Below are 144179 nucleotides of genomic sequence, written 5' to 3' on the forward strand. Positions count from 1 at the left end.
ATTAGTACAATTAAGGCAAAAACTTATCATTGAGCATCATAGGACCAAAATCATCCATGGAGCTAGCAATTATTCTCTAAAATAAGAATTTATTTATTTATTTATTTATTTATTTTTAAACCCTGTGAGTAGTACCCGCGGGTACTATGTGAATAGTACTCACAAAATATATATATATATATATTTTTAAAACCTTATGAATAGTACCCACGGGTACTATTCGTGTGACATGTGAATAGTACTCACAATATATATATATATATATATATATATATATATATATATATATATATTTTAAAACCCTGTGAACAGTACCCGCGGGTACTATTCATGTGAACAATACTCACAATTTTATTTTATTTTATTTTTTTCCCTGGGAACAGTACCCGTAAAGCGTAGTATTTTATCGAAGGGTCCCCTGGTGAACTACATCATTATGTAGGTGAACAATATTTTGCAGACAATTGGAAACACATAAAAAAATTGTTTCTCTTTAAATCATGTGCGGAAGTGTAGACATATATTTTGATATACGCGTAATGCATGAAACTTACCCGGTTAACAGCGATGATGAAGCGGTCGGGTGGGGCTTTCCAGCAATTTTACCGGATTGAGCAACTTTACCTTTGCTTTTGGCTACGCAATCCATGAACTGTTCTCTTTCTTTTAGAGAAAGCCAGATTGTAAAGGGACTGAATTACTTTTAAGTTTTGTCGTAAATTTCCCTTATACGAACCATGATTTGTTGGGACTAATATACGTTCCCACAGATGGCGCCAACTGTTGATGCCAAAAATCTACACGCTCCGAAGTTGGTGGCGATTCCTGTAAAACAAGAGAAGTGATGACCGGCGTGGTGCCGGCCGGGTGCACTCCAACGGTCAAGTTAGTACTTGACGATCTAATATCCGATAAGGATTATATATAAAATTTATGGCATACTTTTTTAGGTTGCCTCATCATCTCTTTTATAGAAGCATTAATGGTAATAGTAGTTGAAACGAGATTCTCCCTGATCCAAGATGATATCGTTTCCTTCTTACAGGAATGGTAACTCTGGTTACATATGGTAACTAGATATTTTTTATGATTCTATAAAAATTTTGAGTAAGATAAATCCCTTACCCTTATCTTATTTCTCTTTTGACTTTGAGTTGCTTATTATTTTTATCCTTATCACACACACACACACACACACACACACACACACACACACACATATATATATGTTTTACAAAAATATGATATTTTTCTGTACAACCAAACATGGGAATGAGAATAGTCATTCCATTCCCATTCCATTCTTTGACTCATTCCATTCCCACTTTATTTCATTCAACCACACCAAACTAGTCTTAAAGTGTAATTACATAGAAGTGCCTTAGGAGAAGGAAGTAATTATATGGAGTTTTGGAGTTAAGTGACATAAATAGATGAAAGTTACCTGATGGACTATAAATAGTAGGGGATGGAAGAAAGTTTTTGGGCCACACATTCATTTCTTCTCACCATTTTCTTTCTTTATCCATATATGTACATACTCCAATGGAAGAAAAGTGAAGATTGAAGCATTTTGGATTTTTGGGTAGGCATGGGCTTGGACTTGGAGAAAGCCACAAGAGAGTTTTCATTCTCCTCTCCGTACTCTACAAAACCACATTCGAAGTATTTCATTGGACAATTGCAAGTTTTGAAACTTCTTTCATTTGATGATATGTGGTCAATGATTATGGATTCCTTCCATTTTTGGAAAGATAATAAAATTAACACATCATGTCTAATTTGTATTCTATAAAATCTATTTGTTCTCCGCCGAGGTTTGGGTTTATTAATCTTAGATTAAACCTGAGCAAAAATTACTTTTACACCTTCTTAAGGTTTGATTTAATTTATCCTGACACCCCTTATAAAATAAAATACCTAAATTACCCTCCATCCCTACTTTTTATCTACCCATCTGGGCCATCTCTATCCTTCCATGGCTATCCTGCGCCACCTGAACCTCCGCCACCGCCACCGCCACCTCGCCTCCATCACCGGGGTTGGTCTCCATAAAAGTTGGCCCTTCTTGGATTCTTTCCACTAATAATATATAATGGAACAACTTTCCTGTTACTCTATAATATAACTCCCCGATAAGATCAGTGTTTCTTTGTCTTCCGACCACACATTGGAAAAAGGCATAGTCATCCACATTTCATGTATATAATGATTTCAAGTAATGAATATTGTTTGCCGCCTGGTTTAAAAAAATTCAAATATGATGGTTGTCAAAGCCACACACACACACACACACACACACACACGATGGCTGTCAAAGGCTCTGTAAAACAAATACCATGACAAGAGGACAAATACTTTGATCACTATAAAGACTTCATTTGTTTGGACGTAAAATATTTTTTAAAAAATATTTTTTTTTTTTTGGTATTTGATCGTCGTAAAATATTTATAAAGAAAAAAATATTAAATTTAACAAAAATAACTTATTCATCAATTTTCGGCAAGTTATTTTGCATGCCTCGCTTGATGGACTCAACCTTAACCTCGACGTAGACCTTTGCCAAAAATCGACAAGATAAAAAATAAAAAAATATTTTACCTAGAAAAGAAAAATATTTTCTAAAAAAAATATTTTACATTAAAACAAACAGATGAATCGGCTTGATGGAGGATGGCTAGCTTAGTATATATAGATTACAAAGAAGCAAATTGTTTACTAGATTATGATATCTTGCAAAGAGAGTAAAATCAAAGGAGTTTTACGACTTATAGGCAACAGCAACAACAAGAAGAATACAAACCAACTTCCCATACTGATCATTTCAACCAATGGTTGAATCTGACGAATCCCATGTTGAGAGGATCTGTAAGCAATTAAAAGCAATTTTATTGAAGAAGCCTTGCACAATTAGAAGTTTTGGCCGCCTGGAAAGGAGAAGGTTTTGTGCTGTGCCTGTCAGCCATGGATGGAATGATGCATAATGCAACGGCGGTGGTTCAGGATGGCCATGGGAGGATGGAAGTGGGTAGAGAGAGAAAGTGGGTATGGAGGGTAATTTAGGTATTTTATTTTATAAGAGGATGTAAAGGAAAATTAAACTAAACTTGAAGGGGGTGTTAGAGCAATTTTTGCTCAGGTTTAATCTGAATAAATCCAAACCTCGGGGGGTGACCATTTAACCCTTTTCTTTAGTAATCTTGTACCAAACATAATATTTCATTTCCCTTCATTGCCTTTCTTTTCTTTTCCTTCCATTACCCTCCAGCCAAACTGGGCCTTAATGATAACTGAAAGGAAAATGTTATATACACCACCACCAGTTTGAACATGGCTTTTTTACTCTCAGGCGGGTAAGAGCCACATCTATTTGCTCATTGTAAACCAACACCAAATCATGTTCGTAGGTAAGAAAATGCAGTGAGCATAACCCTTCTCAAGAATGGTCAATCTAGGCTAGCTTTGGAACTTGCATTGATAAAAGCTTCTATTAAGATCAATTATCATAAGTAGAAAACAATTTTGTATAATGTCATGCTGTCCTCCATCAATGACCACTCAGCATGACCATGAGTGAGCTAGTGAACAATGGGCCTTTTTTAAAAATCAAGATCACTATTATATACATCAATTGCCTACAGGGACATATTATCATCCCTATTAATCTGATGATCCGAAAACAAAAAAACACAAAAAAAACAAAAAACAAAAAACAAAAAACAAAAAAGGTGTAATAGGAACTAGAAAGTTTTTTGTTGGGCTCAGAATTTTAAGAGTTACTCTAGGTAAAAGTGCAGCAGAGACGAGAATATTTTAATCTGATGAAAGAATTTCAGTTAAGTTGACCAAATCATTGGTTCTTCCTCTGATAGAGTGAATAACCAACAAGGGCAGACATCAGAAATGTCCATAGTACCTGCAAAGAAACCGTCACAAGATGGATTACTTTATTAAGATGACATTTAGAAAAATAATGTAATGGTCCCAAAGATAAGTAAGCAATCAAAGCAAAACAATATAATTGAAATGAGTGTGGTAAGTACTGTATTAATTGTATGCCACCGCTCGAGCCTCTTGATTCTTGACTGCATGTCTTCAATTATGCCATCTAATGGAGAAACTTCCCTACTTGGTGAGGACTCTGAAGATGAACTGCTGCCCTGTTTGTTCACCACGGTATTGCACTGGGACATCAGAACAAGTAAATGATGATCACATAAAACTCATGCTTAAATTTCTGTGGTCCCAAGCATGCAAATATTAAAATTCTGTTGTCTTGTTTTTTAAAATTTCTTTCTTCTTTTGAGGATGGATGTCTTAATACATTGGGACGATGCAAACCCAGGATCAAGTACTTAAATAGTTTAAGTTGCCTTTATTTTGGGTGCGTGTTAGTGTACACACACACATAGACTAGCTTTCCTACAGCAAACAGGCAAAACTTGCTCATTGACTTGACTTGATCATCCTACACAAAACACTCGAGTGCATCTGCCTATCAGTGGCATTATCATTGAAGTTTTTGAAGACTGCATTACCTTTTCTTCAGTTTGTGTCTAGTTTAAAATGTAAGGCTCGTCAATTAGGCAAGCATAATAGAGATGCCTTTCCTCCTAGAGTTAATAATCGGCAGTCTTCTCCTTTTGAGTTAGTGCATATCGACATTTGGGGCCCTGCCCATCATAAAAGTGTACTAGGTTTTTATATTTTGTTACTTTTGTTGATGACTATTTCCAGTCATTTGTCTGTGCTTTGTCTTCAATTTCAAATCCTCAATCCTATCTTCAGCAATAGCATTGTCCTCTTCTGGTTGGAAACATGCAACGGTTGAGGAAATGACAGCTCTTTAGCAAAATGATACGTGAGACTTAACTCCTTTTCCTCCCGGAAAGCAAGCAATTAGTTGTTGCAAGCAATTAGTTGTCGCTGGGTGTATGCCATCAAATATTATCTAATTGAAAGGTTAAAGGCTCGCTTGGTACCTAAAGATATACTCATACATTTGGGGTAGATTATTTTGAAACTTTTTCTCCCGTAGCTCGCCCTACTTCAATTCAGGTTCTTTTATTAGTTGCAAATATTCACAATTGGCCTCTCTACCAGCAAGATATTAAAAATGCCTTCCTACATGGAGCAACCACCTGGTTTGTTGCTCAAGGAGAGTCACATTGTGTCGGTTAAGGAGAGCTATATATGGGTTAGAACAGTCTTTAAGGGCATGGTTTGACAAATTTAGTGCTGCAGTAAGTAAATATGGATTAAAAAAAAACATCAGATGACTCTGTTTTTGTGAGACATTGTGAAAGTGGTACCATCATCCTAGCAGTTTATATAGACAATATTGTAGTGACAGGGAATGATAAAAATGGTATTGATGACCTAAACCAATTTTTGAGCAACCATTTTCATATGAAAGACTTGGGCCGGTTGGGACACTTTTTTGGAATAGAGTTAGCAACATCTCATAAAGGAAATTGTATATCTCAAATGATGTATGTGATTTATTAAGTGAGATGGGAATGTTAGGAGCAAAACTGAATGATACTCCCATGGATTCAAGGATAAAGTATAGTCCAGATTTAGCGAAAACTTCTTGATGATCCAGTAAGATATCAAAGACTTGTCGGAAAATTAATATACTTGACTATGACGAGAGGAGACATAACCTTTGCTCTAGGGTGGTAAGTCAATTTATGCAACAACCCAGGCAACCTCATTTGGATGTAGTATATCGTATTTTAAGATATTTGAAAGGAACTCCTAGTAAAGGGCTTGTCATCAAGTCTTCAAAAAAACATGGATATTGTTGGGTTCATAGATGTTGATTGGAAAGGAAGCCAAAATAGTTGTTAAAAGGCTCAAGGCACACTAAGGCGCCAAAAGTCTTATGGAGCCTAAGTGCATGGCGCAAAAAAAAGCGCGATCCTGATTGAAGTATGGCACTTGTGTAATAATAATGCATATTAATTATAAGTATGCAACAAAAACTTGACAGTTTTAAAATAAGGATTTTTTTCAGCATATAAATATATCTTTTCTATATATATATATATATCTTTTCTATTTGCATATGATCTCAATACATGTACAATTGGACGACATAAAATTCTCTAACAATTGTATTTTTAATATTTGCTCAAATATCCTTTCATATGCATATGCCTTAACAAAATTAAATGTGATTTCAAAATCTGAAACAATAAAACTATAATCATGCAAATTTTAAACATATATTACTATATATATTCAGAATCAAGCTATGATATTAGACATTTTAATTTAGTAGTCATTAAATAAAAAAGAAAATGATATGAATAAATGAATAAAAAGGGAAAGGCGCGCCTTTTTTTCGAGCCTGGAGCCAACTAAAAAGTGCGAGCCTAAAAGCTTTATGTGAGCCTGGTATTACAAGGGGAGACTTGTCCCACACAAATCCGGATGGGAAGTGAAATGGGTATATATGGTTGGGTGTTAGCCCCACCTAATAACTTAAGTTTTTGGATCGGATCGCGAGGCACCCAACTCGTTAGAGTTGGTATCAGAGAACTTAATCCTTGATCCGATGCTATGCCACGTGCCCGGTCTAGAAGCGTCTAGGTGGCCACCCCGGGTAGGCAGGGTGGCCCGATGTCAGTGAGGGCATTGCGAGTTAAGGTCGGGGAGACTGTTATAAAGGAAGACTTATCCTACATCGGATCTGGATGGGTAGTGAAATGAGTATATATGGGTTTGGTGTTAACCCCACCTAATAGCTTAAGTTTTGGGCTCAGATCATGAAGCACCTGGCCCATTACACTGCCCAGTACTAGGTTAAGGCGCTCTAGCTGAGCCTCAACGAGCCTAGGGCTTTTTTGGAGCCTAAGCGCGCCTTTAACAACTATGCCAAATGGATAGGAGGTCTACATCTGGATATTGCACATTTGTGGGTGGTAATTTGGTATTATGGAAAAGTAAGTAGCAAAATATCGTGGCCAGATCAAGTGCAGAGGCAGAGTATAGAGCAACGGCTCATACAACTGCAAATGATGTGGGTAAAATCTCTTTTAAAAGAGATGGGCTTTTCCAGTGACAAGTCTTAGAGAATGATTTGTGATAATCAGGTTGTTATGTGCATAGCTAGTAAGCCGGTGTTTCATGAAAGCACTTTGTGAGAGACTTGGTGATGAAGAAAAAGATGGTTAATAATCAGGTTCTTATGTGCATTGCTAGTAAGCCGGTGTTTCACGAAAGCACTTTGTGAGAGACTTGGGGATGAAGAAAACGATGGTTACAACTTATGTGACATCTAAAGATCAATTTAGAGATGTATTTACCAAAGCATTGGGAAAGTCTCAATTTTCGGAATTATGCAACAATCTGGGAATGATAGATATCTATGCTCCAGTTTGAGGGGAGTGTTGGGTATTAATGTAATTAGTAGTAGAGTTGTGGCCTTATTGTAAATAAGCAATACTTGTAATTATATATGCACACATAACTGTTGGGGTTCTCTATAATTGAGAGAAAACACCAAAAAGTATTTCTTCCTCTCTCTCTCTATATAATATATATCTTTCAACAAATAATTTTGCATTTACCAGATAAGCAATACTTGTAATTATAGTTCTGAAGTTAACAGAGAATTTTGCAACAAATAATTTTGTAAATAAACAATACTTGTAATTATATATAGGGTAAAGTGCAAGAAACCCCCTTCAACTATTAGCCAAGTGCAATTACCCCACGGTCGGAACTACAAATAACCCCCTTCAACTATGAATTTTGTTCAATTTAAGGACAGAGAAGGTTTTTCCAGTCCACTCAAAATTGGACACCTCAGCAACCTCATCACACACACATATATACTTCTCCCCAATGTCCACCATGGACAGCCCCAACCCCACCGTCCCGCTTTCTGCTACACAGACTCCACCGCCATCTAAGCCTTTATCACAACCATCTGATGGGCCACCACCTCAAAAATTTCTTCGTCTCTCTCCAATCTAGTGACAGATTCTAATAGTGGCAGTAAAAATCAGTCCGGTGGCGAAACGGTGAAAGGCTCAACCAACGACGATGAAGAAATTGGTGATGGTGATCAGAATGCTGTGATGGTGTTTTGACAACGCAACCCACGGCAATGGTGGCAGAAAATTCTAGGACACTTTCTCTTATCTCTTCAATCTTGATTTTGTCTCCCAGTTTCTTGCTTGGGGCAACCCGTAAACCCAACTACAGACGTGGTTGTTGTCGTGGCAGTGGTTTCAATTGAAGTTTTGTAATATTGGTTTGGGCATGGGTGGAGAATTTTGTGATGTTTGCTTGGTGATCGGTGACAATATATTCAAGGGGTTTTGCGATTAGGTTTGCTTGCGATTGGATTTTGCAAATCAATTCTTGTGATACGGTTTGCCAAGGGGTTGAGAATGTTGCGATTTGGTTTGCTTGTAATTGGGGTTGGGAATTTTGCAATTGGATTTGCTTGTGGTTGGGGTTGAGAATCGGTTCCGTTAATGTCAGTATGGAATCAAATTTCTCTTCTTCCAGTTACCATGAATATGGACAATGTGGAAATGCATGTGGACACGAGCTATATATACACACACACACAGAGGGAGGGAGAGGGGTTCAACTAACAACGCTTGATGAAGACGATGAACATGGAGGGGTTTAGTCCTAACAGGAAGTTAACAATGATTGACGAAGAAGATGAACATGGATATATATATATATATATATATATATATATATATATATATACTGTATACATATAGACATAAGGGTATTTGTCATTTAATAGAAGGGCATTATGGTCTTTTATCTTTCATAAGGGTTGTATGGTCATTTAATTAAATTTGGGTTGTCAATCCATCAGCTGATCACCGGATTGGGCAAATTGCAACCAAAGTGCTAAGTTCATGGGGGTTTTCTGCCACTTTAGGAGTCCAAGGGGTTGTTTTTTGCTAAAAGGGACATAGTTGAAGGGGGTTTCTTGCACTTTACCCTTATACATACATACATAATTGTTCGGGTTCTCTGTAATTGAGAGAACACACCAAAACGTATTTCTTATTTCTCTCTCTCTCTCTCTCTCTCTCTCTCTCTATATATATATATATATATATATATATATATATTAAATTTCAACAAATAATTTTGCATTTACCAAGTCACCAATTTTCATAGAACAAATGTAGGATAACCAATTTACACAATAAAAAGTACCTGAGATTGTATAAATTCCACAAGTTCCTGCAACCTTGCTGCTTGCTGAGTGTTAATACCACTGGAACTCCTTTCCAGTGCGGGTAATCTCTCCAGAACTATTTGAAGGTAACTCTAAGGACAACAGTGAATTCTCACGAGTTGTAAACAATTTAAGCACACAACAAGTGAAATATACATAAGTTAAGAGGATAAACCTTCGTTGTATATGAACCATCCAAATTAAGAGCTGAACCAGCAGCTGCCACGGCTTCCTTATCGATCCCTTTGATTTGTATGTAAGGACTTGGAGCATCTTGTAGATTATCAACCTCAATAAGGATCTGAAAAGGATAACAATCGTCCAATTTAAAAGCCATTTTGTGTCAAAAAATTGAGGCGTGGCTATTTTAGAACCGTAGTTGCTTACAAGGAAAACTAAATAACCAGATATAAATTCATGTAAGATATAGATCACTAACCAAAATGGAATGGATATAATCAAGCATCAATATCATTTACCAATTTCAGAAACTTCGGATAAGATCTAAACTTAGTTATACCACACAACTATACAACATAAAAAACGAAATAAAAAATCTAAAGTAAGCATTTATTGTAGAAATTAATAATCACTACGAAATTAAATTTTAAGTTAGAAAACTATATGGAACAGCTTCAGCTTCCAGCATAGCATAATCTATGGGAGACATATTTTTGTGTTGAAGAAAATAATAGAACCTCCATGGCCAAAAGCATCTAAACTGAAATTTCAACAAGTGAAGAAAGCATTACCAGAAGCCTCTGTTTATGGTCTAAAGTTTCCCAACTGATAAGCTTAATGGACAAAATGCTGGCAATTATTGGACGGAACTTTCATGACATGGATTTGAATTTTCGCCTATTATTTCTAACAATTTGTTTCATATGTAATAATTTATTGCAACTCCATAGTAAGAAAACACGAGGTCCACATGCATAATTGCATATTAAGTGGAACAGAATCAGCCTAGTGATTTACAAAGGAGCAAACACCAAGGTTCAAATCCAATCACCTATGAAAAAAGTTACACAAACACATAGAGAAAGGAAAAAGATATGACACCAAGGACTATCTAAACAAGAACTAAATCAATAACATAGATACAACAAATTATTACCCAATTTTTTTTCACAATGTTGCAAATGCTATAGGAAATTATAGACAGTCTGAGATGTACTAAAATATTGTTCTCTTTAGGACAATTCGTGTCTCTCACAGTATTTGAGTAATGAAGCAACAAAAGGCATGCCATTTGCTGGATATGAAAGCGCAGCTAATAGCTACAACTATCTATTTAATCAGCAGAATTAAAGAAAGCAGAAGCGCAACTCTAACACCTTCTTGCCATTAAATCAATATACATTAAAATAATATAGTAAAAAGTATAGAAAATGAGTTAGTTGAAGAGGGTAGGAGGAAGGAAAAAGATATACATATGGTTTTCAGTGACTTAGGAAAAGCATATGATCAGTTTGAAAGAGAAATAATTTGGTGTCTTTTACAAAGAAAACAAATTCCTCTAAAAATGATACAGATCCTTCAGGATATGTATATGAACACAGAAACTAGAGTTTGCTCTATATGTGGTGAGACAAGTGAGTTCTCTATAAACATAGGATGCTACCAAGGATCAATACTAAACCCATCTCTATTTACAATAATTTTAGATAAAATAACAAAAGACTTCTAAGGAGACATGCCATGGTGCATGTTCATTTGCCGATGACATAGTGCTATCGAATACCTCTAACGAAAACTTAATAGTAAAATTAGAAATGTGGAGAATGCAGTAGAATCAAAAGATTGAAAATTAGTATGACTAAAACAGAATATATGGAATGTAATTTTGATAGAGTCGGTACTGATAAAATAATAATCACGCTTCAAAACCAAAGAATTATCAAAATAATCAATTTTGATATTTAGGATCAATAATACAGAAGAATGGAGAGATAGATAGTGATATAACTAGTAGAATTGGATAAACTTGGACAAAATGGAAGACAGACAAGTGGCATTTTATATGATAAAAGAATAACGAGTAAATTAAAAGGAGAATTCTATAAAACAACTATTAGGCCACCAATTTTATATGAAATAGAATGATGGTCTTTAAAAAAGAAACAAGAACAATGCATTCATATGGCAAAAATGAGGATATTTAGATAGATGGTTGGAGAGACTAGAAGAGATTAGGTTACTAATGAAAGTGTGAGGAAAAATTAAGTGTGGCACCCAATAGTGATAAAATAAGAAAAATTAGACTTAGGTGGCATGGACATATTCAAATAAGACCTATAGATGCATCGATAAGAAGAATAGTTTGCATAAAAGGTAAGAAACAGATAGGACAACCAAAATTAACATGGGATGAATATAAAATGATAGATGATGTGTAATAGAAAAGAAAGGGGGAAAAAAAGAGAGAAAAGAATTCATGTGGCCAATGCAATTCAAATGGGATTGAGGCAAGGATGATGAAGATATAAAAGCTGAGCATCACGAAAGTAAGAATGTTGAGATGGATATGTAGCAAAACAAGGGATGAAATTCGAAAGACACTTGTGAGGTGGTTGAAATAGCACCTGTTGAAGATAAACCAAGATAATCGATCAACTTGGTTTAGGCATGTGCAAATAAAACCACTAAGTGCACCAGGAAGAGTGTGACATGGTCTTAGAGGAAGTTGGAAGATGAAAACTAACATGTATAGAGTTAGTAAGGAATGACATGATAACATGTAGTTTGACCGAGACTATAGCCTTAAAAAGAGCAAAATAGAAAAACATTATTAAAAAATCGACCCCAAGTAGTTGGAAAAAGGCTTTGTTGAGTTGAGTAACAAAATCCTTGAAAGGCTTGAGATTACCGCTATTATAGATTAAAAGAAAATTACTACAAGTTGGTAACAAGACATGTGTTGGAGAATATCATAGGGGTGATTTTAGCCTATGATAGAATATTGATTGGAGTGATTTATAGTATTGATTTTAGCTCCATCAATGTATTTTATATATTTATCACTTGTATTCTTTCACCTATAAATAGAGGTGCTGATAGCAAACAATATTAAGAGAGAATATAAAAAAAATGATGTAGCCCCTTTGGGCTTTGTGTGGTGTGTTCTTCATGTTTAATTTCTCTCTTCAACTTTTATATCTTTCAACAACATGCATGAATAAAGTTTTGTAAAGACAGTCAAAAAGTTTACAATGCATTAATATGCATTATTTGAACGTACATTATAAAAATGGTTGTAAGAAAGTCGGCCATGTTGAAGGCTAACTAGGACATACGTAATAGAACAATATACATACTGCGTAGGTATTGTCCAACAACTATATCTCAATCACTAATCAAAAAAATTGATAACAAAAACATAATAAAACTAATAAAATAGGACCAGACTTTGAAACACAACTTATGCGAAAGTGTATTTTGTAGAATGGACTAAAGCTATACTACATGGAAGCTGGTATGCACAGATGGATTTATCTAGTTTCCAGTAGGCGCAGTCCTCCCACTCAGCAATAAATGAAGATCAGAAACTATACTAATTGGCATCCACTTTGTCATTGGCCTATACTAATGGGAAGATCAGAAACCATTCTAGTTAGTTAGCAGTCATTGCTGACACTGAAAATGCTGTGTCTAATGATCCAAGCATTATATTGTCTTTAATCTCACGAATTGAAGTTATGATAACATCAAATTGCAAACAGAACATCATCTGAGAAAGTTTGTAGGAACTTGTGAGCATGCATAAGAGGGAAGCACCCACGCAAGCTCATGAATTTTTTTTTAAGAACTTTCACACATAAAAATAATGATACATATATGCTATCCAAATGGCTTATACAGATCACCATATCAAAATTTATAGTTATCCAGAAAATTCAATGTGTCAAAAGATGCTTCAGAATTAAAGGAATTTATTAGGGCGACTATTTATAACATTTAGGAAAATTTAAGAAAAAAAAAAAAGGAATTGTGAATGCCATCTCATCCAGAACTGAGTTTGCTTGGAAAAAGTATACTTTCTCCAACTAGAAGATATGCCTTGTCAACGTAAATACTAAATATTACCTTTCCGTCTTGGTAAATGTATGCAGATGCTTCAATGTAAGCTACAGCGTGATACCTGACATGACAAAAGAATCAAAGGGAACATTTCAACTGGAAAGAATACCACATTATCAGGTTATCAGCATAGAAAATAAATAAGTGAATGAAGATCCATCATCCATGACCGCATTTAAATCAAATAATTATGGAGCCAAAAACCAACAGTAATGGGTTATTGCAATTTGAGGTTCAATGGGAAGAAATAAGAGAAATATAGAGAAGAGGAGGAAAATCCACTTTTGAACTTAATTGATTTATATAAAACACACTTGCCAACCAAAGAGAACTTGAATGACATATCCCTCAATGAAAATAATACATATTGCCACAAACACAGTTAATCCACAAATGCAAACTTGCCTGTGCATCACTGGGAGCATATTCATCTACAAGTTAAAAGAAGTTTACAAGCTGGTTTCCAGTCTTAAAAAAAATGGAATGCACAATTGTCTTGCAAGAAGATTTTCCAAACAAAATGCCAACTTATCACATACACTTCGATTCATGAAAGCTATACTTTTCCTTCCTAATTATTAACAAAAAACCTAAACTATTTGATAGAAATAAGTTATAGCTTGTGTAAGTTCATACTTCATGTTTGATAGCTTGAATTTATCTTCATCTAGCACCTCACCTCTTGCCATGTCACGTTGCTAGATTTATTTTTAAGGAACAACATTCAGATGCAGAGTAAAGTTGGGTTCAAATTGAAGCTTGTGTTTTCAGTTTGATAATTTACATGCAATAGCTTGAATACAGCTTCATCTTACCTCTTGCTCTCCCACGTTATCAGAAACAGTCAGATGCAACAATCTTGTTTATTAAGAGTAATTTACACTTTTATCCCACACAAGTAATAGTCGGGTTTGAATTGAGCTCCCACGGTTTCAGTTGCTCACTCATTAACTGATCGTCATAAGGAATTATTTCATTGACGGAATGGATGGAAACATTAACAGAAATAATAAAAGTAATAATGAAAGTGTGAGGGGAACACTAGGTATAGCACTATTAAATGATAAAATTAGAGAAAGTAGACTTAGGTGGAATGACCATACCAACATAGACCCAATGATGCACCCGTTAGAAGAGGAAGAATTGTTTGCATAGAAGGTAAGCAACAAAGAGGCTGACCGAAACTTACATGGGATGAAGCAATAAAGAACAATTTTTTTTTTTTTTGATAAGTAAGAATTTATTAAAAGCGCTCAAAAGGGAAGCGAAGCCCAAAGAAAACAAAAAGGGCCAAAAGGCGCCTTAGACCTTCAGAGAGGCCAAGAAAACACCAATTTAACCATATTTCCAAATATTATTCCACCTTCACCAAGCATCATTAATGTTGCTTCCACCTTCACTCTCTATAAAAATTCCCACCATATCTCCAATAATCGAGCCCATTACCACTGCTACTTCATCCATTTCCTCTATGCAACCAACACACCACCACCACCACCACCACCTCCATCAACCAAGCCCATCACTGCCACCACTTCCACCAACTCTCTATACAGAACACCATTACCCAGTGTCGGATTTGCCATATGATGCAGGAAAATTAAAGCAGCCTAGCTAAGCCAAGCAGATCCACAAGGTAAATAGATCACATCTGCAAGTAATTTTATGATCGGCACGCTATTACCAGTGTCATTAGGTTTTTTATTTAAAGTCCCGTGTCAGTCATTTTAGTGGCTCAAGTGGTGTTATCCATCTTTTCATTATTAAAGCAACAATAGTTGCTAATCTCACTATAAAAACAACTTAAATAGATTGTGACCAAGCTAGGCAACCTATTTTTTGAAAATCAGTAAATAAAACCTTCCTTCAATCTTAGGAACCCTAGAAATTATATTTTTCAGTACCCCTTGAACTATGACATTCTCCATTATCTGTTAGTTTTCATTATTCTCTTCACTAAATCAGGTATGAAAGCCTGGCAACAATAGTTGCTAATCTCACTATAAATACAACTTAAATAGAATTTGAGCAAGCTTGGCATCCTATTTTTCGAAAATCAGTAAATAAAAGCTTCCTTCATTCTTAGGAACCCTAGAAATTATATTTTTCAATACCCCTTGAACTATGACATTCTCCATTATCTGTTAGTTTTCGTTATTCTCTTCACCAAATCAGTTATGAAAGCAAATTTCGATTGATTAAGAGGTCTACCCATGAGAAAGGATGTGGAGGCAGAGTACAGCAAGCCAAGCCACTGGGCTGTGGAGTTAAGATGCATGGTTGAGGATTTGTGTTGGACTAGTCAAGCTGTCCAGCAATGGACACATAAGACGACTAAATGAAGGTATCAGAGGCAATCACCACCTCTTGGGTATACCAGAAGATTTAAGAATGAAGAACAAATCAATGTTGAGAAAGACTTCAACTCCATCCAACGACAAGCACCGAGAGAGGAACCTGACCTGGTAGATTGGAGGACATATTGGCACAAACACTCAATTTAATTGGTGAACAAATAAACATCAAAGTTGATTTCTCCGGAAAAATGGATGCCGAAAACTATAAAGATAAAAATCAAATTTAGAGAATAATTCAGAGTGGAAACAATGGCTCAATGGAGGAAAGTGTAACTTGAAAACCCTAAGTTAAAAATCACTGCATTTAAACAATGACTGAGAGTTGAAGAGGTGTGTATTGGATATGACAAGCAAAAACTTACCATGTAAGAGCCGCATGAAAGCAAAGCTATGCAACCAATTTTAACAACTCATTATGTAATGAAAATATATGAAATTCAATTCATTGAAGCAAAGTAACATTTTGGTCAAAGAATACACATCAATTTTTATTATTTTTTACCGAGAGTACCAATAAATGGAATCTCATCATCTCCCAGGATTGAATCATAGCTAGTCAATAGGACTTATGTTGGCATATTTCGTTGAACAAAACTAGAGTATGTACTTTTGTTTTTATTTCTAGATTGGTTAGGAAATTTAAAAGTTAGTGTCATGGTAGTTATCTCTTGCACGTGGACAAATATGGAATTTAAGCTACATTCAAGGGTAAAAGTGTAATCTTCTACACCAAGGGTATAAAGGTAATTGACACTCCAAGGCACTCACCAAAAATTAAGGTCATGCATTCGTACATTAGGGTTTTCTAAGATTTCATGTTTTGATTTGGAAAATCCTACTAAAAAATGCATGTGAAGTGGTGCCGCTCATGGGATTAGTGAGGTGGACGATGCTCTCCAAAGTCTTTGGTTGCGACACCATCTGATGCATCCAACTCTTTGCCTATTGCCCTTTGTAAAGGTACTCGGTCCTTTGTCACTAACCATCCATTATAAATCTTTATCACCATCTTTCTCATGTTTCTCCTCCAAGTTGTTAACCACTCTTGTTCCTAAGCACATGCAGGATGCCCTCTCTGATCCGGGCTGGAGGAAAGCAATGGAAGATAAAATGGGTGTTTTACATCATAATGGAACATGGGATCTTGTTCCACTGCCTCCTGGTACCAAACCTATTGGTTATAAGTGGCTATATACAGTGAAATACCTCCCTGATGCTTCCATCGAGCATTTAAAAGCACACCTTGTTGCTAAAGGTCAGACACAGACATATCAAACATGATGTTGATTATTATGAGACCTTCTCTCATGTTGCCCAATGCCAAGATCTTTTCTGTTCATGTTTTAATTTCAATTGCTGCTAATCTTAATTGGCTTTTATTCCAGTTAAATGTTAAAAATGCCTTCTTACATGGTTACTTTGCAAAGTTTATATGGAGAAACCACCCTGGGTTTGTTCAGGGATAGTGTAAACACACTCTCTGTCGTATAAAGAAAGCCCCGTATTCCAAGAGCCTGGTTTGAAAATATTTCTGAGGCAGCATTAGAATTTTGTATTCACAGAAGCCAAACAGATCATTCAGTATTTCATCAACATACTAAAACAGGTTAAAATTTTCTTGTAATATATGTAGATGACATCATTATCACCAGTGATGACTTTGTAGACATTACTAAGTTGAAATTGTTTCTGCAACAATGATTTTAGTCTAAAGACTTGGGTAAACTCAAATAGTTTTTAGGTATTAAAGTTGCTCGATTTAAGCAAAGGTATAAGTTGTTATGACAAATGTACCGAACCCAAGAACAAATCAAGAAACACGATAGAAAAGAAATCACATCACACACAAATAACACAAAGATTTACCGTGGTTCAGCAAAGCCTACATCCAAAGTGGAGATCCGGCGAAAGTTTTCACTATGCGAAAAATAGGAGATTACACGTTTCAGCCCCACTTTCTCTGCGATTTTCAGTGTCTCTATATCTCCCACTCCAAACCTTAAATGCCCTTATATATCGGGCTACAAGAGAGGCCCACACAAAGCTCACTCAACGGGTCGCAACGCAACCCGACACCAAATTCGGGCCACAACATCACAGTTGTCTTAGAGGAAGTATGTGTTGGACTTGCTAGAGGAAACACGTCTGTTAACTGGTCGTCCAGTTGCAATTTCTATGGATCCAAACACTAAACTCTTGATTGTTGATAGATTTATTTGACGATCCTGGCAGATGCCGTCAACTAATTGGGAAACTAGTTTATCTCACAACTACTCATCATGATAACTCATAAGCAATTAGTATAGCGAGTCAGTTCATGGGAACTCTTAAGGTGCCACATTGGAATGTTGTTCTTCAGATTATTCGATTTCTCAAGCAAGCTCCGAGCCTCAGGTCGGGTTTTTGTATAGACCTATTGGGCACCTTGAGACGGAAGGTTTTACAGATGTTGATTGGGCTGGTTCTCCCTCAGATAAAAGATCCACTACATGATACAGTACCTTCTTAGGTGGTAATCTGGTAACACGAAGGAGTAAGCAACAAATAGTGGTAGCTCAATCCAGTGTTGAAGCTAAGTACACGATGATGGCATACACCTCTAGTGAGTTAATATGGCTACAACGTTTCCTTAAGAAACTTGGTTTGACAGTCAAAAACCCTATTCAATTGTTTTGTGATAACCAAGCCGCTCTCCGCACTGCCTCTTTCATGAGAGGATCAAACATATTGAAGTTAACTGTCACTTTATTCGAGATAAGATATTGAGTGGAAACATCTTTACACCGTTTGTGAAATCTGAAGATCAACTTGCTAATATGTTTACCAAGGCTCTGAGTCATAATCACTTGATGAATATGTGCTCCAAGCTGGGATTATAGGATATATATTCTCCCACTTGAAGGAGAGTATTAGAATCTATATATGTAATTTGTATTTCTTCCAAGGGCATATTAGTCTTTCCAATGTAACTCCATTATATATATATATATATTCAAGTGAGAGAAGAAAAGATAAAAACTCTCACAAAAATTGCCAAATATCATTCTTCTTCTTATGAAACCCTAATTTGAACATTATGAAACACAGTTTATGAAGAGAACTTAGATACATGATTCCGAAAGAAAAACTAATTAACATCAGGCTTTAGAGTTCAAATATGTGGCCTACCCAAGGTTAAGAAGGCCAGCAACTGTACTGATGCTGATATCAAAATCCACTTTTGGTTGTATGATAAAATTCCCCTCTCTTATAGGCTAACAAAAGAAATTGCAAGGCAATAAGGATCAACATTCACTTTGATTTAAAGGTGGAAAAGAAGGGCACTAAAAAGATGAGAAAGAAACCAGTTTCTAATCAAATTAAATTACAAACCTCCCTGATCAGCAATGCAAATCTTCCCTCACATATTCTGACACGTATGCAATCACTCTCTGCTAAGTGGCCATTAGCAGGAATTCCAGGAAGCCTAAAATATATATCAATGAAATTCTGAACAGAACTGCAGATCTTTGTAGGGTCAAGGATTTTCAGAATATCTTGATATGCCACCTGATATTGATAAAAACATATATAATGATGTCAAATTAAAAGACCCTTAAGTAATTTTGGACAGAAGCATTACAAAAAGGACTTACTTGCTTGTTGCTTTTCAACACAAACAAAGAACTTTCGGGGGATAGCACAGGATCAAAATCATTTCGAATTTTGAGCTGGAATAAAGTTCAAAAGCAACACAACATCAAAATTACCTCATAGACACCACAATCAATACTCATGTATGAAAGTTGTCATTTATCCCGTATGAATGGTCGACTACATAGATTCACTTTTTTTCACTCTTATCTATTCATACACCATTTCGTTTATTAGGTTTCACTTTTTCAGAACATTTCTTATTACTTCATTCCATGTTAGTTTTGGTTGACATCTTTATCTGACCTTCTATATAAACCAACATTCCTTTTCTCAGAGTCGGACCTAATGGTTGCTAAGTCTAATTTATCCATCTTTATCCTAATGTCTCTTACACTTTGATTATCTCTTCTAGTCACTCCTAAAATCCATCTTATCATTCACATTTCTGCCACATGAATGTGCTATCATTATTTCTTCTCTTTTTTCTTTTTTTACCAGACTCATGTATGAAAGTGATAGGGCAAAAGTGTCATTCTGAAGAATGATTCTAAAAACTAACTAAAAGAACAGTATGTTATATCCAAGATATTATGCACCAGATCTGTAGTAATAAGTAATTCTCAATTTTTTATATTGTGCTCATGACCAATTTTATCCTGGTCAAATTCAAATATATATATATATATATATATATATATATATATATATTATCAACGTCATAGCAAAATCTTGGAAGTATTGTATCATTTATCAAATTGTTTAAATTGATATAGATTTAAATTGAATTCTAAAATTCTACAAAATAGTCATCCCCTGGCTATTATCAGAATAACTTGTATGCCTCAAACATGAAACAAATATAGAAATTCTCAAATGGTTCTGAATCTACTAACATGTGCATGAACAAGATGTGGTTCAATGTGCTGCTGGAACATTGGAAAAACTGTCATCATAATTTCATTTTGGGACATAAAGCACCCAACTCTGCTTTTGTCCCTTTGAACTCGAGAAATCAGATGTGAATGAACACCTCCAACCTGTTTCCAAACAAGCAGTTAGTTCTTACCTAGTATAAATCCTCATCAACTGATACCTACCTAACAAATAAAGTTAATCAGCAAAAATGGAATATAAAGCCTCAGCAATTGAATGGGAAAAGTCATCCTTACAACTGCAATCCACAAATCAAGTGATTTTCTGATATCAGGATGCAAAGCATAAACCCCTTCGAAAATGACCTAGACAGATTAAACAGTAATATTTTCAGGTATGAAATATTGAGGAGTCAAACAGGTAAAGCATGACTAGTTCATAAAAAACTCTACGGTGACATAGTTTGACATAACCAGATATTATAGAATCTATTGATCATAAAATTATATAATTTAAAAAAAACAAAAAAAGAAAAAAAATCTTCTAGCTCCACTGCTTCATCAAGCTAATTTCCTTTCAAGATCACAAAGCAATAGACTGAACTTCGTTCTAAATATAGTGATTTTAATTATGAGATCCATTAGAAAGAAAATCAATATCAGAAGAAGATGCTTCAAGTGACTTCAAGCTTAAGTAATTAATTGCCTCCAGGGCACCACCAGTAAGCTCTCTGCTATTTTTTCACACTATTTTTAGTACTTTACATTTACAATGAGCAGTAAGGACTAAGGAGCAAGCTATTGAAGTTGTCATAATGTACCACTCCACAATCTTCAGAAACTTCAAGATTTTTTAAGCCACTCCGAGCTCCAGTCTCCAGATCAAATATAGGAACTTCTGTTCTTCGACAATTCCTTATGTCATCAATATTCTGCAAACAGACCACAGAAATTAGATTTCCAATATGATAAAAGGTGCGGGATAATAACAACAATAACAAGAAACAAAGCCTTTTTCTCCATTTACTTTGGGTCAGCCACATGAATGGTAGGAAGAGATGTGGAGTTATAATACTCTCTCAATTCATACACAATACAATGGTGGAGGCTCCTTTATATAGGAGAAGAAATTATGAGAATGAAAAGAATTAGAAAATAGGAAACAAGGAGGATTTTTCTCCACTGATTCCTCTAGTAACACCAAATCTTCAATAATAGGAAACAACATCAATTACTGAAAGATTTTCCTCCATAGATTCCTCCATTAAATCTTCAATACTTCCCCTCAAGTTGGAGCATGAATGCCCAACTTGCCATTGAGATGACGAGTAACAAGTGTGAATGATAAAGAGAGAAGAGAGAAGACGAAGAACAATGCTACCGAATGCACCGGCAACCCAAACAAGTCGATAAAAACCGTTGGAGACATGGCAAAGACAAAAGCAATGATACCGAACACACCGGGAGCCCAGACAAGTCAATAAAAACTGTCGGAGACACGGCAAAGGCGAAGAATATTACTGCCGAACAAACCGGTAGCCCAAACAAGTCACAAATAGCACCGAGAAACCCTTAGCAACATTTGAGATGACGAGTAACAAGTGTGAATGATGAAGAGAGAAGAGAGAAGACGAAGAACAATGCTACCGAACACACCAGCAACCCAAACAAGTCGATAAAAACTGCCGGAGACACGGCCAAAACAAAAGCAATGCTACCGAACACACCGAGAGCCCAAACAAGTCAATAAAAACTGTCGGAGACACGGCATAGGCAAAGAACATTATTACCAAACAAACCGGTAGCCCAAACAAGTCACAAATAGCACCGAGAAACCCTTAGCAACATTTCAGATGCTAAGGGAATACCCCAAAATAGGGGTCTGAACCTATGATAAGAAAGAAATTAGACTCTGATACTATGTTGTAAAGCATAAAACAGAAGTGAAGAGATAAATAAAACAAGTAGTATGCACAGATATTACGTGGTTCAACCACTAGCGCCTACATCCACGGCACAAAGAGTCCAAAGGACTACATCACTTTTATAATACTCTCTCAATTCATACACAATACAATGGTGGAGGCTCCTTTATTTAGGAGAATAAATTATGAGAATGAAAACAAATAGAAAATAGGAAACAAGGAGGATTTTTCTCCACTGATTCCTCTAATAACACCAAATCTTCAATTATAGGAAACAACACCAATTACTGAAAGATTTTTCTCCACTGATTCCTCCATTAAATCTTCAATAACTCATATAATATTGGGGCTTATGTGTAATTTCTAAAACTTTATTAGTATAAATAGAATGTGATGGAAGGATGAAAGTATCCCTTCATTCTTTCTCTCTTTCCCCATCTCTCTCTCTTTTTCTCTCATCCTCTTTCTTCTCTTTTTCTTCTTCTTCTTATACTTTACTCTTGATTTGATTATATCTTAAAGTCAACAATCAGTTCCATATTCATGACTCTATTTGGGATGGATTCTTGCTGCGACATACAACTAAGAGTTGTTCCAATTCAAAAATCAAATTAATTCAAGTTTTGTTTCGTGATATTTGTTCAAGCAAACTTTGGAAATAATCTGAATTTAAAGGAAGTGCTCAGAGAGTTCATGAAAAGATGCTCTTTGCTGGAGAAAGAAGAATATTGTGCTTTGTTCAAGTAAGGAAAAGAAGAAAGAAAGGATGGAAGGCTTTACTTGGGTTCCTATTTGATCGTGGAAAATTGCATCAAACTCGAGGGTGAGTTTTCTTCAAGGGGGAGGGACTGATGCAAATCAGTAAGGGTACTTTAGTTAGGATTATGGCAGTCAATGGTGCCTTGGAAAGTATCTAGTCAAAGTCTATTTAGTAACTAATTATGATATGGAAATCTGAAATTGTTATGGGAATAGTAGAAGTCATTATTAATGCTTTGTGGGTAGCTTGAAAGTCAGTCTAGGAAAAGTAAGTGTCGTTAATTCTTGTCTTATAAAAGGGATAACCCTCTTATCAGTTGTAATCAAGTCTTTATCAATATAATTGAGTTATTATCAGAGTTTATACTTCTCTAAGGCTTTCCCCCAGATTTCCCTATAAAAATCTAGGCTCCGACGGTGATTGGAGTATTTCTGATCTTTCTTACTGTTGTAAGAAGATGTGTTTCTTTTTCTGTTTGCTTCAGGAAGTGAGCTGTGGGACCAGAGGGATGGGTCTCTTGACTTAATGGTTTGGGAGGGAGCGGGTTGGGTGCGATTGATCCCCTGGCTGTGGTGCGCCCAGAAGGGATGGGGACGAGTACTATGGGGCAGGGAATTGTTGATTTAGGTAAGCGGTGGGTGAAGGAGAATATCGGTGAGAGAGAATTGTTGGGTGTCTCTTTTGAGGGAAACAGAGAGCAGGCTTTACTGATTCTCCTTGAACGGCAGAGGGGAGAGATGGGGAGTTGAGGGGGTAAGAGGAAGAAGAATCCCTCCTTGTGGAGAGGGGAGAGGGAGGTGAGAAATCTCATCTCTTATGTCAACTATGAGGGGAAGGAAGGGTTGGTGAGGGAGAGGGGAAGTGAGGGTAGGGGGCAGGGGAATGACATCATTTCCTCATGAAGCTCCTAATTATTTCTTGGAATGTCTGTGGTCTCAATGATCCAGATAAGAAGGTGGTAAAATTGGCGATGAGGAAGTGGGGGGCACATGTGGTATGTTTGCAGGAATCGAAGGTTGCTTTGATGACGGATAGGGTGGCAAGGAGTCTTTGGGGAGGGAAGTTCGTATAGTGGGAGGCGTTGGATGCTTTGGGGTCTTCTGGGGGCATTCTTGTCATGTAGGATAGGAGATGAGTGTCGAAGGTGGACAGTTGGAAATGGAGGTTTTGTACTTCATGTGCCTTTGAGTTAGCGTGTACAGCTGTTATCTATTAGCTGTTAATGTATTAGCTGTCAATTTAATTGTATAGTTGACTTACCTTGAATAGGTCTGTATATTCTGTATAAATATCCTTGAGATATATGAAAGAGAAGTATCTTTTCAGCCATTTATCAATTTGGTATCAGAGCAAAAAAGAAAGGAATTTCCGCTGCTTTCTTTTCTTTTCTTTTCTTCTCTTTTCTTTTTTAACCTTACTTCTAAAGACCTGCAACAACCGTCAGCTATCTTCTTTGTGCTGCTGCTGCTTGTCTTCAATACCTCTTAGCCACGATCCAGGGCAGCCAAAACAACCACTGATTTTTCCTCTCTAATCGAGATTTCATCTGACAGCAAGAATTCCTCCATGATGACTATTCACGAAACTTCTTCTCCCATTCCTATTAAATTGGATGGTGCTAATTATCGTGTTCGGTCTCAGATTTTAGAGATGCATATTGCTTGCAGACAGAAAAAGGGGTATATCACAGGGAGAAAGGTTGCACCTACAGAGGATGATCCCAACCTATGATGAATGGGAGGCTGAAGATGCCCTAGTCAAGTCTTGGCTTATTAATTCCATGACGGTTAATCTGATGTCCCATTTTGTGCAGTGTGGAACAGCCAAGGAGGTTTGGGATGTGGTAAAGAGAAGTTATCTTGATGTCTCTGATTCTTCTCAGGTTTATGAACTGATGAAGAAGTCCTTTCAATTGCGTCAGGATGGTCGGCCTCTTGTAAAGTACTACAATGAGCTGAACTCAATCTTCAAGGAACTTGATTATCGAAAACCAAATGATATGACGTATGCAACTGATATTGAGAAACAGAGGAAGCGTATTTCTGAGGATCGGGTCTATATGTTTCTTGCAGGTTTGGATCACAGTTTAGATCAAGTTAGTAGTCGAGTTCTAGCTACCTCTCCTTTACCAAGCCTAGAAGAAACATATTCTCTAGTTCGTCGTGAAGCACAGAGACAGGTCACCATGGTAATAAAGGATCACTCAGAGGCCTCGGCTCTTGCTGTCCAAAAGAGTTCCCGACCAGCTCCTCCTTCTACTGACTTTACTTCTCGTCTCTGCACTCACTGCAATAGTACGAGACATACGGTTGATGTTTGCTGGAAGAAATATGGTTATCCGGAGTGGTCCAAGCTTAAGCAAGCTGAGAAGAAGAACAAGAAATCTGCTCAGGTTGCTATCACCGACACTTCTCCATCTTCTGCTTCTCATGTATCTCGAGTGTCTTCTCAAGGAGGTAATTCTGGTTTGGCCTTTATTCTACTGCTTCTAACACTTAGGTTATTGATTCAGGGGCCACTGATCATATGACTAGTAACTCTTCCATACTTGACTCTCTAATACCTTCACCCGTTAAGTCTGTTCAGGTTGCTAACGAGACTCCTATGCCAATTATAGGGGCTGGGAATGTCTCACTTTCTCCTACATTCTCCATGTCTTCAGTTTTACTTGCACCTAATCTCTCTAACAGCCTTCTTTCCATTAGCAAAATTACCAAAAATCTTAATTGTTCTGTAACTTTTCATTCTACCCATTGTGTGTTTCAAGACAATCTTACGAAGATGACGATTGGCATTGGTAAGGAGAGAGGAGGTCTTTACTACTTGGAGAAGGGGGTAAGGGAGTTAAAATTTGAACCTAGCCGTGGTTTTCAAGTAGAGAGAGAGTCTGACAGAGAGAAGATATTTTATGGCATTGTCGTTTGGGACATCCATCTTTCTCTTATTTAGAACGTTTATTTCCTAAGTTATTTTGCAATATTTCTGCTTCTAGTTTAGGGTGTGAACAATGCATTTATGCTAAAAACCATCGTGTTCCTTTTAAAGTGAGTTTCAATAAAAGTCCTATGCCTTTTTCATGTGTTTACACAGATGTGTGGGGTCCTTTTTCTACTCCTTGTGCTTCGGGCCATAAATACTTTATATCTTTTATTGATGACTGTACTAGAGTGAGTTGGGTTTATTTGCTAAAATCTAAGAGTGATGTTATACATGTTATTCCTCAGTTTTACGAAATGATTGTCACACAATTTCATGCTCAGGTTCAGGATTTCCATTCTGACACGGTCATGAGTTTGTGAATCAGTCTCTTACTGATTTCTTCAAACAACATGGCATCCTCCACCAGACAACGTGCGCCTACACTCCACAACAAAACGGCATAGCAGAGTGTAAGAATCGTCATCTCTTAGAGGTGGCTCGTACCTTATGCTTTACTATGAATGTTCCTAAGCGTTTCTGGGCCGAGGTTGTCATGACTGCTATTTTTCTTATCAACCGAATGCCTTCTCGTATAATTAAATATCAAACTCCATTGAGAATGCTATCCCGATTTCACTCTATTCCTTCTACACTAAATCTTTGTCCTAAGGTTTTTGGTTGTGTATGTTATGTTCATATACATTCACTTCATAGAGATAAGCTTGACCCTCGTGCTCTTAAGTGTGTCTTCCTTGGTCACTCTAGTTCACAAAAGGGCTATAAATGTTTTCATCCTCCTACAGGTAAATACTATGTGTCCATGGATGTTCAGTTTTGTGAAAGAGAGTCTTATTTTTCTGGGGATGTATCTCTGATTCCTCTTCAGGGGGAGATTAGTAGTAAGGAAGAGGAACGGTTATGGCTGGAAGAAAAGAGGTTGTGGATTTCAGGTAAGGGGGAGGATTCAGCTGTTATGAAAAAAGGAGAACCTTTAGATACTCTTGATCACGTGGAGACTGAGTTCGATGAAAAAATAAGTGAAAGACCAGCCCACTTGTTCAAAGAAGTATATGTGAGAAGGAAAAAGGATGCCACTGTCATGCCGCCTCCTTCTAACTCTGGTACTCCTCTTGATGATACTACCATGCCTTCCGTTGAATCTTCTAGAATTAACTCTGAGGTACATGTTTCTTCTCCTTTAACTTCAACTTCAAATATTAATTCTTGTTAGAATGTTATATATATATATAAATATATATATACATGTGTTGGGTCATTATGTAATTACATATAGTTGATAGGGCCCTTGTGTTATTAAGTAAGACTTGTACACTTTATATAAGCACATAGGCTTATTAGGTTTAGTGTGTTGAATACAAGAAATGGTTGCTCTCTCTCTCTCTCATATGATTTTGAACATGGTATCAGAGCAACACGATCATGGGTGTGAGAGTCTGTAATTGGGTTGTTCTTGTATAAGATCGGCATCGTGATTGTGGTGTTGGTGGTCTCTGCCGGCAGTTCCTCGTTCGGCGCCATCATCAGCTGATTGTTCACCGTCGTCAGATCTGCAGCCGCGTTCGTCGTCGTCAAACCTGAAGCTTATTCGTCGTCGTCTCTGCGTTGTTCGTCGTCGTCGTCCAGTTGATGCTCCTATGGATTCAAATACAAAACTTGTGTCTAATGAGGGTGATTTATTTAATGACCCGGGCAAATTTCGTCGCATTGTTGGGAAATTAATTTTTCTCACTATCACTCGACCTGATATTTCATATGCAGTTAGTGTTGTAAGTCAGTTCATGGGAGCCCCTAGAATGCCACATTGGATTGCTGTTCTTCGGATTATCCGATATCTCAAGCAAGCTCCAGGGTTTAGGTTACTATATAAATCAAATGGTCATCTCAGGGTGGAAGGTTTTACAGATGCTGACTCGGTTGGTTCTCCTTCAGATAGGAGATCTACTACAGGCTACTGCACATTTGTAGGAGGAAATCTTGTTACATGGCGAAGTAAAAAGCAAACGGTGGTAGCTTGATCTAGTGCTAAAGCTGAGTATAGGGCAATGGCCCATACCACTAGTGAGTTGACATGGAAACAAAATTTTCTAAAAAAACTTGGGTTGACAGTTAAAGCTCCTACTCCATTGTTCTATGATAATCAAGCAGCAGTTCACATTGCATCAAATCATGTGTTTCATGAGAGGACCAAACATATTGAAGTTGATTGTCACTTCATTCGAGAAAAAATATTACGTGGGAGCATCTCTACTCCATTCGTGAAGTCTAAAGATTAATTAGCTGATATGTTTACCAAAGCATTGGGTCATAACTGGTTAAGAACTATCTGTTCCAAGCTGGGATTATTTGATATATATTCTCCAGCTTGAGGGGGAGTGTTAGAATGTTATCTATATATATATATATATATATATATACATGTGTTGGGCAATTATGTAATTACATATAGTTGATAGGGCCCTTGTATTATTAAGTAAGACTTGTACTCTTTATATAAGCCTACATAGGCTTATTAGGTTTAGTGTGTTGGATATACAAGAAATGGTTGCTCTCTCTCTCTCTCTCTCTCTCTCTCTCTCTCTCTCTCTCATATGATTTTGAACAATTTTAACCCTGTAACTTCTGTAGAGACTACTGCCTTGAATCCATAAGTTGGTGATTAGGGTAGGAGGTATCCTTTTCGTGATCGTAAAGAACCTGATAGGTTGGGTTTCTCCAAATTTTCTTCTAATGTTGTCTATCCTGTCTCTGATTTTGTTTCCTATCACCGTCTATCTAAGACTCACCTAGCTTTTGCCCTTCAGTTGTCTTCTGTGTCTGTTCCTAGTCATTTTCAGGATGCCCATGGAGATCCTAAGTGGAAGGCTGCTATGGTTGAGGAAATGAAGGCTCTCCAGAAGAACTCTACTTGGGAGTTGGTCGAGTTACCTCAGGAAAAGAAGACAGTGGGATGTAAGTGGGTGTTTACAGTGAAGTATAAGTCAGATGGGACGGTTGAGAGGTACAAGGCTAAACTAGTTGCCAAGGGATACACTTAGACTTATGGGATTGATTATCAAGAGACCTTCGCTCCTGTGGCCAAGATGAACACTGTTCGATTTATACTCTCTCTCGCAGTTAATTTGGACTGGCCATTACAATAGTTTGATGTGAAGAATGCCTTCCTTCATGGTGATTTGATAGAGGAGGCGTATATGGATCCTCCCTCGGGGTTTACACCTGAAGGAGGTAAGGTATGCAAGCTGAAGAAGGCTTTATACGGGTTGAAACAATCACCAAGAGCATGGTTTGGCAGGTTGAGCTACTCAATGAAGAAGTATGGTTTTAAGCAAGCTTTGGCAGATCACACTCTCTTCTATAAGAGGAATGGTGATGATATTACTTTGCTTATTGTTTATGTGAATGACATGATTATTACAGGTAGCAACACCAATAAGATAGAGAAGCTTCGGAGCTATTTGGCCAAGGAATTTGAAATGAAGGACTTGGGGGTTCTGAAATACTTTCTGGGCATTGAAGTGTCTCAGTCCAAGCAGGGACTTTTTCTCTCTCAACGAAAGTATACATTAGATCTCTTGGCTGAAACTGGTAACTCTGCGTGTGTTCCTATAGACACTCTTATTGAAGTAAATCATGGCTTAGCTATCTATCCTGATCAGATTCCGACAAACAAGGAGAGATATCAGAGACTAGTGGGGAAGTTGATCTATCTGACTCACACTAGGCCTGACTTGTCGTATGCAGTTAGTGTTGTGAGTCAATTCATGCACAATCCGAGTGACCAACACATGAATGCAGTGAATCATATTTTGGCTTATTTAAAGTCCTCTCCAGGTAAAGGTATTATGTTCTCCAGGCATGGACACCTAGACATTGTGGGTTATACAGATTCTGATTTTGCGGGAGCCAAGTTGGATAGGAAGTCTACTTCAGAGTATGTGTCATTCGTTGGAGGCAATTTGGTGACCTGGAGGAGTAAGAAACAGAATGTGGTATCGTTGTCTAGTGCAGAAGCTGAATACCGTGCTCTTCATTATGCAATTACGGAGCTTACATGGTTGAAGATTCTCTTAAGTGAGCTTGGGTTTGGTCCAAAGAAACCTATATTGATTTTTTGTGATAATACGGCAGCTATTGATATTGCTAATAATCCACTGCAACACGATCGAACTAAGCATATTGAACTTGACCAAAACTACATCAAGGATAACCTGGATTCTGATGTGATAGAGGTTCCTTACATTAAGAGTGTGAACCAGCTGGCTGATATGATGACTCATGGTGTTACTAGTGGTTCGTTTCATACATCACTATCCAAGTTGGGCATGTACGATATCTATGCACCAACTTGAGGGGGAGAGTTAGCGTGTACAGCTGTTATCTATTAGCTGTTGTAATCTATTAGCTGTTAATGTATTAGCTGTCAATTTAATTGTATAGTTGACTTACCTTAAATAGGTCTGTGTATTCTGTATAAATATCCTTGAGATATATGAAAGTGAAGTATTTTTTCAGCCATTTATCAATTCTTTGTGATGGAGAAGGATGGCTTTAAGTGGGCTTTTTCCAGGGTCTACGGGCCAGTGGAGGATGGAGAGAGACGTTCGTTGTGGGAGGAGCTCAGTGTTGTGAGTGTGAGGAGACTGTGGTCCCTTCCTTGGTGAGTGGGTGGGGACTTTAATGTGGTTAGCTCCCCAACAGAGAGATTGATGGGGAACCGGATATGATTCAAATACATGAGTTGCACATGCCTCAACATTACTTTTGGAAAAGAGGGAAAGAGAAATAAAATTGGGGATTTTAGTGATTTATAGTTTTTAATGTTTATCGTTATTTTTTTATCATGTTTTAATTTCAGGGTTATTTTGGTATTTTTATGTAGGGTGGAGGCGCCTTTGTAATTTGAGAACTCGATTTTGAGAAATTGAATATTATCGTTGAGTTTGCGAACTTCCTTTCTGTCTCTTCTCCCTCTTGTTCTTGTTGTTCTTAATTGCTCCGTCTATCTATCCTACCTCTTTCAATCTGATTCTTATCCCTATCCGTCTGTCTTCTCATCTCCTTCGTCTAGCCTCATCTTATCTTCTCATTCTCTTCCCCTTCTTTCTTTCTAGTTACTATAAGTTACTACTTGTCCTGCATCAGAGATCTACAAGTGGGAGGTGGTCTTTGGCTATGATACAGTTCTCAAACCATATTTTGTTGGTCCCGAACTACGGTCGTTTGAGATCTCGGTGTACTTTTTTTAGATTTGAGAATATGTGGCTTAGAGCGGATGACTTCCAGGAGAGAGTTCAGTCTTGGTGGGAGGAGGCTACGGTGATTGGTACCTTGAGTTTTGTCTTGGCTGGGAAGCTTCGGTTCTTGAAGACAGAGTTGAAAAGATGGAACAAGGAGGTTTTTGGGAACTTGGAGAGGAGGAGGAACATGGCTGTGGAAAGATCTAGGCCGAATTGTTAGGAAATTAGTTAGGGAGGATTTTTATGAATTATCTATAGTTAGATAGTTGACTTTTTAAAATATTAAATAATTAGTTCCTATATTATAGGAATTATAATCTGTATATATCTTTTCCTTTAATAGAATTTGTTATACACTTCTATATATATAGGCATGTAAACTAACATATTATATTATTAAGAAAAAAGGGGAATATCATAATTTTATTCTCTTTCAACTTTGTGTTCATGGTATCAGAGCCGCCCTCACTAGGACAGTAAATTACTCCATTGTTCTGCTGATTATCCGATAAAATCAACAAACATTCATCGTTAATTCTGGTCATTTATACCAGAATTATATAAGACTTATTCTTCTATTTCTCTTCATCGTTTCTGGACGATTTCTTTGGTTAAATCTGCAATGTCTGGAATCTCCACCGACGAAGTTTCAGCCGATTCTTCAAATGCTCGAAAATCCCAGATCACTTCATCCGGTTCAGGGGACAACCCAATCCTCCAAATTACCACTCATCGGCTGAATGGACAGAATTTTCTATGGTGGTCTCAATCCGTAAAGCTGTTCGTCCGAGGGCAGGGGAAGATTGGTTATTTAACTGGTGCAAAGCTGGCTCCAAAGGAAGATGATCCAGCATATGCGGTCAGGGATGCAGAAAATTCCATGATATGAACACAAAGGTGAAAGAGAATAAAATTCTGATATTCCCCTTTTTTCTTAATAATATAATATGTTAGTTTACAGGCCTACATATATAGAAGTGTATAACAAATTCTATCTAAGGAAAAGATATATACATATCTTAATTCCTATAACATAGGAACTACTTATTTAAAATTTTAAAAAGTCGACTATCTAACTATAGATAATTCCTAAAAATCCTCCCTTACTAATTTCCTAACAATTTGGCCTAGATCTTTCCACACTCCCCCTTAAGCTGGCTCGAAAATATCTTGCATTCCCAGCGTACATGTAAGATTGTCAAATTGCCCCTTTGGTAATCCTTTAGTGAGGATATCTGCTACATGTTCTCCTGTAGAAATATAGGGCATGCAAATCACTCCTTCCAATTTCTCCTTATTAAAATGTCGATCAACTTCCACATGCTTAGTCCTATCATGTTGGCTAGGATTGTGAGCTATGTTGATCGCAGCTTTATTATCGCAGTAAAGCTTCATAGGCATTGGACTTACGATTTTAAGATCTTCAAGTAATCTTTTCAGCCACAAAAGTCAACAATTTCCATGAGCAACTGCTCTGAACTCAGCTTTTGCACCACTCCTTGCTACAAAGGTTTGCTTGTTGCTCCTCCAAGTAACCAAGTTGCCACTAACATAAGTACAGAAACATGAAATAGACCTTCTATCCGTCACACTACCTGCCCAATCAGCATCGGTATAGGCTTCAATCCTTAGATGGCCGTGGTTTTCAAACAACAAACCTCTTCCAGGTGTTCCCTTTAGGTGTTTGAGAATCTGGTAGACTGTCTCAAAGTGTTCTTAGCCTGGTGAATGCATAAATTGACTCACTACACTCACTGCAAAGCCAATATATGGCCGAGAAAGATAAATGAGTCTTCCAACCAGCCTTTGGAATTGCTCTCGGTTCACCACTTTTTCTGCACTCACTGCCTGCAACTTTAAATTGGGCTCCACAGGTGTTTCCACCAGTTTGTAGTTAAGTAAACTTGTCTCCATAAGTAAATCCAACACATACTTCCTTTGAGAGACAAATATCCCTCCCTTGGATCCGGCAAATTCCATTCCTAGGAAGTATTTCAAAGCTCCAAGATATTTAATCTCAAATTCCTTTGCAAGAAAAGAATTCAAATCCTCCAATTCTCTTATATTATCTCCGGTCAAGATTATGTCGTCCACATAAACAATAAGTATGGCCATCTTACCATCACTTGAATGTTTGTAGAACAAAGTGTGATCAGCCTGACTATGACAATATCCATGACCCTTGATAGCTTTAGTTAATCGATCAAACCATGCTCTGGGTTTCAAACCATATAGTGATTTCTTCAATTTACACACATTTCCAACTCCATAATCATTTTCAAATCCTGGTGGTAGATTCATAAACACTTCTTCCTCTAGCTCACCATTTAAGAACGCATTCTTTACATCTAACTGTTGCAATGGCCAACTCAAGCTTGCAGCAAGAGACAATAGTGACCGTATGGAATTTACCTTTGCTACCGGGGCAAAGGTTTCCTGGTAATCTATTCCATATGTTTGGGTGAAGCCTTTAGCTACGAGTCTCGCCTTGTATCTATCAATATTACCATCAGCCTTATATTTGACCGTGAACACCCATTTGCAGCCTACGGTCTTCTTCTCCCTTGGCAACTCCACAATCTCCTAAGTTTTGTTCCTATCAAGAGCCCTCATCTGTTCCAAAACTGTTGCATTCTACTCGGTATGATTCAAGGCCTCCTGTATAGTTCTAGGAATTGAAACACTAGAGAGATTAGTGGTAAAAGCTCTATAATTTGGAGACAATCTATGGTAGGACACATATTTAGCAATAGAATGCATGGGACAAGAGCGAGTATCCTTCCTAAGTGCAATAGGAATATCAAGGTCATGAGAAAGGCTCTCTTCATTGCTGGTTTCAGAAATTAAAGATGGATTAGAGACATAAATACTTGTTTCATTCAAGTTGCCTTTATCCGGAGAATTTTCTTGGCAGGTAGTAGGTTGATGCTCTTTATTTTGATCCTTCCATCTTCGAGAGTAAACACAGAGCTCAGATTGAGGTTGGATTTGAAGTGGTTCTCCCCATGAAGTGTAGTCTATAATGTTTGACTTAATAGGCTTCGGAGAGGTTGAAATAGTGGTTCAGTAGGTAAGGTAGAGTTTGGTGAAACACTCGGCAATGGTAAAGAGCCCAACACTTCCCAAAAATGGTCTTCCCTCTCATTACTCTCCCCCTAAAGAATATTTTTGGTGAAATAGGGTTGAGTCTCAAAAAAGGCCGCATCCATACTCACAAGGAATTTCCTAAAGGTGAGGTTATAACATTTATACCCTTCCTGTTTAGGAGAGTACCCAACAAACATGCACTTTTCTGCCCTAGGATCAAGTTTTGAACGGTCCCGTGTATGAACATGTACAAAAGCAGTGCATCCAAACACTTTAAGAGGTAATGAGGTGAAGATCCTAATATGGGGAAAAACTGACAAGTAGTTGTTTAGGGGCGTCTCAAATTTCAACACCCTAGTTGGCATTTTGTTGATCAAGTATGACGCTGTAAGAACAGCCTCAGGCCCTCACCCCATAGATATTTAGGAACCCTATAGTGAACATTATTGCCCTAGAAACCTCAAGTAAATAGCGGTTTTTCTCTCAGCTATCCCATTTTGTTGTGGGGTATCAAAGCAAGTGGAGTGATGGAAAATACCATTTTCTTTCAAAAAATCACCAAGAATAGAGTTAAAAAATTCTTTTCCATTGTCGGTTCTAAATACTTGAATCCACGTTTGAAACTGGTTTTCAATCATGGCATAGAACTCTTTCAACACTCTCGCAACCAAAATTTTTTCTCTCAAAAGATATACCCGACACACTCTAGTGTAGTCATCAATGAAAGTGATGAACCACCTAGTTCCAATCACATTAGTAACCCGAGAAGGCCCCCACACATCACTATGAATCAAATAAAATGGTTTAGATGCTTGATATAAGTGAGAAGGATATGAAACACGATGATGCTTTGATAATTGACAAGATTCACATTGAAATAACAAAGGATTTTAATTTTTGAATAGGATGGAAACAAATGTTTTAAGTAAGAGAAACTGGGATGACCTAACCTATAGTGCCATAACATTATTTGACTTTTAACAGAAATAGAAATATCACTACCACTTGCAGCTTGAGCTTGTCCACACTTGAAGATTTCATTATCAAAATAATAGAGTCCATCACTGCCAATCATCTTCCCCGAATATAGGTCCTGAAATTCACAGTGAGAATTAAGAAATTTGACAACACAGTTGGAATCCTTGGTGAGTTTACTAACTGATAAAAGATTGCATGAAAGTTCAGGCACATAGAGGATAGATTTTAAAACAAGGTTTTCTGAGACAACTATAGAACCTTTTCCCTACAACTGGAGACAAACTACCATCAGCAATACGAATTTTTAAGTGACCAGAACTTGGAAAATATGTACTAAACAAAAGTAATAAACTAGTCGATCAGACGCACCAAAATCAATGATCCAAGGTGCTGGATTTAAAGAACTAGTGAGAGCACTCAAAGAGCTACCTTTCAGGGCAAGAGAACCTGAGGAGACACTTGAAACCTGAGTTTCATTCAGTAGTTTGGAGAGATGATTAAGCTGCTCCTTATTGAATGGAGATGTCTCGGTTTCAATAGTAGCTTGCATTCCATGCCCATTCTTGTCTCGAAATCTGCCTACCTTCCAATTTGCTGGTTTTCCATGTAATTTCCAGCATATTTCTTGCGTGTGCCTTGGTTTTTTACAGAAATCACACCAGATTATGGCTTTCTCTTCAATCTTCTGCTGTGGGTGATTTGTTGGTTTTGGATTGACTGCAGCAGCTGCCGTTTCAGTGGCTGTTACATTGAGTGCAGAGTTCTCGCTATTAGTGCTAGAGGATTTCTTTCCCATCATCACCAACCTGCGGCTTTCTTCCCTCCTAACTTCCTATAAGACTTCTCTAGTGGTAGGCAGTGGCTCTTTGCCAAGAATACGTCCTCTCACTTCATCTAATTCAGCATTCAGTCAGCCAAAAATTCAATTACACGGTCCTTCTCAACTGTTTTCTTGAACTAGGCACTATCAACTGCACACTTCCATTCAAAATCATAAAAGAGGTCAAGTTCTTCCCACAAACCTTGTAATATGTTGTAATACTTTGTAATAGTTTGATCTCCTTGTCTTATTTCTCCAATCCTTGTTTTAATTTCATAGACTTGTGCGGAATTGCCTAAGTCTGAGTATGTTTCACTCACTGTATCCCATAATTCTTTGGCAGTGGAGAGATACATATATGTCTCGCCTATCTCTGACTCCATGGAGTTCACGAGCCATGACCTTTCTAAAATTCCTGAGATTGATAGGGTTGGAAGAGATGGGCGGTATTGTTGAGGCTCAAAGACTCCGAAGAGCTGATTGCCAAGTGGAGATTGCTGAGATCGCTATTTTGGAGGAGATTATATGGTGACAAAAATCTCGGGCTTTATGGCTTACAGAGGGTGACCGTACTACGAGGTTTTTCCATAGGCTTGAAAATGCCGACAAGAGGGGCAATCATATTGGGCAGATTCGTGTTGATGGGTTGAAGTTCTATAGGGTGATGAGGTGAGTAGGGGGATTGCCTCCTACTACCAGAGGCTTTACACCGAGACCTACAGTTGGAGACCCTGGCTTGGCGGACTTGACTTTGATTCGATTTCAATGATAGAAAGGGATGGGCTTGAGGTCCCTTTCTCCAAGGACGAAGTGTTGACAACACTAAAGAGATGTAACGGTGATAAGTCTCCGGGTTCGGATGGCTTCAATGCGAGATTTTTGTCGCAAAGTTGGGATGTGGTTAGGGGTGAGGTGATGGGTACCTTTCAGGATTTCCATTCTCATGGGCGGTTCGAGAAGTCGTTGAATGCATCTTTTACTGCCATTATCCCTAAGAAGGGTGGAGCATCCGATGCAAGGACTTTAGACCTATCAGTCTAATGGGGTGAATTTGCAAGCTTATTGTTAGAGTCCTCGCCCTGAGAATGAGGGATGTTTTGGTCCTTTTAGACGGAGTTATTCTAGAGTCCCAAAACGCTTTCATTGGAGGTCGGCATATTCTGGGTTCCGTTTTGATTGCTAGCGAGTGTGTGGATTACAAGATGAGTAGTGGTGTGCCTGGTATTCTTTGTAAGCTTGATATTGAGAAAGCTTACGATCTTGTTAGTTGGAGATTCTTGTTGTATTTGTTAGAGAGGCTGGGCTTCGGGAAGAGATGGAGGAGATGGATTGAGGTCTGTATTTCATCCATCAGATTTTCCGTTCTGGTGAACGGGTCCCCATCGGGATTCTTTGTTAGTTCTCGGGGTTTGAGACAGGGGATCCTCTTTCTCTGTTTTTGTTCATCATTGTTATGGAGGCTTTTAGCAGACTAATGAGGAGGGCAATGGATTTGGGCTTTTCTTTTATTAGGGGCTTCAGTGTGGGTAGGGATACGACCCATCAAATAGAGATCTCTCACTTACTGTTTACAGATGAAACCTTGGTCTTCTGTGATGCTAATGTATCCCAGCTCAGACATTTGAGATGCGTTTTGTTTTGTTCTTAGGCAATCTCCGGTCTGGAAGTTAATGTAGGCAAGAATGCGCTAGTCCCTATGGGGAAGCTCCAGGATATTGCTTCTCTTATTGCTGTCCTCAGGTGTGGGGACTGGGGTTGGTTCTTTTCTGATTTCTTATCTCGGTCTGCCTTTGGGTGCTTTGTCGAGGAGGGCGGGCAGTTAGGACCTTAATGAGCGGTTTGAGAGATGACTGGTTGAGTGGAAGAAGCAATATCTATCAAAGGGTGGGAAAGTCACCCTTGTAACAACCTTTGTGGGCGGGCGTGATGTGGGCGAGCACTAGTAGGCAACAGGGTGTCATGATCCCACATTGCCTGGGAAAGGTGAAATGCTATATGTAGGTTCTACATCTTTCAATGACAACGCGTTTTAAAAGCTGTGATGGCCATGAACCCATCAGAACTCCAGAGTTAAACGAGCTTAACCTACAGTAGTACTAGGATGGGTGACCCCCTGGGAGCCTGGAGGAGCCAAAAGCAGACAATATTATATCTGGATAGGGTGAAGGTCGTTACAAATGGTATCAGAGCCGAAACCCAGCAAGAAGTGTGGACAACGAGGATGTTGGGCCCATTAGGGGGGGTGATTTTGATGACCTCTATGGGCGGGTATGATGTGGGTGAGCACCAGCAGGCAATAGGGTGTCATGATCCCACATCGCCTGGGAAAGGTGAAGTGCTATATGTAGGTTCTACACCTTTCTATGACAACGCATTTTAAAAGCCGTGATAGCCGTGAACCCATCAGAACTCCGGAGTTAAGCGAGTTTAACCTGGAGTAGTATCAGGATGGGTGACCCCATGGTAGGTCTCTGGTCCAGGGGAACCAAAAGCGGACAATATTGTGTCTGAATAGGATGAGGGTCGTTACAAACCTTATTAAGAGTACGTTGTTGAGCCTTCCTACTTTCTCTCTTTTTCAAATCCTGTCCTCTATTGCTCGAAGGATTGAAAGAATTCAACGGAACTTCTTTTGGTGTGGTTGGGAGGAGTTCCAGGTATCATCTTGTCCGCTAGGAGCAAGTGTGTAGGCCTATTTAGTTGGATGGTTTGGGCATTAGGAGGTTGATCCCTTTCAATAGGGCTCTCCTTGGTAAGTGGTTGTGGAGATTCGACAGTGATCATTATTGGTTGTGGAGAAAGGTTGTTTTGTGCCGTTTTGGGGAGGAGAGAGATGGGTGGTCCTCTTCTGCGGTCAAATCAGCTAGGGGTGTGGGCGTTTGGAAGTTCATTCGGAAGGGGTGGGATGAATTTCTAAACATATCATATTCAGAGCTGGGGATGGTAGGGACATTTGGTTTTGGAAGGACTTATGGTGTGGTGATCATTCGCTATCCTTTTCTTTTCCCAGGCTTTTCAGGATTGCCGTTGATAAATATGCCTTGGTTGTCAACTGTTATCGACTTGATAGCGGTAGGTTTACATGGGATGTGCAATTTTGGCAACAGTTCCAAGATTAGGAATTGGATGATGTTTGTGGACTTCTAGATCTATTGTATAGACAGGGGGTGGATGGTAGTAGACCTCATTCCATCTTTTAGGCGCCTTCTGCTCAGGGGAGATTTGAGGTTAGTTCCTCATTTTACTATCTTCCCTGCTTCTCTGGTTCTAATTTCCCTTGAAAAACTGTTCAACATTCGAAGGCTTTGTTCAGAGTGGCCTTTTTTTTTTTGGACTGCAGTTTGGGGCAAGATTTTGACGATGGATAACCTGAGAAGGAGAAGACAGGTTACACTTGGTGTTGCATGTGTAAGAGGGATGAGAAGTCTGTGGATCACCTCCTCCTGCATTGTCATGTCGCTTAAGATTGTTGGAGCCTTATTTTTGGTTTGTTCGGCATCCATTGGGTTATGCCTCGGTGTTCGAGAGGTTTAATCGACGCTTGGAAAGGCTACTTAGTGGGAGCCCACGCTCGTGATTTTTGGAGGGCGGCCCCCTTTTGTGTTTGGAGGTGCGTTTGGAAGGAGCGGAATAGAAGATCTTTTGACCGGGAGGAATCTTCCATTAGGGCTTTGAAATTTCCTGTTATTAGTTCTCTTTTTAGTTAGGTGATGGGAAGAAATTGTAAATATATAGAGGAGATTGTTGATTTTTTGGGCTCATTGGGTCCTTAGGACCTCTTCTTTGGCTTCGGCCCTTGTATAGCTCCCGGGATGCGTTCCACTTTTGAACGCTTTCTAATATATACTTACTTACCAAAAAAAAAAAATTTGAATAACCTATTTCTAATTCCGAAAGCTTATCAAGAAGAATGAGTTCAAAATCTAAGCTACAATATTGGAAAATAATATTGAAGTGGTAGAATTAATTGTTGGAAAACGGTTTTAATAGCGGAAGCAAAAAAATTGTTTCCCATTTGTTTTTGCGAATCACAATTAAGAAGAAGAAAAAGATTATAAGACCTTTGGGAAAACGGTAGATCGACTTATGCGAGAACACTTCTTTTTCTTCAATGTATGAGCTGATTTTGATGGCTTCTAAACACAACCAAGTCTTCACTCGTATGACCTTAATGGAATCCACCAGCAATGAAAAAGGTGGGTCCACAAGAATATAGAAACTATTGTGTTTATAGAAAAATAAGACAACACATATTTATAGAGCAAGTGGGTAGCCACCCACCCCTAGGGGAAATCCTAGGGTAGACCGCCCCCTTCTCTCACCTTGCTTCCTTCTAATTCCTTTATTTGCTCTCCAAGTTAGGCTAGGAGTGGGATCTAGTTGGGCCTATCCAATACTTCGCTCCAATGGGCCCATTAAATGTCTAGTCAACTTGACCCAAATAATAAGCCCGTTAATTAACTTTAACTCCACTATATAAAATTAATTGCACTCCAAGTAAAGCATAGAAAAGTCGCTCCATGTTAAATTATGAAATAACCCCTCTTTGCATAATTAGCGTTCGGATAAAAGAATGTCATCAATCCAATAACAAATTTACCCTTATTTTTATTTCTTGATTTATTTTGCTTTATGAAATAAAATTAATTTTGAGAAAATGATATATATTTAACTATCTGCCTCTGATACCAAAGAAGGAAGAGCTGCCGTATTGATTGCAGCTCCAGTAGAAGCAGGGCTTGAAACAATGAAAGCTGTTCCACTCTGTGTATTCTCCCTTCAACTCTTCCTCAATAGATAAATATATAATAAAACAATTTTACGATTCAGATTTGTGTGATGAAACAAATCAAATCAATAATTTGTGTGAGAAATTACTATGATGGCTATTGTAGTTTTCTTCTATTGATCCAGTTCAATGCGCCCTACACATTAACATGTATGGTTTCGAGTCTTCCACTCAGATGAGATGACTGAGATCAACATATCTGATAGAAACCAACATGTTATATTCTTTCAAATAGAATGTCCAAATTTTATCACTGAATGAAAATAAGTTTATGATAATGTAATTAAATGATTTATATCTCCTAAGCATGAGACACTCTATGCATCTAAATCATCATTACATAGTCAATGGAAACTTAATTCATCTCATGAATTAACCAATACAAGCATTCACATATGTATGTAAAGCACTAAATAAAAACAAATTTATGAATAATAACAAATGTCAAATAAAAATTGGCTTTGAAGGGCATATAATCCCAACATTAATATTGTCCACTAATCATCAAATTAAGACCATAAGCCCTATTTTGAGCTACAGAAAAGTAGGTTCACGATTGCAGATCTTTGGTTTCACAAATGAACCTGCTATTTTATGTTATTTCTGAACTTAAATTGGTCTACCAGTTTTCTGAATTAGCTTGTCTGACCGGCCATTTCTTCAACCACATAAGTTATACTGCAGAGGAAACTAAACAAAGCAATAAGAGACATAAAACAAATGTCTTACCTTTGAAAGCAAAGATAGATCAATAGAGCTGAAGTCATCATATTTAAAGTCCTTTACTTGTTCAGATTTGTAATAGCTTTCAAGGGAAACAACTTCACAACCAACAATATTTGCCATTTTTCGAGCCAAACTAGTTTTTCCAGAACCACTTGGACCTCCTACAACAACAATAACGAAAAAAAAAGGTAGAAGAATAAGAAGAAAAAGACAACGTAAGAACTGTTTCAAATATCAAATAATCTCAACCGCTAAACAAGCACAAACAATGATAAGAAATAGCATTACTTCTTCAGAATTCCAACAATAAAAATGAGCCAGTTCAACATCTAAAAAATTGGTATTCCAAGTTTCTTATAATCTTAATTTATAGGGAAAAAGAAAAATATCTTAAATAGACATGCTGTGAAGAAAACTAGAAAGATGAAGAAGGGAACCTGGCTACGAATTAACTGTAAATGTTTATTATTTTTTCCTCCAAGAAATCAATCTCCTGGTAACAAAAAATCATAGAAGAAGGAGGAGGAGGAGGTTTTATTTCGACATTGCAACCTTTATGCTTCATTTGGTTTGAGGGATGGAAAAATGGATGGAAGGGAGAGGGGAAGGGATGGATAAGGCATCCCTAGGGAAGGCAAGGTGTCTCTTCTTCTTCTTTTTTGGTTGGATGGAATGGATAGTAGAAAGGACGGATGTGGTGACACCTTTTTTTTTGTTTGGTTGGAGGGAAGGGAAAGAGAGTTTTATATTGCTTTTACTAATATACCCTAATTATATATCCACTCCAAATTATGCAACAACAAGGTTAAAAATGGAAATTAAAAACTTGTTAGTTATTATCATGTTCTCTCTCTCCTCTTCCCACAATTTTGGGCGGATAGAAAATTACAAATGAAGGAGGGATGAAGCATCCCTCCTTGCTTCCTCCCTCTTTTCCCTTCCCTTCAACCAAACGCAAAAAACTTTTGTTATCCCCCCTCTCATCCATCCTTCCCTTCAACCAAACATAGCATTAAGATATTTCTTACCACTTAAAGTTTGCCTAACATCACTTATGTCCAGTAACAACACTTAATCTTTTAACGAGTAAAGATAGTTCTTTGAAAGAGCCTAAAAGGTGGTGGTAATATGGTCCTATACATACCATCAAAAAAAAAAAAAAAAAACTGTATCCATATTATCTACGAAATCCAGAAGTAACACCACTGACGGATTAATCTGCCTCTGGTCATCCAAAACCACATCAGGAGACCTGGATGCCGTGAATATTGCTCTCCAAATTTTTCTCCTTTTCTCTCTTCTCTTCTCATTATGCTGTTGCTTCTCCATATAACTTCAGTGGTTTATGCTTACAGCTTAAACATCCCCATCTACACCTTCCATTACCTCCCAAGAAGAACCCCTGCTAAATACACCCACCAGTTACCCTTCCCATCTCCTACATCAGAACCCAGTGAGCCCTACCGCCTTTCAAAATGTCCACAGCTAAATTGGATAACAGTGTGTTTTAGGGTTAGAGCGGAGGAGGAGGAGAAGAAGAATAAGAAGAAGAGAGAATCTGGTGTGTGTACGGTTCTACATACCACCTCTCCTATTTATATTAAGTAAGCAAAATTACAATAATGTCATTAATAATCAAAATAAACTCTAACACTCCCCCTCAAGCTGGAGCATAGAGATTAAACATGCCCAGCTTGAAACATAATCGCTGAAAAGCACCACAAGCTAACGGCTTCGTAAGAATATCACCCAACTGATCGTTAGAGCAAACATAGGGAGTAGTAATCTGTTTCCGCATCAAAAGATCACGAATAAAATGACAATCAACCTCTATATGATTGGTGCGCTCGTGAAAAAAAGGATTGCTAGCAATAAATATAGCGGCCTGATTGTCACAATGCATTGACATAGGAGTAGGAACATCAATACCCATCTCCTGAAGAAGCGAGAGGCCCACAACATCACAGAGGCAGTGTGAGCCATAGCACGATACTCACTTCAGCACTTGAACGAGCAATGACAGACTGCTTTTTACTGCGCCAAGTAACAAGATTACCACCAACAAAATTGCAATAGCCAGATGTTGATCGCCTATCAGAGCAACTGCCAGCCCAATCAGCATCACTAAACCTTGTCACAGATAAAGAGGAAGATGGTTTATACAACAAGCCATTTCCAGGTGCACCCTTCAAATAACGTAGAATGCGACAAACAGCCTCAAAATGAGGTCAACGAGGAGCATGCGTATACCTAGTTACCAACTAACCGCACCAACAGCATATGTAATGTTGGGACGAGTAACAGTAAGATAAATCAATTTTCCAACCAAGTGTCGATATCATCCAGCATCAACAAACAACTCTCCCTGTTCACCATCAAGTTTGACCATAGAGTCCATAAAGCCGGTCTTAGACAGAAGATCCAGAACATATTTCCGTTGAGACAGTGAGATGCCCTAACGAGAACAAGCAACTTCAATCCCAAGAAAATAGCAAAGAGAACCCAAGTCCTTAGTATGAAATTGTTGACCTAAATTTCGTTTCAGTTCTGCAATGCCTAATGAATCACTCCCAGAGATGATAATATCATCAACATAAACAATTAAGATAATGGTACCAGCACAAGTGCGGCGAACAAATACAGAATGATCAGAAGTAGAGCGCTGGAAACCAAACTCAATCACCACAGCACTGAATCTATCAAACCAGGCACGAGGGGACTGCTTTAGACCATAAAGAGCCTTTCACGGTCGACAAACTAGGTGCTCACTACCAGCAACAACGTAACCAGGAGGCTGATCCATGTAAACTTCCTCTTGAAGGTCGCCATGAAGAAATGCATTCTTTATATCAAGCTGATATAAAGGCCAAGAACAGCAAACTGCCACAGAAAGAAGAACCCGTATAGAATTAAGATGAGCTACAGGAGAAAAAGTCTCTAAATAATCAACTCCATAAGTCTGCGTATACCCTTTGGCAACCAAATGCGCCTTAAGACGCTCAACAGAACCATTGGGAAGATACTTCACAGTGTAAACCCAACGACAACCAACAGTTCATTTCCCAGAAGGAAGAGCAGTAAGCTCCCAAGTCTGATTCTTATAAAGAGCATTCATTTCCTCATCCATAGCATATTTCCATCCAGAAATAGATAAAGCATGTCGATAAGATGAGGGAATAGAGATAGAAGACAAGGTAAAAGCAAAAGACTGCGAGGAGGAGGAAACATGATCATACGACACAAAATTAGCAATGGGATGTTTAGTACAAGTACGTTTACCTCGACATAATGCAAGTGGTAAATCATCTGTAGAAGAAGTGGAAGATGGAGGAACAAGAACCTCTGGTTGAGAAGATGACGCAAGTGGTAAATCATCTGTAGCAGAAGTGGAAGATGGAGGAACAAGAACCTCTGGTTGAGAATATATCATGTCCGGACTATAAGAAACAATGGGACGAGATCAAGATACCTGATAAACCTGCAAAGAAGGATTAGAAGGTGGATCCAATGGCATTGGAAGAATAGGAGAAGATAAGGAAGGCTCCCCCTCACGAGCAGATATGAGATCTAGTAACAAACGCTCACCAGATGATGAAAAAAAAGCATAGGACTCAAAAAAAGTAACATCGGCACTCACAAAGTATCGGCGAGATTCAGGACTATAGCAACACCCCTTTTGAGTATGAGAATATCCAAGAAAAACACAATTACAAGCACGCGGAGAGAGTTTGTCTCGACCATGATCCAAGATATGAACAAAGGCTACACAACCAAAGACACGAGGAGTGAGTTGAAAAGGAGAGACACTATGGTATAAAAGAGAAAAAGGAGTTTGGTTATTCACAACTGTTGTAAATAAGAGCAAGAAAATAGAAGAGAAGATTTCTTGTATGCAACTTAGATGTGAGTACATGTGGGTTTATATAAGAACCTAAGACATACACTCAGTACATTAATTTAGCCAATTACCAGAAATTAAGCTAATCAAAATCCTATAATCAAGCTAGCAGATTTTATGCATCAGAATATTCCTATAATCAAGCTAGCAGATTACATGTAGCAGAATAGTCAACTTTCCTAATTAATTACAGGCTGTAAACAGCCTATATTCATGACACTCCCCCTCAAGCTGGAGAGTCGATATCAACAACTCCCAGCTTGCTGCAAATAGAGTTGAATGCATTCTTTGGAAGAGCTTTAGTGAAGATGTCAGCTAGCTGATTGCAAGAGGGCACAAAAGGAGTCACAATCTCATTGGAAGCCACCTTAGAACGAATGAAATGACAATCCACTTCAATGTGTTTTGTCTGTTCATGAAAAACTGGATTGCTAGCAATATGAATGGCGGCCTGATTATCACGGTAGAGTGGAGTTGGATCTTGTACTGAGATTCCAAGCTCTTGCAGAACGCTTCTTAACCAAGTTAGCTCAAAAGTTGTGCAAGCCATTACACGGTATTCAGCCTCAGCACTAATTCGAGCAACAACTGATTGCTTCTTACTTCTCCAAGTCACAAGATTACCCCCAATAAAAGTACAATAACCCGTAGTTGATCTTCTATCTGAGGGAGAACCTGCCCAGTCTGCATCAGTATACCCTTCACTGCGAAGATGTCCTGAAGATTGGTAAAGAAGACCACGGCCTGGAGCACCTTTGAGGTACTTTAGAATGTGTACAACTGCATTCATGTGAGGGACCCGTGGATTGGTCATAAATTGACTCACCACACTGACTGCATATGAAATATCTGCTCAAGTGATAGTCAGGTAAATCAGCTTATCAACTAGTCTTCTGTACATCTCAGGATCATCAACTAAGTCACCAACATCATACATCAATTTCTGATTAGCCTCCATAGGCGTAGCAACAAGTTTAGCTCCAAAATGACCTGTATCTCTCAAAATATCAAGAACATATTTCGTTGAGACAAATAAATGCCTTTCTTTGATCTCGCAACCTCAATACCAAGAAAATAACGAACCTTGCCCAAATCTTTAGTAAGAAAGTTTGAACCAAGATGACCAATCAAAGTCTGAATGCCCTTACTGTCACTTCCAATAAACACAATGTCATCCACATAGACGACCAATATCACAATACCATGTTTTGTCTTCTTAAAGAACACCGAGTGATCAACCTGACTTCTAGTCATTCCATGAGTAACCATAACTTTGCTGAATTTGTCAAACCATGCTTGAGGAGACTGTTTGAGTCCATAAATAGATATATGGAGATGACAAACACACTCCCCCTTGGACTCAAACCCAGGTGGTTGAGCCATGTACACTGTCTCACTCAAATCTCCATGCAAGAAGGCATTCTTAACATCAAGTTGATGAAGGGGCCAATCAAGATTTGCAGCAAGAGAGATAATAATACGAACTGAGTTTAGCTTGGCCACAGGAGAAAAAGTTTCAGTGTAATCAAGACCATAGGTTTGAGTAAAGCCCTTAGCAACAAGACGAGCTTTTAACCTGCCAACAGTACCATCTGGATTTTGCTTCACTGTGAAAATCCATTGGCAACCAAGAATGTGTGCACCTGCGGGCTTTGGAACAAGCGTCCAAGTATTATTCAAGTGCAAAGCATGCATTTCATCCTCCATTGCTTTTCGCCAACTAGGATGGGAAAGGGCCTCCTTATATGTCTTAGGAACAGAGACAAAAGATAAGGATATTGTGAAAGCCTTAAATGAAGGAGATAAATGATCATAAGATACAAAATTAGAGATAGGGTGCTTAGTACAAGACCTTTTACCTTTACAAATGGCAATGGGAATGTCAGGACTAGATGGAGGAGTAGGATCTGCATGCGCCGAGGGGAGCAATGGAGAATTTGAGGATGGTGCTATCGGTGCTGTAATTGGTTCAGACGGGCAATGAGAAGACCGCGGATGTTTATGAACATAGACCTTAGGATATGAAGGGATGAGCATAGTAGGATATAAAGGGACGGAAAGAACAGGTAGGGGCCGAACAGACTCTTGGAGTAAAGGCTCTCACAGTTGACAACCCTCCGTAGAGTAATAGGGAACATTTTCAAAGAAATTCACATCAGCACATACAAAATGTTTTCTTAATGTAGGACTATAGCATCGATACCCTTTTTGAGTACGAGAATAACCAAGAAATACACATTTGTGTGCACGAGGGTCAAGTTTATCACGTTTAGGATTTAAATTATGGACAAAGCAAATACATCCATATACCTTTGGACGGAGACAGAAAGGATCTTTATCAGGGAAGAACATTTTAAAAGGTGATTTCCCTTTAAGAACCCGAGATGGCATTCTATTTAAAAGGTATATAGCAGTGAGAACAGCATCCCCCCAAAAGTGTTTAGGCACATTCATTTGAAGCATGAGTGCACGGGCAACAGCAAGGATTGGACCATTCTTTCGTTCAGCAACTTCATTTTGTTGAGGTGTACCAACACATGAGGTTTGATGAGTGATACCCCCCGACTCAACAAAGTGATGAAAGCTATGAACTTTATACTCAAGAGCATTATCAGTACGAAGAATGCACAACTTAGCATTAAATTGATTAGTGATTTCAGCATAAAATGATTTAAATGCATCAAACACTTGAGAGCGATCTTTAAGAACATATAACCAAGTCGAATGGGAATAATCATCAATAAAAGAAATGAAATAACATGCACCAGACAAACCAGTTGTTCTTGCTGGACCCAAACATCGGAGTAAACCAGCTCAAAAGGATGTAAACAAATACCATCAGGTCAACATTTAAAAAGTGGCTCGATGATGTTTACTGAGCTCACACGTTTCACAATTAAAAGTAGAAAACGAAGGTAAAGAAGGGACTAAAAGACGCAGATTGGCAGTTGATGGATGTCCAAGTCTACAGTGCCACTTATATGGAGAAGTCGTGGTATGAAAGGCAAAGGAAGTTAATATGGGAGAGGGTTGGAAGTAGTAGAGACCATCCTTTTCATATCCCCCACCAATCATCCTCTTCATCTTTAGATCCTGAAAAACACAATGAGAGGATAAAAGGTGACGGAACAATTTAAAGCAGAGGTAATTCTATCAGTAGATAATAAATTAAAAGGAAATTGAGGTAGGTATAAAACAGAAGAGAAAGTTAGACGAGGGGTAGTAACTGTGCCAACCCCTTGAACTGGAGATTTAGAACCATTAGCAATTGAAACAAAGGAAGGAGAGGGAGTACTTTGAAAGATTAGAAAGAACAGAGGGATTACCAGTCATATGATCAGAGGCTCCAAAATCAATAATCCATGGCTGATTGGATGAGGAATGGAGGCAAGGGTCACCTGAAGCACCCAAGGTGGCGGTTGAGGTAGATGAAACATAAGTGTGCGCCATCAGTGAGTCATACTCTGCTTTGGAAAGAGCTACAGTCTCTTCATCAACAGGAGTGGAGATCTCCCCCCTCAACAGTAGCACGATTAGCCCATGTGGGCTTGACATGGAGTTTCCAACATTTGTCCACAGTATGGTTGGTGCAATTACAATGAGTACATTTCTTGAGGCCACTGCGACCACCTTGAAAATTTCGACCTTTATTCGAAACATGTCCCCCACGACCATTATGGAAATTATTAGAGCGCCCAATGGGAGCTGCAAGGGCAGAGCGATTGGCTTTCTCTGGAGTAGATAGGTTGGCCCGCCGAACACGATTATAGGCCTCACTAGCAGGTAGCAAAAGTGTACCAGCGAGAATCTAAGAACTAACAGGAGCAAATTCGGGTCGAAGTCCAAAAAGAAATTTTGCGACGCGAAATTCTTCCCTGTATCGTTTTTGAGTCTCCATATCAGTAGGCAATGGCTGATACACATTCAATTCCTCCCACATACCTTTCAAGGTGGAGTAGTAATCTTCAATATAGCGATCTCCTTGTATAGTGGAAAAAAGATCCTTATAAAGCTGATGAATCCTAAAGATGTTATGCTCAAACGAATACATCTCCTTCAGGGCATCCCAAATCTCTTTAGAGGTTTCAAGAAAAGAGACATTGTTGAAGACCTCGGGCTCCATACTGTTCCATAACCAGGTCATAATTTGGGCATCTTCTTGTTCCCAAGCATCAACCAATTTGGCATCAGTAGGTTTGGTTGACTTAAGATAAGAGAACTTCCCTCGAGCTTTCAAAGCAACTTGGACGGCTCGGGCCCATTGAAGGTAATTGGGACCCTTGAGTTTGATATTGGTCATGGAACCAAACAACAGAGAATCTTTAGCATCTGTTTTGTCACCCATGGAGACCAAGCAAGAACGAGATGAGATCCGAGTAAGAATAGGATCCAAGCAAGGAGATTAGCAAGAGGATTCTTTCCAAGCAAGGCTATGCTATGACGAAACTGTAACCTTTTTATTTTTATTTTTTTAACGTAATAAAACAAATAATAGATAAGAAACTATTTACATAAGAAAATGTAAAACTAAATAGAACTCTAGCAGGAAAAAAAAATAACAAACTAGAATTCTTAGAAGGCACCAAACTTCTGATGTGAGAACAATAGAGAGAAATGGTGGAGATTGGGTGAAAAAGAAGAAGACGGGAGTTGGGTCTCAGGAACATTTTTGCTCTGATACCATGTTGTAAATAAGAGCAAGAAAATAGAAGAGAAGATTTCTTGTACGTAACTTAGATGTGAGTACATGTGGGTTTATCTAGGAACCCAAGACATACACTCAGTACATTAATTTAGCCAATTACCAGAAATTAAGCTAATCAAAATCCTATAATCAAGCTAGCAGATTTTATGCATCAGAATATTCCTATAATCAAGCTAGCAGATTACATGTAGCACAATGTCAGCTTTCCTAATTAATTACAGGCTGTAAACAGCCCATATTCATGACAACAGTAGAGGGCATACGGTTAATGAGATAACAAGCAGTAAGAATGGCATCAGCCCAAAAATGTTTTGGCACTTGCATATTGAATATCAAAGTATGAGCAACATCTAACAGGTGGCGATGCTTTCGCTCAGCAACACCATTTTGTTGAGAAGTGTGAGCGCACAGCTAGTCTGATGAATGATACCACGATCAGCACAAAAGGAATCCATGATAGACTGTGTATACTTTTAAGGCACTATCAGATCGAAATTTTTTAATGCGCTTACCAAACTGAGTAAGAATTTCATTGTAAAATTTAGCAACAATACGAAGTTGATGCTTTCGCTCAGCAACACCATTCTGTTGAGAAGTGTGAGCACAACTGGTCTGATGAATGATACCACGATCAGCACAAAAGGAATCCATGATAGACTGTGTATACTAGGCATTATCAGATCGAAATTTTTTAATGCGCTTACCAAACTGAGTAAGAATTTCATTGTAAAATTTAGCAACAATACGAGGTAACTCAGATCTCTCTTTCATTAAAAATAACCATGTCATTCGAGAATAATCATCAACGAATATAACAAAATAAAGGAATCCATTCAAACTGGCAGTTCTAGAAGGACCCTAGATGTCCATGTGGACTAAATCAAAGGACTCGGCCTCACTTCTATGACTACAACTCGGGAAAGAACTACGATGATGCTTACCCAACTGACAAGCTTCACACTCTAGAGCAGAGATATGACTCAATGTAGGAATAGCTAATCGTAACTTTGCTAAAGATGGATGACCCAAACGAAAGTGCCACTGAAGAGGAGAGACTGTACCACTCAAAGCTGATGACAAGACAGGCTGGGGTTTACCAGAGTCAAGATAATATAACCCATCTTTCTCATGTCCTGAACCAATCACCTTTGTCCTAAGGTCTTGAAAGACACATGAAGTGGGAGAAAAAGTTATGGAACAGTTTAATGTTTTAGTCAATTGACTGACAGAAAGTAAATTAATAAGGAAAATTAGGAACATAAAGATTCGAGGATAGTGATAACGAATCGGAAGGGTGAAGGAAGCCTTTTCCAATGACAGATTGAGAAGAACCGTCAGCTAAAACAATGTGATGATTGATAGGATTTAAATCAGAGAAAAGAGATGATGTGCCCGACATATGTGAGCTAGCTCCAGAGTCAATGACCCAGGATGGAGAGGATTTAGCCTTACATGCAATATTACCTGACTTAGCCAAGGGAGCAGTGGTAGTAGTGGAAGTGGGTGAACGAGTAGTTTACAAAGTCTGAAAAAGCTTGCGAAGTTGTGTAATAAGTGCATCATGAGAACCAAAATCAGAAGCTACATGTCCTGAAAAATAAGGCTGCAATGGTTTACACTTCCTGTCATGTCGTCCACTAGGATGGCCACCACCACGGGAACCAGCCCAAAAATAAAATTGTTGTTTATGGTCGGCCGTGAACAAAATTTGGACAAAAAAATGGGATAAATCAGAATTCCAAAGTCAAAAAATTGCAGGTCCAAGTCCAAATTGTCACAATTATAGGCCCAGTATGTTGTAAGCAATTGTGAACCAGATTAAAAACCTGCTGGCTTAGCAAAAGTACTGGTCCAGAATCAAATCAAAAGCCAACAATGAAGCTGAATTGCAATTCCATAGAAGAAATCTCAGAAGTAAAGGAAAACAGTGTATATTCGATTTCGGAACCACGGAAGACCTGTTCGACTGACCCTTAGAGTCACATAAATTGTTCCAGATTCAATACATAATCCAAGAATCAACAACTAAAGTCTTTCCAAGCCCAAACACATCAAATAAGATGAAGCTTCACATGACCAATAGCAAAATCCCTATGAGCAGTGCTGGAAAAACAAACACCACCATTTGGTTCTTGGCCTGTAAGTGCTGACGTCAAACAACCTCTGAATGGAGAACAAACACCACCATAATTATCAGAAAATTCAGGCGAGCCACCCCAAATGGTTCTCGTCCTGTAAGTGCTGACATCAGTATGACATCATGCTGACATCAGCGTGTGCACTCTGACAGTCAATCTGATGATTTACTGAAACTCTCTTTGGATGGATTCACAGCCTTGCTCTGATACCAAGTTAAATTGGATAACAGTGTGTTTTAGGGTTAGAGAGGAGGAGGAGGAGGAGAAGAAGAGAGAATCTGGTGTGTGTACGGTTCTACACACCACCTGTCCTATTTATATTAAGTAAGCAAAATTACAATAATGTCTTTAATAATCAAAATAAACTCTAACATCCACGATGAGAAACCTTCCTCCTTACTATGACTCCACACCAACATCACAGATCTAATTCCACTTTGCCTTCTCCACAGCAGCTGATCAGATGACTCATCTACGAAGCTTTCTCTAAACACCTACACATCAGCCCAAGTTTCCTCCAACAAGGAAAATTGACCGAGTTCTCCCTCATCCAATCTCTATCAAATCAGCTAATACAGATATTTAGAAACAAGACGCACCTCTATCAAATAAGAAGCTCTCAAACCGACCTGGAAAATATCTAGTTCCACTTTGTTAATAGATTTCTCTGTTTAGCTAGTTTCAAGTCTGTGGCATGAATGAGTTGGTAACTTGAATTAGGCTCAAAGTGAAAACATCTAGCAAAAGTGTTTTTTGGTAGGAGTCACACATTGGCCAAGTCTATTTACTTATCTAGAAGAATGCGTTACGTAAAGAGATATGAGCACTTATATCAATTGAGTATATTTAAATAAATGAAGTCACACGAATGACAACAAATAGATTAATGTGTTTCTAAGAGCTTATATACAAAAAAAAAAAAAAAATGAGAATGAATTCATTCTAACAACTTACATTAGATTTGTGCTTTTGATTACTTATTTTCAATAGTAATGCACTCTGAAGCCTATCATTTTTATTTATTTTTTGCATCAGTAAGGAAAAAAACAAGCCTACCGATGAAAAAGTCTTCTTTTTATATTTAATCATTTATTGGCTCAGAGGCTGAACTGTTGACTTAACCATGTCTTGACTTACTAAAAAATCATAAACATATAAATGCTACCAACTAAACCTGTTTTAAAAAAAAAAAAAGGCATTTTAGGTGAAAAGAACACGCATGAAAGGGACAAATTGTTGGGAGGGAAGGAGGGAGAAAGAGACTAATTCAAGAACATATTACCAATTCCAACTATTACTGGAAGACCTTTATTCTCCAACAAAGCCTGAAAAGAAAAGAAGAGAAAAAAAAATATTGTGCTTTACGTTTGGACAAAAAACTAATAGAATCTTTAGAGTTGAGGTCCCGCAGTGGTTACCTCCAAAATACTATCCTGACAATTAATCTAATAATGCTTACCTGTATTTTTTTTTTTGATAAATACTTACCTGTATTGCTTGAACAGAAAGAAGCAATCCTCTATCCAGGTCATATGAATCAGGCATTGGAGCAAGCTGCAGGGTAGCCCTGAAAGAAGAAGGATCTGTGGTTGTTTCATGAGAGGAGTTGAGACATGAAGCATTGATACACTTCCAAGGAAAAAGTTTTAAAAAATTACTACAAAGAAAATTTGCTTTCTCCTCATCAAAGAAACATACCAATGACAGAGTCATCACCAAGTGGGGGATCCGATGAGACGAAATGCCAAGTTGCCAGTACAGGTTCCATTTTGGATTTTGTCGGGGATCGAGTCCATGGCTGAGATAAATCCTCAAGCCGGTTAACAACGTTAGGAGTAATACGAACTGGCTTTGGTGCAGCAATCAACCTTTCTTGATTATCAGTCAAAGATGTTTTAGACAAAGGTGGCGTATTAAGGCGAGGTACACCTGGAAATAAAATTAATTAATTAGAAAGAGGAAAGAGGAATAATTGATATTTGAATTAAAACCAAAAAATACATGTGGACTATAGTCAGTCACAGAGATGATAACTAAAAGACATCCACTACCAACCTTTTCTCTCGAGGATCATTTCAAGGTATGATTTAGTGATCCATGGTCCATTGATACCCATCCTAGAAGCTTCTTCTCCAACTGTCTATATGAAACAAATGTAACAAATACAGAAAGTGAGTTCCGGGACAAAAAATTCCTGGTTATAAGCAAAATTACACTTGTTCAAACTTATCGACAATATCTTATACTGTTCAGAACCAAAAACACACTTCAAAATCTATAGTTTGCAAAAATTAAGGGCAATGATATACTGCTATTAGCCATAAACAACAAAAACATGATGAGAATCATGAGAGGAAACTATGTCTTGTAGGTTCCAGAACTAAACCAAATCATGAAGCCCGTTAACAAGACTAAATAAGAGAATGCACAAGGTAAATGCATCAACTACAAGTTAATCCTACAAATAGGTAATGATGTAATAAGTGTTGACAACTTTAGAAATTTGCCAGCACATGCTGGCAATCCGAGTTCTTTTCATGACCTGGCCAGAGGACTTCAAAATTTTATAACTTGGTTCTTCTTGGTATTCAGCCATCTGTATCTGCTTTCAACTATTTACGTCATTGATTCTATTGTAGTACATATGTGAATTTCCGATGTTTGGGAGATTTAAAACTTAATAATGAACGAAATTGGAACATCTGAGGGAATAGAGAGTAAACTATTCTGCAGAAACAAAAGGGATGGAGAATTAAAGTAACATCATTAAAAGTAAAACTGCAAGGTTGAGAGCCTATACTACAGTGTATGAAATTAAAGAGGACAAGGGTAGAGAGAGAGATAAGGCAGAGGAAATTATACTACCGGAATTAAGGTAAGAAGAGAGTAAAGGTAAAAAAAAAAAAAAATGGAGAGGAAGGAAAGGGAGAAAGAGATGCTGCAACTACATTACTCTAAAGTGGCCATGAAAGCGCAGGGTGAAGGGACTACAAGAGGGAGTTTCAATGGCTTGGCCCCGAACTCCTAATAAGGAGGCTTTATCTTAAACTTATAAGGGCTGGAGAGGATTTTTTTCCTCCTCTGGCTACAAGTGGCTCCTCCTCTTCTCGAAAAGGCATGGTTCAAGCAAGACCATTTAACCACATAACCATGGTCTTCCTTCTCTTTCGATGACAAGCTCTCTTCCCGGTCCCACAAGCATTGACTTAGAAGAAATATAGAAAGAAGGAGAGAATTGTGTAAAGGCTTGAATGAGATGATTCACTCATTCACAGCTCTAGTATTTATACATAAAAAGAGCACATGCTCATATTACAAGAAAGGAAACTAAATCAAATCTAAATCAAATCACAGCATATTCTAAAGCATATTCTATGGTATATTCTACAGCATAATCAAATCTATGCTAATATGGTAAGTCATTCCATAAATCGTGGCTTTCATATCTGCTAACAGTCTTCAATCAATTCAAAGCATGGTCGGTGTGGGTATATAAATGTACATATTTCAAGCATGGCTGGTATTTGTATATAAATATATGCACATATTCCAAGAATGGTCATAGCAATCCCACAAATTATGGTATCAGGTTGCCAAACAGGCCATATAGCAATCATAGTTAGCAATCTGTGTCCTTTTTTGGAACCCATTCATGCCAAATACTTGGGCTATATTTGGGTACAAACAATAAGAATTTTTTATAATAACACATAAGGTTATATCTAAAGTCTGTCTGTCCCTCCTGGCATCCTCCGTTAACGGGGATCTAATCTGGGTAATGGCCTTTAAGAATATACAGAATAACTTGGTAATTGCATACAGTTCATAACTTACAACAAGAATAAATTACAAAGCGCCACAACCTCATAAAGCATGTAATAAGGAGGCCAGGATCCTTTTAAAATGAAGACAAGTGAGAAAATCATAGTCTAACCAAGACTCGTGCTTCCAAATTGAAAATAATATATATGGATTCGCACTCAATTTAGGAATAGTTAGTGGTCAAGATGCTTAGGAAACAAAAGAGGGCAGTACTAGGCCAATAGAACTTCTAGCAACTTTCATACAAAATGAAGTCTAATATCAAGTTTTTGTTTGCGTTTTTTAAAATTAGTTAAATAGTTGAGTTATCTCTGTGCAAGGGCATAACGGAGAATCTAAAACTTCAACAAGGTATAAAGGTAATTTAACTCATAATTTGTGCACTCACCAAACTTAGGGTTCACATGCATGCAGATGATATCATTTAACATACTAGGCTTACAGTTTGCATGTGTTGACTCGTGGGGGTGACCCAAAAAGAACGCAAGTTTAGGAAACCCCGTGAATTTCGCCTAACAGACCATTTTCCCTAATAAGACCATCATGAAATAGAATCTTTAAAAATGTGTTCTATTTTTCATTAAATTGTTTTTGAATCAGAAATCCTAAATATACTAGAACAGGGTAGTTCAATCAATCCAATTATATATCAAAGCTAACTAGACTAAGTTCGATCGATCGAACCTATCTCCAATCACCCAAAGCATGCGGGAAGGAGTTTCCAAGAAGATTTCAAACACTTAGACTCTCATTCTTCTCTGCCTCAAATCTCTATATAAAGATCCTATATTTTCATAAAAGCCTATAAAGCATATATTGAGCGTCATACGCAAAGAAACACAATTTGAGTGCATCCTAGCAATTCAATTGCTAGATATTTGTTTATTTTCATACATCGTTTTTGTTTATAGATGGTGACTGACTTTGAGTATGAATGTACAAATCCTAAAGCTAAAAGGAATTCCAACAACTCAAAAAAATTCCACAATCATCAAGGTTTGGACAAGTAGTCAAGGAGATCAAAACACAGATAAAAGGGTGGGATCGCGCAAGGAGCGGAATCATTGACGGGTTGCAACAATCTGGCGTGAGTTAGGGTTAGAGATAGTGATTCTAGAATTAGAATCTGATACCTAGGGTTCTAAACATTTCTATTGATAGGATCTGATCTGTCTGGACTAAGTCCTATGATTCTATGCTTTTTATTCTGCACTATGCCTATTTCTATTGCTTAAGTTCGTTATAATATGAGTTTTAGTTATTTAAGTTAGTATAAATTTCTGTTGAGATGGAAATCTTTATTTTGACACCTATTAAACCCCCTCTAGGTCTACTTCAAGCCTTAGCGTACTCTGACTATCAAAGCCTAAGGTAACAATCCAATCCCCCAGAAAGACAAATAAACATGTTTGGCCATGTGCAACTAAAACTATTAACCAAAACACCAATGAGAAAGAGAGACAAGGTCAATGGAGCAAATACAAGTTGAAAAGAACATGAAGGTTGAGAAGCGAGGTGGGAAGGAAAGATATGATGCCCTAGATATAGGGAAATGCCAAAACACCAACCACTTAGCGATGTAAGAATAATTTTAGACAAACACAACCATCTTCCCATTTGTAGCTCTTTTGGCTTTCTATACAACTCCACCCACAAAACAAATGAAAGTGAAAATACAACTTTGTTGACACACCAAAAGATAGACATGAGATGTATTCTAATACTAAATTAATTTATACTCACAGTAAAAATCATAGTTTTTCCACATCTCAGAATGAGATTTCTGTGGATTTAACACCATATACAATTTCTAACCCAATAACCTTTAGGCTGCTTTACCTTAGAGCTTTCTGCGAACGCACAGAACAGCAAAATGACGGAACAGCTAAATGTGAAACCATTCTCTTTTCATATGAACAAAAAAAAAAAAAAAAAAAAAAAAACAAAATATAATTGGAATTGGTCCACATAATTTTTTTTTTTTTTTTAAATAAATAAATAAAAAGGAAGAAGAAGAAATCTATGCATCGTCTGAGCATACGGATAAAAACAAACTAAACCTTCAACATGTACCACATTAGTATTAAATTATTAATCCTGAACAAAAAGGTTTAAGATCAAACCAAATCTAAATAAATTTTCTAGCAGATCAAATGAGTTCATACTTTCCTATTTGCACCCCTCAGCACCATGTATGTCTCGCTAAGAGAATCGATAGTTTCCATTGATATTGATAGAATGCCATTGCCGACTGATGTAGATGCCCGTTTATAACTGACAACAACAGTGTAACCCAAAGCCAGCAATCCCCCCAGTGTCATCCGTCCAACCTGTTACAGTTGTAAAGAGGCAAAACAGGGTGAGAAGAAAACATCCATAATGTCCAACCTCACAAATACCTCAAGTAATAGTAATTGGAGACAGAATAAAGGTGCCAAAACATGACAAAAGGAAAGAAAACAACATTCAAGGCTACGCCACTTTGAACAAGCCCTTGCAAATAGTAGAAAAATCAATCCACCAACCTAGTTTGTCCCAACGAGTCCCAACTAGAAGTCCCTCAATGTTGTCAGAATCATTGATGAGTGTATTAGATCATTACCCAAGGCTCTAACACATCAGAGTGTGCGTGGTGAATTAGACCTAGGGGAGAGGTGAATATGCAACTAACTAACTAACTTTTCAAATTACCCTTGATCCTTATTCAAAATACAGTTAATAGTTTGATTATGTGTCTCAATTGCAATCATGTAAACAAATAAAGCAAAGACTCAACATCTTTTATATGTAAAGCTGTTAGCCGAGATATGATAGCCACAAATTATGGAATGACTTACCATATTAGCATATATGATAGCCACAAACCATGGAGTTTAACTTTATTTACCCATATGTCTCGCCATAGAATCTAACGTGATTTGATTTAATTTCCTTTCTTGTAATAATAACATGTGCTCTTTTTTATCTATAAGTACTAGAGCTGTGAATGAGCGATTTATCTCATTTCAACCTTTTACACTTCTATTCCCTTTATGTTGTATTTCTTCTTGGTGGTCTAACCGCGATGAGGGCGTTGCGAGTTCGGCACACCCTTTCAGGAATGATCTGAGGAGACCTTGTTGATGGCTTGTGGTCTGAGGAGACTTTTTTTATTCTTCCATCTACATAGTTTAATTATTTGTATGAAAAGAAATGGTCTGAGGAGACAGTAATGGTTGCTTATAGTCTGAGGAAACAATGTTAATGGTTTATGGTTTGAGGAGACACAAGTCAGATAAGACGTATCCACGGTGGTTTGGAGAAAACGCCATAATTATGTCTTGGCCAGTCAATTTAATGCAGCCAAACATAGTCATTGGCTCTATATCTATAAAGACTGCATTTGAGGATGCATTGCCCAAGTTAGGCATCTCAGATATCCAAGCACCAACTTGAGAGGGAGTGTTAACCGAGATATGATAGCCACAAATTATGGAATGATTTATCATATTAGCAGAGATATGATAGCCACAAACCATGTAGTTTAATTTTATTTACGTATATGTCTAGCCATAGAATGTGTTGTGATTTAATTTAATTTCCTTTCTTGTAATATTAACATGTACTCTTTTTATCTATAAATACTCGAGCTGTGAATGAGTAACTTATCTCATTTCAAGCCTTTACACCTCTATTCCCTTTATCTTGTATTTCTTCTAAAACCCAACAGGGAAAAACCACGAGACCTAATACAGGGAGATCAAAATTCACTAGATGAGAAAGAGGTCACATACTACTTGAATTGAGTTGCCTGATTTTTATAGGCATTATGCTGTAATTAGAAATCAGCCAAAAAGCTCCAGAAACAACAGATCGAAAAAACAGTCCCAAAATTCCGGAAATTGTTCGAGATTAGAGAAAGAAAAAAAAATGTGCACCTAAGCCCTCCAAGTATTGCTATGTAGTTTCATTGAAATCCAACTTCATTTTGATTGACTTTTGCTGATATTTGAATTGCAGCTGACCCTTTGGCTGCCGTTTTTTGCTTGTTTGGCTACTAGACGTGAAGAATGTATTTTCTACAGAGATCTTGAGGAGGAAGTTTATATGGAGATCTCACTACTGAAGGGAAGGTATGCAAATTAAAGAAGGCACTTTATGGCTTGAAGTAATCTCCAAGGGCATGGTTTGACCAATTTCACAAGGCCATGATCACGTTTGGGTGTAATCATTCCATGTCTATTAAGCAAGCTAAAGGGTGGGCTTATTGTGTATGTAGATGACATCATGGTGACTGGAGATGATAGTGAGGAAGTCACTTAGCCCAGGAGTTTGAGATTAAAGACTTGGGAAATTTACGGAATTTCCTTGGAATAGAGGTTGTAAGATAAGACAAGGGCATCTGTATCTCTCCAATTAAGTATATTCTTCACTTCTAGAAAAGACTGGCATGTTGGGTCGTAAACTAGCACACTCACCCTTTGAGATGAATCATCGTCTTCGAAATGGTGAGAGCGAACAAGATATCAGAAATTGGTTGGGTAACTTATTTATCTATCTCACACTCATCCAAATGTAGCATATTCAGTACGTGTTACTAGCCAATTTATACATGATCCTCACACCACGCATTTAGACCATGTATCATATTATGAGATATTTGAAGTCTGCACTTGGCAAAAGAATGTTTTTCTCTAATCATGGACATTTGAAGTTGGAGGCTTTTACAAATGCAGATTGGCAGATCGGTTGATGATAGACAGTCCACCTCAGGTTAGTGCACCTTTATAGGAGGGAATTTGGTTACTTGGAGGAGCAAGAAATGATCAGTAGTGACTAGGTCCATTATTGAAGCAGAATACAGGACTATGGCTCGTGGAGTATGTAAACTCACGTGGCTTCAGACCTTGATGAGTGATTTGGGTACTATAGATGATGGACATGTGCGACTTTATTGTGACAATAAAGCAGCCAATGGTATTGCGCATAACCCGGTCCAACATGATAGAACAAAACATGTTGAGATTGATACACTTGGGAAAAGTTAAATAATGGAGTGATTTGCATGCCCTGCGTGAAATCTGAGGAACAGCTAGCTAGCTGATGTGTTCACCAAGGGTTTGAGTTGTAATTCATTCTATTTTATTGTAGGCAAGTTGGGCATGAGAGATATCTATGCACCAACTTAAGGGGGGAGAGTTGGAATATGTGAGAATATACATGTACTGAGCGTATTTAGTGGGATTTTACCAAGTGGGGTATTATTGTAAATCTCATTTTTACTAATATAAATACATGGGTGCAGAGTGTTAGACACATTTCTACAACCCTTCTTTACATCCTTTTCTTTTCTTATTATCTCTCTTCTTTCTTCAAAATTTAAATCCTAATCATCATAAACCCAAATTTCAACTCTCTTTTTCTTTTTTTTTTTGTTAAGGTTGTATTAGAAAGCGTTCAAATGGGTAACACATCCCAAGAAAAGCTACACAAGGACCAAATAGGGCCATAAGAACCCAAAAAATCAGCTGACTCCCCTAATGATTTACAATTTCTCCCAATGACCCAACAAAAAAGAGTGAAAATAATAGAGAACTTTAGAGCCCAATAGAAGATTCCTCTCCGTCAAATGATCTTCTATTCCACTCCCTATAAGCACCACCAAACACAAAAGGGAGACACGCTCCCAAAGTGGGCTTGGGATCCCACTGTACACCCTCTCCAAGCGTCAATCAAGCCTCTTGAGGATTGAGGCATGACCCTTTGGACCCCGAACAAACCTGAGAGAAAACCTTAACCGTCCGGGCCACCGGGGCAATGCAACAGATGATCGACAAACTCTTCGTTTCTTGCACACGCAACACCAATTGACAATAAGATCGACAGACTCTTCGTTTCTTGCACACGCAACACTAATTGACAATAACCTATCTCCTCGTCCTCAGGTTATCCAACGTCAATATCTTCCCCAAAACCGTTGTCCAAGCAAAAAAGGCTACCTTGAGGGGAGCCTTGTTCGCCGGACAGCCTCATGCGGGAAGGCTGGCCACAAAGCATCCGAAATACACCTATACAGAGAGCAAACATCAAATCTCCCCTGAGAAGAGGGCACCCAGACAAGGGCAGCCGGACCACCTCCATCAATCTCCTATCAATACTTCAAAAAACCAAGAACGTCGTCCAACTCCCAGTCCTAGAAATGTCTCGAAAGGATACATCCCAAGTAGTGCTCCCGCTATCAAAATTAAAGACAAAGAGATTGAAGGATTGAGAAGGGCAAGAATAATGAGGGAAAAGAAGATAGAGAGGGTTCTCAAACTTATGATAAGATTTCAATAATCAAAAGCTGCCTTGCTTAGTTACATAGAAGCCTTTATATAAGCAAAATCATAACCAAACCCTAAAATAATAAAGTACTAAAATATCCCTAAAATTGAAACATTACCAAAATAATAAAAACAAATAAATTAACCCTAATTATATCAAATCCCGAATTTCATCTATCTTTGCCCCTTCTCTAAAAGTATAGGCGGAATACGTGCGTTACAAGATGATAACCAGTAATATGTTACAAGAATAAACAAAACATCGTTGAGATGAGTTGAAAAAGGCTTTTACCATATGAAAACAAAAGCCACATGTGTAGATATACATGTGCATATTTACATATGGACGCATACACATATTTCCTTGTACTTATTACATCGTTGTCATGCGAGGCTAGTGATTAATGATTATTATTAATCATAATTTATAAATTATTAATGATTATTATGAATCATAATTTATAAATTTCAAGTTAAAGTCATATATACGAGATTCAATTATCATAAACTAATGGTTTTCAAATATAATATAATTGTTGTATATAAAAATATATAATGTGTCATTCTTGTGTCTGTATCCAACATTTTTATGAAATGTCATGTCTATACCTCATAGGTCAGACGTAAAATACAATTCTTAAACATGCATAATAGGCACAAAAGTGAGCAATCTATAACACTGACTTAATACTTTAAACGCAAAGGGCATTACATAAATATCCGTTCATGTAATTTTATTTTCTAGTAAATTCATGAGACAAGATAAGATTAAATTTCAATTCTAATAAATTTGTACAATAAAATCTAGAATCTCAAATCATTTGCGGTACAATTTTAATATGACTTACGGGATACATATTATGGAAAATGTCCATAAGAAATCCATGTGAGACAGATTGTTGGCACTAGAGATCAATTGAGGACCTAATTCCTAATATTTTTTTTAATAGTAAAAGTCCAGACAATAGTACTGAGTAAAATGTTTTAAGCATAAGAAGAAATGTCTCACCTCAAACTCAGCTTTTGGCCGGATAATGTAATTTTTGTCAACAATCCTTTGGTCACCTAGCGATAGATAGTATCTTATACCAGATTGCCGCACCTTAATCCAATCATTTATACGTGCTTCTTCACTAGCAGATGGAGGCCTCAGGTACATCTCAATAAAACTGAAAGTAAAAAGGTTTCTGAAACACTCAGTTATAACCAAAGCTTGCATAAAATGAACGAAGCAATTGAGCATCTCTATATTAACATTATCATAAGGAACTGTCAGAGCAATGGAAAACAATTTGCCAACAACTCAGTGAACTCACTTATCTCTTTGTGCTTCTTTTTCACGAAAAGTATAAGGTGAATGTCCACTTGATGAATGCTACAACAAATCAGTTAAAGAAGGATTAGGACAATGACGTTTGCTCAGTAATAGTAATGAGACACAGGTTTTACACGAAAGAAATTAACAAGGTGGGGGGGAATGTCAGTAGTACCCATCAGCAATAAAAGATAACTTGAGATAGTTAAAGAGAAACCTTTTGTTAAATAGGCAAAAGTATATCCAAAAGGTGCAAAAGTGAGAAGAACCGATTGATATGCAAGGCATACAGGAGCAACAAACTATGCTCACTCCAACTTGCTCAATTCACCTACTTATTTGAGGGGGGAAAATCAAATCACCTATCAATCTACAAGAGGAGAAAAGGAACTAAGAAATCCCCTGGAGTCCAAAAATGAAAAGCATTGCAGATTTTTTTTTTTTTTTTGGTAAAAAAAAAAAAAAACATTGCAGATTGCTGGTTGTATCAGCGTCATTGTTATGATTAGAACTTAGTGTTGGTAAATGTTACGACAAATGCAGCGAACCAAGCAACAATTACAAAACACGATAGAAAAATAAACACACCACACAAAGAACACAAAGATTTATACGTGGTTCAGCAAAGCCTACGTCTATGGTGGAGATCCGGTGAAAGTCTTCACTATGTATAAAATCAGAGATTACAAGTTTCAGCCCCTCACTCTCAATTCTGTACGAATTTCAGTGTCTCTCTCACACCCACTCCAAACCCTAAACGCCCTTATATATTGGGCTACAAGATAGTACTAATTAGGGTCCATGACCCATAAGCAAAAACGGATCAAAAAATTTCCGTTGCGACCCAGCACCAAATTCGGGCCACAACATCACAAATCTACACTTTGGCTCATATTACGCCAAGCTCCACAATCTCCAGCTACTCCTTTCGCCTCCTCTATATGCCCCTAAGGGCCTCAACAGCTGCAAGTACCAATCAAGTCCAGACAGTGTCAAAACTTGAGAGTAGGAATGACCTTAGTCATCATATCTACTGGATTCTCTGCTGTCCCAATCTTCCTCACTGCGATAGCACCCTGTGCAACCACATCTTTGATAAAGTGAAACCTGACATTAATGTGCTTGGTCCTCTCATGGAACATCTGATTTTTAATCAGATGTATGACACTCTGACTGTCGCAAAACACAACCAAATCATCCTGCTGCAAGCCTAAATTACCAACCACATATAGCTTCCTTCACTGCCTCTGTAACTGCCATGTACTCAGCTTCAGTAGTAGACAATGCAACTACGGGCTACAAAGTCGCCTTTCAACTGATCACACTCCCACAAAGAGTGAAGACATACCCTGTCAAAGACCTCCTCCAATCAAGATCTCCAGCATATTCCGAATCAACAAATCCAACAACACTACCACACGCATTGCTGCCTCTGTCATAGACTAAGCCAACATCTGCAGTGCCTCGCAAGTACCGCAATATCCACTTCACATCCTGCCAATGGACCTTCCTAGGTCTATCCATACTGTCTGGCCTAGTGCACACCATAGCATACATAAGGCTACCAACTGCACTAGCATAAGGAACACGAGACATATGCTCCACCTCCTCCTCGGTCTATGGTGACAATCATGCTGAAAGTCTAAAATGGGCAACCAATGGAGTACTCACAGGCTTTGACGCTTGCATACCAAAGCGTTCCAGCACCTTCTCAATGTATTTCCTCTGTGACAAATACAATCTACCTGCTCTTCTATCCCTGTGAATTTCCATACCCAATATCCTCTTTGCAGCACCAAGATCCTTCATCTCAAATTCACCACTAAGCTAAGCCTTCAACAAGTTGATTTCAGACATGTTCTTGCAAGCTATCAACATGTCATTAACATACAGCCACAAGTACAAATACGAACCATCTGAGAGACTCCTGTGATACACACAACTGTCAAACTTACTCCTACTGTAGCCATTCCCAACCATAAAGGTGTCAAATCGTTTGTACCACTGTCTAGGAGACTGCTTCAACCTATACAAGGACTTCTTCAGTAGGCAAACATGATCTTCCTTTCCCAAAATCTCAAACCCTTCAGGCTGATGCATATAAATCTGTTATTCCAACTCACCATGCAAGAAAGAAGTGTTGACATCAAGCTGCTCAAGCTTCAAGTCATACAAAGCAACCATAGCAAGTAACACCCGGATTGAACTATGTTTCACTACAGGATAAAACACTTCATTGAAGTCTACCCCTTCCCTCTGTGTATAGCCCTTCGCTCTGTGTATAGCCCTTCGCCACAAAGCGTGCCTTGTACCTCACATCTTCCACCCCTGGAGTTCGTTCCTTTTTCTTGAAGACCCATTTACAACCCACAATCTTCTGTCCCTTGGGCTTCTTAACTAGCTCACAAGTCTGATTCTTATGAAGAGACTCAATCTCCTCACTCATGGCAACAGACCACTATGCTAACTCTCTACCTGTGATGGCCTCATGATAAGTACACGGTACCTACTCATCAATATCCTCTGTCACACTATAAGCAACCGAATCAACATGTGATAACCCATACTTCTCAGGTGGCCTAATATGCATCATAGGCCTGTCTCTACCCACACTAGAATTCTACGACTATGCATCTCCCTCAGCCCGAAATTACACTTACTTATTAGTCGACCGATCAGGACTATCCTCTTACTGAACCTCTACATGCTCCACCTGCTTACTTACTGACACCCTGAGCTCCCCCTAAATCAACTACCTCCTTTTGCGAAGTAAGCATCGCAGACTCGTGAAGGGTCACATCCCTGCTAACAAGTATCTTCTCTCCTGAAGCCTCTGGGCACCATAATCTGTATTCCTTGACCCTAGGCTGATAACCAAGAAATATGCATTTCTTAGCCGTTCAAGCTTCCCCTCAAATTTTTTTTTTTTTCCTTTTTTTCTTAATTGGTACTCATACATACATGCCTCCACCAAGGCTCGAACCCCTGACCTCCCTTTGGGAAGTAGAAGCCTGGTACCGCTAAGCCACTGGCCTGTTGGTTTCCCCTCATTCACATGAGAATACGCTGGGCACCCAAATATTCTCAGATTACTATAACTAGCTGGAGAACCAGACCATACCTCCTCTGCAGTGTTACAGTCAATAGCAGTCGGTGGAGACTAGTTCACCAAGTAACTAGCTGTAGAAACAGCTTTAGCCCAGAACCCTTTGTCTAACGCATTGGACACCATACATCGTGCCCTCTCCAATAGTGTTCTGTTCATCCGTTCTGCAAATCCATTCTGTTGTGGAGTCTTTCTCACTGTGTAGTGCCTCACCATCCTGTGAGTCTTGCAAAACTCGTAAATCCTCCATCACAAAATTTCAAGCCATTGTTTGTCCTCAAACGCTTGACCTGTTTTCCAGTCTGCTTCTTAATCAAGGTCTTCCATTGCTTAAACGTGACAAAAGCCTCATTTTTATGCTTCAGAATGTAAACCCAAACTTTTTAAGAAAAGTTATTAATCAGTGTCATCATACATCTACTACCACCATGTGAAATAACCTGGGAGAGGACCCCAAATACCATAATAAATATAATCCACTGTACCCTTGGTCCTGTGAATTCTTGTACTGAACTTTATTCTGCACTGCTTCCCGAAGACACAATGCTCACAGAAATCCAACTTCCCAGTTTTCTGACCACCAAGCAGACCCTGCTCACTCAGAACATCCATTCCCCTCTCATTCATATGCCCAAGCCGTATATGCCACAATCTGGTAGTATCTGAATCTGGATTCGAGGACGATACAACAACTGAACCCGTGACTGTGCTACCCTGAAGAGCATATAAACCATGCTTCTTCAGTCCCTTCATCACCACAAGAGCACCCTTTGAAACCCGAATGACTCCACCTCCAGCCTTGTAAGTGCACCCGATGGAATCCAACGTACCCAGGGAAATCAAATTCTTTCTCAGTTCTGGTGCATGTCTGACATCAGTTAATGTCCTCACAATCCCATCATACATCTTGATTTGAACTGTACCGATACCTACAACCTTACACGCCGCATCATTCCCATCAGAACTTCCCCTCCATCAATAGATCGATAAGAGGTAAACCAATCCCTGTTTGGACAAGCATGAAACGAGCAATCCGAATTAAGAAGCCACTCATCACAAGAGCTGCCAACTGAAACCTTGAGAACATTACCACCATCTGAATCATTACCCACTGCAACAGCCAAACTATCAACTTCAAAGGATTTTCCCTAAAGATAGTCTTTCCTGAAGTGCCCTTCCTTGCGACAGATGTAACATCTCAGCACCTTCATTCTGTTCTTAGACTTAGACCAATTTCTGTTACCAGACCCTTCCTTTTGATTCGTTCTCCCTCTAACAACCAGCCCCTCTGTTTTTGCTTCCGTTGTGCCCCAACAAATTGGTATCAGAGCCAAAGGTGAAGGAGATCCAAAAAACACAAGAAGTTTCAACAAGTGCTACAACATGCTTCAGTTGTAGGTGGAGTCAATTGGCTTGGTTACATGGCATAAAGCTTGAGTAGTCAAGGTGGAGCAACGTATAATGTGGACAATCGGAGTTTTGCAGGAGTACCGTCAAGATTGAAGCTGCAAAAGAATTGTTCTGATCATTGTCGTAGAAGTGATGATTGGCTAGATAGAATTTGAGCCAAGGTGGAGATTGTTGGAAATTGTGTCTCAAATTATTAGGTTTCTATTTTAGGGTTGTATTCTGTTAAGAAATTTCTTGTCAATTAAGTTTTGGGTTTAAGAAATTGTAATCCTTGTTCAACAAGGAATTATGTTTGTAACTCTATAAATAGATACCTAGGTTTAGGGTTGAGACTTATGATATTGAGAGAGATGTAGTCGCATGAGGGAGTTGATGCGTAGAGGTAGTATGCTGGTTGGTAGAGTAGGAAAAACACCGGTGACACTGTTAGCGAGGAGATAGGCTCGTGGAGTGGTACATAATGAAAAGACATGTACTGTTGTCAAGGGCTTATTTGTTATTACTTATATAATGTTAGGACTTATGTGTAATTTCTGAAACTTGTTATTATAAATATTATGTGGTGGAAGGATGAAAGTATTCTTTCATTCTCTCTTTTTCCCCATCTCTCTCACTTTTTCTCTCATCCAATTTCTTCTCTTTTTCTTCTTTTTCTTTATCACTTACTCTTGATTTGATTATATCTTAAAGTCAACATGGTATCAGAGCATGGTTTGTAAAGCTTTAGGTGTGTAGTTGAAACCCTGCGGCAAGTTTGTGTAAACGTTAGTAGGTGTGTTAGTAGGTGTGAAGGGTTTTGAAGAGATTCCAAGATGGGATTTGTTTGCAAGGAAGTAGTGTTAATCACATCCATACGTACCGCGGATCTAAGTCCGCGGTGAGTTGGCTGGGGGTCGCAGGGGGAAGTGCGCCCCTACTCGGGGTTAAAAAAAAAAAAAAAAAAAAAAAAAATTTGACCTATTTTTTATCTATTGCAGTCTCGATCAGTTTTTTTTTTGTCTTTGCGGGTTTTGCGACAGCGGTTTTTTCTTCGTCGTTCACGATTCTGGTATAGTCTACTTTGTTGCTTTCTAAGGTTCGTGTGGTGACTGTGTGGTCGCTTTTTATGCAACCCAGTTTGTGTGTTAAAGAGATGGTTCTCTACGTATTTTGTTGCTGTTTTTGTTTCTGAGGATTGTATACCCAGACATTGTTTGATAAAATGTCTGGCTCAAAGGTGACTTCAAAAGAAGCTGGGTCTTCTCCTAGTCTGACTCTAGTATTGGGAGGTAGTAGTGATCACCATCCAGGCCTTTGTATTACGACTGTTAGGCTGGATGAGACGAACTATAGGGAGTGGGCTCAATCTGCTCGTATGCATATCACTGGTTGTAGGATGATCGACCATATCGAAGGGACTGTCATCCCTCCAAGAGCGATCCTGAATTTAAAGAGTGGAGTGCAAATAATGCACTTGTTATGACGTGGTTGTTGCAGTCAATGCAGCCACAGATCAGCAAAGGGTTTCTGTTTGTGAAAACAATTAAAGAGCTATGGACGGCTGTGGAAGAGACGTATTCCTCGGTTGATAATTTTGCAAAACTGTATGAACTCCAACAACAGATTTCAAGATTTAAGCAGGAAGACCAAACTCTTGCTACATATTACCACACTCTACGTGGTAAATGAGAAGAGTTAGATCACTACCAAGACTACAAACATGTGTGTGCAACTGATGTTAAAGCATTTCATGATATGGTAGAAAGGAATTGAATATATGAGTTCTTGGGTGGTCTGTATTAAAGATTTAATAGAAGAATCAGTGGAGGAAAATCTTTCAGTAATTGATGTTGTTTCTTATTATTAAAGATTTGGTGTTACTAGAGGAATCAATGGAGAAAAATCCTCCTTGTTTCCTATTTTCTAATTCTTTCCATTATCATAATTTCTTCTCCTATATAAAGGAGCCTCCACCATTGTATTATATATGAGTTGAGAAAGTATTATAAAAGTGATGTAGCCCTTTGGGCTCTTTGTGTCGTGGATGTAGGCCCTTGTGGCTAAACCACGTAATATATGTGTGTTCAACTGGTTTTATTTATCTCTTCGCTTCCGTTTTATGCTTTGCAAAATGGTATCAGGGCTTGAGTTCTCTTCCTAGGTTCGGACCCCTATTTTGGGGTATTCCCTTAGCATCTGAAATGTTGCTAAGGGTTTCTCGGTGTTATTTGTGATTTGTTTGGGCGGCCGGTTTGTTCGGCAATAATGTTCTTCGCCCTTACCGTGTTTCCAGCAGTTTTTATTGACTTGTTTGGGCTGTCAGTGTGTTCAGTAGCATTGTCTTCGTCTTTGTCGTGTCTCCGACAGTTTTTATCTGATTGTTTAGGCTGCCGGTGTGTTCGGTAGCATTGTCCTCGCCTTTACCGTGTCTCTAGCAGTTTTTTGTTGACTTGTTTGGGCTGCCGGTGTGTTCGGTAGCATTGTTCTTCGTCTTCTCTCTTCATCATTCACACTTGTTACTCGTCATCTCAGTGGCAAGTTGGGCATTCATGCTCCAACTTGAGGGGAAGTATTGAAGATTTAATGGAGGAAAATCTTTTAGTAATTGATATTGTTTCCTATCATTAAAGATTTGGTGTTACTAGAGGAATCAATGGAGAAAATTCCTCCTTGTTTCCTATTTTCTAATTCTTTCCATTCTCATAATTTCTTCTCCTATATAAAGGAGCCTCCACCATTGTATTGTATATGAGTTGAGAGAGTATATAAAAGTGATGTAGCCCTTTGGGCTCTTTGTGCCGTGGATGTAGGCCCTAGTAGCTGAACCGCGTAATATCTGTGTTCAACTGGTTTTATTTATCTATTCACTTTCGTTTTATTCTTTACAACAGTCTACATCCAAGATACGAGCATGCCAGCGTACAAGTGTTAGGCAGGTATCCAGCCCCTACTTCTATTAGAGATGTGTTTTCGTATATCCAAGCTGAGGAGAGTAGAATGAAGGCTATGTCTGCACTTGTATACACTAAGCCTGAGCTAGAAGTACCATTATCTGAGAGGTCTGCTCTTGCCACACAGCAATGGAACAAACCCAATCCTCCAAAAGGAGGAAAACATAATGACAAGAGCAAGTTGAGGTATGATCACCGTGGGCGTACACGCCACACTAGGGAAACATGCCGGAATCTACACGGTCGCCCTACTCTAGCTCCTGCTAATGCGAATGCTAGGCCATGGCCTAGTCCATTCAGGGGTTATCTACGGCATATATTGTAGAGCGTGAGACTGCTTCTACTGGTGATGCCTCTTAGGGCCACCGAGTTCTTTGTCCAGGGCTAAACTTGATGCTCTCCGACATCTACTAGCACAACATTCCTCCGTTTCCACCTCTAACTTCGCTCAGACAGGTACCTCTCATTCGGCACATCAAGTTTCCACATTATCTGGTGGGCCACCCTGGATCATTGATTTAGGAGCCACTGATCACATGACTGGTATGGCATCTGATTTTTCTTCATACAGTTTATGTTCTGGTAAGGATAAGGTTAGAGTGGTTGATGGCACCTTGACCTCCATTGCCGGGAAGGGTACTGTTTCTGCTTCTCCTAATCTTACCTTATCCTCTGTTCTTCATGTCCCAAAGTCAATCATATTACAAAAGGCTTGAATTGTAGTGTAACCTTTTTTCCATCTCACTGTGTGTTTCAAGACTTGGACACGGGTAAGACGATTGGAAGTGGACGTAAGAACAGTGGCTTGTATTTGCTGAACGTGAGGCCAACTTCTTATTATGTTGCAAATCAATCTAGTGTTAAGAATAGTAATATCAATAAAGATCTGTTAATGCGATGGCATAATAGACTAGGCCATTTACCTCTTCCTGTTTTGAAGCATGTGCTTCCCCAATTTGCTTCTGTTGAATCATTTGAGTTAAATTGTAAAACATGTGTTCTTGCTAAACAATGTCATGTTTCTTATCCTACTAGTATTAATAAAAATACAGCTCATTTGCAGCTTGTTCATACTGATGTGTGAGGTCCTAAATCTACTACTTCGGTACTTGGTTTTCGTTACTTTGTTATGTTTGTTGATGACTTTAGTTGATATACTTAGCTTTATCTTATAGAAACCAAAGATGAAGTTCATTCCATTTTTAAAACCTTTCATAGGATGGTATGTACTCAGTTTGGTTGTCCCCTCAAAATCCTTCGATCTGATAATGGAGAAGAGTTTATGCATGGTAGTCTTGCCTCTTTTTTTTGCAGATAACGGGATTGTTCATCAAACCTCTTGTGTCGATACACCACAACAGAACAGTGTAGCTGAAAGAAAACACCGTCATATTACAGAGGTGACCCGTTCTCTTCTAATTGGGATGGGAGTGCCTAAAAGTTATTGGGCTGATGAAACCTTAACAACTACATACCTTATCAATCGCATGCCTTCTAAGGTTCTTGGGTATCAATCCCCCTTCTCTGTCTTACACCATGACACTGCCTTGTTTACTGTTCCTCTGAAAGTGTTTGGTTGTGTTTGTTATGTTCACATTCATCATCGCAATGACAAAATGGACCCTAAGGCAATCCGATGTGTCTTTCTTGGATACTATACCACTCAAAAAGGGTATCGGTTTTTATAACCCTACCACTTGTCGTCGCTTTGTCTCCATGGATGTTACATTCTTTGAGTCTGTTCTTTTTTTTTCCACTACTCGGGATTCTCTACAGGGGGAGACTACTATACAGGTAGAGAATCCGTTGTCCATTCAGAGGGAATGCCCCCTTCCTTTGCCTGTTCCCATTCAGGGGGACTTTCTTACTGAGGTGCCTATGTCTAGTCCTCCTAAAACTAATAATTTACAGCACGGAAAGCAGCCAATTGTCTACACTAGCAGGGCAAAACAAGTTATTGACTCAACCCAAGACCAAGAAGTCTCCCTCGATCTAGGTAATTCCTTCGTTGACATTGATACTCCTGATTCTTTTCCCAATAGCATTCATGTTGATCTTGATGTCCCTATTGCCTATCGTAAGGGTGTTCGTAGTTGTACAAAGCATCCCATATCTCAGTTTGTATCCTATGATGCCTTATCTCCAACATATCGTGCTTTCACTTCGTGTATCTCCTTTGTATCAGTTCCTTCTAGTGTTTCAGATGCTCTTAGTCAAACTCCATAGAAGAAAGCTATGCTTGAAGAAATGATGGCCCTTAAGAAGAATGATACTTGGGATATTGTTCCATTACCTAGGGGTAAGAAACCAGTAGGATGCAAATGGGTCTATACAATAAAGTATCATACTGACGGAACAATTGAAAGATATAAAGCTCGGTTAGTTGCAAAGGGCTTCACTCAAGCCTATGGAATTGATTATTTGAAAACATTTGCTCCAGTTGCCAATATGAACTTTATACGTGTTCTTCTTTCTTTGGCAGTTAATTTGAATTGGCCCTTACATCAGCTAGATGTAAAGAATGCTTTCCTTCATGCTAACTTGGAGGAAGAGGTGTATATGACTATGCCACCAGGGTTTAAGCTTGCCAATGGTCAAATTTTAGTATGCAAGCTAAATAAAGCCTTGTATAGGTTCAGCACTGCTATGAAAGAGTGGGGTACACACAGTCAGGCAGATTATACTCTCTTCATTAAGAAGCACCAAGGCTGCACCACTGCCCTTATTGTATATGTTGATGATATTGTTATCACTGGAAATGATCCAGAAGAGATTCGTCGAATGAAGTCATTCTTGGGGACAGACTTGTAGGTTAAAGACCTCGGATCATTGAGTACTTTCTTGGCATCGAGGTGTGCAGATCGAAGAAAGGGGTGTTCACTTCTCAACGGAAGTATGTGTTAGATTTGTTGGCTGAAACAGGCAGGCTTGGAGCTAGACCTATTGATATTCCCATTGAGCAAAACCATAGGCTTAATGATGTAGATGGAGACCCATTAGATGATGTGTGAAGATTTCAATGATTGGTTGGGAGACTGATTTACTTATCTCTCATGCGCCCGGATATTGCCTACACTATTAGTGTGATTAGTCAATTTATGCATACTCCACGTACACCTCACCTTGAGGCAGCTCATCATGTTCTTCGCTACCTCAAGGGTTCACTTGGTAGGCTGGTAAGGGGATATTATTTGGCAGTCATGGCCACTTGCGTGTTGACAACCTATATTGATGCTGATTAGGCAGGGTTAGTGACAGATCGACGATCTACTTCAGGATATTGCACATTTGTTGGAGGTAATCTTGTTTCATAGTGAAGCAAGAAAAAGTCTGTACTAGCTAGATCTAGGGCAAAGGCTGAATTCAAATTCCATGGCACATGAAGTTTGTGAGTTATGGCTACGTACGATGTTGGGTGAGTTAGGTCATCCTGTTCACGAGTCAATGAAGTTTTATTGTGACAACAAGGCTGCTATTAGCATTGCCCACAATCCAGTTCAACATGACAGGACAAGCACATTAAAGTCGATCGACACTTCATCAAGGAAAAGCTTCGTCCTGGGCTAATTTGTACTCCATACGTCAATACACATGATCAGGTTGCTGATGTTTTGACTAAGGGTGTGAGCAAGAATTGCTTGCAAAATATGTTAGTCAAGCTAGGCATGATAGATATCTTTGCACCAGCTTGAGGGGGAGTGTTGTCAGGGGCTTATTTGTTATTACTTATATAATGTTAGGGCTTATGTGTAATTTCCGAAACTTGTTATTATAAATAGAATGTGGTGGAAGGATGAAAGTATTCTTTCATTCTTTCTCTCTTTCCCCATCTCTCTCTCTTTTTCTCTCATCTGCTTTCTTCTCTTTTTCTTCTTCTTTATCACCTACTCTTGATTTAATTATATCTTAAAGTCAATATGTACATGGTGTTGGTACTCTATTGTTGTAATATCTCTACGAATCATAGTGGAATCTCTTCTCATCCATGGACGTAGGCCGGTTTTGGCTGAACCATGTATATCTTGTGTTTGTGTGTGATTACTTTGTTGGCTTTCAATAATCTTTATTTATTCGCGCACTTCCGCTACCCCAATAGTAAATTTTGTAAAAAGAGTTGGAGTTTGTATTTTTATTTTTAGCTTTTGATTCGAGCTAGCTAGTGGTGGTACCCATGAACAAGGGTAAAATCAGAATTTGAAGATACATCAAAGGGCGAAAAGGTAAAATTTCCTCTTGAATACCTTTTTTTTTTTATAAGTAAGATTTTATAAAAGACGCTCAAAAGTGAAGCGCTCCCAAAGAAGACAACGGACGTCCAAGACGACACTATAACTTTAAGCTATCCACAAAATCCAAAATACAATCCATTGAATTACAGTCCCACCCATTTACCCAAAAGAATAAAGAAGTAAGAATACTATATTTAATAAGCCCAAATGGGAGACTCCTCCCTCAAAATATCTCCTATTTCTCTCGCGCCACAGACCCCACCAAATATAAAAGGGAGTGGCCCTCCAAGCATCTCTAACTCGACTCTCCATTGTACACCTTTTCCAAGTCTCTAACAAGTCTACCGTGTATTCTGAGAATACCCATGGAAGACCAAACGCAACCAAAAACATAGACCAAACATCCCTAGCCACCGAGCAATGAATAAGAAGATGGTTGACAGATTCACCCGTCGTCTTGCACATACAACACCTGTTAACCATAATATGACTTCTTTTTCTAAGGTTATCAATAGTAAGGATGCTTCCCAAATCAGAAGTCCGTGAGAAGAAAGCTACCTTCAGTGGAGCTTTCGACCTCCAAATGGCCTTCCAAGGAAAATTGGGACCCGAACGCTCCAACATACAATTGTAGAAGGACTTAACCTCAAAAACCCATCTCGAGGTACCCACCCACAGCATCTCATCCATACCCACGCCGACCACCACCTGGCTATAAATGAAGACTAGGAAGTCAAAAACCTCCAAAAGTTCCCAATCATGGAACTGTCGATGGACCTGCACATCCTAAGTCACCCTCCCATTATCAAGATGATAATAGTTTGCAACCACATCATCTCTAAACACAGCAATCAGGTAAAGACACGGGAATTTGAAAGCTAAAGCCAAATCCCCACACCATCTGTCTTCCTAAAACCTGACATAACTTCCGCTTCTAACCTTGAATCGAATACATTTGGAGAATTCATCCCACCCTCTATGGATTAGCTTCCAGAAGCCTATTCCTGCTAGGGTTCTAGCCTCCTTAGAATGCCACCCTCTATCTCCCTCCCCATAATGACAAGCGATAACGCGCCTCCAAATCTTGGACCTCTCTCCCCCAAACCTCCACAACCACTTGCCCAACAACGGCTTATTAAACACATCCAGCCTTCAAATACCCAAACCCCCCTTATTAATAAGGGAACACACTCTCTCCCAGTTAACCAAGTGGTACTTGAACTCATCTCCTAACCGTCCCCACAAAAACTTCCTATGAATATCGTCGAGTCTTCGAAGACTTAGGCATTGGAAAGAGCAACATAAAATAGGTTGGGAGATTTGAGAACATACTTTTCATAAAAGTAACCCTCCCCCCTTTGGACAAGTATTGCTTCTTCCAACCTGCAAGCCTCCTCTCGAACCTCTCAACATTCGGATCCCATACAAAAACTCTCCTTGACGAGACTCCCAAAGGGAGTCCCAAGTAGGAGATCGGGAGAGAGCCAACACCACACCCCAGAGTATCAGCCAAGGCTTGAACATCCTCCACCTCCCCAACTAGGACAATAGCACTTTTCCCAATGTTAATCTTCAACCCAGAAACAACTTGGAAGCAGGCCAACACACACCGTAAATACCTCAACTAAAGGAGGCTAGCATCATAGAAGACAATAGTGTCATCCGCAATGAGCAGGTGGGAAATGACTAACTGATTTGGAACTCTGCCCACTGAAAATCCCTGAATGAACCCAAGCCCTTCCACCCTCCCCATCGGCCAGCTAAAAGTCTCCATGACTATAATAAACAAGAAAAGGGAGAGAGGGTCCCCCTGCCTCAAGCCATGAGAACTAGCAAAGAAACCAACTGGGGATCCATTCACTAAAATAGAGAACCGAGCAGTTGAAATACAGAAAAGAATCCACACCCTCCACTTCTTATCATGACTTATTTAAGGGCACAATCCATATATGTTTTGACTCATGAAAAAGATGTTTTGAATGCATAAAACTGATATGGATAAAAAAATATTTAAAAAATAATTTTCCGGAGCGAAGTGGTTTTGACTGAATCACTGGTTCAAGAAGCAGATTCCTGAGGAGCGAAGTCTGTTCACAAGCCGATCGTATTCTATAGACTCAAGAAGGGTTTGGTGGATAGATATGTGTCAAGAGATAAATAGGAGTTATAGGGTTTGGGAACTATTAGCATAGTTGTATAAGATGTTTTGAATGCATAAAGTTGATATCAGATTAAATATATTTAACCAAGAATTTTCCGAAGGATCGAAGTGGTTTTGACTGAATCACTGGTTCAAGCAGCAGATTTTGAGGAGCGAAGTCAGTTGACAAGGAGACTGTATGTGTGTAGACTCGAGGAGAGTGGTGGATCAATCTACCATTTCTATGTCAAGAGGTAACTAGGAGCCTGAACCAAGCCTACAAATAAATGAGCCGAGCCGAACATTCTCATGCTCGCTCAACTTAATTGATTTGCATCCCTGACTATAGCACTTTACCCAACATCAACTTTATTTATATTCTACGAGCTCACAAGCCAAGTTGTGTCAATTGGAGAAAAACAGAGCCAAGCTCACACACAATTTTTTGGAGTTTGTTAGGAGCCTATACCGAGCCAAAACGGTCCTATAATTCAACGAGCCAAGCCCCAACATTCTCAAGCTCACTCAACTTAATTGATTTGCACCCATACATCTACCACTTTAAACAACAGCAATTTGGAAGAATCATACTCTACTGCCTTACATATGCAACACTGATTTGTAAGAATCTTCCCTCCACACATAATATCATTGATGGTCAAAATAACCTCTAGATATGTCATCCAAACAAAGAAAGGCACCTCTAGAGGCATTTTGATTTGCTTTATGTGTTTGCAAATAATGGTAGTAACATCTTATCCACCAAACACATGGTAAAAAGACTTTAACCTGAACCTGCCACTCCTAAATGCCTTTCCACCACAACAAATTCTCTCTATTTACAAAGATATGAACCTTAAACAGCAGTTCAAGAAATTCATCCTTAGATTCTAAACCCCAGACCTATACAGCCCTACTAAACATGGAATTTTACATTACTCCACCCTTATTTAGCTGTATATGCCTCATTGTTGACGCAACACAGAAAAAGTCCAGAAATATGACCAATAAGACCATTTCCCAAAAGCACACCTTTGTCTGTCTGCCACTGGGAAGCAAAGCACTAAGAGAAACTCCTAACCATTTATGACACCCTTCCACACTCCTGCTCCACGAAAATTCCCAACTTCATTAGAGATGTAACAAACTTCATCACTTCCAATTGCCTTTCCGACACACTCTACAAACTCTCCATTATTCACGAATCTTTATGACCCTTTTTCCAGAAAGCTTGATTCAAAAGCCAAATTTTTCTATACCCCATTCCTCTTCTTTCAATGAGAAAAAACCATATCCCAGTCCACCAAATGATTTATTTCGAGCACATTCCAAATTAAACTCATTATTTTTGCAGCTCTCTTCATCAAATGGTAACATGAAAAATGAGATAAGTGGTGAGGGGGAGAGAGATGTAAGCTTGTCGATGTGGATGAAAATTCAACCTAGTTCAACCTCACATAAACCAGTCATTATTTGTTATAGAAAAAGAATAAAGAAAACAAAAAACAACAAAAGAGCTTTTTATGATAATGAAATTTGTTGGTTCCAACTGAAACCATATAAAGATTATAATATGCTGGCTTTGTTGAATTTCTGTATGAAAATTGGACTACATCTACATAAATCTTCTAGGCAAGTAACTGCATGAAACAGAAGGGCAGGTGCAACTCCTGCATGTGAAAGGTATACTTACGGACCTCACTTTTGCATTTCAGCTTGTATATTGGCTCTCTAAATGATGAAACGAAGCTATTATTAATTCTGATCTGCATGATTAAAACAACAAATCAACAATAAGCAGATAAAATTATGAAGCTAGAATATTTAAAACCAACCTGTGCGTGATGCAGGTCTGATTCAATATGCTTTCTAAACAAAGGGAAAATGCTGTCAATAAGGTAGTCCAATGAACAAGATTCGCCAATATCATATTGCACTTTGGAAAGAAGACTAAAATGAACACCACCAACCTGACCCACAAAACAAATAACATGTATATTCTTATCGAACATTATACTAAAACTCCTTAGCAACATCAGAATCATAATACAACTCTCAAGTCTTCAAGAAGGAAAATATACCACTGCCACTCGAATATCTAACAAAGAGCGCAGTCTTGCATGTAGGGCATAAGTACCATCAACTATTACCTACACAGTTTACGTAATAAAATCAGTAGGACACAGTTTACGTAATAAAATCAAGAGGACCATCAATAGGACTATAAGTACTGTTTATGCAAAACAGTACTTACATGCACACTTACCACTCCGGATGAAGTACTCTTTATTGGTTTAGAACCAACACGTCTTTTTGCTTGAAAATCGAAGACTGGGGTCAGTGTATCTCTACCATTTATCAAATCCTATTTAAACACAAAAGCAGTTTTCAGAATGTGAGAATACAACAATAACCTTACACATAATTAGACAATCATCATCATGAGTTAGCCAAGCAAGAAGATAATTAATCCAATACCAAATTTTAGCAGCTGTTACCGCCACCACCACATCTAAACTTCATTTAAGAAATCATGTCCATAAATTAATTAGATTTTGCCATGTTGAGGTTAAAGAGAGATGAACAAAAATTTTACTCAAGCTAGACTAAGAAAATCCCAAACTAGTACACTCAGTTCAATACTGGCTTTCTTATGCATAACTAAAAACTTTTAGGGGCTTGGCTAAGTGCTTTGACATGATTTAAATAAACCAAATAAGTAAATATCAATTCAGCTCCACGATAATAAAAATGAGAAGCAGCAGCATACCTCAAGATTTTGGACTAAAGCATTGAAATCTATTGAATCCAAATCATTCCCTTCATCAGCTCCAACACGATAATTCTCCATCAACACAACAGAACAACCAATCACAGATGCCACCTTCTCTGCTAAGCTTCAGGGACCATTAAATTGACAAGATTAGTTATAACAATTCAAAGATCACAATTGCTATATGTACTGAAAACATTTTCAACAAATTCTCACCCACTTTTTTCCCATATACAACTATATAATACAACTATATACACCATGTATACCTTGTTTTACCCGACCCACTCGGACCACCAATACCGACCGTCACGAGGCCCTCTTTTTTCTCTCTAAGCTCTTGAATAGATTTAACAAGCAAGTAATACCCATGATCAAAGGACTGCAAAATTCCAAAACCCACAATGGGCCATAGAGATAAAAAGTTAGATCACACAACTAAAACATTCAATTGCATGACTTGTCCAAAAAATTCTAACACCAGCATCCAAATTCAAGATACAAGATAACCCAACTTCAAGTGTCAAGGGTCCTGGAATGAACTGCTTAAGATATCATCTCACCGCCTTAACAATGCACCTAGCAGAGGATGTGTTGTTGATACGTGGGAGGATTTTTTAAAGGCACAGTTCCTTCCGGAGAATGTTGATGCTTGACATCAGGTGTATGCCTCTTTATAGGTCGTAAATGAGGGTAAGGGAAAGACAAGTTGGGAGAGATGGCTGCTGAGTCCTGACTGGACTAATGCATCGGATTACTCTATATTACTTTCGCAATGCTAATGTTCAACACCATAAAGCTCGTGATACACCACCAAGAAAGGGGTAATTGAAGTGCAACCCAGCATCAATAACACAATCAACCACTAAAACAAACACATACATACATATAAAATTATATATAAATATATTTATAAGCATACAAATATCCAGCAAAAAATTATCCCAATTTGCAGTGAAAATGAATAGCCAATCAAAAATTTGCAGTGAAAATGAATACCCAATCAAACATTTGTTCAAGAAACCCAGAATCTGTATCAGGTAAGATATATAGAGAGAGAGAGGAGTTGCATACCACATGGAGAGGGAGGGATTGGAGAATGGAAGAAGAAGACGAAGAAGTGGAGGGTTGTTGGTAGTACTCTCTCCCCCCTTCTTGGAATACTCGCTGCATCACATCATCGTCCATGGGCACCGGCACAGCCCAACAACACTTCTGCACTTCTCTTCTTTCTTGTTGCTACCGGAACTCAAATAAAGAAGAGAGAAGATTGCTTTGCTTTCTGGGTTTATATATATATATACATATATATATATATATGTATATATAGTTCTTCCCCAAGAAAGTGTATATAATTCTTTCCCAAGAAAAAGTCTCCAACTGGGTTCCTTCTGTTACAATTTTTTTTTTTTTTGTTTTTTTTTTTGAGCTTTTTAAAAGAAAGGGGATTTGAGGAAGCAACTCATTGCACTTATCTACAGATTTATATATATTGATAGATATAATATATATAAACACATTATATAATTCGTAACGCTGCATTAAATGATGCCCACGTAGACTGTTTGGTGAGGGAATCTTCAAGATTTGGAGGGGGGTTTGGTTTCCAAATACATAAAAGAAAAAATCATCGAAAATTAGTTTTTCTTTATTACCCGAAAAATTAGTTTTGATTTCAATTTTTTGGTTAAATTGATGAGAATTGACGAAGCATCTTGTTTTCAAAGTTTTAGTTAATTTGATGAAAAACGAAATTACTCTATTAAATTAGAGACAAACTTCTCCTTTGGTTTTTTATGGATTTTTTTAAATCCATAATTATTGTTATTGGGGATTCTTTATTCTTTTTGTTTTAAAGGGTACCGGAACAAGTACCACTTACACATCGTTTTTGTCTCTTTTTAGATTTGAACTCTTGCCATCTAGTTTAAAAAGTAAAAAAAATATCACTAAACCTTAATGCCTAGGTAAAGAATAGATATTGGGTGCGCCCAATTCACACATCCAAGATATAAACGCGCCAGCACGTGTAGTGTATGTACGGCTCAAATGCGCCCGGTGCATGGTGCGCCAATCACACCCAATACTTTTTTTTTTTTTTTTTTTTTTGGAAAGGTAAAAGCAAAACACCGTGTACAATCGCACTTAATACTTACTTCTAGGTAAGGCGGCGTGTTATTGTGATTGGGCATTTGAAATGACTTTATGACATAGCGGAAAGTGATAAATGTTCACAAGGAACAAGGGTTATCTTGAATCTACTGGATAGGTAGTTTGAATCTACAAACTAGAAGAAATTCTTACAAAATTCTGAAATATTATTGATAAAATTGATTGATTTTTCTGCTATCACAATGTTATGGAAATATAATTTTATGCACTAAAATATTATAAACGAACCACAACAAAATATTATATAAATATAATTGACAATTAAAGTAAGTTTTGCAGAAATTAAATCAATGATAATATAGTAGTTTTGTATGATATTAGTTGCATACAAATATATATATAAACGTACAATTTAAATATAATCGTTACATATAAAAGAAATAAAACAAATAAAATATAAAAGTAAAGTTAAAGAAAGGCTGTCTGATATAGAGAGGCATGTGATAAACACGTTGACTTACAGTTGATAGCCCTCCCCTATGTGCAGGTGCGGACGATGCTAGTCAACTCCAAGATACAACCCGATCAGCTTTCAGTGGCGCCTCCTCTATGTGCACGCCCACAGGAAGGCAAAAGGACCAAGTCTCCAATGTCAAGTTACCCAAAATAGTGAAAATATATGTGAAATATATGAAGGATATCGATAGGATAATCGCTAGAAAAGTAATGCGCAAATGTGATAGAGCAGTTTGGTATATTCCTTTGAGTGTATCCCACTGACATATTTACAGGCCTCCTCAAAGAAGCCAAAACGGCTAACTCTTTATTTACTAAAATAAAAACCTAATAAATTATATACGTTATAGTGCAACGTCCATGTAAATTAATTCCGTAAGTTACAATATAAAATTCAAATAATGAAATTAAATAATAAAGGGATATTGAAATATTTTAAAATCTTTTAAAATCTCAACAATCCCCCACAAGATTTTAAAACTTTTTAAAATCAAAAATGTGTATATAATATATAAAAATAACATGGGCAACATAATACTATGCAATGGGGGTAGGTACTTTCTGAGCTTGAACCTTCACTTAGTGTAATTATTTCCATTTGAAGAACCATAATGAACTATGTCTTGAATTTGGCCCTTTAAACCAAACTTCAACACATTATACACATAATATCAACGAGAGACTTTGGTCAAGCGGGGTAACGCTATTAATGGCCATGCGCTGATATCTTGATTCTTATGAGAGTTACTAGAGATCAGCCCAATTCTCATAGTCGCGGCCTCACCATGGCTCTCACTTAGGTGAATCCTCCAAGGGTATATGTGACCTATACCCTTGCAAGAGTATGCTTGCCTTGGAATCATTTAGGGCAGAACCATTCCTTAACGTCACATCACAATACTGATGCCATATGGATGAACATGAAAGAATCTCCTCAAGAAACCTCCTAATAAAATAATGTTGTCAATGAGTCACGCAGTACAGATTGTTTCTACCCATTGAACCTTTCATCATGTGATAAAATTGCCAATAAGAAGGTTGGGTTACCCCTGTAGGTGACTTTCTTAGGGCTTAACATCCCCCTCGACATATCTAAGACAATTTTCCTAAAAAGACCATTGGTCAGCTGATCAGCTATACTTTTCTCAGATCGTACAAAGTCTAATAAGATCACATGCCTACTCAATAGGTTGTCACGGATTTATATCTCACTTGTATATATCTACTCACCTTCTTGTTTGTATGGAATTGATTCACCAAATCAATAACCGCCTTACAATCACAATGTACCGATATCGTAGGCATCAGCTTATCTACTAAAGGTAGATCTAGTAATAGGCCTTTGATCCACTCAGCCTCGCTACAAGTAGTATCTAAGGCTATGAGTTCAAATTCCATAGTACTCCTCAAGATAATAGTTTATTTCTTAGAACTCCAAGAAATAACAACTCCTTCAAGAAGAAATAAATAACCAATAGTTGATTTTACTTCTAGATTATCAGTTATCCAATTTGCATCACTATATCCTTCCACCACATTTGGAAATCCTTTATAGCACAAGGAATAATCTATGGTAGTCTTGAGATATTTAAATACTTTATTTATCGTCATCCAATGATCCTTACTTGGATTATGCGTATATCTACTAAGTCTACTAACAGCATAAACAATATCAGGCCTAGTTTTATTTGCCAAGTATAAAATAGAGACTATAGCTAGAGAATATTTTAATTGAGATATAGGTTCGACTTCATTCTTCTTTAAGGGTACTTTTGGATCATATGGTGTCAAGACTTTATAACACTCGGTGTAGTTAAATCTCTTTAACATATTCTCAATGGTACTAGATTGATTAAGGGTGATACCTCGAGAAATTCTTTTCAATTTCATGCCTAAGATCACTGATGCCTCTCCTAAATCCTTCATTTCAAAATTCATTGAGAGGTAGAACTTTATATCACATACAATTTCTAAGTTTACCCCGAAAATTAATATGTTATCCATATATAAACATAATATAACATTTTCTCCATTATTCTCCTTATAATATACACATTTATCATTATCATTAATCTTAAATCCATAATCTAAGATTAGTTTGTCAAACTTCTCATGCCATTGTTTAGGAGCTTGCTTAAGACCATATAAGGATTTAACTAATTTACACACCTTATTATCTTGTTCTTTTACTATAAATCCCTCAGGTTGCTCCATATATATTTCTTCATCTAAGTCACCATTTAAAAATGCGGTTTAACATCTATTTGATGCACAACTAAGCTATGGATAGAAGCTAAAGTAATTAGTATTCTAATGGTTGTGATATTAGTCACGGGGGAATATGTGTCAAAATAATCTATTCCTTTCTTTTGGGTGAAACCTTTAGCTGCTAGTCGAGCCTTATACTTATCTATACTTCCATCGAGCTTTAACTTCCTTTTGAAAATCCACTTACAACCTATAGCCTTATTACCAGGAGGTAACTTAGTTAAAACCCAAGTGTTATTCTGTAATATAAATTGAAACTCGTCATTTATAGCTTCCTTCCAAAAAGGAGCATCTAAAGATGACATTGCTTCTTTATATGCAGTTGGATCACCCTCGATTAGGTATGTGAAAAAGTCATCTCCAAAATTCTTTTCTACTCTATGTCTCTTACTTCTTCTAAGTTCTTGTGGTTGAGAATCTTCCACTAATGGTGTACTAGTAGAAGATGCTAAATGACTATAATAGGTTGAAGATCTATCAACTATTTGACTTGGTATTCTAGACTTATAAGGAAACATATCTTCAAAGTAGGTAGCATCTCTAGATTCTATTATTGAATTTTTTGCTATATCACTAACTTCAGAGTTAAAAACTAAGAATCTATTGGCACTACTACATTGAGCATATCCTATAAAGATGGCATCTATGGTTTTAAGTCCTATTTTTTTTCTTTTTGGCTCAGGTAGGTGTACTTCAGCTAGATACCCCCATACTTTTAGGATTTGAAGATTAGGTACTCTACCTTTCCATAACTCATATGGAGTTCAATTATTAAGTTGGATAGTTACTTGATTGAGTATGAAACATGCGGCGAGCATAGCTTCCCCCCTACAAATTCTCGGGTACACCACTACTTAATAACATTGAGTTAACCATGCCAATGAGAGTTCTATTTTTCCTTTCGGCTACTCCATTTGATTGAGGTGAATATGGAGGAGTTACTTCATGTATAATTCCATGTTCCTCACAAAAGTCTCCAAGTTTGTTCCAAGAATATTCTTCTCCTCTATTAGACCTCAATCTTTTAATATTTTTCTCCATTTGATTTTCTACTTCACTCTTGCAAACTTTAAATCTATCAAAAACCTCATCCTTAGTCTGTCAAATACACATAACAATACTTAGAAAAATCATCAATAAAAGTAACAAAGTATTTATTGCCACCCCTAGTTGGCGGTTTATTGGAATCACACACATCACTATGTATAAGTTCTAGAATTTTTGTATTCTTCATAACTACTTTTGAGGTTTCCTAGGTTGTTTGGCTTGTACACATTGTTAGAGTTGCACTACACAATCAACCGAATTTGATTCCAGTTGTTGCGGCGGAAACGCAAAATAACAACGCACGTTGTTTGAGGAATAATCAAGCAATCGCAAAGAAAAAATCACACACAAGAACACAAAATATACATAGTTCACCCAAATCTTAGGGCTACGTCCATGGAGCACACCAAACAAATTCACTATGAAAAAGATGAAGAATTACAAGGAGAATTCTCTCTCAATCTCTCTCAATTGCTCTCTCTTGTATTGGCACACCTTTATCTCTAATTTTCACCCCTATTTATAGAGTCCCAAACTTGTCCTACAAGAACTTGCCTTTTGTAGAATCCAAAACTAATAAGGAAATTAAATCACATCAAGAAATTGAATTTTCCTTAAACCAATAAGGAAATTAAATTAGATTAGAAAACTGAATTTTCCCTAAATTTCAGTACTGTTGAAGTTTCTATATAATTAAATCTTCTTAAAAAATAATTACCTAATTAGACTCCACAAAACCACAACAATCTCCCACTTGGAGGCTGGAGCACTTGTAAACCCATTCCATCTTCTTCTCATGCATGTCCCATACATGTCAGTGCACTTCTTTCTGTCTTCAAGCTAGAAGACCAACTGAAGTTGCGCACAACTTCAATTTCTCCATGGTCACTGTCTTGGTCAGCATGTCAGCCAGATTCTTGGTGCCAAGTATTTTCTCAAGTGCCAACACCCCATCTTCTAACAAAGATGTGATAAAGTGATACCGAAGTCCTATATGCTTGGTCCTTGAATGAAATGCTGAATTCTTTGCTAGATGTATAGCACTCTGACTATCACTGTGCAAAACATTCTTCTCCTGTTCGAATCCAAACTCTGTCAACAAACCTTGTAACCAAATCATCTCTTTACTAGCCTCTGTCATCGCCACATACTCTGCCTCTGTAGTAGATAATGCTACAATCCTCTGTATTTGCGAAACCCAACTAACTGCAGTTGTACCCACTATGAACATATACCTGGTAGTACTTCTTCTGTGGTCCACCTCACTAGCAAAGTCTGAATCTACATAACCATGTAACTTCACTTCACCCTTTCTGAAATATAAACATCTGTCTGTGGTACCCCGTAGATATCTCAATATCCACTTTATTACTTCCCAGTGTAGCTTGCCCGGATCCTTCATGAACCTGCTTATAGCTCCCAATGCATATGCAATGTTTGATCTTGTGCATACCATGGCATACATCAAACTTCCAATGGCTGAGACATATGGAATTTTAGCCATAAAGTTTTTCTCATCTTCTGTCTTCAAACACTGATCTTGAGATAATCGGAAGTGATTAGCTAAGGGAGTACTCACCGCCTTAGCATTATTCATGTTGAACCTCTTCAGAACCCGTTCAATGTACTCGGCCTGAGACAACTGGAAAATACCTTTATGTTTGTCTCTACTAATTCTCATCCCAAGAATTTGCTTCGCTGCACCAAGATCCTTCATCTCGAATTCACTAGACAACTGCTTCTTCAATTTGCTGATTTCTTCAAAATCAGAACCTGCCACTAACATGCCATCAACATAAAGTAGAAGGATAATGAAACTTGACTTAAACCTCTTGAAGTAGCAGCAATGGTCAACGTTGTACTTGTTGTAGCCATGTCGCTTCATAAAACCATCAAACTTCTTGTACCACTGCCTCGGGGCTTGCTTCAAACCATATAAGCTTTTCTTCAACTTGCACACTAGTTTCTCTTTCCCTTTGACTGAGAAACCCTCCGGTTGTTGCATGTAAATCTCCTCTTCAAGGTCATCATGGAGGAAAGCAGTTTTGACATCTAACTGCTCAAGGTGCAACCCCTCTGCTGCAACAATGCTAAGAACTGAGCGAATGGTACTCAGTTTCACAACCGCGGAAAAAATATTTGTGTAGTCAATGCTTTGCTTTTGTTGAAAGCCTCTAACCACCAATCTCGCCTTGTATCTCTTGGAACCATTGTGTTCCTCTTTTACCCTGTACACCCATTTGTTGTGAAGAGCTCTCTTCCCCATGGGTAACTTGGCTAGTTCCCATGTTTTGTTGGAGATAAGGGACTTCATCTCATCTTCCATTGTAAGCTCCCATTTGCTAGTATCTTCAACCAGACATGCTTCATCATAACATTCAGGCTCACCATCATCTGTGAGCAACATATAATCCAAATATTTCCTATTCGGTACATGAGGTCGCGTAGACCTTTTAGGTGCAGGCATAGGAGTTGGAATCTGCGGTGAACTATGTTCTGTGAGTTCTGGCCAAGAACCCTCATCTGTCTGCTCCGCATCAATGCTCTCTGGATCATCATCCAACTCAACAAACTTAGGCTTACTCTGTACATGACTAGTTAAATGTGTTGCATCTCTATCCTTGTACATCACCTTCTCGTTGAAAATCACATCTCTACTTCTGATGATTTTCTTGTTCTGATTGTCCTAGAGTCGATAACCAAACTCATCTTCGCCATACCCAACGAAGATGCATTTTAGTGACTTGGGGTCGAGCTTTCCCCTAGCATGGTCACTAATATGCGCATATGCAATACAACCAAAAGCTTTCAACCATGAAAGATTTACCTCTTTGCCACTTCATACCTCTCCTGGTATTCGATGCTCCAAAGGCACCGATAGTCCACGATTTATTAGGTAGGATGTTGTATTGACCGCTTCTGCCGAAAACTGTTTGGGTAGGCTCGAATGTATGCGCATGTTTTTGGCTCTTTTTGTCAATGTTCGGTTCATCCATTCTGCCACCCCATTCTGCTGTGGGGTTCCTTGCACAGTCCTCTTTAATCTGATCCCATTATCAAAACAGAACTTCTTGAACCTAGTGTTTTCATACTCACCACCATTGTCTGATCTCAACCTCTTGATCTTCAAACCTGTCTCATTCTCCACCATGGCCTTCCACTTCTTGAACACATCAAATACCTCAGATTTATGCTTCAAAAAATAAACCCATACCTTCCTCGTGTGATCATCAATGAAAGTCACGAAGTGGGATTTTCCACCAATGGATGAAACAGTGGTTGGCCCCCAAACATCTGTGTGAACTAACTCAAGTTTCTCATTTCTAAGATCTCTGTCACTCTTCTTGAAACTGACCCTCTTTTGCTTACCCATCACGCAACTCTCACAGAAGTCAATATCAATTGCCTGTATGCCTGGTAGTTTCCCCTTTAAATGCATAATCTTGAGCCCTCTTTCACTCATGTAACCTAGTCTTTGGTGCCAAAGGTTGTGATCTTCTCTGTTTTCTGCAACTGCTATAGACCCATAAGCACTGGTAGTCGTGTAGAGAGTGCCAGATTTCTTACCACGTGCAATGGTCATAGCGCCTCTGGACACTTTCTACGAGTCTGACAATTATCCCACCGAAATCAGATTCTTCTTTAAGTCAGGGATGTGTCTCACATCCTTTAACTTCCAAGCTGACCCATTCAACTTGATTTGCACTTTACCCTTGCCAACGACACTGCAAGGTTGATCATCACCAAGATACACTTTACCAAGGTTACTCAGTTCATAGCTATTAAATAGTTCTTTGTTTGAGGTGCCATGAAACGATGCGCCAAAATCTAAAACCCATGACTCCGCCTTGCTCTCCAAAGAGCATATCAATGCATCATCTGATTCTTCTGAGACAAAGTTTGCTTCAGTTTTTCTTTTGGTTCCCTTCTTTGGAAGTCTATAATCAACACGGTAATGTCCTTTCTTTCCACAATTCCAACACTCAACATCATTGAGATATGTGGAATTCCTGAAATTTTGAGACTGTGTCCTTCCATTCCTTGACTTTGATCTGCCTCTATTTCTATTATTGTTACCTTTCTTTTTGTTTAAACCCTTGCCTCTGCTTTCAACATTCAATGCCTAACCACTGGTGGAAACCCCCACTGTTTGCCTTCTGATTTCTTCAGTCAGAATCATGCTCACAATTTCATCAAACTTCAACTTGGTCTTCCCTGCAGAGCTACTGATTGCTATAATTGTGCCACTCCAACTCTCGGGTAACTGCCCTAAAATTAGCAGTGCTCAGACCTTGTCTTTGAAGTCGATATCAACAAACTCTAATTGCTCAACTATCTCGTTAAACGCATTTAGATGTTCGTTGAACTTACCACCTTCAACCATCTTCATGTTGAACAACTTCTTGATCAAGTGCACCTTGTTCGCTGCAGAACGCTGTTCATACATACTAGAAAGGGCTGCCATGAGAGACATCGCCGTCTTCTCATTCTTGATGTTGAAGGCGACTGACTTTGACAACGTCAATCTGATGGTGCCAAGAGCCTTCTTATCAAGTAATTCCCAATCTATATCCTTTGTATCCTCTGGCTTCTCTCCCAAAGGTTGATACAGATTTTCTTGAAACAAGAGGTCTTCTATTTGCATCTTCCAGAAACCGAAGTTTGTGCCATCGAACTTCTCGATCATGGATGTGGATGTCTTATCTTCTGATGCCACTACTCCCACTTGAACGGACAGATCTAATCGAAAGACTTTCGAAATTTCGTCAAACACCTTCCGTGCCCTAGGTTCTCAACCAAAGGCTCTGATACCAATTGTTAAAGTTGCACTACACAATCAACTGAATTTGATTCCAGTTGTTGTGGCGGAAATGCAAAATAACAACGCACGTTGTTAGAGGAATAATCAAGTAATCACAAAGAAAAAATCACACACAAGAACACAAGATATACATGGTTCACTCAAATCTTAGGGATACGTCCATGAAGCACACCGAACAAATTCACTATGAAAAAGATGAAGAATTACAAGGAGAATTCTCTTTCAATCTCTCTCAATTACTCTCTCTTGTATTGGCACACCTTTATCTCTAATTTTCACCCCTATTTATAGAGTTCCAAACTTGCCTTACAAGAACTTGCCTTTTGTAGAATCCAAAACCAATAAGGAAATTAAATCAAATCAGGAAACTAAATTTTCCTTAAACCAATAAGGAAGTCAAATCATATTAGGAAACTGAATTTTCCCTAACAGATTAGGAAACTGAATTTTCCCTAAAATTCAGTACTATTGAAGTTTCCATATAATTAAATCTTCCTAAAAAATAATTACCTAATCAGACTCCACAAAACCACAACACACATATCTCACACTTATGCTTAAAATTTACCTTGGACTTTGAGAGTAAATTAAGATCCATCAGTTTTTTTAATTTTCTTCAAACTAACGTGTCCAAGTCTTCCATGACAAACATCACAAAATTCAACGCTATAAATTTGTGAAAAGATTCCATTCACATCAAAAATAAAATTCAATTTAAATAATCACTCACTAATATAACCTTTACCCATAAAAACATTGTTTTTTGTGATTACAACTCTATTTGAATCCATTACAATTTTAAACCCTTGTTGTACTAAAGAAGGTCCACTAACTAAATTTTTCCTCACTTCGGGTACATGTCGCACATCCTTTAAAGTTAGAATCTTCCTAGAGGTCATCTTTAATTCCACGTCTCCAATTCCATAAATTTGTGCGATAGATTTATTTCCTAAGGTTACACTTCTACCATTAAATTTTTGATAAGTCTTAAAACAATCACTACTAAAGCATACATGTACATTTGCCCCCAAGTCTAACCACCAATCAATGTTATCATAGGTAAGATTAATCGAAGGATTAAATCCTAAGGTGATCTTGCTAGAGCCTCCCATCTCTATCATCATCATTATATTATAGACCTCAAATTGAATTTGATATCAAGTTTACTTACGTGAAAGTTGTAGGGTCAATTTCCTATTGAGATTAAAGTCACTATAAAAATTTTCAACACAATATAAATTAGATGCAGATCGTCTAATTAAAGCAAAAGGATGCACAATATAAAATACACAATTTAAAATAAGAATAATAACTTTTCACGCTTAAAATAGTTTTAATACTAAAGCAGTTTCAATACAACAATTTAAATGTCCAAAAAAAAAGAAAAAGATTTCAATAAATTGACTTCTTTGACAAATAATAGTAACTGTTTTCTAATAATAACTTGATCTGATTTTTAAAAAGTAAATTGCCTTATATATATATATATATATATATATATATATATATATATATATGTGATCAGATTTTCTTAAAAATAAATTGTCTTATATATATTTTTATATATATAACTCAATGCTAAAACAGTTTTAAAAACACCAATTTAAATTCAAAAGTGCTGGAAAACTATTTTCCCAATAAATTGTTTCCTTTTGAAAATAGAACCCTTTCCAAAAAATTGAATTTCTTATAAAACAAATTATAAATTAAACTCACCAAACATAATCAACACAACTCTTTGCAATACCTTTTATTTATTTATTTTTTAATTTTATAAATCGTATTGTAATTTTAATTTCCAAAACAAAACACGTTTCGTTCACAATAAAAAAAAATAAAAAATAAAAAATAAAAAATTAGCTCTTTTACAAATTGGGCAATAAGTTAAGAAGCTATTTAGAGAAACTATTAACTTTAGACTGTTATGGAAATATAATTTTATGCACTAAAATATTATAAACAAATCACACTAAAATATTATATAAATATAATTGACAATTAAAGTAAGCTTTGTAGAAATTAAATCAATGAGAACATAGTAGTTTTGTATGATACTAGTTGCGTGCAAATATATATATAGACACACAATTTAAATATAATCGTTACATGTAAAAGAAATAAAACAAATAAAATATAAAAGTAAAGTTAAAGAAAGACTGACCTAATATAAAGAGGCACGTGATAAATACGTTGACCTAAAGTTGATAGCCCTCCCTTATGTGCAGGTGCAGACCGTACTAGTCAACTCTAAGATACAATCCAATCAGCTCTTAGCAATGCCTCCTCTATGTGCACGATTGCAGGAAGGCAAAAGGACCAAGTCTCCAATGTCGAGTTGTCCAAAATAGTGAAATATATGAAGGATATCGATAGGATAATCGCTAGAAAAGTAATACGCAAATGTGGTAAAGCAGTTTGGTATATCCCTTTGAGTGCATCCCATTGCCATATATATAGGCCTCCTCAAGAAGCCAAAATGGCTAACTCTTTATTTGCTATAACAAAAACCCAATAAATTATATACATTATAGTGTAATTCATGGAAATTAAATCAGTAAGTTACAATATAAAATTCAAATAATGAAATTAAATAATAAAGGAATATTGAAATATTTTAAACGAGTTTTAAAATCTTTTTAAAATCTCAACACGCAATACATGTTTTTATAATAAATAAAATCGTAAAATTGTAAAAGAAACTAATAGCATAAAGAAACCTAATTAATAAAAAATAGAAACTGATTGCTTAAGGAAACTAAAAATATAAGAAAATTACCTAAAAGTAAAATATCTCTCAAAATTATAAAAATAAAATTATATATAAATTAAAAACCTAATTAAAAAAATATTAAAATTTGTCCTACATTAGTCCCCTCCACTTCAAAATAAACTCGTCCTCGAGTTTCAATGCAGATCATATATGAGTATAAAATAAATTTGATACCTTTGAGGACTTGACCTTAATGTATTGAAAATTTGTTTTAATGTTTCCTCCCATTTATCCTCTATTTTCTTTAATTCCTCCCAAAAATTTTCATCCACAAGAACAACCTTAGCAGTGAAAAATTCAATATCATCACAATGCCTATTGACGTGAAGCCCCAGATAATAGATATCCTTTATTGGTGATATATAGTGCATAAACTCACAGCCCCGGACACCACTCAAAAGAACTAATTGACAACATCAATTAGACACTTTCCTCTATGTAGGAGTTTCCTCTTGTAGGAGTTTTCACGTCCTTGCTATTTTGGGTATCCTAATTCTTTGGTTGTGAGGATAGTTTGTATCTATCTCTGACTACCATGGGTTGATAATCATATGATATTTATTGTTTTCTATTTGTTGGTTCCCTTGCAACAATTATTTTTCCTTATTTTGCCGTCGACCACTTCTTTATTGTACATACGTTTCTCAATTATTGCATGAATTACCTTTACTCTTTCTTTTTCTCATATCCAATTGCAGCCTTTTATATTACTTTTGGCATCTTATTTTCTCTTTCAGGGCTTCCATGTTTCAAGGTTTTTTGCTTACGGAAAAAGAAAGCCAAATCATTACACTTACAGAGGAGGACACTCGTGCGGGTATCCGCTGTTGTGGTCTTAGTATTTTTGCAAAGATATGGACAGATCATATCTTCAATGCTCACTGGATTCATCAAACTTTGGGGAAATTGTGAAAGATTGAAGATTCTATGGAAGTCTATTATGTGGGGCCAAGTATTTTTTAACTTTTGATCCCGGATGCAAAGGATAGGAAGAAAATATTGCAAAATGGGCCTTGAAACTTTGAAGGTCATCTCATAGTACTCAAGCCATGGCAGGAGGGGATGCTCTTCAGTGACGATTTCTTCACTAATACGGAGTTTTAAATCCAAGTACTTGACCTCGAACCTCCCTTCGTAACTGATGCCATTGGGGAAAGGATTGCTAAAGATGCTGGAAAATGTGTAAAGGTGGAGATCCATGACAAGGGTCTGGAAAGCAGTGGTTGCGTTCTTCATCTTTGAGTCAAAATTGACATTACTCAACCACTTCAGAAAGATGTCCAGCTCCAATCGAGTAACAAACTTCCATTTTGGGCCCCATTTCTCTACGAAAAATTACCCATCTTCTGTTATTCATATGGGAAGCTCGGTCACACTGAAATTTCATGCCCATCTAAATTGAAGAAAGGTGCCTCGTCGTCGCATCCGGTGAACTTTTATGGGTTATGGTTATTTGACGATGGGGAGTTAAGAAAATCATTTGTCCTTTTCCAAATGAAAAAAAACTCAATGATGAAATTGATCGGTGATATTTCCTTCAAAACTCTGGTTTGACATTTGACGAAGAAGTTTGTTTAGTCAGGATCAACTTTTCTGACAATAGTCTAATGTCCTCAAGACACAAAAAAGAAGGTTGTGTATGATCTATAACACCGTGCACGCCCTGTCCTATCAATTTTTTTGCATCAGTCACGTGATGAAAACATTATCTCGAACAATTATCTGGAGGCTTTCGAGGGAAAGATTGGGTTTCAAAACCCAGGCCCAATTATAATTATGGGGGCAGATAAGATGATGGGCCATCACAATAGATCTGGTGTGGCTTTGGAAAAAAGAAAAAAACCTTCAGATCCATCTCCAGCCCAAATAGAGGTTGAAGGGCCATAAACTGAATTAATTTTAACAGCACAAAGACATAACCTAAATAATGAAGTTGAATCCTCATTAAGTAACACTAAAGATAAGGAAACTCATATATCCAATCCGGATGAGTCAAATATGTGAAAGCTATCATCTTGGGCTTATTGTAATAAGTCAAAACTAAAAGCTAAGTCAGTAACTTCCGTTAAATCCCTTAAAGTTGGGATCAAATTAACGCTAGTCATTTAAACTTGGGGTTCATAGTGATAGTAAAGGGATAAAGAAGAAACGAGGGCAATCCTACCAGATATCATCCTTCAGAATAAGGTATAGTTTGAGACAACATATGACTCTAAATGATTGGCGAGAGATCGAGATTGAGATAGAGACCATGACAATGCATATGAAAATGATGAGAAATCTATTAGCACAGTGGAGGAAGCCAATCGAAAGTGGCCCCAGCTGGATTAATCAAAATGCTTGTTTGGAACTGCCTGGGTGTGGGGAACCCCCTGACAGTCCAACAATTAAATAAGTTAATTAAGCTTCAGTTCCCAACCATGTTAGCACTAATCGAAATAAAGAATGGGAGTCGGAAAATTAATAAAATCCAATGTGAAGTGGGCTTCTCAAATAGCTGTATGATTGAGCCTCATGGTACAACAGGGAGACTTGTGCTATGGTGGGCTGATGAGGTGTCTATTCGGGTTATTGATAAAAATGATTTCCAAATTATAGTAATGGTCGAAACTGCAGCTCATGTAAGTTGGATGTTGACAGTGGTGTATACAAGCCCAACTAACCGCATCAGATTCCAACAATGGTTATACTTTTAACATGATTTGGCTCCAAGGTCTACTAAGTGGGTGATTGCTGGTGATTTTAATGACATTATCTGGCCATCGGATAAGAGAAGAGGTAATATTAATCCAGTCTGGGTCTTAAAGAATTTTAGGAAATTTGTGGATTCTTGCAATCTTTGGGATTTGGGGTACACATGATATCCCTTTACTTGGAATAACCATCGAAGTGGGGTGGCGAATGTTCAAAAAAGATTGGATCGAGTTCTTGCTACAGGCAATTGGAGAACTTCTTTTCCAAAAGTTTCAGTTTCTAATTTGATTGTCGCAGGATCGGACCATAGTGTTCTCTTGTTTAATATTAATCCATTCACTCCTAATACACATAGGACATTTCACTTTGATACACGTTGGGTCACGGAAGATGATTGTCGTAATCTTGTAATACCCCTAATTTTCATGACATTTATTTATTTTATTGCATTTATTTCAATTATTTGGCTATTTGTTTATGTGGATTGATTAAATTAAAAATGTTTTATTTATTTATTATTTAATTGATCATGTGATATAATGTGTTTAATTGTCATTGGTTATAATTAGTTTAATTGTATATTTGTTATTAAATGTTTGTTTGATGTAGTTAAATGTTTTATTATTTTTATTATAAGTCTGGGTTAGGCTTGTAGTGGTTAGACCAATTAGTTGAGTCTTGGGCTACTTGGAAGGAAGCCATTATGAATGTAGGCTATAGCCCACAGGTATGGATATATATATATATATATATATATATATATATATTATTGTTATTGTTATTGTTATTATTATTATTATTATTATTTTCTTTAGTCAAACGTGTTATAGGATTAGAATTATGTGTAATATATATATGACCAACGGGCCAGTGGTTTAGCGGTACCAAGCTCCTATTTCCCAAAAGAAGGTCAGGGATTCGAGCCTTACTAGAGGCATGTGTGTGCGAGTACCAACTAAGAAAAAACAAATATATATATATATATATATATATATATATATATATATATATATATGTATGTATAGTGTGTGTAGGGTTTAGAGAAGAAAAATAATTACACGAGAGAGAGGGAGAGGGAGAGGGAGGGGCAGCCGGAGAAGAAAAAGAAGAAAGAGAGAAGATCGGCCAGTGATGAGAGAAGAACAAAGGTAGCACAAGGTTGCCGGCTTTAGAGAAGAAGAATAAAGAATGAGTTTGGTTTTCAATCCGAAAACTTGAGGCAATTTCTTCGTTCTACACTTCTCCCTTAGATCTCGTGTTCTATACACCTTTAGTATAACTTTAGGGAATTAAACGAAGATTAAAATCTGATTTGCATGTGATGAGCACTGAAAAGTGCACATTTAAACCCGTTAAGCTTAAGCATTCTAGTACCTTTATCTATCTTACTTTGCCGTTTTAGACTTATTACGTGTTATTTATATTTTTAGGCACTAATCCCAAAATTGAGCTAACTCAGCCAAATAAGAGCTTAATTGAAGCAATCCTGAGATAAACCAAAGGAGGGAGCAAAGTGGAGAAAGCAAGGAGCAAAAAGGAATCAAAGTTGTGCAGCTGAAAAGTTCGATCGATCCAACTTAGAGTTCGATCGATCGAACATCTATGATCGATCACAGTACTTCTCGATAGATCCAACCTTGGCCTTTGCTGAAATTCCAAGTTCGATCGATCCAACATCACCTTCGATCGATCGAACCCTATTTTGTCCTATTCAAATGATTGATCTTATCCACAGCTGTACGTCTACCAACCACTTTTGTCCTTTTCCCCATAAATATCTTCGAAATATCTCAGCCTTGTCCTTATCCGGAGGAGTCAGACCACTTCGATCGATCCAAGATGCAGTTCGATCGATCGAACCCATCTTCAATCGATCCAAGTTAAGGTTCGATCGATCGAACTTCCTCCAGCGAGAAAAAGTTAAAGTCCAGCTCATTTATTCCGTCCTTCACCCAATCATTGGAGAATATGCCTTGCACGACCACAGCTCATCATAGGGTGTATTTGACCTACCTATATAAGGAATATGATACACTTTTTGGAGAGGAGTCTAGAGTCTCTTGTCACACATTGAAAATCATCTTGGAGGCTATTCTTGGAGAGGAAGAAGGGAGGAAGCTAGAGCAACCATTGGAGGAGATCTTCATCTACAAGGAGCAGCCATGGAGTTAGCCCTTGAGGGTTGGATCATCACTACCATGAGTGGCTAGACATCTTCTTGGGGCTAGAATTAGCCCCAAGCATGCTTTCTATACTCTAATCTTGTGTATTATTGAGGGATTAGCATTGTATGATACATCTTGATATTCATGTATATATAAATCTTGATTATTTCATGGTTTGTATGGTTTAATGCTTCCAATTGACTATTCTATTCTACCCATATGTCTATGTATGCTAGAGTAGGATATTCATGTGCTTATCTCTAGATTTAGTGTTTTTGATGCATGTCTATGTGTATTGATGCTATAGATCTAGAGATTATCAAGATGATATGCTTAATGAATGTTATTTTGGTTCATTTGATGGTTTATGCCTATTCTTGATGGTTTGTGCCTCTCCCCTAGTCTAGATAGCTTTATTTTCATGCTAGTAGTGTAGATTTAGTGTAGTGGTAGTATAATGTTAGATGGGAGGACAATCTACTCTTGATGTTTGATGTTCCATGCTTGTGAGTCCAAATGGCATATTCCTCTAATATTGTGTTGCATGTGGATTGTGAGCTTAATGAAGGATTAATGACTTGTTTTGATCTATTGTGCTATCCCCATGTTGTCTAGATAATATATGCTCTATTGCTTAGATATATTGTGCTCTTCACATGATGTTTAGACAATACTTGCTTGATTTGTCATCCTTGCCAATTGAATAAACCTAATGCACACACACCCTTATCATATTGCAACACATCCATTACCCTCAATTGATCACTTGTTAGTAGTATAGAAAAGTATTGCTTGGTGGTGATCTCTACACCCCAAGACCTCTCTCTCTTGTTTACCTCATATTATTTTATTTAGTTGAATTCAATTTAGCTTAATCAACCAACCAACCAATTGTGTGATCACTTGACCTACTAACCCTAATTACCATAGTTTCACAATTCGATACACCATCAAATCCCTTGGGACGATCCCTACTCGCCCTATCTATATTTTATATAGAGAAAGGTAGTAGTGGCTTTTTATAAATGTAAAACTTGGCCACCTCCTAAACACACACAACTCTCAAGCTTGACTTGGTATCGCGACCCTTGTAAAGGACCGGTCAGTTTTTGGCGCCGTTGCCGGGGATTTTAAATTGGCAACGTCGAATTGTGAAATTCAATTAGGATTAGTACTCTTTTGATCGTGTCTTTACTTTCTTTTTATTTTCTGTTTTTGATTACTTATTAAGTTTGTTCTTCATTAACAAGGTGCATTGAGCAAGGAGCTAGCAAAGAACTTCCAAGCTAAGGAGCAAAGCAAAGCAAAGGAAAAATGCTTATAATGAAGAGTTGCTAAAATTTTTTTGCTAAGCTAAGCTTTTAAATTTGGAGTTGAAGTGCTAAAGGACTATTGTGAGACCTTCTTACTCAATCTCCTTAGTTAAATCGGGGGCCCACGTGGAGGCATTTATTTGACATACATTGCATTTGAAAATTGTGGTTGTGAAGTTTAATTGCATTGTTGAGAAAGTTGCTTATTCGTGTTGCATTGTGCATGCATGGTCGTCGTTCATTGAGACCTACTCTTGTCCCTCTTGATTTGCATTTAGGATCCACTATTAGGAATCCAAGGGGAAGAGGAAGTTCACATAGAACCAATCTACCAATGGATGCTCTCAATGATGATCATGTTGAAGACCTTGGTCACATAGACCAACAAGGCATCCTTCACCCTAATGTGCAAAATGCTAATATGCAAGTTCCATTAGGCATGCCTAGGCCATACATTCATCAACCTCCTCAACAACAAGGCCAAATTCCAATGGGAATTCCAAGGCCAATGTATGCACCACAACCCCCCATCATTAATCAAGCTCAATATAACCAAGGTGTCCATGTTGCACCTCAAGTTGCTAATCCACCACTCGCATTGAGAGATCACTATATGCCTAATGAGTATAATGCACCCACATGCATTCAATTGCCACCATTTAGAGCACACCATTATGAAATTAAAGCACAAACTATCCAAATGCTACCTAACTTTCATGGACTTCCTAGTGAAGAACCTTACAAGCATTTGGATGAGTTTCTTGAAGTTTGTTCTACCGTTCGATACACGGACATGCCGGAAGAAGTTTTAAGGCTGAAACTTTTTCCATTCACCCTTAAAGATAAGGCGAAGTATTGGTTCAACAACCTTAGGCCTTTTTCTATAACTTCTTGGGCAGAAATGCAACAAGAATTTTTGAAAAAGTATTATCCGGTTTCGAAGACCAATGCTATGAGAACCGCAATTAGGGAATTCACACATGGGGAGGGAGAAACTTTCCACGAGGCATGGGAACGCTTCAATGAATTGCTTAGGAAGTGTCCTCACCATGACATGCCTAAATGGCAATTGGTCCAATTCTTCTTTGAAAGCTTATCGGACAATTATAAAGGCATGGTTGATGCTTCAATGGGAGGTTCTTATATAGACCAGCAAGAGGAAGACGTGTGGCGTCTTTATGAGAGCATGAGTGAAAACTCTTTGCATAGAACATTGTCATCTAGGAATGGTAGAAATTCTTAAGGTAGGAAGAGTGTTGGCTTATATCAAGTTGACCACTCAAATGATATAACCGCCGAGATGAAGTCTTTATCTCAAAAATTTGATCAATTGATCAATCAAAACTCGGCGAATCAAGTGTCTTCCTTTCCTAATCATTCTCCTAGAGCTCAAAATGAATCATGTATAACTTGTTCTAGTGTTCTTCATTCTACTTCTAATTGTCCTCATGGACAAATTCAAAATGAATCCATTGAGCAAGTTAATGCAACATTTGTGAACCAAGGGAACAATCCTTATGGTAATCATTACAATCCCGGTTGGAGGAATCATCTTAATTTTTCTTGGAAAAACCAAGGGAGGGCTCAAACTCTTCCCAAGGCGGTTTTCAAGGGAAATACATTCCACCTCCACTTCAAAGCCAAGGATCCCAAGGTTCAAGACCATATAACTCAGAAGGAAATCAATTTGCTAATTCTCATTTTCCTAACCAATCATATTCTCAAGGAAATTCTAGAGGCTCCACTTTTGAGGAAAATGTTTTAAATGCTTTGGGCACTCTAGAAGCAAATACTCAATTGTTGCATTCTCATTCTCAGTCAATTGCCAAGCTAGAAACCCAAGTAGGGCAAATAGCTGAAACACTTAATGCTAGAGAGAAGGGAAAGATGCACGTGAATGCCCCAATCAAACAACAATGTGTTGTAGAAACCAAATCCTCATTGGAAGGGCATAATGTTGAGCATGTCAGTGCGGTAACAACCTTGAGAAGTGGTAGGGTAGTAGACAATCAAGTTAGAATGGCTAATGAAGAGAGTGAACCGGTACAACCTCAAGTTGTCACCCGTCCCGTTCCACACACTATTCCTCCTTCATTGCATGTGCATGATCTTGAGAATGAGAAGCCCTCAAATTGTGAGTTGAAAGATGATTTCCAAAGAGATTCATTGAAAACAGTGTTGAAAAATGTGTTTGAGAAAAGTTCTTTGAAAAATGTTATTCATGATTCTTCTTTGAAAAGTGATTTAAAATCCAATGAATCGAACAAGTCCAATGCTGAAAATTCTTTGAAAGAAAATGCTGAAAGAGTTTTTGAAAAAGCTCCATTTCCGGACGCCTTGAAAGGGTCCATTTCAAAAGAAAGGCAAAAGACCAAGAACAATGAGATAATGGATATGTTTAGGCAAGTCACAGTCAATCTTCCACTTTTGGATGCAATTAAGCAAATTCCGGCTTATGCCAAATTCTTAAAAGACTTATGCACCCAAAAGCGGAAGAACAAGAGCCAAACATCAAAAAAGGTGGTCTTAACCGAACAAGTGAGTTCCATTCTACAACACAACACTTTGCCAAAGTTTAAGGACCCCGGTGCACCTACAACATCTTGTGTCATTGGTGAACATGTCATCAACCGGGCACTTCTTGACTTAGGGGCTAGTGTTAACCTTCTTCCCTATTCGGTTTATGTCAAATTGGGCCTAAGTGAATTAAAACCGACGTCGGTGGTTTTACAACTTGCCGACCGATCCATTAAGAAGCCTAGGGGGATAATTGAGGATGTGTTGATTAAGATTGATAAGTTCTTCTTCCCGGTTGACTTTGTCGTCATTGACACGGAACCGGTGCCCAATCCAAAGAACCAAATTCCGGTTATCCTTGGCCGTCTTGGCAACCTCAAATGCCAACATAAATTGTAGGACGGGGATAATGAAGATTTCTTTTGGGCACATGAGAGTGAAGTTGAACATCTTTAACCCCACACCCAATCCATTTGACAAATATAAAGAAGAGGTTAATGTGGTAGAGGAATATCATGATCTTGCTTGTGAAAGAAATGAGCTTTTGTGCGTGAACAATGTTTCAAAGCCTTCATCTTCATCTTCAGCATTGTATGCCAGAAAAGTGATTTCGAACTCTTGTTGTGAAAGGGCGTGGAAGCCCAACGAAGGTTTTGACAAAGAACTCAAGACGTCTTTTGAGTTTACCCCAACAAGTTCTTCTAAGAACCATTTGTTGGGAGTGACTTGAAACATCTCTCATCCCAAAAAGGAGGGGATGCATTGCAAGATCTTTGATCCCGGTTGAAAGAGCCCAAGGTTTTGCTAGAGACGTTAAAGACTAGCACCGAAATTCGTAGGATGTCAAAACCCTATTCCTCCCTCATTTCTATCTTGCGTTTTGATTCTTGCGAAGTCTAGATACTGTTTTTGTGGTTCATATACATTGGAAGGAACTGAGTAAGGGATTGCATGAGCATTCAAGTCATTTTAAGCATTTAGACATAATTTCGATCGATCCAAGTCTTGGTTCGATCGATCGAACTTTGGTTCGATCGATCCAACTATGGACTCGATCGATCCAGCTCTCATTTTGCACCCAACACTTAGAAAAATTTTGGACCTGCATCCAAATTCCAAAATGCATGCTCTCGGGATCTCCAAATTCTCAAAAGTTCGATCGATCGTAAACCATTTCGATCGATCGAAATACCTTTCGATCGATCCAACATGTGGTTCGATCGATCATGAGTCCCAACACTTAGAAAAATTTTGGACCTACATCCAAATTCCAAAATGCATGTTCTCGGGACTTTTCAAAATTTTTCATGTTCGATCGATTGAATTCCAAGTTCGATCGATCCAAGGTTCCAGCACATATCAACTCTTGAACCCTTAAACTTGTACATTCTTTATTCTCTTCGATCGATCGAAATCTTTCTTCGATCGATCGAAATTTGCATCTCATTAAAAAAAAAAAAAAAATGCCATTAAGAGTGGAGACCTAAGTTCGATCGATCGAACTCCATCTTCGATCGATCGAACTCTGCATATCGTGTTTTTAAAAATATAACCGAGTTGGATCGATCACTTTGGATCGATCCAACTTCAAAAGGGAACCAAACCCTAATCTCCCTCTTCTCTCAATCTCATCTCAATCCGGCCAACCTCCATTCCAATCATCTTCCCCATCTTCGGCGAGCCAATTCCGGCAAGGTAGAGCCTTATTTTCACCGCGGCTTCGCACCCTCTCTCTCATCTCATCCCTCTCGGTTTTGAGGTAAATCGCGAGCCATTTCTTGATTTAAAAGTTTAATCAATGCATGATTCATGATTTTCTATATTGATTTATGTTGTATGTGTATTAATCATCCATTTTGAAGCATCAATTTCATGATTATGGTATACATATTCACACATGCATTCGGCCGAACCAAATTGGGGATTTTTGATTTGATTTGGCATTTGGGGAGTGTTTGGATGTTAAGGATGGGCTGTTTGGTGTGTAGATGGGCCCACAAACACGTTTGTGTGGGCCCCGTGCTCTAGATCTCATAGATCTGTGACTTTTCAAATTTGGCATTCGCACAGTTCGATCGATCGAACTTGTTCTTCGATCGATCGAAGTAGTGAACTTCATTTCACTATCTTCGATCGATCCAATCTTGTGCACTTTCATGCTTTGATCGATCCAAGTGTTGGATTGTTCTAATTCACTTCGATCGATCCAACTTTTGAACATTTTTCACTTCGATCGATCGAAAATTTTTGTGATCGATCGAACTTAAAGTTCGATCGATCGAACTTTCACAGATCATACATACATACTCCATTCATCTTGTGTCGTCTTCATGCTATCTTTATATGCACAATACCTGTGATATTCCACATTGGATGCATTTCATACCTACATTGCTTAGCATGATTCACATATCATCATCATCATAGATTCATGTCATCCGTATTTTGTCTATCTTATTTGACATACATGTTTCTATTATGCACTTAAATTCTTATATATCTGGCACTGACTTATATTAAAATTTTCTTGTGTTTTTATAGATCATGCCTCCGCGGTACAAGAGTACAGCCAGGAGATCTTCGGGGCCACAGCGACCCCGCAGACATATGCGGCCCAGGATAGAGATGGTTGCAGAGCCATCTCATGCTCAGGCGGAGCCCGCACAGGCTACTCCCCCTCAGTCCCCATCCCACGAGGCTGAGGAGGGAGCTGACCACACGCCATCTACATCCCAGGCTCCTCCAGCCTTCACACCATCACCTTCTCCTGTGCGCCATCAGGCAGATGCAGCCGCCATGCCATCACCACAGCCACCTCTACCGGCTCAGCGCTGTGACCAGTTGCTGCCGAGATATGCAGCTATGACCGTGGCTCAGGAGTCGTACTTCGATACTGCGTACTTCTCCGAGTCTATCCTGACCCGGTCTGGCTATCAGGATATCATGCAGCGGGGCCTCTCAGCCATCTTTGCCCCAGTCACCGGCCTTGTATACCCGCGACTGGTGCGGCTATTCTTTCAGCATCTCCGGCCCTCGCTACGATCTACCGCAGAGATGATCACTACACTGGACGGCCACGAGATTGTCATCACAGTTGACACTCTGGCCCATGCTTGCCGGTGCCCACACCGGTGTCCACCTGAGCTTGCAGAGACATACCCGAGGCTGCATAGGCCTTCATTTTCTGACATGGCTGTCTCCTTGACAGGCCATTATGCCGGTGGTCAGACATTCGCCACCAGGACCTTCTTACCTGACGACCTCTGGTTCATTGACACAGTTCTTTTCCAGAACATTTACATGGCGGGCCACAAGATCCAGAGGCGTCATGACTACTTGACAGCTCTTTACGCTTTTTACACGGGCTGCTGGGTATCTATCCCAGTCCTCATCTGGAGCGTGATGAGGTTACTATATGATTCTTTCATTTCCAGGAAGGACCCTAAGCGGTCCAAGGTCCTGCCCTTCGGACACCTCATCACGCAGATCCTTCTTGACCAGCGCTACAGAGTGCCCCCAGATGAGGAGCCCCTTGCACGGTCCAGCTTCTATAGGAGGAGCGACTGGAATAAGAGCTACAATGCTCTTATTCGGAGTCTTCAGGAGCAAGTTGTAGAGGCAGCAGCTGACCTAGAAGAGGAGGAGGCAGCCCAGGCACAGCCGGCACCTCCAGCAGCAGCAGATATCGCAGCGGACGACACACCAGTCGGTCCGGCTACCGATCGCATGGACATTGACTTGGAGCGACCTGCGGAGGAGTATGCTGATGCTGCAGATGATGCTGATGCCGATGATACCAGTGATCGAGCCGCTGCTCAGGAGCGAGTTCGGGAGTCTTCTTCAGAGGCATCTCTGCCTGAGTCTCCAGTTCCCACTCCCGGATTCGGAGCACGCTTGCAGACACTGGAGGAGGACGTAGCAGCCATGCGAGCCGACACCACTGCCCACCGAGCTGAGTTCACCTCTTTCAGGGCGGATGTCATGGCTTGCTTTGCCGATCTCTCCAGCCGACTCCCTGCACCTGCACCCGCACCTGCACCTCCAGCCACTGCAGATCTTCACGATCAGGCCTCCTGAGACTTCACCTCCAGTTGTTCTATGCTTTCATTTCTTTTATTCTGGATCTGTATTATACTGTCACTGTTACTGTATTATACCTTGCGGCCGGTCTGTCGGCTTTATTATTTTATTGATGTACCTGCACTTTATATTCTCTATATATTGCTTTTTGATTATGGATGTCTCTTAGTATCTCATATTCGTATGTTTGACTCCATTAGGTACACCACAGTGACTTCAGTGAGAGAGTGCTGCCTAATTTTTCAGGACCACTCTTACACCTCTCTCTCTATTCTCTATTTATCCCATCTTACACTTGCATGTCCACTGTGCACTGATTATCCTATCTTGTTATCTAATGAGTTTATCCGAGTGCAAACTTTTCAGGACCACAGTGTATCCCAAGTTTGGGGGGGCCATGCCACCCACTTTGGATACTTCTATCCCGATCATTCATGTCTAAAGCACTAGTATACTCTTTCCTTTGTTCTCTTCACACATTGAGGACAATGTGCAGTTTAAGTTTGGGGGTATTGGTGTATGTTTCAGTGTTACTTTAAAATTCAAATTTTGAGCATGTCTTGTGTATTTAAGGGATATTTCTATACTTGGTCCATTTCTAGCTATGATTTTGATCTTTTGAGGACTATATTGCTTAAAATTTAAAAATTGCTTGACTTGAGAGTCCAATACTCCTTGTATGCCTTGAGGATGTCATTTAGGAGTAAATTTTTCGAAAGATTGATATCTTGCTTGCATTTGTGGTCCACATCATCCTGAATTTGTGATTGTTTTGAGATTCATTCTAGGATTCTACACTAGCACCGGTGCACACTAGCATTCATTTGTGGGGTACATGCTTTGTTGATTATTGAATTGGTTATATCCCAATTGGGTTAGTAGTGCATTGAAAGCTTTCATTCTTGATAAAGGTGGATAACAACCCCTTTTCATTGAGTAGTCGGGATTCTTGCCTCATTAAGCAGTGAACTTCTCGCGCTGAAAGGTGGAGGGCCCAAACTCTAGGTTAATAATTGATTTCAAAAAAAAAAAAAAAAAGAGAAAAAAAAAAAAGAAAAAAAGAAAAAGAAAGTTGCAAAAAGCAATAAAAGTGAGGACTTCTCCCAAAAGGCAAGAAGTAGGAAATGATTAGATGGTTATTGTCTTGATTTGTAGCTTAGTTGATTTGAGTTTGTAAGTCCGTAGGGGTGTCTTAACACCTAATGCCCTAAAGCCATCTGGTTTGGGAGTCATTGACCTAAAGCTCGCTACATGAATCTTCTAGAAAGCTTAAGAGATCAACACATTGCACAATACTTCCATCTTTGATCCTTTAAAAAAAAAAAAAAAAAATAGAGTGAAAAGAATAAGCGCACCTAGAACAATAAAGCTTTAATAAAAGGTCCACTCTCTTTTCTTGATGATACGTACTAGATTTGTGTGCTAGTTTGAGGGTAAGGATGTGATTACTTCTCTAGTTGGGTAAGATAGCAACACACTTGATGCCGGACCTCTCACATGGATTCTAGACTTATTTCGATTTTCATGATCATTTTCTTGATGTGTGGAGGACCATGCTTGCTTGCTTGATATTGAAATTTTGGGAGATTGCTTAGAAACGGTTGAAAAATTGCATACTTGAGGTAGTTTTCTCCCAATTCTTGTTTGCAATATTGGTGCCTCTTTTGAAAGAATGAGCTTAATGTTTGTGGGTACTATTTCTGGAAACTCTCACGAGACTTTACTCGTCCACTAGGGGTAACCTAAGGGTTTAAAAGGCTTATTGCATATGCTAAATGCAATCGTGTTCCCTACGAAAGTGGCGCTATCATTTTACTTGCTTTCCAGTTTATACTTGTTTAGTTGTTCATTTCATTCCTTTACTTCTTAGTTCATTGCTAGGGACTAGCAATATTTAAGTTTGGGGGTGTGATGAGCACTGAAAAGTGCGCATTTAAACCCGTTAAGCTTAAGCATTCTAGTACCTTTATCTATCTTACTTTGCCGTTTTAGACTTATTACGTGTTATTTATATTTTCAGGCACTAATCCCAAAATTGAGCTAACTCAGCCAAATAAGAGCTTAATTGAAGCAATCCTGAGATAAACCAAAGGAGGGAGCAAAGTGGAGAAAGCAAGGAGCAAAAAGGAATCAAAGTTGTGTAGCTGAAAAGTTCGATCGATCCAACTTAGAGTTCGATCGATCGAACATCTATGATCGATCACAGTACTTCTCGATAGATCCAACCTTGGCCTTTGCTGAAATTCCAAGTTCGATCGATCCAACATCACCTTTGATCGATCGAACCCTATTTTGTCCTATTCAAATGATTGATCTTATCCACAGCTGTACGCCTACCAACCACTTTTGTCCTTTTCCCCATAAATATCTTCGAAATATCTCAGCCTTGTCCTTTTACAAGGGTCGCGATACCAAGTCAAGCTTGAGAGTTGTGTGTGTTTAGGAGGTGGCCAAGTTTTACATTTATAAAAAGCCACTACTACCTTTCTCTATATAAAATATAGATAGGGCGAGTAGGGATCGTCCCAAGGGATTTGATGGTGTATCGAATTGTGAAACTATGGTAATTAGGGTTAGTAGGTCAAGTGATCACACAATTGGTTGGTTGGTTGATTAAACTAAATTGAATTCAACTAAATAAAATAATATGAGGTAAACAAGAGAGAGAGGTCTTGGGGTGTAGAGATCACCACCAAGCAATATTTTTCTATACTACTAACAAGTGATCAATTGAGGGTAATGGATGTGTTGCAATATGATAAGGGTGTGTGTGCATTAGGTTGATTCAATTGGCAAGGATGACAAATCAAGCAAGTATTGTCTAAACATCATGTGAAGAGCACAATATATCTAAGCAATAGAGCATATATTGTCTAGACAATATGGGGATAGCACAATAGATCAAAACAAGTCATTAATCCTTCATTAAGCTCACAATCCACATGCAACACAATATTAGAGGAATATGCCATTTGGACTCACAAGCATGGAACATCAAACATCAAGAGTAGATTGTCCTCCCATCTAACATTATACTACCACTACACTAAATCTACACTACTAGCATGAAAATAAAGCTATCTAGACTAGGGGAGAGGCACAAACCATCAAGAATAGGCATAAACCATCAAATGAACCAAAATAACATTCATTAAGCATATCATCTTGATAATCTCTAGATCTATAGCATCAATACACATAGACATGCATCAAAAACACTAAATCTAGAGATAAGCACATGAATATCCTACTCTAGCATACATAGACATATGGGTAGAATAGAATAGTCAATTGGAAGCATTAAACCATACAAACCATGAAATAATCAAGATTTATATATACATGAATATCAAGATGTATCATACAACACTAATCCCTCAATAATACACAAGATTAGAGTATAGAAAGCATGCTTGGGGCTAACTCTAGCCCCAAGAAGATGTCTAGCCACTCATGGTAGTGATGATCCAACCCTCAAGGGCTAACTCCATGGCTGCTCCTTATAGATGAAGATCTCCTCCAATGGTTGCTCTAGCTTCCTCCCTTCTTCCTCTCCAAGAATAGCCTCCAAGATGATTTTCAATGTGTGACAAGAGACTCTAGACTCTTCTCCAAAAAGTGTATCATATTCCTTATATAGGTAGGTCAAATACACCCTATGATGAGCTGTGGTCGTGCAAGGCATATTCTCCAATGATTGGGTGAAGGACGGAATAAATGAGCTGGACTTTAACTTTTTCTCGCTGGAGGAAGTTCGATCGATCGAACCTTAACTTGGATCGATCGAAGATGGGTTCGATCGATCGAACTGCATCTTGGATCGATCGAAGTGGTCTGACTCCTCCGGATAAGGACAAGGCTGAGATATTTCGAAGATATTTATGGGGAAAAGGACAAAAGTGGTTGGTAGGCGTACAGCTGTGGATAAGATCAATCATTTGAGTAGGACAAAATAGGGTTCGATCGATCGAAGGTGACGTTGGATCGATCGAACTTGGAATTTCAGCAAAGGCCAAGGTTGGATCTATCGAGAAGTACTGTGATCGATCATAGATGTTCGATCGATCGAACTCTAAGTTGGATCGATCGAACTTTTCAGCTGCACAACTTTGATTCCTTTTTGCTCCTTGCTTTTTCCACTTTGCTCCCTCCTTTGGTTTATCTCAGGATTGCTTCAATTAAGCTCTTATTTGGCTGAGTTAGCTCAATTTTGGGATTAGTGCCTGAAAATATAAATAACACGTAATAAGTCTAAAACGGCAAAGTAAGATAGATAAAGGTACTAGAATGCTTAAGCTTAACGAGTTTAAATGCGCACTTTTCAGTGCTCATCAGCATGCCCTAAAACAGAATTTAAATAAAGAATTGTATATGTGTGGATATATGTATATGCAATTTTAAGAACTTGAATGTTCGTGCATGAAAATCTGATTTAAGTTGCTCTAATGATGATTACTTGTTCTATATTAATGTTAGATATCAATTATGACATAGATGCATGCTTTATGACCCTTAACAATTGATTTTTGGACTTAAAACGGACTTCCCGAGTTGTTTTCCCGAAACAAAGCTCGAGCACTGTTTACAGGGCTTGAACACTATTTTTTGGAGAACAGTGCTCGAGCATTGTTTGGACAGGGCTCGAGCCCAATAAAGAGGGTGCTCGAGCACTGTTGGTCTGTTTTGTCCCAAATGTGTTCCGATTGGCCCCGAATTGTATTTTTAAGGTCCCAGACATAATATTTAGAGTCGGGAACAGTTGTAGATGGATTTAATAACATGAAGCTTAAGCATGCATGTTCGTACAAGATTTATTCAATTATTAATTTGTAAATTGAATACTTTGAATTGTTTAAACATTAGAATTTAAATGTTTAGCATAAGATATGATTTTAATCATTTTATTTGCTGGAATTATAAATTATCAAAATGGTTCATAGCTGGATTTATGGTTGTCATGGTTGATGCAAAGGACTTTAATAACTTATAAGTTATTCATGTGATTTAATAATGTTAAATTGCTATAATAATTGCAATATTTGATAATGTGATTTTAATCATGTTCATGGCTATTTTGTATGATCTAATATGTGAGCTAGCTCTGTTGTATGTGGGACCATTGTTAGGATATGGTTCTTGTATTGATGAATATAGGTGGACAGGCTAATAAGTTAGATCCTTTTATTTTACGCCATTGTCAGGATACAGTTACAGTATCTTATATGTGGTTGAGCCATTGTCAGGATATGGTTACGATAATTTTTGTGTATGGTTGTGCCATTGTCAGGATGTGGCTAGATATTTATATTATTAGTTGTACCATGATACGAGCTTGAGATCTTGAGATCAGTGGTTAAGATTGAGACGTATATTACCGATTAATGGGCAGTTAGATATAGGAGATGTGTGTGCCCCGGTAGAAGGAGGACTTGTGACCAACTTGTGGGAGATGTTCTTCAGTGGTGGGAGTCAGTTACCACTATAGAGGAGAGGGATTCCTTGACATATGCTAAGTTTTAGGCTCACTTTGATGAGAAGTATTTTCCTTATGCTGTCCGAGCAGCAAATAAGAGAGATTTCCCCGATTTACAGTAGGGGACAAAACCGTGGCAGAGTTTGAGTAGCAGTTTACCAGCTTATATCTCTTTGCTACAAAAGAGGTGGACACCGAAGAGAAGAAACACACTTACTTTGTTAATGGGTTAATCTGGCCTATTAAGCAATTCATCATGGGTAGTTTAGCCTACACTACTTATTCTCGAGTAGTTGATACAACATTGCCAGATGAGGAGAGAGTACAAGCAGTTTAGGGGTGAGAAGCGAGGTGACAGAGACTCTGCTAATCAGACCACTGAGAAAGGCAATGGCAATGGTCATAGACACAATGACAGGGGAAGATTTTAGGGACAACAGTCTTGGAAGAAGCACAAGGGTAATTCAAATGTTCAAAAAGATGGGACTCCTACTCATAGACAGCAGAATGAGGCGCAATAGGCAATACAGGGTTAACCACAGGGTAACCAGCAGAGAAAATAGTTTGCCATTTTTAAGAGCCACTGCTATGGTTGTGGAGAGCTTTTTCTATAATGTCATGGGGGTGGAATATATAATGATAAAAAGAATGAAGTGTCGGAGCTATTCCCGAACACTTAACCTTGTCTCGGGTCCACACAACCCAAAGACGAAAAAGAAATAAAATAAAATAATAATAACAAAAAATAATAATAATAATAACTTGAAAAATGAAGAAGATGACATGGTCATCACACGAATCTTCGAGTCCAGCAATCAATTTTCTTGATCGTCTTTGAATTATGGAAACGTGAATTTTTTTTTGTTTTTATCCCTAAGATGTAGCCACTGGTTACAAGATTTATGCTTCTAATACATCTCTTCTTCCAACCAACATTTCTTAAGATATTGTTCATCATTTGCCACCTGAGAATAGCAAAAATTCATAGGTTGTTCCTTCAGCCTGTGAAGATCAGATTCCGTCATTTTAACTTTCCGTTTTGAATTACAGTGTCTTTGTCTAGCCCATTGGACTAACTCTTTCTTGCAGGCCTTAAGCTTAGTAGCCCAGATGAACTGTTTTGAACCATGTACAAGTACTCTTCATGAGTTTGCTATAAGATTTGTAATACCCCCCAATTTCAGAGATACGGGTTGATCAAGTCCATACCTAAAACCAAGGGATATCAAAACAAATTGATATTTTAAATGAACACAAAATATAAAAGGATAAATAATAAATAAATAATACCTCTAAAAAAGGAAACTAAATAACAAATAATTAATTCTCTAAATAAAACTAATAAATCCCAAATGTAAAGAATCCTCTAGAATACAACTCCAGAATCCGTATCATAGACCCCTGATAAAATCCCATTACTAAAATAATAATAAAATATCTAAAATTGAATAATAACGATATGAAGTAGAATCCTACGTCGACGACACCAGAAAAGTAATGAAGAGAAGTCTCTGATCTACACGAGCAACCTTAAACCTGCTACTGTCGAGGACCTAAAAAATATAATAATAAAGGTTGGCCAAAACCCACGAACAAGTCCTTTCTACAACAACCCAACTAGAGACCCGATAAACAATACATCCCTAGCTAACTCATGCAATATCTACGTAATTGATAGATAAATATATATACACACTAAAGACTCTCACTAGGCTATAGGGCAGACTCAACCGGATAGTGAGTATCCCATAAAAAAAGCACATAAGGTGATCACGAGTCGTCCTTCTACCAGGGCACACACATCTCCTATATCTAGCTATCAATCAATCTGCAATATACACCTCAATCCTAACCACTGATCCCGAGACCTCAAGATCGTATCACGGTACACTTAATAATATAAATATCTAGCCACATCTTGACAATGGCACAACCATACACAAAAATAGCCGTAAGCATATCTTGACAATGGCTCAGCCACATATAAGATATTATAACCATATCCTGACAATGGTACAATAAAACAATACAACCATATCCTGACAATGGTGCAAAATAAAAGGATTCAACTTATTAGTCGGTCCACCTATATTCATCAATACAAGAACCATATCCTGACAATGGTCTTACATACAATAGAGCTAGATCACATATTAGATCATACAAAACAGCCATGAACATGATTAAAATCACATTATCAAATATTGTAATTATTATAGAAATTTAACATTATTAAATCACATGAATAACTTATAAGTTATTAAAAGTCATTTTCATCAACCATGACAACCATAAATCCAGTCATGAACCATTCTGATAATTTATAATTTCAGCAAATAAAATGATTAAAATCATATCACATGCTAAACATTTAAATTCTAACGTTTAAACAATTCAAAGTATTCAATTTACAAATTAATAATTGAATAAATCCCGTACTAACATGTGTGCTTAAGCTTTATGCTATTAAATCCATTTACTACTATTCCCGACTCTAAATATTACGTTCAAAACTCATTTGAGGCAAAACAGGATAGCAATACTCGAGTACTCCCTTACTTGGCTCGAGCGCTGAACAGCGCTCGAGCCCTATCCAAACAACGCTCAAGTGTTGTTCTCCAGAAAACTGTGCTTGAGCCCTATTTCGGGAAAACAATTCAAGAAGTCTGTTTTAAGTCCAAAAATCCATTGTTAAAAGTCCTAAAGCAGCATCTACGTCCCAATTGATATCGAACATTAATATGGATCAAGTAATCATCATTAGAGTAACTTAAATCCGAGTTTCATGCATAAACATTCAAGATCTCATAAATGCATATACATATATCCACATATATACAATTCTTTATTTAAATTTTGTTTTTAGGGCATGCAAATCAGATTTCAATTTCCATTTAATTCCCTAAAGCTAGAGGTGTATAGGACACGAGATCTAAGGGAGAAGTGTAAAACGAAGAACTTGCCTTAGGTTTTCAGATTGAAAACCAAACTCCTTTATTTTTTTGTTCTTCTTCTCTAACATCGGCAACCTCGTGCTACCATTGTTCTTCTGTCCTCACAGACCGATTTCCTCTCCTTCTTCATTTTCTTCTCTACCCCTCCCCCCTATCTTTGTCTCTCTCTCTCTCGTGTAATTTTTTTTCTTCTCTAAACCCCACACACTATATATATATATATATTACACATAAACCTAATCCTATAACTCATCTGACTAGAGAAAATAATAACAATAAAACAACAACAACAATAATAATAATATATACCTATATATATATATATATATATATCCATACCTATGGGCCTATAGCCCATATTCATAATGGCTTCCTTCCAAGTAGCCCAAAACTATACTAATTGGTCTAGCTACTATAAGCCCAACCCAAACTTATAATAAAAATAATAAAACATTTAATTACATCAAATAAACATTTAATAACAAACAAACAATTAAACTAATTATAACCAATGACAATTAAGCACATCATATCACATGATCAATTAAATAATAAATACAACATTTTCAATTAAATCAATCCACATAAATAAATAGCCAAATAATTAAAATAAATGCAATAAAATAAATAAATAAATGCCATAAAAATTAGGGGTATTAAATTCTTCTCCCCTAACAAAGGAATTCCGTCCTCGGAAATCACTTTTTATCTTATTTAAACAATTCTGAAAATTTTGAACGGATTAAATCTTCCCATTCCCAAGTGGACTCGGCCTCATTATGATGGCTCCACTGAACACATATAAGAGAAATAACCTTGCTGCGAAGCACCTGATCCCTATGATCAAGAATACGACATGGTGGCTCTACGTATGTCGCATCCGACTGCAACTCAATCTCGTCAACATCTATATGCTAATAGCGATTCTCATCTTGCAAAAATTTCCACAACATGGACACATGAAAAACATTATGGACACGATGTAAATTGTCTGGAAGTGCTAACCGATACGTTAAAGCTCCTACACGATCCATAATCATAAAAGGACCCACGAATCGCGGTGATAACTTCCTTTTCTTCCCAAAGCGCATTACTCCCTTCATGGGAGACACTTTGAGCAAAACCTAATCCCCAACCTAAAACTCTAAACTGCAAGTATGACGGTATGTATAACTCTTCTGCTTACTCTGGGCAGTGCGCATACAATACCGAATAGGAGCAATCTTATCAGAGGTATCCTTAATGAACTTAGGACCCAAAATTCTGCTCTCACCAACCTATAACCAACAAACAGGAGATCTATATAATCGGTCATACAATGCCTCAAAAGGTGCTATACCAATAGTCTTCTAAAAACTATTGTTATAAGCAAACTCAGCGAGTGGCAAATAGTCCTACCAATTTCCCTTAAAGTCAAGGGCACAAGCTCGAAGCATATCCTTCATAATCTGATTAACCCTCTCGGTCTATCCTAAGCAGTGCTAAGATGTAACTCTGTACCCAAAGCCTGTTGAAAGCTCTCCCAAAATCTTGATACAAACTCGAATCCCTATCCGATATAATGGATAATGGTATGCCATATAGCTTTACAATCTCTGTAATGTAAAGCCTCGCCAACTATTCCAACGTGAAATCAATGCGAATAGGCAAGAAATGAGCTGATTTAGTCAATATATCAACAATGACTCAAATGGAGTTGTGATTCCTATTTGAATTAGGCAATCCCTCAACAAAGTCTATAAAAACGCTCTCCCATTTCCACTCGTGCATAGGAAGTGGCTGCAAGGAACTCGACGGTGTTTAATGATTAATCTTGACCATCTAACATGTACTACACTTGGAGACAAAGACAGCTATGTCCCTCTCCATAACTGCCCACCAGAATTGTCGCTTCATGTCTTAATATATCTTATCTCTACCTGGATAGATAGAGAACTCAGATTTGTGAACCTCAGACATCACATCCTTCCTCAACTCATCAGCAGAAGGTACCATTAAAAATCCCTTGTACCTCAAGCCTTCATCTGTCCCAAGAGAATAAAATAGAACATCTCTATAAGCTAACTCTGCAATTCTATCAATGCATTGCTGATCTATAAGTTATGCCTTAAGTACTTTGTAAATGATAGTAGACATAATCACTACGCAAGCCACAAAAGTATCAGACAACTCATATATAGTCTTCAAAGTATCCCATTCTATAGAGAACAATGCAAAAAGACTAACATAAGGTCGGTGACTGAGTGCATCTGATACTACATTCGTTTTCCCTGGATGGTATCGTATAAAGAAGTGATAGTCTTTCACAAACTCCAACCACCTGCTCTATCTCATATTTAGCTCCCTTTGTGTGAATAAATATCATAGACTCTTGCGGTCACTAAACAGTCTGAAGGACTCTCCTAATAGATAATGCCTCCAAATGCGTAAAACAAATACCACAACTGCTAACTCCAAGTCACGAGTAAGATAGTTAAGCTCATGAGGCTTAAGCTTACGAGACCCATAAGATACGAGTCGCTCCTCCTGTATCAAAACACATCCTAAACCCTACAAAGAAGCATCTATATAGATAAGATACTCTATCCCACACCGTGGAGTAGCTAGGACGGGTGCAGAAGTCAACTTACTCTTTAACTTGTCAAACGCAGTCTGACAATGTTTATCCCACGCAAACGATACACCTTTTTTAGTCAGATAGGTGAGTGGTCCTGCTATCTTTGAAAACCCCTGGATGAATCTGCGATAATATCCTGTCAATCCCAGAAACTGTGAATTTTTGAAAGTGAGGTAGGTTGTCCTCATTCTAGAACTACTGGGACCTTGGCTGGATCTACCACTATCCCTTTCTCTAACATCACGTGACCCAGAAACTTCACCTCCAGCTGCCAAAAGTCACACTTCTCGAATTTGGTATATAACTGGTGCTCATAAAGCGTCTATAATACCATGTAAAGATGTCTAGCATGATCCTCCTTTGACTTAGAATAAACCAGATTATAATCATGAATACAATGACAAACTAATCTAAGTAAGTCTTGAAAACTTTGTTCATTATGTTCTAAAGTCTCTCAGACTCTCCTTCTCATAGGAGCTCACTCTTTTCATAAGAGATTTCTCTACCTGTTAGAGTGGATTATTGGTAATTCGTGTGTTCTTTCATCATCTTTTGTCTAATCAACCTTTCTTTCTCATAGTTTTCCTTTTGATCTGTCGGCGGGCTTTAGGTTACGTGATACAGTTTGTTGGTGTGTTGTATCGCTCTTTTAGGGGTACGTTGTTCTTGGGGTGGGTGGGTGTGGAGATCTAGATCTTGATCTTAATCCAGTTCTTGATCTCGATCGTTGTTCTTAGGTATGTCTTCTTTTGGTCAATATTCTCGATATTGGGTCGCTATTGACAAAATGCTCATTCTTTGGATGCTTTGGTGGTGTAAAATTCCTTTACTCCTTATATCTTCCTTTGTCATGTTACGCTTCTTGATATATATTTCTGGGGGGTTGCTTTGTGGTGGTGGTGTGTTACAATTGTGGGTTACAGTGGTGATTTATCGTCACCTTTGGCTTGCGATTCGATTGACAAGTGACAGGATTTGGGTGGTATTATGCTTTTCAATGATCCTTGGTCTTCATACACTCCTATGGTGTGGGATCTGGCTTGGGTTTGGAGTTTGGGGGTGGTTGCATCTGTGGAATTGGTGGTCTTTTCGGCAGCTGTTGTGATCTAGTTTAACTGATCGCTGGTGTTTATCATAGATTGCCAGAAATTTAGATGGGTTTGGTGTTACTTTGGGCCTCTCGGTCTATCGGTTTCCTAGGTCGTTCATGTTTTTGTCAGTTAGAATGGTGTTGAGGTCATGGGGGTGATATCAGGGAAGCTTTCTGTGGAAGCTTTATGCCGGGTGGTGGTGGGCTAGTGGCACGTGATGGTTCAGAGTCCAGTTTGACGTTAATGGTCTTTGTCATGATGGGTAAGTTTTTTTTTCTACTTTTTATTCTTTACTGAATATTTATGTGGCTGTAAGGGTTAATAAGATTGTGTTGTATGCTTCATACTCTGCTCATATTGATTATAACCATGCTGGGGATGCGTGGGGCTGGTCTTTTCCATTGTGTCAGTTGTCCTTGGCTGACTTTTGGGCTCAGTTGTTGATTATATCTTTTTGTGTTATGTGCACTACTATGTTATTATATATTGTGGTAACCCAGTCTGCTATACATTACCATTCTCTCTTGTGTTTTATGTTCCAATTGTAGTGGGTGATCATGTCAACTTTATTTCCTTTTCTGATCCTTTCTTCTTAAGGGGTGATGGAGCAAAGCATCCTTGAGCAATTCAGGGGTATGACGTTGACTATTGCAGAAAAGGAACCCATTCATTTATTAGAGGAAGATACTGCTCAAAGTGATCAAGTTTGTCATGATAGTTTGTTTGCTGAAGTTTGGGATTCTAAAACAATCACTCTAGAGGGGGCAAAGTTCACTTTTGGTAAGTTGCTAACCAAGTTGTGGCCTAAGGAGAAACACCAGGAGCTCATTACACAGAGGTTACAGGTGTTTAAAGTAGCAGTAAACTTATTTCAACTGATTATTCTGGATACTAATGTTTAACAGCGAATCCTTAATGGATATCCTTGGTTGTTTGATGGTCATTTGGTGGTTATTAAGGCGTGGGAGAACGGTCTGTTACTTTCAGATGCTCCATTTAAGGTCTCTCCATTATGGGTTCAGATTTTAGACATACAGACGAATCTTCTTTCTGAGAAGGTGGGACAAAGAATTGCAGTTTCATTGGGGCGGTGCTTAAAAGTGGATTTAAGGGATAAGGGTATGTTTGATGGTAAGAAAAAGGTGGTGACAGATGGTCGAGTCTTACGGTTAAAAGTGGATTTGGATCTTACTCAGCCTTTTCGTCGTCATATTGTGTTAACCAATCCGTCGGGTTTAGAATCTCGGGCTCATGTTTGTTACGAAAAGTTGCCTACCTTTTGTTACACCTGTGGCATTATTGGGCATCATTGGAAAACATGTCAGGTAGAGATGGCTCCTTCTTTGACGGGTTTGAAGGAGTATTGGGGGTGGTTAGGGGCTGAAGGTTTTATTGGTAAGGATCTTTGGCACCCGAAGAAGGAGCTGGGTGATTCTCGAGGTGAAGGTTCGCGTAAAACTTGGTTGTATGTGAAGGATACTGATTCGGATGGTTATGAGGAACCAAGTATTTCTAAACCTTCTTTCATTTTTCGTCAGCTTCCAATATGGGCTGCTGATTCCCGTGTTATGTTTGGGAGTCCTACAACTGGTCCAGGTTTTAATCAGGTGCATCTATTGGCTCCCTGCAGTTATAGCTTTGTCTAGTGTAGGGGGTCCAACTCGGGTTGCTGGTGGGGATGGTCAAGGTGAGGGTTCACTAAGAGCTGTGGATACACATACCTTGGATGTTAGGGGTGGTGGAGGATTTTAGTCTTATCGGCGAGCATATCCCTATGATGGAGGGGGGATTGATCCCTAGTTCTTCTTTTCAAAGTCACGTGGCTTCGGTGCAATATGATGAGGTTATAACTTGTAATCCGGTTACTTCTCCAATTAAAGGTAGGATTTTGCCTTTGCAAAGGTGGGATAAAATGTCAAAGGATTGGAAGAAAGGTAAAATGAAGGCAATGCAGTCAAAAGGGAACCGGTCTGATTCTTCTGCCACCTCTCAAAGCCAAGGTTCTTCCCCCGTTCGAAAGGGTCCAAGCGTCGTCAGTCCAATTCAGGTGGTTCTTGTGAGGATAGAGTTGAGGGTGACAAGAAGCTTAAAGTTGTAAGGGGTGGTGTAGTGGGTAAGAATTCAAAGGTGTGTCCTTTAGGTGGTTTTGTGTGTACTCCTTCAGCTTTTTCTGGTAAGTCGGGGGCGCAGGTTGGTGACTCTTATAACTTGGAATCATCCCAATCTTTGGCAACTTAACTTGCGTTGTTGGTAGGTGTTGGTCAGTCCAGTACTCTAGAAACCTTTTAAGCTATAGGTTGTTATCATGATGGTTGTTGTGACCTAGCTTAGTTTTGGCTTTCTCTATGGTTAGGTATTTTAGATGTTTTTGTGGTTCTTTGTGGTTCATGATGATTGTATGTTCTTGGTATTTGTTGTGTTTGTAATGTATGGCTGTTTGTTTGCCAGGGTAAAAATAAAAAAATGTAAGTAAATAAAGAAAAGTGTACACATGCTTAGTATAGCTGACTCTTTCGTTTCCTTTTTTTCTCCAATTTTTAAGTTTATAAGTCACGATATAATTATTATAAATATACCCGAAAAGGGAAATTATAAAAGCATTAACTTCTCTAGTAAATTGAGCTGTGCAAATTCAGTCTAAACAGGTCATTAAATCAATGTACATGTTAAGGACTCGCATACAAAGATTTCATAATACCTAATCATCTCACATAAAACTCCAAAGAATCCTAATGCTTGAAAAGAACTTCATTATAAACCTTATGATAGTTAAATCACACACTAATATATTAGAATCATCAAAACCAGCAAGTTAAGCTTGCTTAGAAAACCTTTAGGCCAACAAACGAGATGGACTCGGGAACTCTAATTTTGTAATTTTTCAAAATTTGCTCAATTGGGTTGACGAATAAGAAATAAAATTTGTGCAATTGGATGATGGTTAATTATTCGAGAGGATGTTTTTAGCCATTTGATTGGGCCTAATGAGGGATTATGACCCTCTAGAATTGAAATTAGGTCTTCGAAAACCTTTTGTAGACATCTCATTTTTGCCCATTCCCAATTCCAAGTTAAATCGGTTAGAGCCCAACACCTTCGAGCACCACCTAGGAAAATTCAACCATTGGATCGACAGTCGTACTTCACCAACATGTCCAAAATATGCCAAAACCTAGAGATTCACCTAAAGATGCACCCATAAAGTAACTTTTAGCATCGATCGTCAAATCACATAAAGTGGAAAAAATCCCTAATTTTGCCATTTCTCACAATCCAACCGTTAGATCTTCAATCTGACTTCACCATTGAACTCAGGAGGTCAAAAAACCCCTAAATCCACCTTAGGACACAAAAATTAGGTACAATAGCAAAATCATTATTTTGCCTTATCTTAAAAACTATTAATTAAAAATATAACTTCACCCATGAGTTTAGAAGGTTTGAGAGACTTAAAATTCACCAATAATCACTCATCCTGGGTAAAAAATAGGCCTAGTGGCAAAATCATAATTTTGCATAACTGAAAATATGATCATCCGATCGGAGATCTAACTTCACCATTATTCTTAGATTGACCAAGAGATTGAGCAGACGTATCCACGAGTCTAATCCATACTCAATCGAGATCCATTTTTACCACCATAGGGGGTAAAATAGTCATTTTAAAAAAATTTGATTGTCAATCAGACTAAGCCATGAAAATTTCTAAATCTTTTTTAACTAAATTATCTGATCATCAAAAATTAACAGTCAAAATTTTGAGTGTCGGATGGGCCCCGCTTGGGCAGTACCACATAGGCGCCATAGAGTCTAGACACATCTCACAATTGGTTCAAAATACCAATTGTTGTGATGCATAATCAAAGTTTGACCAAAAGTCAACAGCCTAAGCAAACAAGTCAAAATTGGTCAAAGTCAACCCTAGTAGCATCACCGTGACACTACATAGTCAAAATACCTTAGAGAATATGTAGTTTCATTACTAAGATGTTATTCAGTCATGTTGGCCTAGGGAATACGCAATACTATTATTGTGACACTACTCGGACTTTTGGGCCTAAAAAACACATAGTAGCATCAAAAAGTTAACCTCAGAGCTATAAATGTCCAAAAGCTTGCTCATTAAACATGTCAAGATCAAGTTCTCAACCCTATGTTTTATCTCACTGATAGTAAATTGTGCTTTGAAGCTCAAATTCAACAAAGAGGTGTGGAGTACTGTGATATCCCTCGATTCTAAAGCCATGGGTGATCAAGTCCGAGCACAGATCTGATGAATACCAAACAATTAAGTATATAAACAAGCATTTGAATGCAAAAAGAATTAAATAATAAATAATAATTAAGCTGAAAGATATCTAAATAATAATCCTTAAAATTCTAATTAAATAATCCAATAATTCCAAAACCTCCAATATTATTACAACTCGGGAATGCATCTAGTGTACCCCTAATAATAACTCATCTGAAAATAAATAACTGAATTGAAAGAAAAATCCAAAACTAAAAACATGAATAAGAGTCATACGTAGTCGGAAGAGTGACTGACTGTTTTTGCTCGGCACAAACAATCTTTAAGACTGGAACTATCGAATAACTTAAAAATAATTATGGGTCAGGCCCATGAACAAGTTTTACTCTACTATAAGCTAAACAGAGACCCGATACACATGTACATTCTAGACAACTCAACAATAGCTATATAGTCCATATATATATATACACACTAAGGGACTCTCACTGGACTACAAGGTGGTCTCAACCTGACTAGTAGGCAACATGTAAAATGCATCTTGTGACGACCCTGGATTTTTCAACCCAGTGTGTCCTGTGATGACCCAAAGCAGATCCAGAATGCGGAAGCAAAACGAAAATAAGTCCATAGAGATGTACATCATCCCCAAGACACAAGAATGGCCCTTCAAAGAGTTTCAAGGCTCAACGGAAGCAAAACGAAGATAAGGGTATCAAAACCCTACCAAAAGAAGGACCAATGGTAAAATGGTCATTTCACCCTAAAAGGAAGGATTTTAACTTCCAACAAGTCAAATGAAGTCAAAAACATCCAAAAATATCGTTTGGTAACTTCATATGAAGTCCCAAGGCCAAAGGAAGAGAAATCCCAAATAAACCTTATCCCGGTTCGAACTAAATCTGACACCCTCTCACTAAAACAAGGATATCTTGAAGTAGGAGAAGAATCTAAAACCAAAATTGGTACCATTGGATAACTTACTTCGATGCAGTCAGTTTAGACTTAAGAATTGACCAATTCAGAGTTGAAATGAAGAAGTTATGGCAGTTCAAAGTTGGAAGATCAAAGTTGGACCTGCAAAAAGGATTCTGGAGGACTTGAACCGGTTCAGCCCCCATTGAACTGATTCAATATGGACAGAACGTCTATGCTGGAACAAAATTCACTCTTGAACCGGTTCAACAATTCCTGAACCGGTTCAACCTAAACAGCTAAAAAGCAATTCCTGAACCGGTTCAACCTGAACAGCTGAAAAGCAATTCCTGAACCGGTTCAACCTGAATAGCACAGAAAAAATGCAGAAAATGCAACAGAAAATGGGAAAAATGAAACCGATGCAGGGTTCTCGAGACCAAGATGAGATTTTTTAGAAAAAATTTCGTGAAGAAACTCCCCCTAAAATCACATTTTCTATGTGATGGAGTTGAAAACGGAATTTATTTCCCAAAGAAAATTCCCAAAATGCCCTTAAGCTGAATTTTTCAACAAAAATGTGAAATGAGGAGGCTCATTTCACCAAGGAAGGAGTTTTTTATGAAAATTATCATACACGCAAACGTAAATAGTGATTTTAAGCACGCGGGATTGGACCGCGGCTCCCGAAAATAGCCGAGTCAAAATCCGACCCCCCAACGGCCAAAAAGGCGAAAATGAACTTGAAATGAAAATTTTGAAATCCAAAATTATAAAATTGAGTCAAATGACCATTTGGCCTTTGGCCACACTTCATACATGATTAATGAGACCCTTTGAAAGAATGAAAATGGAATTCCCACACCCGTTGCATACACAATGAAGCAATGACTTGTGACTTTTCAATATTTTCATAATATTTCATAAAGTCAAAAGTTATATAGGATACAAGATACATATCATTGGCCTCCAGCCTCATCTTATACACGTCAAATACATTACAAAAGGTGTACTTATGTACACATTACATATTTAGAAACAAATATACACGTTTTGACATATAAGGCTACAAGTGGCATTTCAAGCCAATCTTTACAAGAATTAAAACCTTCAAGTCTACAATCATCCAAGCAATGATGAACATCACGAACCAAGTCTTCGTACCTGAACAATGCCCCGGTAACTTTGGGGTGAGTAACATAAAGCTACTCGTAGGAGATGAGCATACATAGACCTAACATTTTACAAATTTATCACCTTAAGGTGAAACATGTTAAAGGAACTCATGCCACCTAATGTCTATGTCAAAATGAGACTCAGGGAGCATCCTAAGCTACCTTAGAGTATTTCTAGCATAAACCACATCATTCATGCAATTTAAACGACATAGGAGCACATAGTGTAATGCAACAAGACATAGGTATCCAAAGTTATCATCTTTTAACCTAGAATACGATAACTACTGAAACGGTTCATGCCACCTAGAATCTAAGTCAAGATGCTTATATAGGATCATTCCTAGGTCATATCAACATGAAGCAACAAGAATCACGATGTCTATAAAATTGAATAAGGTTAGGATAATCTAAAGAACACGACAAGTTTATAATTTAACATGAATCACATTATCAATGTAATTGAATAAGGTTTGGACTAATCCATACAACACGACAAAAAGGGTACTTGAATACAAGGATCACATTATCAATGCACTTAAAATGATTGGAACATTCCAATTAACATGACAAGAATAATACATGAGATCAAGGATAAAGCATATTATTTATGCAATTAACAAGATTGGAGTATTTCACATAACACGACAAGTTTTAAATATTTAAGAAATAGCAACTTGAAATTTAAGAATGAAATCAACCAATCTGGATACTCGGATATCGTCCGGATTAAAACCGAACTCTTGGGATCACTTTAGGACTACTAGCCCATGGGTACCTTCCCCTAGTGCGCACTATAGTATAGGAAGCTCTCTATCTCCCATACTAGAACTAAGTCCTAGCCATGTCAATTCTTGATTGATATCCCAAGTTCTAAAATCAACAAGTTGTGCAAATCAAGATAGTATCAAGACACAAGTAATGCATTAAGCCACTTTCCATGCACAACCAAGATTTTAGAAACACACAAGTCATGCCCTAAGTTCTCAACTATGATGGCATGTGAAATGTCAAGAAGTCATAGCATGCATCTATATAGACTACAAATTAGGATTTAAGACACAAAGAATCCATTGATGTGAATATACCACAAGTATAAAATTAATGACTTAATTATTTACTAGACAACACATGAGAAATTAAACCATTCCAAGACAAATGTGCATATTCATTAAGTACGTTAGTGAAACCAAGATACGAGGTGTAATGACCCAGTTACTTCCTTCCTTTCATTTTTCCTCAGAATTTTATGGATGAAATTTTTTCGTTGAAATTTCCTTTTTGAGTTCAGTTTCTTGTCACTTAGTGTCGTTTCGAGTGCTCAGAAATGGTTTCTGAGACTGTTTCCTTTGGACTGACAACTTCCTTTGAGGATCGAGTCATTTCCACATTTTTCGTTTTTCGACACTATTCACTTTTCGTCCTTTTCCTTGTTTTGTCCTTTTCACTATTTTGTCTTTTCCCCGTTTGTCACTTGGTTGGCATAACCCACTCCTTGTGTTCGGAGTTGGTTTTTGACTTTACGTATCTTCATTCTAAGTGGTTTCCACGAAATACGTATCTTTACTTTTACAGAAAGGTACTCTGGTTGCTCCCGGTGTCCATAGGGGCATGGATGTACAGTTTTTCAGAATCTTTTTCTTTTCTTGGGGTGTTTTTCATAAATATCTTTTGAAGATATTTTATTTCAGGGGTATCTAAGAAAATATCTTTTGGAAGATATTTTTATTTTGGGGCAGTTTCGCAGTTAACCCTCTTTATAGGGGCCATTGTGCAATTAACGAAAGTTACTGCAAAATATCTCGTATGGAGCCTGAATCCTCGTACGGGATTTATTTTCACTTTACGTTGAGTCGTGTACTCATAGAATTTCCTTCTGGTCATTTTTCTCCAGTTTTAGGGTTTCTGGACCCCGTTGTCGCCGAACTTGTTCGGGGCATATCTCTCTGCTCGGGACTCAGTTTTTGACGCCGTTTCTTTCTTTGTTCATATTTTCTCATTTTGAACCTTTTTTGTTCATGGAGTTTGGCCGTTTGAGCGCGTTTGCTCAAAAACCACTTTTCCGGATCCGGCGGGACCCTTTCAAGGCACTTTTTCAGATTTTCTATAAATAGGGGGTCTTAAGTCAAAAAGTCAAAATTCCATCATCTTCTTCACCCTCTTGGCCAGCAGCCATGGGAGCCCAAGGGGCTGCCTTCATTCTTTCTTCTCCTCCACTTGATTTCCTTAGTGGAAACTCTTCGATCTTAATATTTATCGTTCCCCTCGACGTGCTTTACCTTTCTCCCTTATTAGAATTCATTTCTGACCATTTCTTGAGTTTGGGTTTGAAGTCAAGTTTTGATTTTGATGGGGCTTCTTGTGGGTTCATTTAGATCGTGTTGTCCCCGACAAAACCTAGGAGTTTCATCGGATTCAGAGCTGTTTCATTTTGGTGTGCTTTTGAGATTTTCATCTCAAATTGAGGTAGGGAATGTCTTAGGTTTATATTATTGTTGTATTGATTATTTTATAAGCATATACAACTTGTGAGCATGTTTTGTTCAAGTTTTTAGAATTTAATTTATTTATTTTCTTTGTTTAAGATTTAATTCTAATGATGGTATACAGCTTAGAATTAAATTGTGGCATGCTAGTAAATTAGGCCTTGGTGAGTTGTGTAACATATATTAAATTTGGGGCATTTGAATAAGAATTGCAAAACTTATTTAACATTTATCTTTTGTAAAAGATTAATTCACATAGTTGTATCAAGTATGAAATCAACTTTTAATGTGATATTAAAGTAGGCCTTGGTGAGTTTTTTAACATATGTTAAATTGAGGATATTTGGATATGTTTGAAAATTTAGAGAAAAATTAATTAACTAGCTTAATTAATTTTGTTTTAAGTGTGTTAGTCACATAAATTGATGTTGGATGTAATAGGTTGATAATTCCTTGAAATGTAGTCCGTTTAATTACCTTGTGAGCATGCTACTAACTTGTTGTAGAATTAGTACTTGTAGCCTCTAAATATGGTAAATTGACTTAGCATGATAGGTGATATCATTGTCTTGAATAGCTCGTTTAAATATATATTGTGTAGGTATATAGCTTGTTAGAATATTACAATTGCTTATCTTGAGAGCTTGTTACTAAATTGCAACTTATTTAGTACTTGTGGCTTAGGATGGCAATGTGGTTCAATTGTTGTAAAATATTCTTGCTTTGTGTATAAATTGCATAATGGAGAGTTGACACGTCATATACTATCTAGACTTGAACTCTAGGACATGGTTTGTCTAGATTCAACCTTACTTGTGCATGTAAATTGATTTTTAGACATTATTTGAAATGTATAAGTTTTGTTTAACTTATTGATTTTGCATAAGTTTTGAACTTATTGTTTTTGAAGGCTTGTAAGGATCATGTTTATGTGATGGTTAGGGTCTGGCCCTAGTACGGATTCGTGAGTTTCCTAAGTCATATGAAGTGCGCAGTAGGTAGTACCTTGTGGGTCGTAATTACCCATAATAACTTATACACGTGCGCACTAGATAGTACCTTGCGGGCTAGTAACCCGGAATAACTTGATTAGTCTGTAGCCAGGGATCCTAGTCTTTCCACTATTTGATTTTGCATTTAATTTCAAGTTGTTAATCATGGATTACTTGTAGCTTGAGAATTGATGCTTACTTTGGGTATTTGAATCCTATTTTGTATACTTGGAACTGTATACTTGCTTCTTGTATTTAGATCTTAATTAGTATACTTGAAACTGTATACTTGTTTTGTTTATTTAGATATCATTTAGTATACTTGAACTTGTATCCTTGGTTGTGTATCTAAACCTTAATTAATGTACTTACACATTGTATGTTTGGTTTGTGCAATCAGACTTCATTATGTATACTTGTGTCATGTATGCTTGTCTTATGCGTAATTCATTTAGCTTAATATACTTGTGCCTGTATACTTGATTCATGAGTTTTCCATGTTAATTGTATATTTGTATATGCATGATTAGACAATGCATAACTTGTTTAACATGACTTAGTGTACTTGAGCATATATACTTGTATTACGTTGTTCATTTCAATTGCATAAGTAGCTTAGGATGATCCCTTAGTCTCACTTTGACATAGACGCTAGGTGGCATGAGCCCCTTTAACAAGTTTCACCTTAAGGTGATAAAATTGTAAAATGTTAGGTCGATGCGTGCTCGTCTCCTACGAGTAGCTTTATGTTACTCACCCACGTAGTGGGAACATTTTTCAGGTACAGGATTCAAGACTTGGAGACTTCACTTGCCTTGGTTGATTTGTGGCCTCTTATGACAAAACTTGTATTTTTGTTCTAAATATGTAATGTGTACATAAGTACACTTTTTGTAATGTGTTTGACATGTATAACATGAAGCCAAGGGTCAAGCATGTTTATAATTGCACTTGTATTCAATTGGTGCCATATTTTGTTTGAAAAATGTATTATTATCAACTTTGAAGGTTTGGTATGTCAAATCTTATAAACAAAATGTAATAAGGCCATAGACCATCGTAGCATGTTTAAAACACTATTTTACACTTGCGTGTATGTTTATATCATCACACATTAGCATTCAATTAAGTTTGATCATGCTATGGGGGATTCAAAAAAGACTTAGGGACTTTCTTCATTTTTGGAGCATAGTAGGTTCATTCAGCACAATTTTGACCTGTTTCGGTTGACCGGTGGCTTGTTTCGATCAACCGATGCCCTTTGAATTTCAATTGAATAGTGAAAACTCAATTCCAGTAGCCATTTTTCATCTCGATCCATAAACCGGTCGACCGGTTTGTCATTTCGGTCGACCAAACTGAAGGCTCATTTCCCCTTCTTTTCCTGGCTCATTTCGGCAGGCCGAAGCTCCATTTCGGTCGACCGAAATGGAGCTGCCTTGTGGGTCTTGTTTGGTTTGTTGCCTAAACAAGTTAACTTTGTTTCATTCGTTCCCACTTGACCTTGTTGATCTTATTTAAGCCATTTAATGGCGTATGCGGTCTAGTTTGAACTAGATCTCGTTCCTTCGGTTGTCATTGGTGCCATAGGGTACTATTTAACCTTTTATCTTAGTTTTCGCTTCTGGTTATTTTCTTAGGTTCCGTGACCTCATGGAAGGTCATCTTAGGGTCTTAGAGGTATGTTATGCCTTGAGAGACCATTGTCTTGTTCTCTTGCTTCCGCATCCGGGTTAATCTTCGGTTCATCACAGGACACTAGGTTGAAAAATCCAGGGTCACGACATAAGGGGTCTAGATACATGATGAAAAGCTAAAAGCCCCATGAAATACAAGCTACTATTAAGTTCCATACAAAGAAAAATAATTAAATATAAGTTTCAAAACTTATCCGATTATTCTCAATTTGATACACGTGAAGGAACTTGTCAAGGAAATCTTGAATACCAAGTTAGAAACTTAATCAAACTCATGGAACCATTGAATGGATTTTAATTAATTCATTTAATTAAAATCTCTAGATTTTTAAACTCATCCAAATAATCTCAAATTAATGTATGTTATACAACAAGTTAAGACTTGATTTAATAGCCTATTTGTGATGACCCTGGTTTTTAGGCCAACGTGTCCTGTGATGAACCGTAAGGATGATCCAATAACGGATCCAAATGCGGAAGCGAAAACAGAAAACAAGACTCTACGAAGTCAAAGTGACTTTCCATGAGGTTGTGGAACTCAACAAGAACTGATGCGGAAGCAAAAGATCAAAAATATGACAAATAAGCCCCCAGGGGCAACATAGTCATTTCTGAAAACTGTAGATTCGGGTGCCACCGAGCACACCGCTAGAAGGACTACGAAAAACTAATCAAGATGGACTCAAGAATCGCATGATTTGGAGTCCGGACAAAGGAGAAACGGCATGACGACAAAAAATGTAATTATCCAGAAATATCCGGGTGTAACCGAGCACACCGTTGGATAGACGACGAAAAATTAATCAAGTTCAAAAAAAAAATTCACTTGAATCGGAGTCCGGACGAAGGAGAAAAGCCCAAAAGAAGATTTGACGTCGCGGCGGCCCGACGAGGGGCCATGACAGCCCCCCATGTGCGCCCATGCGCACGCCTATGCACGCCGCGCGCGCGCTGGGCGCACACACGGCTGCCAGCAGCCCAAAAGCTGCTATGTGCATTTTTTTAAAAGAAAACCAGAACAGAGGCTGAATTTGGAGGCCTAGATGAATTTTTTTTGCAAAAACACAAAGAAGAAACCCCCCTCAAAATTGAGTTTTCTACATGACGGGCTAGAGAATTAAAAAAAAACACAATGTAAAATGCCCAAAATTCCCTCCCAAGAAATTTGGTCCAGAGAGTCGAAAAAGCTGCTAAATAGTAAACTGAAAGCTGAACTTCGTAAGCGATTTCCGATGCCAAGACGACATTTTCTGGAAAAACACGAAAAAGAAACCCCCCTTAAAATCATGTTTTCTATTCAACCATGTTGAAAGAAGAAAATAAAACCACCGTGAAAATTCTAGAATACCCCTAGGTCAGAATATGCAACAGAAACATAAAATGAAATCGTAGGAGGCTCAAAACACAAACGATGAGGGTTTGCCTGGAAACGACTATGCACGCAAATGTAACTTACCTATTTAGACGCGCTACAATGGTCCATGGCTTAAAAATATAGCTGATGCAAAATCCGACCCCCCCCCAACGGGTAAAAAGGCAAAAATGGACTTGGAATGGAAAACATGGAATCCAAAAATGTAAAATGGAGTCAAATGACCGTTTGGCCCTTGGCCACACTTCACCCAAGATTAATAAGACCCTATGAAAGAATGAAAATGAAATTCCCACACCCGATGCAACCATGGTGAAGCAATGACGTGCGATTTTTCAAGGTTTTCATAATATTTCATGAAGTTAAAAAGTTGTGTAGAATACAATACATATGTCATGGGCCTCCCGCCTCATCTCATACATGTCAAATACATTGAAAGGAGTGCACTTATGTACACATTACATACATGAAATCAAATATACATATTTTGACATATAAGTCTACAAAATGACATTTCATGCTAACATTTGCATGAAATGGAAACTTGAAAGCTACACGACATCCAAGGAATGCTAGGCTTCACAAACCAAGTCTTCGTACCTGAAATATGCCCCAGTATCGTAGGGGTGAGTAACATAAAGCTACTCGTAGGAGATGAGCATGCATCGACTTAACATTTTACAAATTTATCACCTTAAGGTGAAACATGTTAAAAGGGTTCATGCCACCTAACGTCTATATCGAAATGAGACTCAGGGAGCATCCTAAGCTACCTTAGAGTGTTTCTAGCATAAATCACATCATCTATGCCATTTAAACAATATGGAAGCACGTTATACAAAGCAACAAGACATAGGTTCTTAAAGGTATTAACTTGCAATCTCGAATACAGAAACAACTAAAGTGATCATGTCACCTAACGTCTATGTTCTAAATAAGTCTAAGGAATCATTCTAGGCCATGCTGAACAATCAAAACGCAATTTACAACTTCAATGCAATCTAACCACATAAAAACATATTATACAAGGCAACAAAATACAATTTCTTAAAGCTATCAGCTTGAAATCTAAAGCACGAAAACAACAGAAGTGGGTCATGCCACCTAACGTCTAAGTTATAAATGAATCAATAGGATCAATCCTAAGCCTTATTAGAACGTCAAAACACGATTTTCAATATCGATGCAATTTAACCAACATTAGAACTTCCAATACAACGCATAAAGCACAATTTCGCAAAGTTAACATCCTGTAACTTAAAATGGAATGACAATTAAGAAACAACAAGTTACAACATCATCTAGTTATCAACTTGAAAATGAAATGCGAAATCAACCAAAGTGGATACTCGGACGTCACGCCGGGTCAGACTGATAACATAGTTACTTTAGGGTTACTAGCCCATGGGTAACCTCCCTATGTGCGCACTAGACTATATATAGAGGGACTATCCCCCGTACTAGAACCACGTCCTAGCCATAGTCAAATAACGACATCCCCAAGTTTCCAAAATCAACAAGTTGTGCAACAACGCATATATCAACAGGAATATACAAGATAATCAACTATCTACTAAGCACAACCAAATTTGGAAACCTATACAATACATGCTCGAAATCCACAACTAATATGATATGATGAATGTCGAATCTTTAGTGTGCGATTCGTTACACGCTATGCATGAAAAATATTAAACACGAAGTGTGCAAATCATTACACAAGGCAACAATATATTCAATAAGGAAAATATATTCTCATGAATACAAACATAGCAACTATGTTATCCAATGTTCAAAACATAACCAAATGAATATACAACAAGTCTAAGTCCATGATTTGAATATAGAAACCACTCCTAAAACACAACTAGATCATGGAGCAAAGTGATAGAATTTAAATAGATAAACACAATTAAATTCTATAGATTTCCGATTCAATTCCAATTAACCTCAATTTAACACATGTTAAAGGACATGGCAAGGTCATCACCTATATCCATTCTAAAACTCAATCAGGTTGTTAGAACAACAAAGTAGAACTTTAATTAAATCATGCTAATTTAAATCCAAAGGTTCTAAAACAACTTCAACTAGTCCCAAATTTATATATACTAGTACACAAGTCATGGCCAATACAAACATCAAGTTAAAACCTTAATTAAGCTAATGGGACTACAAAATAGATTTTAATTAATTCTTTTAATTAAAATCTCTAGATTTTTAAACTTAACCAAATGCTCTCAATTTAACATATCTTAGAGAACATGCCAAGGATTAATGTAATATCATATTACAAGCTTATTTCATACAAGTTACACCTATGTAAATTAAACTTTCACTAAAGTTAAATATAAAATAAAGGTTGCAATTCTCATGCAATTAATTCTAATTTAATATATGTGAACAACCACACCAAAGCTTAATTTTCTTGCATGCCACAATTCAATTTCAAGTTGTATATCACCATGAGAATTAAATCTTAAACAAGGAAATTAATTAAATGAAAGGTTTCAAAACCTCACCGAATATTCTAAATCAAATATATGTGAAGCTATATGGCATGTAAATCAAGAATATCAAGTCGGAATTCAAATAGAGTGAATAGTGCACTCAGGGCAAATTAATTAATCAAATTAATTAATAATTACTAATTTTCAAAACACCTCCAATTACTTTCAAATTCAACTATGTTGAAGAGCATGCTAAGGCCTAATATAATATGCTAACACATATTAATTTCAAGCTAGTTAAGGTTATGTGAATTAATCTATCACCTAAGATAAATATTAAATAAAATCTTTAATACTTATTCAAATGTTCCAATTTTAATACATAACAATGAGCATATCAAGGGGCAATATAAAATCATGCTACATGTTTAAACCAAGTCATGAGCAACCGGAAAAATTAGATCCCGTATAAGAAAAATAAATAATAAAATCTCTAAATTTTATATTTAATCATGCAAACAAGTAGTATAAGCATCACAAGCATGTTATATAACAAAAATTTAAACCTAGAACATCCCCCACCTCAATTTGAGATGAAAATCTCAAAAGCCATCAAAATGAAACGGCTCCAAATCCGACGAAACTACTAGGTTTTGTCGGGGACAACGCCGCGAACATAACCCCCATGAAAGCCCCATCAAAATCATAACTTGACCTCAAAACCAAACTAAAGAAATGGTTAAAACTGAATTCTAATAAGGGGGAAAGGTAGAGCACGGCGAGGGGAACAACAAACGTTAAGGCCGAAGACTTTCCATCAAGGAAAAGTGAACCAAGAGAGGAGAGAGAAGATGGCAGCACCCCTTGGGCTGCCATGGGAGCTCCAGGTCGTGCATGAAGAGGGGAGAAGATGAAAAATGAAATATCTCACCCCCCTTTTATAGAAATCTCAAAAAGTGTCCCGAACGGGCCCCGCCGGGTCCGAAAAAGTAAAATTTGAGCATACACACTCAAATGGCAAAACTTTGTGAACAAAAAAGATTCAAAATAATAAAATATGAACAATGGAAGAAACGGCGTCAAAAACTGAGTCCTGAGCAGAAAGTTATGCCCAAAACAAGTTTGGCAAAAATTGGGGCCAGAAACCCTGAAACTGGAAAACATCGACCAGGAGGAAATTTCAAGAGTACACAACTTGAAGAAATGTGAAAATAAATCCCGTACAAGGATCCAGGCTCAAAACAAGACATTTTGCAATAACTTTCTTTAATTGCACAATGGCTCCTCCAAAAAGTGAAAACTACACTTATGGCCCAGAATGAAAATATCTTCCAAAAATATTTTCTTAAAAACCCCTGAAATAAAATATCTTCAAAAGATATTTACGAAAAATACCCCAAGAAAAGAAAATAATTTCAAACAACTTTGCATCCATGCCCCTATGGACACCGAGAGCAACCAGAGTACTTTCTTGCAAAAGTAAAGATACGTATTTTGTGGAAACCACTCAAGACGAAGGCACGTGAAGTCAAAAACCAACTCCGAGCATGAGAAGTGAGGTTATGCCAAAAGCTGACAAACGGAGATAAGACAGAATAGGGAAAAGGACGAAATAGCGCATAGTATCGAAAAACGAAAAATGTGAAAATGACTTGGTCCTCAAAGGAAGTTGTCAATCCACGGAAAAGAGTCTCAGAAACTAATTCCAAGCACTCGAGATGACACTAAGCAACATGAAACAGAGCTCAGAAAAGAAAATTAAACGAAAAAAATTCATTCGTAAAATTTCAGGAAAAAAGGAAAGGAAGGCAAATGACTAGGTCGTTACACTATTACAAGCGAATTCCATGCAAGATATGACCATGAGTATTAAACTTTAATACTGGAAAATAATTAAATGAAAGGTTTTCAAAACCTAATCAAATGTCCTCGATTAAACATATGTGAAAGTATATGGCATGCACATCAAGAATATCAAGTTGGAAATCCAATGGAGTGAATAGTACACTTGAAAAAAATTAAATAATCAAATTAATTAATTGTCTTTAGATTTTAAAACATCTTTGAATACTATCAAATTCAAATATGTTGAAAAGTATGCTAGGGCCTAATATAATATGGCATCACATATTGATTTCAAGCTAGAAAAGGCCACATGAATTAAATTTTCATTCTAGAAAAAAAAACATTAAATAAAATCTTCAATTCTTGTTCAAATGCTCCGAATTTAATATATGTCAATGATCATATCAAGGGGTAATATAATATCAAACCATATGTTTAAACCAAGCTATAACCAACCGGGAGAATCAAATCTCATACAAGAAAAATAAATAAATAAAATTTCTAGATTTGATACAAAAGCATGTAAATGAGTTGTATAAGCATCAATAGCATGCAATACATCAACACTATAAACTATAACACCCCCTCCCTCTATTTGAGATGAAATCTCAAATCCCCACCAAAAGAAAAGTGCCCCGAATCCGACGATACTCTTAGGTTATGTCAGGGACAACGAGGTTAACATCTTTAACCTTTGAGGTACTATGAAAATCCAAACCCGAACTCAAAAATGGTTGGAAATGTATTCTAATAAGGGGGAAATGTGCGCGTCGTCAAGGCCTACGATAAACGATAAGGTGGAAGACCTTTTACCAAGGAAAAGTGGTTCAAAGGAGGAGAGAGAATGTGGCAGCCATGGATAGCCAGCCAAGAGACAGAGCAAGATGATGAAAAAGTGAATTTTCATTTTAAGTCATCCTATTTATAGAAAAACCCTAAAAGTGCCCCGAAAGGGTTCCGCCAGGTCCGGAAAAGTAGAATTTGAGCAAACACGCTCAAACGATGAAACTCCGTGAATGAAAAAGAATCGAAATGAGAAAATATGAACAAAGAAAGAAACGATGTCAAAACCGAGTACCGAGCAGAGAGATATGCCCCGAACAAATTCGGCAGCAACTAGGGTCAGAAATCCCTAAAACTAGGGAAAACGACCGGGAGGAAATTCTAAGAGTGCATAACTTGACGAAATGTGAAAATGAATACCGTACAAGAATCCAAGCTCGAACCGAGGTATGTTGCAATAACTTTTGTTAATTGCACAATAGCCTCTCCAAAAAGAGTTAACTGCAAAACTAGCCCAAAAAGAAAATTTCTTCTAAAAATATTTTCTTAAAACCCCTGAAATAAAATATCTTCAAAAGATATTTATGAAAACTACCCCAAGAAAATAAAAAGATTCTGAAGAACTGTGCATCAATGCCCCTATGGACACCGGGAGCAACCAGATTACATTTTTACAAAAGTAAAGGTACGTATTTCGTGGAAACCATATAGAATGAAGACACATTAAGTCAAAAACCAACTCCGAGCATGAAAAGTGAGGTTGTGCCAAAAAGTGACCAACGGGAAAAAAGACAAAATAGGAAAAATGACGAAAAGTTAATAGTGTCGAAAAAAAGAAAATGTGAAAATGACGCAGTCCTTAAAGGAAGTTGTCAATCCAAATGAAAGAGTCTCAAAAACCATTTCCAAGTACTCGAGACGACACCTAATGATGAGAAACAGAGCTGAGAAAAGAAAATTAAACGGAAAAAATTTATACGTAAAATTTGAGAAAAAGGAAAGGAAGGAAAATAATCGGGTCATTACACACCTAAAGTGAGCATAAGTATCTAGACCTAACAGGGTACACCACTAACCATCATAGCCAGTTATGCATCCCACTGTACATACGCTCCCTAACCATCGATCCTGAGACTCAAGCTCATATCGTGGTACCATAATCATATATATAAACATCCATCCAAAACCAAGGTAATATCATTCAACTATTCGTTGACCTGATATGAATTATAAGTAGGACTTAATATTATAGTTAATCCATTCCCTTATTCCAGAATAGGTAGGACTTAACATTTTGAGCTAATCCATCCCTAATATGCCACCGTCCCATACCGGTGCATATAATCCGCAAATCCAATAATTAATGAAATAAATAATAAATTTAAACATCAATTAATTCATAAAAAGTATAATAAAAATATGTAAAATAACATGATCATATTTTTCCGCTGATACATGATTAAAAACTGTATAATCATATATAGAAAATTGCTAAAGTAAAGATAAACAATTTAAATAATCCATATCAAACAACAATAAGCAAATTTATTTAAAACTTCATACTGTTCAAGTTCTTAGCACCATAGGATTAATTATGCATTAGTATTGACTCTGGGGTTTTAATATGTCCTTAGAAATCATTTAAATTCTTCACAAAGTTCCTAAACCAATCTGGAACCTAAAAACCAAGCCCAGTAACCAAAACCCACAATCAGGAAAAGAGCCGCCTCCCTCACAGAATGAGCCACCTCCTTCCATCATGGAGCCAGCTCCCTCCCTAAGGGAGCTGCCTCCCCACCATGTAGAGCCAGCACCCCTCAAGAGGGAGCCGCCTCTTTTCAATGGGAGCCGCCTCCCTTCAAAAGGGAGCCGGCTCTCCCCCCTATTTTGCATCATTCGCTTCACCTCCGGTGACTTCTAATCATTCCGTTTGTCTATGATAAGGTCCTTAATGGTCTGAACTAAGCCCCATATTATTCCAGAAAAAAATTTAAATCCATTATGAATTGTTAACATCAATTAAAACAAATATTCATGCAAGAAAATTCATGATCAAATAATTATAATTTTCACTAACATACATACTATTTTAATCTGATTCAACCCGCATACATGATCAATTTAAATGTTTAATTACCCCTGGAATTGTCTTAGGCATGTAAAGAACACAAGTCTAAGAGAAAGAGTTAGAATATGAACTTGCCTTTGAGATTTTGGATTAAAATCTCAACATCGTCTTCCTAGATTTTCCGACAATCCCTGACTGTTCTCAACTCCTTTGTTGCCCTTGGTTCAACCTACGAGCAAGCTTTAATAACCTCTCATTGGTTTAGCCTTGGTTCTTCGCCAATCCCTCTCGTCCTTCTCCCTCCATTCTCTCACAACTCTCTGTTCTTTCTTTCTGCCTCCACTGTTACGTGAGTAGGGTTCTAAAACCCTTGGCAGACACATAACGATATATATATATATATATATATATATATATATATATATGTTTATAAAACAAAAAACCAAATTCTAATTATATGAGGAGACGGAAAAGAAAAAGAAAAGAAAATATAATATACAATATATATATATATATATATAAAAACCTAAACCTATATAATACATATGCTAAATAATAATACTAATTTAACCATTAATAATAATTAATAATTAAACTAACCTTATATACATATATACCCATATATATATATGTATAACCATCCATGGGTATTAACTGTACCCATTTGATCTCCTATCCAAGTAATCCATGTGACCCAAACGGTTGGTCCATTACTACTATCCAAGCCCAACTTGTTAAAATAAAATAAATATTTAATTTAAATATTTAATTACAACTAAACACTTAGTACACAAAACAGATAGCACAAATCATTTAATCACATTATTTAATTAATCAATTTATTCAAATAAAACAATTAGTTCAATTTCCACATAAGTGTACAATTTAAATGAAAACAAATAATTCAATTAAACAATTAAACAAATAGCAAAATAATCAAATAACGAATTTAAAAATGCAATAAAACTATAAAATAAATACCGAGACTATCCTTTTAAAATTAGGGGTATTACATTCTTCCCCCTTAACAAAAGGAATTCCGTCCTCGAAATTCGCTCTTACCTTCTTCCATTATTTCAGGAAACTACGAGCGAATGCCATCCTCCCGTTCCCAAGTAGACTCAGCCGTATTATGGTGACTCCACTGGACACGCACTAAAGGTTTAACCTTATTGCGAAGAATCTGATCTCTATGATCTACAATACGATACGGTGGCTCCACATATGTTGCATCCGGCTGCAACTCAATCTCACCAACATCAATATGCTAATAACGGTCCTCATCTCGCATAAATTTCTGCAACATAGAAACATTAAACACATTGTGCACACGATTTAAATGGTCCAGAAGTGCTAACCGATAAGCTACAGTATAAATTCGATCCATAATCATGAATGGACCGACAAACCGTGGTGATAACTTTCCTTTCCTCCCAAAACACATTACTCCTTTCATAGGAGACACTTTGAGTAGAACCTGGTCTCTCACCTAAAATTCCAATGTACGAGTATGACGATCTGCATAAGTCTTCTGCCTACTCTGGGCAGTACGTATGCGATCCCTAATAAGAGCGATCTTTCAGAGGTATCCTTAATAAATTCAGGACCCAAAAATATGTTCTCTCCAACCTCCATCCAACAAACAAGAGATCGACATGGTCGACCATATAATGCCTCAAACAATGCTATACCAATAGTCTTCTAAAAGCTATTTGTTATATGCAAACTCTACAAGTGGCAAATAATCCTCCCAGTGCCCCTTAAAGTCAATGACACACAAACGAAGCATATCCTCCATGATCTGATTAACCCTCTTGGTTTGTCGATCAGTCTGAGGATGATAAGCAGTGCTAAGATGCAACTCTTTACCCAAAGCCTGCTGAAAACTCTTCTAGAATCCTGACACAAAACTCAAATCCCTGTCCGATATAATAGATAATGGAATGCCATTTAGCTTTACAATCTCTGTAATATAAAGTCTCGCCAACTGTTCTAAAGTGAAATCAGTGCGAATAGGTAAGAAATGAGCTGATTTAGTCAACCTATCAACGATAACCCAAATGAAATTGTGATCCTTAAATAAATTAGGCAATCCCTCCATAAAATCCATAGAAATGCTCTCCCATTTCCACTCCGGTATAAGTAGTGGCTGTAAATCTCCTGGCGGCCTCTGATGATCGATCTTGACCATCTGACAAGTACTACACTTAGAGACAAATATCGCAATGTCCTTCTTCATACATGCCTACCAAAACTGCCGCTTCATATGCTGATACATTTTATCTCCTCCTGGATGAACAGAAAACTCAGACTGATGAGTCTTATTCATCACATCCTTCCTTAAATCATCAGCAGAAGGTACCACTAAACGTCCCTTGTACCTCAAACCTCTATTAGTCCCAACATAGTAAAATAGAACCTCCCCAGAAGCTATCTCTATAACTTTGTCAATGAACTGTTGATCCGTGAGTTGTGTCTTCCAAACCTTGTGAATGATAGAAGGTGTAACTACCATGCAAGCCATAAAAACATCAGCCAACTTGTCAACGGTCTTCAAAACATTCCATTCAGTGGTGAATAAAGCAGAAAGACTCACATAGGGCCGGCGACTAAGTGCATCTGCCACCACATTCGCTTTCCCTGGATGATATTGTATAGAGAAATTATAGTCTTTCACAAACTCTAACCATCTGCGTTGTTCCATATTCAGCTTCCACTGAGTGAACAAATACTGCAAACTCTTGTGATCACTAAATAATCTAAAGGACTCGCCCAACAGATAATGCTTCCAAATGCGTAAGGCAAAGACCATAGTTGCCAACTCCAAATCATGTGTTGGATAATTAAGCTCATGAGGCTTAAGTTTACGGTATCTATACGAAGTTGGTCGTTCCTCCTACATTAACACACACCCAAGACCTTGTAAAGAAGTATCTGTGTAAATCAGATATTCTATCCCGCTCTGTGGAGTAGACAGAATCGGTACAAAAGTCAACTTATTCTTTAGCTCATCAAAAGCTTTCTGATAGTGTTCATCCCACGTGAACCGTACACCCTTCTTAGTCGAATGAGTGAGTGGTCCTGCTATTTTTGAGAAACCCTGAATGAACCTACGATAATATCATGCCAATCCGAGGAAACTCTATATCTCGGTAGGTGAAGTAGGCTGTCCCCACTCTACCACTGCTAAAACCCTGGCTGGATCTACCGTTATTCCCCTTTCTGACACTACGTGGCCCATAAACTTCACTTCCTGCTGCCAAAATTCACACTTTTTGAACTTGGCATATAACCGGTGTTCACGAAGCGTCTACAACACTGTGCAAAGATGTCTAGAATGATCATCCTCTGTCTTAGAATAGATCAAACTATCATCAATGAAGACAATGCCAAACTGATCCAAATAAGCCATGAAGACTCTGTTCATTAAATCCATGAAGAATGCTGAAGCGTTAGTCAATCCGAAAGGAATGACACGAAACTCATAAGAACCATATCTAGTGAGAAACGTTGTCCTAGAAACATCTTGCTCCCTAACCCAAAGTTGATGATATCCAGAATAGAGATTAATTTTAGAAAAGTATGTAGCTCCCTTCAACAGATCAAAAAGATCATCAATCCTGGGCAAAGGGTACTTGTTACGAATAGTAACCCTGTTCAACTCCCTGTAACCTATACACAGGCGAAATGAACCATCCTTCTTCTTCACAAACAAAACTGGTGCTACCCAAGGTAAAGTACTCTTACGAATAAAACCTTGACTGAGTAATTGCTAAATCTGATCCTTCAGCTCTCGCATCTCCACTGGTGCCAACCTATATGGTGCTCTAGTAATAGGCGTGGTACCTGGAGCTAAGTCAATCATAAAGTCTATCCCTCAACTAGGTGGAAACCCTGCAATCTCTTGAAAAACATCCAAAAATTCCTGTACAGCTAGTATGTTATCCAATGACACAGTAATCTCCTCATCGATCTTTTCCTCCATATAGAACAAATAAGTGCTAGTAACCCCGTTAGAAAAGTGGCATAGCAACGACGTACATATCCTGACCAGGTATAATGAATACAATAGACCTATCATAATAATTAATTTGGGCATGGCAGCGAGATAACCAATCTATCCCGAGTATCACATCATAAGTGTGCATTTCCAGGACCAATAGATTGGCTAAAAATCTAAGTCAACCAATATCTAGTATCACAGGCCCATCACTCTCATGTAAAATGGCGGTATTGCCTACAGGTGTAGAAATACCATGAGGTCTATCGCATACTGGCGTCGTCATCCCAGATAATGCAATAAATGATTTAGATATGAATGAATGTGTAGCACCCGTATCAAATAAAACACAACCATGTATACCATGAATAGGAACCATACCCTCAACAGCCTGAGGTGCCTGAGTATCCTATGGCATAGGATTATACACCCTGCCATAATGCAACTGCTATGGTGCCAGTCCTTGAGGCTATGGCGGTGCAGGTAAAGCCGAATATGTCTGTCCCTGAATCCATGGAATATGTGGAGTGGGTAAAGGTAATGGTGCTCTCTGTCCCTACTGCACATGTTATCCCTATCCCTATCCTGTTCGAGGACACTGCTTGGAAATGTATCCAAGCTCTCCACAAGTATAACAAGTACTCTTGAAAGTACCAAATGGCCTCCTCTGTTGGTTAGCCTGTGGCTAACCCTGTCCTACCTATGGTGCCCCATCCTGCTGCCTTTGAATAAGTGCCCCATTCCTGTGAGCATCTGAACCACCTTTGTGCTTTTTCCAAGATTGTTATCCTTGGAATTTGCCTTTATCATTATGTCGGTGTCCATTGCCATTTCCTTTCTCAGCTGACTGATTACAGAGTCTCTGTCACCCCACTTCTCACCCCTAGCTTGTCTGAAGTCCACAGTCAACTGATACTATTGTATAGCGACATCTACCACCTAAGCATAAGTAGTGTAGGCTCGACTACCTGTAATAGATCGCTTAATAGACCACATAAGTCCGTTAACAAAACTATTACATTTCTTCTCCTCTGTATCCACCTCATGTGGAGCAAAAAGAGATAAGCGCTTGAACTGCTGCTCATACTCTGCCACCGTCATGCTCCCCTGCTCTAGATTAAGGAACTCAGTCTTCATAGCTATCCTGACTGTATATGGAAAGTACTTCTCATCGAAGCAAGCACTGAACTAATCATAAGTCAATGAAGTCCTCTCCTCTGCGGTGGTAACTGACTCCCACCACTGGAGTACATCTCTGACAAGCTTAAAGATAGCAATCATCTACTTTTGAACCTTTGTGCACTTAACCATGCAAAGATGTCGCTCGATGTCCTTTTTCCACTGGTGAGCTGCTTTCGCATCGGTGGAGCCTCAGAACTCAGGTGGGCTCCCCTTTGTGAAAGAACTCCTAACCTTCTCCCAAGGATCAGTCTGAACTACTGGTACTAGTATAGGTGCCTGCGGTACCTGTGACTAATTTCGGAGTGCAATTGTTGCACC

The 144179-nt window shown here is 37.9% G+C and overlaps 1 protein-coding gene and 1 pseudogene across 4 annotated transcripts; both read right to left on the reverse strand.

The window, feature by feature from the left end:
* Window positions 1-3507: 3507 nt before the first annotated feature.
* Window positions 3508-81697, reverse strand: LOC132295347 (uncharacterized). 4 transcript variants are annotated; one of them, XM_059793574.1, is made up of 26 exons: window positions 81280-81696; window positions 80475-80587; window positions 80203-80329; window positions 79699-79797; window positions 79514-79582; window positions 79268-79402; window positions 79130-79198; window positions 63619-63677; window positions 63312-63471; window positions 58163-58327; window positions 54231-54315; window positions 53874-54104; window positions 53664-53758; window positions 53458-53500; window positions 41438-41595; window positions 20994-21104; window positions 20470-20538; window positions 20194-20337; window positions 19300-19374; window positions 19037-19213; window positions 18833-18918; window positions 13314-13368; window positions 9403-9528; window positions 9206-9319; window positions 4045-4161; window positions 3508-3917 (listed from the first exon to the last, which is right to left on the reverse strand). In XM_059793574.1, the coding sequence occupies exons 1-26, from the start codon at window positions 81391-81393 to the stop codon at window positions 3852-3854; spliced, it is 2862 nt and encodes a 953-aa protein (XP_059649557.1). In that variant the 5' UTR covers window positions 81394-81696; the 3' UTR covers window positions 3508-3851. The 4 variants fall into 4 exon arrangements, with proteins under 4 accessions (XP_059649557.1, XP_059649556.1, XP_059649558.1 ...); XM_059793573.1 differs by having other exon boundaries at window positions 4045-4185; XM_059793575.1 differs by lacking the exon at window positions 79130-79198 and having other exon boundaries at window positions 4045-4185.
* A 19172-nt stretch (window positions 81698-100869) lies between these two features.
* Window positions 100870-100968, reverse strand: LOC132298003 (small nucleolar RNA R71; annotated as a pseudogene).
* Window positions 100969-144179: the final 43211 nt, after the last annotated feature.

This window comes from Cornus florida, unplaced genomic scaffold (assembly GCF_030987335.1).
Source record: "Cornus florida cultivar Cherokee Brave unplaced genomic scaffold, ASM3098733v1 CherokeeBrave_3.0.0_Hap2_Chr02, whole genome shotgun sequence".
Classification (NCBI taxonomy): Eukaryota; Viridiplantae; Streptophyta; class Magnoliopsida; order Cornales; family Cornaceae; genus Cornus; species Cornus florida.

Bases quoted from the DNA above. Each gene is read 5' to 3' on its own strand.
- LOC132295347 (XM_059793573.1), bottom strand. From the start codon at position 81,393: ATGGACGATGATGTGATGCAGCGAGTATTCCAAGAAGGGGGGAGAGAG. The intron at 20,338-20,469 runs GTAAGGATGACT...GTTTGGAAACAG, and splicing joins TTGATTTGTGGATTGCAGTT to GTTGGAGGTGTTCATTCACA. The intron at 18,919-19,036 runs GTTTGTAATTTA...TTCTTTTGTTAG, and splicing joins TTGCATTGCTGATCAGGGAG to CCTATAAGAGAGGGGAATTT.